The sequence below is a fragment of the Curcuma longa genome, chromosome 10, assembly GCF_044706935.1.
Source record: "Curcuma longa cultivar G26 ecotype Majalengka, Jawa Barat chromosome 10, ITB_CL_G26_1.1, whole genome shotgun sequence".
Classification (NCBI taxonomy): Eukaryota; Viridiplantae; Streptophyta; class Magnoliopsida; order Zingiberales; family Zingiberaceae; genus Curcuma; species Curcuma longa.
Window position 1 is genome coordinate 9,758,403 of NC_133870.1, and position 142,111 is coordinate 9,900,513.

A 142,111-nucleotide genomic window follows, 5' to 3' on the forward strand; every position below is an offset into this window, starting at 1 on the left:
TTCACTCTTTTGAATTCCCTCCAAAGAAATTGAAAGATTTGAACACTGGGATCACTTCCCACCTTTCTATTCATTGAGTTACTGTCTGTAGTGTTTCATTTGTAGGAAAGAAGATGTAAGTGTTTTAAGTTAATTGGTGAGGAATAGGCAAGATGAATGGATTTGAAAATCTTGCAAGCTATTATTCAACAACAAATATTGATGGAGATAAGATTTGTAGGATAAAAAATAGGTGATTAAAATAGAGGAGTTTTTGAAGTCTTGTGTGCTTACTATTGTATTTTAGGCTAAATGCAATAGTTTATGTACTTGTGGAACAACCATACAATTTATTTATGGTAATTTTTATGCAGCTACAAATATAAAAAAGGTGGTGGAAAAAATTCTGAAATGGATGTGCAGGGGATTGTTAAAAAGATCAAATAAAAAATTATTATTGCGGAGCAAATTAGGTATAGCTCCAACAGTTAATGCAATATGGAAAAAGTAGATTGAGATATGTACATGTTAAAAATTGGCATATTTTCTATAGCTACATATGTCGAATCTATCAAAGTTGCAGCAAGGAGTAAAACAACAGTGCTTAAGGTAATTAAGATGATTTAGAAGACCTAAATATTGCTAGCATATAGTTTTCCATAATTATACATGATGTACATAGCTAACCCCAAATATTTAAGACACAATTGTTGTTGGAATTCTTGATGTCTGTTCACCAATTAATACTCATCAGAGAAGAATTCATCTTGTTCGCCTAACATATAAGGTACAAGAATTACAATCAAATAGTGACCAATTTTGACATTGTCAATATATTCACATTCATTCTAAGTCCTTCATGCATTTTTTTCCCACTTGCCATTTTTTGAATGCCAGTCTCTAAAGTTTAAAGATGTTGATGGCCAAAAACTTTATGGACCATACTTGATACATGATATGTGCTAAATTCAATTAGGCTACTCTATATATACATGCAGTCTTTTTCGTTAACAATTTTATCACAGTTCGTGCAAATTAGTTTAACATAAATTTGGGTACATAAAAACCGTGTATATTATTAGATATTGCTTAAATGTTAGAAATGATAAATTCCTGTACTATCTTAGCATCCCAACTTCTACTTCATCCTTTTTGTTGGACATATCAGATGTTTCTGACCATTCTTCTTTGTATAATTAATTTCCGGAATTGGAGTGTAAAGAGAATCTTAACCTTTGGAATTTGGATATATATTTTTATATTCATGTATGTACTGGTTCCAATTTTGAGTAGAGGTTTCTCATTTTGAGGCAATTGTCTCATACTTGGATATGCAGACTGGATAATATTCTGTGGTGTGGATGAGCAGAATATTCACATATATGGCTAACCGATGGCTGAAGTAGTAGCTGTCACATCCTAATGTTTTTCCCTTTCTCCCAATGTAGGTGACGCCTCTCCAAGGAGCATTATCTAACATGACTCCTCCAGGCTCCATACCTCAAAGTTCTAGTTTTCAAGCCCCTTCCCCACATTGGATGGCATCTCAACAATCACCATATGCATCTAATATGTTGCCAAGTAAAATTACATGATACACTTGGGATTTCTGGTCAATTATTCATATAAATTTATATGTTATACTAATAAAAAAATTAACCCTCAGGTCCATTTGCAATATCTCAGATTCCAAACAACGTGGCTCCACAAATAGCCAATGCCACGTTGTCTCTGGGGTAAGTTTTCTGAAAATTGTATCTAATTCTATTTTGCTAATGGTTGCTGATTTTTGTATGTTATTTAGGAGATTAAGGTATTATTGAGATTGACATTTATGTTAATATTGAAATCACTTGTTTTGTTTTGTTATCAAGTTTCTGATAGATTAACTTTTAGCGGTCATCTGTTCTCATTCAAAGTATTTCCTAAGGCCATTCTCTTGGCTATTGAGTTTTGCTCATTGCAATTGCGCTCTATTCTAATATTTATATTGGCAAAAACACCCTTGAGGGATACTGCATAATTCCTTTTCATTTCCAACATCTCCTCAATTGTCTTCCATCCTTTTATTGAGCAAATTTGAATGTGGTTTTAAAAGAGTCAAAACCAAACTAAAATTTTCTCATTTATTGATTTTTTTTCTTTAAAAAATATTGTGACTTCATTGCCTAATTTTGTTAACTAAATCATGTTCTATAAATTATATACTAAAATAGAGATTTTCAAATGGAAAGGTGGCACCTGGAATACCCCCACACTGAAGGAGGTGTCTAATCTACTCTAATCATATTGTTTTGTGATCTTAGTGAGCAATTAAGTGCAACTTCATTAGATGATAAAATAAAAGAAAATAGATTGAGATAGTATAAGCATACTCATAGAAAACTAATGTATTCTATAATTAGAAGAGTGAATTGATTGGTGTGGAAGGCTTGAGGTGTGAGGTATGAGTGGTAGAGAAAGGAAAAAAAAAACATTCATTAATGCAATAAAAAGTAATCTAATTCATTTGAATAGTACAAATCATATAACCTGCATAGATTGCATAGAGAACATGGAATGCTAAGAGTGATGTAGTTGACCTTAAAATAGTTGGGATAATATAATATGAGAAATTCTGCTTATCTAATCTGTAAAAAGTAATCTAATTCATTTGAATAGTACAAAGCATATAGCCTGCATAGATTGCATAGAGAACATGGAATGCTAAGAGTGATGTAGTTGACCTTAAAGTAGTTGGGATAATATGATATGAGAAATTCTGCTTATCTAATCTAATTTTGTTGTTCTCCTAAATAGTAAAATCTTTAAAAAGTTAAATCTCTTTTCCAACTCCCAAGCACCCATATTTTTGCAAAGCTTTGCTCGTGGTCGAAAGTAATATTTAATGATGGATCTCACAACTGTTGTTTAGGAATCAGCTATGTCGAGCAAAAGCCTTCATATTCTCACTCTAACCGTGACACTCATCAAACTCAAATTTGCATAATTCTGAACTAAATTTCATTCCATTTCCTAAAACCAACTGGAATGAAATTCTCAAAAGTAATATTATCTTTGGTTTTTGAACCGTAACTACATATTTGGTATGGAAATTCTATGCATGAATGTGCTCGCCTCATAATCTACTTGCTCAAATATTTACTAAAGCATGTGGTCAAAGAGATCAATGTTTATTTCACGAGCCTAATAGTTTTCTCATTACGGACACTGTTTTTTCAAAAGGAAAATTTTTACATGCACTAATACCACATGATGTTTCTCGTTGCAGAAATCAACGTGTTTTATCTGGCAGTAATGGAACTACATTCGGTAGTTCAGATCAAAATCAGCCTTTCGGTTACAACCAACCAAGCACTCATAATTCCTTTGCCACTGTTGGAAGCAACCCCTTTGGATGAATATCAATTCTGTAACTATTACTTGCTATTTATTTTGGCATCTTACCCATTTGTTCCCTACTTGAGTCAGAATTTCATCGAGGACTTTCGCTTAGTGATGCAATTATGACCTGCTCAAAGGACTCCAGTCTTTTGACAACCCTGGTAAGACAAAATTCTAGCTCATTGTGTGAATAAATTCGAGAACAATGGCAATTTGTTTCTCATTTGAAGGAAGGTTTGTCAGGAAATCTTCACATCAATTCTGTCTAGTGTAAAGCACTGTTTATTATTTGAAAATGGCTATGCATGTTTAGAATATTTTTCCCCCCTTTGTTGGTCTTTATTGTCTCTCGGTCATGTGTGCCTATTTTTCACTAAATTATTTATTTCAGGCTATTTCATTGTTTGAATACCTTTTTTCCATTTGTAAGTTTTGAATCATATTGTGCCTATAAATGGCATGTAAAAGTAGAATGAACTAGATTTCTACTTTGCCACTGTATTTCAATGCTTGCCCTCTCTGTCTGCTTACCTGATAGGTTTAATTAAATTTGTCTTAATAATTGTGTAGATTTTGCTTGTAGATCCAAAATTTTGCCTTTGCAAGTTACAAGCGTTGGACGTGCAACCCGTTGCAATTTGTGCTACTCTAATATTTGTTCGCCAGTGAATGAGTAGTACAAATACAAAGGCAAAGACTTGAATTTTTATAATAACATAGAAATATTTGTTCCAGGGATATTTGAATAAAAATAGCTATTCCTAAGAATGCATAGGGTGCTCCGAATCTAATTCGAACATCCTATAATGGCGAATGTATCAATGGGTTCATCATAAGGGGTGGCAAAGCGGGTTAGTGGGTCAGAAATGGGTTGTGACTCATCGGCCAGTTGCATGCTTAACATGAACCCGATCCATTTAATGTACATGTTAAACTTTACAATCTGAACATGCCACGATTTTAAATGGGTTGACCCGAGATAACCCATTTATTTCAATGGATGATGTCGGGTTATATGACCTGCGTATGGCTTATGATCTAAATGGGTACGATTATCAACCTTGATGGCGTTTCTTTGTGATCAAAGCTTTCCACACTTATGCTCAAGTGATCTAATAAGTTATCTCCGAGACATAGTTGAGTTGGTTACGATGGGATAGATTTATTGAAGTGGATAAAAGTCGAATCTCAGCGAAGTCGAGGTAATGTCCTTTTTCATCATGGTCAATTGTAGTTTCTTGATTTATCTCTTTATAGATAATTATGAGGTTGACCGTGTAGAGTTGCGAGTGACCTAATGAGTCTATTTTGACATAAATCATATCACACTTTTAACTCATTATCAAATTTAAATGTTTGTTAAATACCAAAACACATGGTTTATAGCACAGGATACAACAACAGTTAAATGGTTGTTAAATACCAAAACACATGGTTAATTGACACAGGATTAAGCTTATTCTTGTCCATTACAAAGAAGGAACAACACTTATTCTATGATATCGATGCTATTATAAAGGGTACATAATTTTGCCTAATCAGTGCAACGTTTAGTTGTTTTTAGGATTTTAAATATGTTAATATAGTGTTACATCGTTTAGTATTTTTAGGATTTTAAATACCGTCGCTGTTAAGATATTTTTCCTGAAATCTAATAAAATGTCAAGACACTTGAGGAAAGAAGCTTCTTTGTATTCAAGTGTGCCAAACAGTGTCTTATATAAAGAAGAAGACAAAAGACTGAACTGTCTTTGTTTCAAAATGTCATATCCGAAACTATAGGATTTTTCTTATAGTTTTTGTTTTTATATTTCAAATCTAACAGGTCTTAAGCCAAACAAACAAGATCTAAAAATGGTTCACTGTTTATTCAATAGTTTGCTTAGAACTACTACAGCCATGGAGAACCATAGATTGGAGTAACTACAGACTTGACCTTGAGATACTTCTCCAAAGCATGCAGTCCACTGTCCCTCCCAAACCCACTCATCTTATATCCACCAAAAGGGCAATCGCTATCGAATGCAAAGTAGCAATTGAGCCAGATGATGCCTGCTCGAATCGATCTTGAAACCCGGTTTGCGATGTTTAAGTCCTTTGTCACGATCCCGGCCGCAAGCCCATACTTGGTACAGTTGGCTCTCTGAATTGCCTCCTCGACCGTACTAACAAAACAGATACTCAAAACAAGATGTTTATGAATCAATCATGAAGAGTTAGGGAGAAGCAGTATGAAGTACCTAAACTTCATGAGGGACATAACAGGTCCAAAGATTTCATCTTTGGCTATCAGCATATCGTCCTAGAAAAGGAAATTAAAGAAGTGATATATATTGTGTCAAAAACAAAAGAATCTGATTTGTGTTGTTTACCTTAACATCTGTGAAGATTGTAGGTTCGATGTAGTACCCTTTCTCACCACAAGGCTTTCCTCCTGTCAATAAGGTTGCTCCTTCTCTCTTTCCATGATCAATGTAGCTGAGAATTTTATCGAATTGCCTCTTGTCGACCTTGATAGAGGGAAGGCATCCATGAGCAAACATACTTGTGAAAGTAAAGTGGGAGGATGGCTACCTGAGGTCCTTGATTGACTCGGGGATCGAAAGGGTCTCCTACAACCCACTCTTTCAAACTCAATGCTATCTTTTTCACAAATTCATCATAGATGCCTTCTTGAACAAAGACACGAGATCCGGCCACACAAACTTGACCCTGTGATAACATCGATGTCAGTGGCAATAAGGACTAAAGAATCTATATATATGAACTGTGTGTGTCATCCTTGCCTGGTTGAAGAACACTGCTCGACGAGCGAGTTCGACCGCCATGTCTATATCTGCATCGTCGAAGATCAGAAGTGGCGACTTGCCGCCCAATTCTAGAGACACAGATTTCAAATTGCTTCTTGCTGCTGCTTCCATCACAACACGTCCTGTTTCTGTAGATCCAGTAAAACTCACCTGTGATCAAAGAGAACTGAATCAGTAATGCAATTTTAAACTACTTCCATCGATCAGATCAGAAGAAAAAAATATATACTTTGTCCACATCCATATGAGAAGTGATTGCAGCACCAACTGTATTGCCAAAACCAGTCACGACATTGAGAACTCCATCAGGAATGCCTGCCTGCCAGCCATATCAGAATGCAATGTCGTTAGCTTCTTGCATATCGACATTATAATTCAGATATCGAGACTGAAATCTCTGAACAGAAAACCTGTTTAGCCAAGTGAGCACAGTAGAGAGCTGTGAGTGGGGTCTGTTCGGCTGGCTTAACTATCATGGTGCAACCTGCTGCCAGGGCAGGGGCGACCTTTAAAGCAAACATGATAATCGGGTAGTTCCATGGAATTATATGGCCGACTACTCCGATGGGCTCCTTCAATGTGTATCCTTGAAGTTCTCCTGCTAACTTTAGCGTCTCGCCGTGGATCTTGTCAGCTGCGCCGGCGTAGTATCGGAACTTGCTTATAGCATCTGGAAGATCAACCAACTTGTTAAGCAGAAGAGGCTTTCCTGAATCAATGCACTCCAGCGCCGCCAGTTCTTCTGCATGTTGCTCGATCAGGTCTGCAAATTTCATCATGATCCTCCCCCTTTGCTGGTCAAAAATGAAAAAGGAAACAAGGTGGATTGGTTTTCAAATGGTTGGATGCAAGTGACGAGGGAGAGGCCACATACATAGCCCGGCAAGCGAGGCCAGTCTCCGTCGTCGAAGGCAGCTCTGGCTGCTGCAACTGCCAAGTCTACATCCTCCTTGTCGCCGGAAGCAATGCCGGCGATCACATCTCCTGTGCGAGGATCTATTGTTTCAAAAGTTTTCCCTGAAACAAAAACAAGGCAACCGTGAACCATTTCACTGTATAAAAGAACAGACACATGATTTGCTGATAAGAGATTGAGATGTCTTTCTTTTGCTAAAATTTCTTTAAATCTTTTACTGAAATAACTGGAACAAAGGAATTTCCTCAAACAGTTGCCGGCTCCATCTGCTTGCAAGTTTGCCTTGAGAGTAGAAGAAGAACAGAACAGTCTCCGAAGATGAATTCAGCATGTTTACAATCAAAACTTGGAGAAATTAACCACGGAAATCTCTGCAACAGGTTTTTGCTAGCTCACCTGAGACGGCGTCCACAAAGCTGCCATTGATAAAGAGCTTGGTGAACTTGACCTCCGGCAGCCTGAACCCGTTCTCTGCGCTGCCACTGCAGTCCTCCCTCGCCATGGCTGCTCACGTTTCTCCGACCACAAGCACAGATGATGCTCCTCGAGCTTTTGTTATATAGAGCAGAGCACAAATCTGTCTGTGTCTGCCTGGAACTTGTGGATTAAAAAAAAAAATGGTAAAAGCTGTCATTGTTTGGATTTTTCCGCCATGAACAAATAATTCTACGTATCCACAACAATCGAAGGAAGAGACGACCTTACCGACCGATTAATACAAAGAATGGATTTGATTTAATCAGATTTCAATTTTCTTTGGAAATAATTGTTGGGATTTCATTTGATTTTTGATTGCCTTCCTTTTTCCCCGTTCATTCAGAATTCTTTTCTGGAAAGTTTAGTAAAAAAATAATTGTTGGTTTAGATTTTTGTTAGGTATTAATTGTCCATAAACAAAAGATGAATAACCGCTAGACTATGGTACAGCTGTCAGCACATTTATACTTAAATATTTAAATTATCAAAAATAAATAAAAGATGGCTTCGTTTGTTAAATAATGAAGTACGTTTTTATTATATTAAAAATAAAGTTAAAATATGGCAACTTACGTTATAGATAATTATTTTTTTTATATAAAAAAATATGTTTTAATAAATATTCTATTAATTTAGTTAACGTACGTTACGTTAGGTATGATATAATGAGTTAAAATGGGAGTGGATGGAAAGTGATATTTAGAAAATGATTGTTTTGTAACGCCATGAAAGGAAATGAAATTAAACTTTAAAATTTGTGTTTAATAGGAGAGAAGAAGCGAGGAAGGAAAAGGAAAAAGGAAGGGAAGGGACAATTTACAAATTTATATATCCCATTGCCAATGCACAGGCATTGAGTAAATAAGCAGAACCTTCTATAAGGTCAGGCAAGCAGCCACCTCAGAGCATGGAAGTAAATTGAGAAGTTGTAGTTGGTCATGACAGAGGAGGATATTGTCTTGGCTTCGTCCAAGATTCGAACCTTTATCCATTTTTATAACTCTGCTTCGTCGTAACTAACTCAGCTATGTTCTGGGATTAATTTTTTTTAATTATACTTGTATTGTGGGTGGTCTACGATGAAAGAGATGACACAAAATTTACACTCACACATAGATCCATCAACCATTAATTACATCTCTAGATAAATATTCAATATAGCCCTTAATCGTCACCCTTTCCATTCAACTTGCACATCATCATCGATGATTGACTCCTCTCCTATCGACGACCACCGATGAAATTGTCCTTCTTTTTGGGCTTTGATTTCGACAACTTTATTGTTTGAATTATTAATATATTCGATTGAATTTGAGATGGGTAAAATTCAACCCAATTATTGTTTGGTTTTGATTCAATTTTCTAATTAGAAGCTAATAAATTTTATGTAGGAGCTGGAATTTCAAAATTTTGAGGTATAAATTTGAAACCTCCTAAATTTGGATACAAGCCCTAATTTTTTAAAATTAGGATTTGAATTAATTTCGTTATGAATTATTGAGTTATATATTGCCATAAACCTCTTGTAGGGCTTTATCAATTTCTTAATGAGTTTAGAGAAAAGAGTTTTTCTAGTGCCATGAATGAATCTATACAAATGGAAAGTGAAATGAGGATTGAATGGTTTATTCCAAATATTTACAGTGCGTATAAGATTTGATTAATCATACCAATAATAGTTGCATCAACAAAAAAAAAAAAAAATTGAAGTTGAAGTTAATCAAAAATTATTTTCGATTAACAATGGCACAACATAGACTAAATGGGCTAACAATATTGTTGATTGAGAAAGAAATAGTCCATTAAACATAAGTACGACTTTGCGAGTAAACTGAATGTGTTGGTTGGGTCTAGTGGTTTGAATGGGTTAGTTGAGCAAGTCATGCTAGATGGGTCAAATGTGCCAGTGTGCATGAGTGAGTCATGCGATTTTAATTGGTTGATTTCGGCATGTCATCCATTTAAGATCGATGTTTTCGATAAACAGCTTACGATTCAAATCACATGATCAAACAACTTACAATCTCAATCCAAGTGTTGACTACCTTGGACAAGAGATCGAGTTAGACAAGTTGATATGCTCAATTAGATCAATGCCCCCACTAAGTAACTCATCATACTAACTAGCTTGATCGACTTGATAGGTTTGTTCGATCAACTTAATTGCCTTATCAGACCTTCCTGTGATCGGGATGAGTCGGTTTGACTTGACCAACTCACTCAACATGATCAACTTATATATATATATATAAAAGGTAGATCTGCTACCTCAACTGCCACTAGAACCGATTTCACGGGTATGAAAGAAGATTCATTTAGGTACACAGGTGTTAGATGCATGACGAGATTGATCCTAAGTCATCACCTTTTGAAATGACCCCTAATCGCCAGCAACATCATGAGTTCACCGTCTATGCTACGCTCTGGGAGCATGATCAACTTATACTACCTGACGGATATGATCAACTCATCTTATTTGACCAACATGCCCAACCTATCTTGCTCAATCGATGTGATCAACTCATTTTATTTGATTCGATCCATCAATTCAACTTAATAGCCTAATCAAACCTCCTACTTAATACAAACATCTTATACGACCTAACTGATGTGATTAATGTTGTTTGATCAACATGACCAACCTATCTTGCTTGATTGATGTGAACAAGCTCTTAGGGTGTAGCCGAGTTAATTCTCAAATAGTAAATTTATAGTCCCCGGGGCAATGGTGCCGCGGTAGGACAGTCAGATTATCACCCAGCACCTGCGATTCGATCCCCAGCTATGGTGTATTTGCAGGAATTTTCCTCTAAATAGGGAGCGCAATCAAAGGATGCTGGGCGTCTGGCTGGCCGCTGCATGCACTTCCCGATTTACCCTGGTGACCGGTGGGAAACTTCCGTGGGACCGAACCGGTCACCCCCAAAGATAGTCAAATAGTAAATTTATAAAATCACTCTGGTGCCCGGTGGGAAAATGGGGCTAACTGAAATTTATCATTTTTTCAAATAGTAAATTTATAAAATCGTGAAGTTGATAGCCACGAAATGCCCTCCCACCTGAGGATCTGTTCGATATCTAATTTATTTATTTGTATTTCACAGTGAGATCGATGATACTGCACTGCATGGGGTGAGCGAAATCACCTATTTATCGCATTGATTGATATAATCAATTCCTCTCATTCGACCAACATGATCAACTTGTTATGCTCGATCGATGTGGTCAATTATTGAGTCAATCACTTGGCTCAATAGACCCATCTTAGCCCAACCGACTTGATTGGTGCGACCGACCTATTGATTTGCTAGGTTCAATCGACTTAATTAAGTGTATTATTCGAGAGAGTAAATAAACAATAACTATTTATTTATTATGAATTAAGAATCATAATCCTTCAGAATTTATATTGAAATGCCATCAATTAAATACACTAGTAGTATTTTATAGCACTATTTGACAAAATTGAAACTATGAGGGCTATTCAGAAAAAATTTAAACTAGAGTGGCAAAATGAATATTATCATTAAAGGGATTTAATAACTAAAGTAAATAACGCTCGTCCGCCCCTTCACTCCTCCGCTTGTGTTGCGTCTCAAATCCTCTCTCTAGATTCCTTTCCTTTCTTTTGCCTTTTTCCTTCCCCTCTCCTCCCTCTCTCGATCCTGCCCAAAACACTACCAGGTTTCGCTCTCACAGGGCCATCTTCACTGCCGTCAGAAGAGGAAGAGGAAGAGGAGGAGGAGGAGGAGGAGTTGATTTGTCCGCTGAAACGACCAGGGAGGATATATAGCCGCTTGCGCTCGACGCGTCGCAGGTAGAGCGTTTATTTATTTTAATTTTATGTTCTATGATTTGTGTTCGATTTCGTTGGGGTGTTCCGATTTCTCGTAGCAACCCATTAAACCGTGAGGTTGATGTTGGGCAGGGAACTTCGATCGATGTATTTTAGTGTTTAGGTTTTCTCGAAACCAAATAGATTTATTTGGGTTTTCCCGGAGTGGGGCTAGCCGCCCGTCTCAAAGTTTTGATCTTTCATTTATTCTTTGATTTAGATGATGAATTTGTTTTTTCTTCTACCTGGGTTTTCATGAGGCTAACGTGAAGGTTAGAAAAAAAAATCATTTACTGTACTCCGACTCATCTTCTTTTCCTAAACGCTGAAAAAGATGGTCTTTCGTGAACAAATTGTAGGAAAATACAAAATGAGAAGGAAAATATTGGAGAAGTGGTTGTGCTTGATTTTTTTTGCTTTAAGATTTAGAGTGAAGATATGTTTTTTTTTCACTCTCCATCCAATTATCTTTTTGAAAATTTAGAGTGAAAAAGAAGTAGGATTTTTGTGCTTTCTGTTCAGCTCTTTGATTGGAACATCACAATTTCTATCATCTAGGCAGCAAGGATGTCGACTCCTGCAAGGAAGAGGCTGATGAGGGACTTCAAAAGACTGCAGCAGGATCCTCCAGCTGGTATCAGCGGTGCTCCCCATGACAACAACATCATGCTTTGGAATGCTGTTATATTTGGGTATGCTTGGAAGGAACTACTTGTTACATTATTAGTTTGATGTGGTGGATTACTGATACTTTGGTACTGTCAACTGCAGCCCAGATGATACACCTTGGGATGGAGGTAACTTATAGTGAACAATGGGATCGTATTGATTTTGTATCTTGTTTTTACATTATTTAACCTTGTTTTCAAGTAAGCTGGTTAAGGACTGAAATTGTTTCATTCAAACGGAAGAATAATTTAAAGAAACAACATTTATGTCTCACGTCAAGGCATATATTGAAAAATGCCAATATTTTACTTATCGTTGATTTCTAATATTATAATCCATACTGGATTTGCATGGTAAACAAACAAGATCTATTCTTATCAAAAAAACTGTAATGTTAATGATTCTCAGGGATAAGGTCTTGATGTCAAATCTCACTTTCATTTGATTTCTTTTCCCTTGTATATTTCAAGCCTTATGCCTGAGTTGTTAAATATCTTAGTAGATGATGCCAAGGTCGAAGGTTCCAAACTCCTCACTATTCAGTATGTTGAAGATCGTGGACTGCTGCAAAGATATTGGATTTCAAGATAGCTTTACTTGAGATGCATGCGAGTGCACAAACATAGGTGCAATACCCTAATGTTTCTGAACCTGCCTGACCACTTATTAAAGATAATGGACTTTGGCATAGCTTTACCCAAGACGCACACACATTAATGTTCCAAACTTGCCTCATTGCTTTGTAGGTCAAAGATATTGGCCTTCAACATAGCTTTGCTCAAGACTCACACATGTGTGCCTGTACACACCCTAATGTTCTGAATCTGCCTCACTGCTTACAATGTTAAAGATGTTGGATTTTAAGATTGCTTTAATCAAGACACAAAAACACATAGGACACACAAACAATGATAAAATCACAACAGAATAAGCTTCCACATCAACACAACAAAATCTATGTTAAGGCCAGTCAACTTCTGCTTTAATTTCTTGAATAGTAAAACTAATATGTAGATGTAATACCAGTCTGCTGCACAGGGATGAAGAAAAATCCCGTAAGCAGCAATGGTTCTCTGATGATCTTAGTATACAGGGAAGGAACTTCCTACTTTAAAAATATGCATATTTTGTATATATGTCACAGCAAGAAGTTAAATAATGAGATTATAGTATGCCCAAACTTCAAGGCTAATGGTGTAGCTAAACCCAAATAATTGGGACAAACATGGCTTGATGATGATAATAGTAATCATATTTAGATAATTATTCATGTGTTCAATGAGGATGTTATGCACTATTTGTTACTGAATAAATTTTAAGGGTGCTATGAGAATGCTCTTATATTTATATATATATACCAGGTATCCAGATCTTACAACCCGACTAATCTTTGGGTTGACGGTTCAACCCCATATTTCGCCCACCAAATAAATCTAGGAAACACGATAGCTCTTGACATGGCACCCATGCACACTAGAAATTCGATCGCCACAAGTGCGCTTGCATGGGATTGAACCCTCGCCGCTTGGGAGAAGTGCCTAGCCGCTTGCCATCATGACACACCCTGGGGGGCTATGGGAATGCTCTTTTAGTTCCGATAATGCTTGTCTAAGATTAGAGCTGGTACCACTAGAAGGGGTATTGGTAGGTCATTTTACTTGTCACCTTTGACAGTGCAACTTAATGCACTAATGCACCACATGAATCATCTATGTTCTTATAAACCTAAGTTCCTAACAACCAACATTTTGACACATTAGAATGTACCAACAACTAAAGATTATGCATGACTCTAATATTTCAACAAACATAATTAGTTTCGTTTAGATATTTGAGCACTACCACCTATAATTAGTAATTGTCAAAATCATCTGCTATAACATTGAAATCCAATTCTGTATTCAGGTGACAGCCACAACAAATGAGTCATCACAAAGATGCTAAATAGGAAGGCAACAATATGGCATGCATTTATGTGCAATATAAATCAAAGTCACTGAACTCACGTACAAGAAGGGTTGTGTTTAATGTACTTGTCTAATATGCCACAAATAGCTCACGAATATTATTAGAACATTTGGTTTTCCACACCCACTTATACATGGCCGAGAGCGGAACCTATAACTTGCTCAACTTGAGTATGACTGTGCATGGCACGACTATGGTGCATTCAATATCACACTTAAACAGTATTTTGTTTGCTCGTAGGTTAACAGGTTTGCAAATATAGTTGGAAGCCCTTAGTCACTTGGCATAACTCACTCTTCATATTTGCTTGTCGCTATTATGCAGTATTATGGCAATAAGTCAAATCTCATAAACAAAGATGATGCAGTTGGATGCAACATCACAAAGAGTAGCTGAATAAGAATACCATTTGTGATGCAGTTGGATGCAACATCACAAAGAGTAGCCAAATAAGAATACCATTAATCATGATGACAAGATATTCTGGTGTTGCTACTTGCTACATCAACTTGCAAATAACTAACACATGTCAAAAAAAGTAAATATATGTTATTAATCAAGCATTATACAATTATATATGATCAAAGAAAAACACAAGAATTTAATAGAATGAGAACCTTGCTAAACATAGTGACAAAAAGTATTCAAGATTCTCATCAAATTTAGGGTCCATGACAAACAACTACCCTGTAGATTTATTGTAGACTAATAGTTCCCTATTGCCTACGCCAAGTTAGACATGATTAGCAAATCAACCTCGAGCTAAGTTTCCAATTGACTACCTTGAACGTCCATGTTAGACTAAACATTCTGAAGTAATAATTTCCTCCCATCTTTTCTCTCTTCGATAATTGTTGGATCCACCTTTTTTCTTCTTGCTCATGTATATATACTTAACATCAACTTTATCCACATAGAGAAATTCCCTCCTTTTCTCATTCTATATATAACAATACACATGCAAATATGTATTCCTTTTCAATTGACCATGAACCTGGATATTTAGTCAATGCTGGCTATTGTTATTGATTACCCACATTGCACAACATTGACACCAAACATTTGACCTAGTATATTACCCACAACAACCACATCAAATGTGGTGACAATTAACAACCACTAAAACCACATAATCACCATAAACATGAAATCTTGTTCTTCCCATGGTTAATATGTTAATGCTGATCCACAATGGAAGCAATCCATAACAATATTTAAAAGATCAGCAAACAAATGAGCATGGTGGCACAACCCTAATATTGTTGGGGAAAAAGGCAAATAAATGGACTTGAATATCCTATTTGGAATTTCCCATTGCTATTTTCATCCCTTGGTGGAATCATGCTCACCTAACACTTCAATTTGCATGATGTCACTTGTCCTCCATCTTTCCATGTTATTTGTCCTCGTCAAAACGACTAACATTGCTCTTGTTTGTAACCGAATCAAATCTCTCACTTCCATAGCTAGCATGTATGGCACACAAAAAACATAAGGTTCATGTCTTTTATTAACATGTGTATTGTAATTTGTCTCACCTCTAATGACATGCGCACATGCTCACACACACATATCATCTTTTTGAATTGGGATACATTAATTGTGGTGAATCAAATATATACTTTTGAGTCACTGAGTCAAGGTTAGCCGTACATCAAATAAAAAGTTCAACAATAATGGGACCAAGTGATATTCCAATTAACTCTTTGCTAAACTAGATGCTCCGCCACATAATTTTTTTTCATGGGGCCATTACAGCATTTAATTTAATGTCAAATCATAGACAATATATGAATAAATCCAAATTGAGCTCTTTAATCAATTAGTGTCTAGATGTAACATAAATAGATTCACAGGATCAGAGAATAGGATTACAGGATCATACACTTTAATTAGGATATTTAACAACTATATTTAGCATTTATAATTTATCATATGTATTAAATTTCACTTTATAGTATTTCTATGGGCATTTTAAATATTACTGTGCCAATATTATGCAGCATAAATAAAATTATTCATATATGAAAACTAAAATACAATTTTTAAAGTGCATAATAAGTGACAATTTCTATAAGATAAATGATAAGCATAAGATAGATGTTAATGATAATCATTAATAAGGGTTATTTCTGATACTTGGGATTTAAAAGGAATCATATCCAATTAAGAATTTTCTCAAATGATATAATGGGAAGAAATATTTATTATAATAAATGTCAATCTTGAAAATTTCTAATTGAATTAGATCGTAGGAACTGAGATCCCACATAGGAATGACTAGAAGGAATAAGTTTGGATCGTAGGTTTGTAAGATCTTAGTCAAATTTAGATTCTACTTGGGATGTGGATTGTTTAGGTGATTTTGGAGCTCTAGATTACAATCTGAACTGCCAAGACCAAATTACATAAATCATGATTCTCATCAAGTAAAAATCTGATATTTAAATCAGAAATAAAGTTTAGGTTACCACATGAAGCTCCACAATTGATTCAAACCTCTCCTATGTGAAGCCATTTCACTCTTCTTAATTACATATATCATATATAAACCCTATCATTACTCATGCAAATGATAAATAACAATGCGAGTTAAAACAAATAATTAATTCCTTTATTCTCAATAGTCAACTTAATAATTATCCTCAATCATAACTCAATAATTATTCAAATATGGTTTTCCAAATAATTACCTCAATTAATATCACTAAACATTACCTGACTGAAAATCTGAAAAGTTCTAGGTCCTAACATGTACTGCTGGCAGGGTCTTTGTGGTAATAATGAGGAACCTTAATTCATTTTTTTTGGTTTTTTTGTCTTTGTTTATCATGTTATCATAACATCGCCAATTTCACTTTATGCCATTTATGATTCTTTGATAACTTCTAATTTCCTGCCTCTGTAAGTTCATTAATGTATTTTCTAACGTTGAAATATCTGCTATGGTCAGGCACGTTTAAACTGACACTTCAGTTTACTGAGGATTATCCAAACAAGCCACCAACTGTACGCTTCGTCTCTAGGATGTTTCATCCCAACAGTAAGTGATGTTGCTTATTCCCATTTTCCCGAAAAGCTTCTTGGTGGCTTTTACCTGTGAAATATATTCTTCTACAACATCACACACCCCACAAAGGGCAAGACATGAATTTTTGCAGTGCAGATGTTGTTACTTCTTGTAGTATATTGCTTCCTTGATATCTGTATAGTATGGTGCAATTTAGATACTAGTACTGCATGATCTTATATTGCTTCCTTGATCTCTGTATAGGGTGGTTCCAAGCAGTGATTTTATCCTTTAAGAATATGTTGTTCCTGTTGTCCTATATTGTCTGATTGCTAAACGGACTATCAGGTCTTGACTAGTTTGTTAAGCAATAAATGTTATTAGCCTTTATGTCACATATCATCATAGTTCAGGATGCTAAATGCCACTTTGTTGTTGTAAACCTTTTAGGTGTTGATAGTTGTGAGGTTGAGTTAGTTTGCGATTAAATATACTATTTGCATATCCTATTCATGTGGGAGCATCTAAATTTAGCCTTGGCACCTAATTGATCTATACCCTTATTTTGCATGAATCTTTTCTACTATTTTAGGCCAGCTACAGGAATCTTATCTATCTATGAACTGTGTGTGAGGCAATATCACAAACAATTAATTTATCTTTTCATGCTAAAAATTTATAAGATCAAATGTAATGACATCATGTATATTTGGACGTTATCCTTCTATTGGTATTCTTTTTTTTTTACCTAAATGTTTAGCTTAAGTAAACATTTTTGTAAAGAAGTTAGGTACCTAGCCATTATCTGTTGCTATATATGGTTTATCACATTAAGACTGTCATTTGATTCCTCTTTTACCCATCTTTGTAAAATAATTGATGAGCTATTATCTCAGATGTCATAGGACATAATGTTTGATGTATGTTTGGGTTTATCATTCTATTTGTTATTCTAAAGCTTCTTAAATGATCAGTTTACGCGGATGGCAGCATATGCTTGGATATATTGCAGAACCAGTGGAGCCCAATATATGACGTAGCTGCTATTCTTACTTCCATCCAGGTATGTTAATGCCTTATTTTCGTATTTATGCCAACTTGTGTAATAATTTCTTTCTGTAGCCATTTTCACAGATAACTTGTATATTAAAAGGTGATGTGAATAAAATCTTGTTGAATCACAGAGAAGTTGTTGCCAATGCCATCTCTGCAAACTGTAGGAGGACTAATTAGACAAAAAGCTTTTGTTGGATCCTTTATATAGTTTGTCTCAACAGCACACTTATAAAGGCCATTCATGCTGAAAAAATGAATGGGATTTCTATGTGAAAAATTTGTGACCCATGATCGGGATGATCATCAGTTGTTTGACTTGATTGAACCAATGGTTAGCAAATATGATCAGTCATATAATAACTCATCAGGTGTGGTCAAGATATGTATTGGACCCAATTATGACCAGAATATCAGTCCTATTGACCTTAATATAACCAAAATAGCAATTCCTAATCTTCTGTAGAATGGTTGAGATATACCCTCATAGAACGCTAGGGAAGTTGCATGATAAGAGACTAAACCATGGTTATCATCCATTATGTAAATGATTTAGTCTAATATTTAAATTTTTTGGGTTACTTCCTGATATGAGTTAACTGTATTGAAGACCTCTTGTCTTGTTGATTTTGTGGAGCCAACTACCACCATTTTATCTCTTGTTCTGTTCAGAGTTGCCCAAGTGTCATCACCACCTCATTTATCATGATCTGTATAACATGCAAAAATGTGATGGTGCATGACTAAGCCAGTGTCTATTGAGCAGCTCAGCATGGTCAGTTCCTGGCTTGTATGATGCAATTTTGTGTAAAATTTTCCAAATTTGACCCAAACTATAGCCAATATACATATTTGCTACCCTAGTGCAATTAAATACCAAAATATCTGGCAGAAATTAAAAATATTAAAAACATCTGGTCAGTTCCATCCAGGTATGCAAATGCCATGTCAAGGGAGGTATTTGTGTCCATAACACAGAACTCTACTCTTCTATCAAATTTGGACTCAGATCCTGCCGTCTGCATGTACAAACTATGATCTTAGGCATGAAAAAGATGTTTTGACCTTCATCACTCAAAAAATGTAATCAAGTTTAGTTGCTTGAGATTGTTCATTTTTTTCAATAAAATTTTAGTTTAATGTTTTCTGATCTAACACTTTTATTTTGCCAGAGTATATTAGATGTTTCACATGTGCTGTCTATTTTAGTATTGTTGATTGTCAAAGAATGCGTTTTTGGATGAAAATTATGCTGGAGTTTTCTGGTCTAAGTCTGGTCGTGTCAGCCTTTTTAGGATGCTTTGCATTTACTCTCTAAAGTATTTTTAGTTCTTTTATCCGCTAAAATAAGAAGAATATTAAAAGCTCAATTTCTTTTGGTAATATAACCTGAATGATCATCCAAATGTCAATTACCCGCAGACATGATTTTTTTGACTTAAAGGCCTCCAGACACTAGTTACAGGAGCTGATTCTATTAAACTATAGAACATAATTGGAAAATGAATACTGGAATAACTCTAGTTTAGCAAATGCATCAGCAGTTTGCATGAGGAAATCACACCACTAACATTTTAGTGAATCCTATGTTTGAAGTTGGAATAATTCCCAAGCATACTTGGATGACTTAACATAGATCAAGATCCAGAGCTTATATAATTGATTAACCTGCTATTTCACACTTTATAATTTATATTAACCTTCACTTTGGTAGATTATTTTGTAATATAGGTCTGTTGAAGTTCTTGAATGAATACGATAACTGATTTGATGCTGCAGTCTCTGCTCTGTGATCCAAATCCCAACTCACCTGCGAATTCTGAAGCTGCGCGAATGTTCAGTGAGAACAAGCGTGAATACAACAGAAAAGTCCGCGAGATCGTCGAGCAGAGTTGGACAGCAGATTGATTCATGGTGGATTGTGCCCACCATTATCCAAAAGTTATGTTACTATGTGTGACGAATAATGCTTGTTTAACTTGGAGGCAGACAAAAATGTGTTAAATCTCATTCCCTCCCCTGGCAACTGTGAAACTCGACTTTGTTTTTGTTTTGGTTAGTGCTTGTTTGTCCTTGAAATTCACACATTTGCTATCAGTAAATCTAAAGTGGAATATTCAGTATATTGTAATGATAAAAGTAAGAGTATTGTAATCTCTGATGCTCGTTCTATTGTTATTAAACAAGGACTTCACTTGTAGTCCATGTTTTTGAAATGCTCTTAACAATGTTTAAATTCTTATCATTATTTCATTCTTTAACTACGAATATTGATATGTTATTCAAAAGAAAATAACATGACACGCATGGTATATGTATGTAAATCTTTTATTTTATTGGATGAATTAATGATATTAATAACATGAGGTCTTATTAGGCATTAGTTCGTTAGTAAATATTGCTTAACAACAATTATTTTATTCTTTTATGTAAAAGAGTATAATTTATTTCTTTATAATCCTGTAGAAAAATTAATCTCTGACCATTTTCAATGACTAGAGAATTTTAAAAATACATGGAAAAAAGAATAAATGCACCAGCCGGGAATCGAACCCGGGTCTGTACCGTGGCAGGGTACTATTCTACCACTAGACCACTGGTGCGGCGATGCTAATGGCGCAAATCATATATTTTAATTTTATTAATTTTTTTTCAAATTTAAGATGTGATTTCGATCTTAGCCCCTTTTATACTCCCCTTAAGCCATGGATCTCACTCTTTGACTATCAAACTTTTAATTCTTGCAAGTTGAGAGTTGGAGTGAAGTGAGATCAATGTAATCCTACTTGAAATTCAAGTCGTATGAGATGATGAAACTCAAGCCGTCTTTGTTTAATGTAATTGTTTCTATAGGTTTAACCACTCTACCTTCATAGTTTTTTAACACCTCTTGAATGTTGTTTGATATATTTTATGTCTTCAAATGGTCGTGAGTATGGGACATAGGTTTGAAGATTATTCATAATTGTAATAATCATAGAAGATGAAGATGCAAAAAAGCTACTTACGACAATTATTATAGAGATATGACATGTACCATCCATTTTATCACATTGAAGAAATCTAAAAGCATATTTATTTGATTGTGGAAAAGTTCAATGTCACAAAAAAAAAATCAAACATTAGATAAGTTTTAAATAGGAAATTTCTAATTAAGAAGGTGAAGTGAGTAAAGTTAGCATCAATTTTAGCGTAAAAAAAATTTCTTCAAAAAATGAAATCCATCATCTCAACTGTTTTACACGTCCCATGATCATCTATGAAGAGGGAGTACAAACCACAAATGAATCAACAATTATTATTTATTGGATGAATTAATGTTATTAATAAAATGACACGCATGGTAAACACTGTCAATTTGGTCTTATTAGGCATTAATTCGTTAGTAAATATTGCTTAACAACAATTATTTTATTCTTTTATGTAAAAGAGTGTAATTTATTTCTTTATAAACCTGTAGAAAAATTAATCTCTGACCATTTTCAATGACTGGAGAATTTTAAAATACATGGAAAAAAAATAAATGCACCAGCCGGGAATCGAACCCGGGTCTGTACCGTGGCAGGGTACTATTCTACCACTAGACCACTGGTGCGGCGATGCTAATGGTGCAAATCATATATCCTTAGACTGGACTTTTCAAATATGCAAGTTGGTTCCTCTTTCAGCTATGATGCTTTAAGCCTTTTCAATTGTATAGTTAAACCATGAAAACTGAAAGATTGCTAGCTACTGCAACAGAAACGATGAACGTCAACAAAGAATTGTTTGTTTTTGAACTGTTTCTTTCAAAAACACTCTACTGCTTCCATATTCCAATTAGACTTTGCTACTTTAAAACGCAAGTAAGGGGCAAAGAATACGAATGAGAATCACGAAAGCACATTAATGCTGAAAAAACAAAACACAAGGTAAAGGTTTTGAGAGGGAAAAAAAAGTTCTGGGAATTAGTGTTAAAGATAGGGCTTAGGGTTTACAGGGAGAGGGAGAGGCAAACATGGATAACGAAAGATCAATAACAGTATAGAAATGGCAAAAACACCAGTAAGAGCAGAAGCAGGAAGAACCGATTACCTTTTGGAAGAAAAAAAAATTTGGACCATTTCTCGATTTATGCGTGTCATCCTTGCGCAGGGGCCATGCTAATCTTCTCTGTATCGTTCCAATTTTATCGGATGTCTCCGAAGAGACAACTCTTGCTGTCGCGACCAATCTATAAGAAGGGCAAAACTAAAATAAACGAACGATATGGGACTAAAAAATGCGCATTAGACATTTTGCCCTCTTTGGATATTGAAGTAGCACCAGTTCCCAACCTCGAAACGAAACATACAAGAAGAGGCGAAAATCACAAGATTTATTCGAAAAGAAGAAGAGGACAGAGAACGAGTCGCAAGAGACGAACGAGACACCTGGAACAACAAAGGACTACTTGTTAATTTTTCTTGTCCACTTGGCAGATGACATGGCAGATGATCTGTACGAGTGGTGTATTCGAAAAACTGACACGTCATCAACTAATGGTTCTCTGATAGAGAGTTTACTCTCATACATTATTATTATTATTATTATATATTTGAGTTTCTCTATAAGCATGATTTAAATTAAACAAGCTTAAATTACTCATCTTTTATCTTTGACGTGTGTTATTCTACTATGAAAGACAAAAATTCTGCCACTGGAGTTTGTGATGAAATTTATTTTGCAGTCTAAAACATCAAATTTAAATCTATAAAGAATCACTAACACTTATCAAATAGCCACTTGTTATTAAAAAAGAAAATACACCCTAACAACTGCAATACAAGACATGCCAAACAAATGAAAATTGGAAGAAGCTTCAGAAAAAGAACTTTGTGCCACTGCAACAAGCTTTATCTTACAACGAATTCAATTAGATGAGCAAAAAAGGCTCTATTCGTAGCTACCATTTCAGAATTTAAGCATGGTATCCAACTACCATTTCAGTGCTTTATTTTCTTGGATCCTTGATTCATCAATCGTTTATGGAACCAAAATGCTGATAGTTTACAAAAGGGACAAGGCATGTATCTATTCTGTCTCATAAGTTTCTTGGCTGAAGATATCATAGCCTGTTCCCTCTGTTTGTTTTCCCAGATTTCTTGACAAATAATGCAATAAAGAATCCTTCTGTGTCCTCTTTTGGATCGGTCCTTAACAAGTGCTCAGCTGAGAATAGGAAAAAGAAAGGTTAGTATTGTGAGCATAACATAATTTGAACTAGTTTCGCAAAACTAGTAGATAAGAAACGTTGTGTGAGTACTACTCACCACCCTATGAGGCCACTCACCGCCATAAAGTTGAGACTTTGCAAAAGGGAGGACTGATTTAATCACATCTTCATTCTCTGTTTGGTAAACTGAGCATGTGCTGTACAATACTCTTTAGACTGCAGAACTGTTAAAAAAAAGTCATCTCTCAATCAACGTGAAAGAATATGGTACTGGAACAAGAAACTACCAGTGGTCACTCTTAACCAGTATAAAGATTCAGGAATGAACTACACATCAGAAATGCTGATAAGCTTACAAATCTACTTTTTTTCTTTTGAATCTACCTTTTCTTTTACTTTTTCAAATAAACGGTGTGGTAAAGTTTTTCCTCAACCTATGACCTTATATTTTAGTTAAAGGAAAGGAAGGCACACAATAAATGTGCAAATAGACACGAAATTTGTTAGGAGGAAAGTCATTTCTCACTAGTAAAGTAAAGCCAACTCTGTGTCATTGATAGTGTATGACTTGGTGCCCTCCATCATCAATCTATGAGATGATCTATCTTCGATATAAAGAACAATCCACTAAAACTCTTAGTTTTCACCTTTTGCAGCTTTCCTTGCTTGAGCAGTAGCAACTACTTAACTCCTTGATTACCATATTTCTAATGATATACAAGTCAATTAACATTGCCATAGGTGATTCTCCCTGCAAGTATGCTACGGATGTAATTCTCGATGTCATAAACAATGCACTGCCCACATTAGACTATCCTTTGTCCTCCTACAGTAATGAAATTTTAATAGAGAAACACCCAACAACAGAAGATAATGAATGATAAAGCCTCAAGGTGGAGTTTCAAGCTAAAAGAACTTTTTCAATAGTGAAATGCATGTATTGCCTTAAGGGCACATGTTTTATACATTAAACCCATAAGGAGGAGAATCATGCAAACATCATATTAATAGCTTCCACAATCAAAAGACTAAAATTTTGTTACTATTTGTTTGACTCCTAATTTATACTGAAAACAAGTTCTTCCAAGTTCGCACAGTAAGAACGACAAAACTGCAATTACTTATGACAATACCAAACGTTATTAAATAAATAAGAAACAAACTATAAGCTGTTCTGAGTTGAGATAGTAAGAACAATGAGACCTTGTGACAACATTAAACTTCATCATACATTCTATAATTTCTTGAATGATTTATGAAAATTTTCCCCTTATAGAAACAAACATGAATTTTAATAAAACAAATGCACTTAAATTCCCTGTGATGATACTGGAATCTACCTTTTTCATAGGACGGAAGAAGATGATCTAATCTTTCTGCTGAAATTCCAGATCCAGAACATGATGGACAGAATGGCATGGTCTGACAAACCATTAAAAACATAAGAGACTCCTATAAACGAAGCATTCCATTGGCACATCATTAACATAATTATTTAAACACACCAATTGGAAATTTGTAATTTGGTTCCCCAAAGAAAATAATCCTGACATATTCCAAACTGCAAATCACCTGATGTAAGTTCGCTACAACAGTTTTATGTTCAGAAAAATTACCTCTTTGAAGAGAGGATCCCTTGTGTTTTTGTCCAAAAAATCACCATGCATGACATCCACATCTTTTTATCAAGTTGAGGAAAAACTGTTAGATATCTTATGGCTTGACAATTAAAAAAAAAAAGTTGAAAAATCTGCAAAACATGAATAACGATCAAATAACTGTAAAATGTAAGAGAACTGAACCCCACTTGGGGTTTGGGAAATTGATGTCCTAGTTTATTCAGAAGATTAATAAGTGCACTTAATTTAATAAACTTATGATAGTACCATGGTAATAAAGATTGAAATGTTGACAAATTCAAGCAACTGTTACACTATCAGGTTAAATATGACCTTCAAATTTACACCATGTTTCCTACAATGGACGGAAGGGGGAAGAAAGCCAATTGAAGGAAAGCTGAGCTGGGATCCAAGACGAGTCCTAGTTTGTTCCAAGTTTATTGGGATTTATTAAAGTTGCTTACAGATACTTAAGTCCTAGTTTATTTGTTCTAAGTTTCTAGACTCACACATACGAACATTATTAACATTCAATCTATGCCATAAAGTTATGCTACACTTATAGATCCTAAAATCAACATAGAAAAACTTCACAAAGGTTATTATAGGTACATCACATGATGACAACCCTCAAAATCAGATTCAAGATTGCTAACCATGATAATTAACAGCCTTAAAAAATACTGGGAAAACGATAAAGATAGACTTGCTAATTGCAGCTTAATAGAAGAACCCACCCAATATTAGGATTAAACAACCTAGAACATCAAAAGTGCACAAAATTGAAGTAGATGAACAATCAATGTAGGCTTTCGATCGACAACGAAATCGCACATCCTGAATACTAAATAGAAACAACAAAACATTGAAAGAGAGAAAAACAAATTTCTGTGAATTAGAGTCAAAGCTAGGGCTTAGGGTTTACACATTTCGACTATGCAAGGAAAAACATTACCAATGAGCAGAAAAAAATTTGGACCATTTCTCGATTTATGCGTGTCATCCTTGCGCAGGGGCCATGCTAATCTTCTCTGTATCGTTCCAATTTTATCGGATGTCTCCGAAGAGACAACTCTTCCAACGCGACGAATCTATAAGAAGTACAATATCTATACGAACTAACGATGTGGGACTAAAAAATCTCTTTGGGTAATTGAAACCATTTCCCAGCCTCGACGAAACATGCGAGAAGAGGCGAAAATCACAAGATTTATTTGAAACGAAGAAAAGGACACGAGAACGAGTCGCAACAGACGGAGAAGACGAAGAGAGAGTTTATCTATCTTCTTGTCAAGATTACTGACTACTTGTTAATCTTCTTGTCCACTTGGCAGTGGAACTGTACAGGTGGTTGATTTACAAACTGACACGTCATCAACTAATGTCAAGTTCTCTGATAGAGAGTTAATTTTCGATAATCGAATTGTCAAGAATTTTTTGAGTATTTTCGACAGATTTGTTAAAAAGCTAAAGTGTTTTTATTTGCTTTAAAATGTTTGAGATGTTTTATAAATAATCCTAATTTTTATTTCAGAAGTTTTTGAGTTAATTTTCAAATTAATTTTGTTTCAAAGCAACTAAAGCTATGGGTTTTTTTTAAAAAAAAACTCTGCGGATTATATAGAATTTGTGTAAGAGACTTGTTGAGAAATGTCTTTGTTTCTCTTGGGAAAAATTTGAGGGTGTGAAAAAGCAACAAAAGTCCAGAAATGTTAAAATTAAAGTGATATCAAAGGAATTACAAAATTATTTTTTTCCCAAAATTTTGATATTTAAATTTTTTCCCCAAAATTTTGATATTAAAAAAAACTACTTGGTCAGAGGATTTAACAGTCATCAGGAAAACAAATTGGTACAGTAAGAGAAAGGGAGTCATATGGGATATAAAATTACCCAAAATCAGACATCTTTGTTTGTAGCATCTCCTCAGCTCTGTTACATACTCTTCCACCTCTTAGTGGAAAAATAAATCAGAAACTAAATCAAAATCAACAATGAGCTACAGCTGATGAAGATTATTTGAAATCAAATGATTTTCATATTTAGTGGATAATTCAAGAGGAATGTAAACTAGGGGAAATGGGCAAACTCAAGCAAAGAAGGCAAGCCAAGCATTAAATTCTACTTATTATCCCACTCAGATCTTTATCATTCCCATTCTCATTTCCTTCCTTCTTCCAAAAACATCAACCAGAAATACAATCTTAAATGAAAAGGAATAATCAAACAAGCAATAAACATCCAGCTAATGCATTGGAGCCAAAAATAAAATCTAGGCAGTCATTGCACAGAATAAAGTAGCCAAAATAATGATGTTCTAAGCAGTGTACATTCTAATCTATGCATTTCAAATTATAGCATGCTAAACGGATGAATCAGTTTGAAAACTTTCTGCTGGAAACTGAGATGCTTATAGACTCAAAGCAGTATGAAGATAAATATCAGTAGTGCATTTCATTGACTGAAAGCAGTATGAAGAAACATACCACTAGTTGTGCATTACATTGTACTTGGAATCGGATTTTCTCAAGGAGTTTAATACCTCATGATAAATATTTTACTAAATAAGGGCAAGAAAAGAAAAAAGAAGACACACAGCATAAGTAACATTCCTACACAATTCTGGGTCCATGTAATTCCAAGCAATACAACACAAACATGAAATGTCTAAATAAGATGTAACAAGCTACAAGGTTCAATAGCATTACAGAATCACATAAGATGAAACTGTTCCAGTTCAAGGAGTTCAATAGCAGTGGCTGAAGAACATTCAAATTTATAAGGGAGAAAACAACCTAAGAAAAGCCTCAGCCAGCCATTTAAGAATTAGAGTAGCAGTAAGAAAAGTCGATATTGTGTCACTCACCCTTGTTTCTCCTCCCTTTCTCGGTTCCATCGCTCAATCTTAGCTCTCCGTTCCTCACTTCCTTCCCTTACTGGACTCTTAGTGCGTCTTGGGCTTCCATGTCTCCGCCTACCTCCATCTTTTTCATGGCTTCCATGTCTGTCTCCACGCCTCCCACCATCATAATAATCACCACGATCACGATAATCACCACGAACACGATGGTCACCACGATCATAATCACGTGAACTCTTCTTATGATATGGGCTTGGACTATGACTACGACTTCTACTTCGCATGCCAGTTCTTCGGTACCGGCCAAATAACTTCCTCCGTAATTCCCTACCAATTTGTTTCACATGCATGAAATTGCAATATCCACCACGGTTGCAACTATTTTCTTCAAACTGCCGGCACGTGGCTTCCCTAAAATCTGTGACAGGAGAGAAATCCACAATTATAGGGCGTCCTGAGTAGAATCGTCCCTGTAAGGCACTCATAGCAGCAGCTGCTTGATCCTCTTCCCTATATTGAACATAGACATTTCCAATCATATGGTCAGCAAGGTTGTCGCATACATTAAGGCTCTCAAGCTCACCGAACTTGTTAAGCTCCTCAAAAATGTCCTCATAAAAGTCCTCAAAGTGCTCTTGGATCTTTTCAGGATCAATTGACTGCCCCTGAGCATCAACACCTGGAGTGATCATGTCAGGTCGGTGATACATATTGGAAAGCAGCAAGGTTGGGGATATAGTGGGGCGGTTGTGGAGCCGTGAGCACCTATCCCCATGCCGGCAAGCTCCAATCTTGAAGTAAAATGGGCAGTTCACCCTGTCCTTTTCTGTGCCAAAGATAGAAGCCAAGTGTTCTGCCATCAAATATAAGATCCAGAAGAGCCTCTACAACTTCCCGAATACCTGCCACAACAAGATAAAAAATCTCCCTTTTTAGCACTCCCTGAAAAAAAAAACAAAATGATTCAATAGGGTGAAACTCAAGACATAAATCAATATCCGAGAAGAAGAAATTTTCTGCAGTAATAGCATACCTTGGTTACTATCATCATCTAAAAGAACAGGAACTGATTTATATCTCTTACGGTATATATCCTAAAACTTCAAAATAGAAGGCCCTATACAGCTGAAACGGACATTTAAAAGAGTTAAAAACCCTAGCGTCAACATTTGCATTCACAAAAGTCTAAAATTTGACGAAGGCCAACTAAAAACACATGTTTTTGCGAACAACGATCTCGATCGATATCTTTCAACGGCAACAGACATCGAAAACCCTAGCCATACAAAAGCCATCAAGCATTAAACTGCAAAGACCTAAAATCCGAGAAATCCACACGCAATAAAGGATTTGAAAAAGGCGACGAACCCGAGGGAGGCAGGCGAGCGAAGCACGGCGGAAGGGGGGCGGCGGGTCTCGACGCGAGCAAGCGCAAGGGTTTCACAGCGTCGACGGTTCGAGAAGAGAGGCGATCCGTCTGCATTTGTGGTCCGCACCGCTATTTATAGTAATCATGGTTCGTCATGACCCGAACCGAGTTAGCGATGTTGGGCCATTTGTTTGGGCTCCTAACAATTGGGCTTATTGTTAATTAAACCTAATCCGCAATTTTTAGGGTACTAATGGAATCTATTTACTAACCGAGAATGTAAATTTTATTAAAGTCAATTAAACAATAAATGACAAATAATTTTTTTATTTCTCTTTAAATTTCCATTTTTTCAAAATTAAAAATAATTTACAAGAATCGACATCTATGGAGACTTTCTCAAAAATATTAAAAAGAGTATTTCATATTTCAAAAATAACTTGTGCAATTTTGACTAAAGCTGTTCTAAATAATTTTGATCAACTACTTTATATTATAAAAATTTTAATCAAAATTATTTCATTTGTGATAGTTTTAATCAAAAATTGTTCGAATTATAAAATTATAGTAATGTTAATAGCTCTAATAATATTTAATCAATTTTAATTAAATTAGACCACTTTTAATTAAATTTGAGCAATTTCAGAAAGTTTTAACATCATTAATTAGTCATTTTGAATATAGCGATTTCAGTTACAATATTTTTAAAATATGGAGGGTTTTTTTATATTTATTTTCAAAAAGGAGACCATAGTAATAAAAATAAAGGAATCTTTTTAATATTTTTTTTCCCCAAGAATCTTAATAACTCATCTGAAAATTCAAGTAAAATGGTCGAAATATAATTCTCAACCATTCAAAACTCTATTACTAATTCTGAAAATAATCGATCCCGTGAAAATTTTTCATTGACCATCAAAATAAATCCGAAAGTACATGTAACTCTGTGTCTATCAATCAACATCTTAGATTTTTCATTTCACTGGTGAAACTGTAACAATAACTGGGATTCGAACAGTTAGTGTTTAGATAAACCACTGAACACCTTGCGGCTGCACCATTGCCGGGAGGCAACTTGATTTAAGAGATTGGCTTAGGAAGATACACTGGCAGGAGATTCCAATGGCTGTACCTCCTGCTCCATTGACTTACGCTCCACCTCCTTCAGCATCTTCAACCTCTCGTTCAGTGCCTACTTGCTCCACAATTGCCTGCTTTATGTATCAGAATTGTGCGTAAATTCCTCCCCTGTCAGACCGTGTAGTTTTTCGGCAAGCAACACCCGAATAGGCATAAAGAGATTGTAAATGCCATTCAAAAGAGAGAGGAGATCATGAGAGATGCTTTGAGTTTATATTACCTTAACTTTGTTCCATCAAAGATCGAACCACTTCGATTGACATGAGCAATGGAGAATTTCCCCAACTACAAAGTTACGAGAGTTTGTAAATGAACAAGCCGCCGGCAACAACCAAATTCTTAATCCAAGCATGACAACAGGATATGCAAACAAGAAAAGAGCATCACTTACTGAGCTGATTGATGATGAAGAATTCATTTACTGTCCCGACGTAGTTCACCATTGCCTGAGGCAAATAACCCATCTCTCTAAACTTGTACAATATGTAAGCTTGAGTAGAAACAGTTAAGAGCTAGATATCTGCCCTACAGATGTTGCACCATGGTGCTTCGGTAATTTACTTCTATCTGGGACTAGAATTAAGGAAACATGCGCTAAAGAAGGCGTTGAAAATCCAAGTGCCTGCAAAAGATAACGATGCCCAAGTGGCTATTTAACCAATCGATGAGAGAATGTCAAAAGAGTTAAGTGCTCAAAACTTACTTTGTATGTAAGTGCTTGTTGCAAGGTATTTGGTAAATGTTCCTCAGCTCTGGTGTATGATAAAAGAATGTAAGAGGTTCCAGAGCAAGAATTCTTTACATGTATAACGAGTTGAGATTTGGGGGCAGTTTGTTTCATGAATCAACCGTGACACAGAAATTGTATACATTCTGTCCATTGTTCCTTATAATCCCAAAATCACCAAGTGTGTTTAGGCACCGACCGACCTTCGCGAAACTATGAAATCAATGAACAGCCATCATACATGGAAGTATAGAGCATTGCAAGGATATGATGCTTCAGAGTAATCTGAAAGGAAAATCATCTCTGATGAGAGTGTTAATATATAGCTTACTTCGCCACGGATAAGATCCGGGATCTTCAGGGTTCCTTCTTTAGGTCCATGGAAGCGGTATGTGTATGGTATACGGGTGGAAGTCGTTTGCTGTTTCCTTCATTTGTTCAAGTTCCTGCAACGATATCATTTCTAATCAGGAGAAGCTAACCTTTCAACAAATTGAGTTTGATAGAACCACATATTCTGATTTCTACCTATTTCAACAAAACCATCACAATAAAACAAGGAAATGAGAACAAATTCGCCAATATCACTCCGATATATTTATAGATGAAAAGACAGACACATATCTCCTCTAGGTATAACCAATGTCTTGGTTAGAACTTAAAAGAACTATAGAAAGATTCTAGCTAATTGCCTCGCTTAAATTACAAGAAGATAATCAACATAAGTAAAGAAAAGTCTGTCAAACACATTGTTCCGGCTGGATGTCATGGACGATCAAACCACCAGTCAAGAATATGTCACCTCAACCGTTGCCGACCTGGCCGATGAGGAAATTTGAAAGGACAAAGCTGGGCAAAAGGGATCAACGAGGCGCCGGGATTCCCCGGCAGGCCACTCCGACACTCAAGTCAGCCAAGAGAACAAGCATGGGCGGAGCTACAAGGGGGGCGCTTGGGGGCGGTCGCCCCCCCTGCCCCCCTGAAAACTTGGCCCTCATCTCCAGCCCGGGACTCTCCCTCTTCCTCGCCCTCCTTCCCTTCGTCTGTACGCTCCCCTCAATTTCTAGATCTGATCTTTGTCGACTCGTTTTCCTCTTTGAATTTCTCTATTTGTTATTGTAGATTTCAGAACTTCAATTTGAGGTAGTACATGGAAGCCTATAGGATTTTACTGATTAGAATTGCCGAAAATGGCATGATTAGCTATAACAATATTTCATCAACATTAGCTCAGTGATTCCGCTGGTATCGATTTGAAATCCGAGAGATCTCGGATTTTTCGATTCCACATAAGAAATGATGATGATGCTTGGCAATACATGTCCAGGGCGCCACCAAATCTGGAACTAATTCCCAATTGGTTAGGTATCAGATGGGGATCAAGAAATTCACCAAATTGATGACTTTCTAAAACCCATCTCTTGGTTAATTTGGCCCATTCACAATGGATCATATTGCTACTTTAACAATTTTCAAGTTTTCTAAAGATGCTTGTAATCTAATTAACTCTAGTGATTTGTGCTAAGAATCAATGTGTCTATCAAACAAGTTCTCAGATAAAATGATGATAGGTTGGTAATAGTTTGTTCTAATAAAATATCTTTTGTTTTTGCCAATAAAATTGTTATGAAAAAGGATGTACAATGCAAGCATAGGACAAACTTGTGTTGCTTTGATTGCAGTTACCAACTGTTTCCACAGAATAATTGTTTTAGATCATCTTTGTTTTTGAACTATGGTACCCCTCGGCAAAAATCCTTCACCGACCTCTTAACTTGGCCCCTCCTCAGCAAAAATCCTGGCTTCGCCCCTGAGAACAAGGATGAAGGATGAAGTGGTACGTATGCGTAGAGAATATGAGAAAGAGTCCCTTTTTTCATACCTGCGGGGGTTTATATAATAGCAAGGGGAAGCGCCATCTTCGGAGATTAACATGTGTGATGCAGTATTAAAGGCATGATTTTTTACGGTTTCCAAACATCCAATGGCTCAGCGGAATTGATTATCTTCATTCGACGGTTGTGTACACAAGCATGCGGATTATCCAGAGATCAGTTTTGGAAACACAATAATCATCCTTATCTTCTTGGCGATATTCTCGCCCTTAGCTGTCTTCTACTCAAGAGAGTTTGAGCGGCCGAGCCACTGGTGTTGCTGGCTAAGCTGAGCGTGTGGTCGAGCTAACCTATATGGTTGGCCGAACTAGCCTAAAGGTCTGGCTGAACTGGCCTAAAGGTCTGGCCGAACTGACTTGCATGTCTGTCCAAGTCGACTGACCTGTATGTGTAACCGAGCTGACTTGAATGTATGGCCGAGCTGACCTGAGAGCTGAATTGGTCGGGCTGTGAGACCGAGCCGCAGGGGTCGGAGTGTTAAGCTTGAGCTTTTTGCCTTACGGAGATAGGTAGTTGCGGTATGTGTTTGGTCAACCGACCCCTGATAAATTGCGACGTGATCAGGTGTTATGAGAGAATAGATTGACCGTGGTTAGTCAAGATGCCAGATCGGATGCCAGCTCGGGGTGACAGTTATCCCCTCCTTTTCGCCATGTCAGACCAGCAAATATTTTTCTATAGCACACATTAATTTACTTGCAGCATTTTTTTGCTACGTCAGTTGCAAGGTTTCAAAGGGTGTATGCAAGTGAACTACATTCGGATTATGACATGATGCATATGCATTGTCTGGCCCAAACATGGATACAACAATGACAAGTTGACATGCATAATGGTTACAAATAGTATCCTAATTTTCAACAGTAGCCATTGAAAAAATAAAAACAAACACTGCTTAAAAAATTTTACTTTTAAATTACAGAATTAATTCCGTTACAACTATCATCCGAACTGATAAGCTAGCTTAGTATAGATTGAGCAAACTGGAAATTCCAGCAATAGAGTCTACAAATGCATGTGTATGCTAGCATATGAGATGCGATGAAGCACTAACAATTTTCTAAAATTGTGGCATGCCATGTTATAATATAAGTTTGTGCCTACTTTTGAACTGAATTTCTGCTAAATTAAACATCATATAGCTGAGTCACTCCAGGATAAATCCAATTACTGAAACTGCCCTAAAACACCTTGCTAAAAATAATTGCCTAAACAACTGGGTTACCATTGTGTTCTAAGAATTTTTAGCACGTCGTACATTTTGTCTTTTACTTGGACAGAACTGAGAAAGGACAAAAAAAAAAACCCATTAGGTTCTCTTGTTTACATGAAAGGAGATAGAGGAAAATAATTAATCCCGTCCAATTCTTCTAAATTGGTTGAAATGGAAGGGAACAATGTCTAAACATCTAATAAACACAAATAAGTAACTAAAATTATTTCTTTATTAGTAAACAAGAAAACACAATGTTAGTTTTTCATAGTTAAAATACAGTTAATGTCCTAGATCTAGAAATTGTAGTACGCTAAACATGTTTAAAAGTTTCTATTTTAAGTTCAAATGGTTGTTGGTTCCAACTATATATAGAAGGCATTAACACATGATACCTACTAAAAGAAGGCGTCCGGGCCCAACAAAATCCACAAAGGTGAAAATTGATCATTCTGCCAGTGATGATAATACCCAAGGATTGCTTATGTCTGAAACTTATTGTCCAGAAGTCGGACTCCGACCGTAGCTTCTAACGACGCTCATAATTCTGACCTTAATATTTATGGATTACAAGGGCTGAGATTATTGACAATTATATGAAAACTGTTCTACGGGAAATGGAGGCAATTTATAAGTTCATACATGTAATTAATGTAATTAGCACCACTGTTGATTTATAAATCAGTTTATAGTTTTTTTTATATATTTCAAATAGATTCTATATTCAGGTTGTATAGTGGAGATAATACTACAAAAATATCCTCAAACAATGACATAATTAATGATTAAATTTAATCCGATCGTTATATTAGTGATCGATATAGTATTTCGGTTGCTAAATATATTGTTAAGGTCTACAAGTATGGTTGGAAGAAACGGAATATATTTTGGGAGTTATTATATTGTAAGTATTTGCTTATTTGATATAATATAGATGTGATGCATATTGTAAGTATTTACTTATTTGATATAATATAGATGTGATGCATATATCGAATTTTTTTTTGATAATATTTTAAAATTATAATGAATGTTATGGGTAAAATCGAAGACACAGTAAAATCATATGAGAAATTAAAATAATTAATTAATAGACTTAAGTTGTATCAAAATAAAATAATTGGTAAATTTTTAAAGACTTGTTATGCATGGGATAAAGAAAGTAAGCATATATTGTGCAACTAGTTGAAAGAAGTGAAATTTCCTGATGGGTATGTCTCAAATATGATTCGATGTGTAGATATAAACAAATTAAAAATGTTTGAAATGAAGAGTCATGATTGTCATGTGTGCATGCAAAAATTTATTCCAATCACATCTACTTCCTAATAATGTTTAACAAGTACTTATAGAGTTGAGTTTTTTTTTTTAATTTGACATCGAGGGTTATTAATATGATAGCGGAAATGATTTTGCTTGAAATTAAAATTCCTCTTATACTTTGTAAATTTGGGTGTATATTTCTACTTTGTTTTTATTATTTAATGGAACATATGTTAGTTCATTTACATTACAAGGCACGACTAATTGGTCTAGTGTAGTACAGATAGTTGTATCCATTTGAACGGTTTTTGAGGAGATTAAAGAATAATATTCATAACAAAGCAAGAGTTGAAGAGTCAATATGTAATGTTTATCTGGTTGAAGAAGCATCTTCTGCTCATATTATTTTGTTGAAATTTTGATGATACTCAACTGATAGACCCAGAGATGTTTTCTATTTTCAAGTTTCCTGGTAAGACTATGGGTGCACCTATTAGTAAATTGTTAAATTTAAAACAATACCATGCAACAATAACATACTCCTCAAATATGATGAGGTAAAATTCTATTTAAAGTGAGTTAACTTATAATTTGAAATATTTATCCCGTTATGTTTGCTTATCATAGAATATGTTTTAAAATTACTTTTATTAACAACTTGTACGAACAACGACTATAAATACAAAATTTTTCAATAGGTGCAAGTAAGATAGAAAAAAAAGATAAAGATGGAATTCAGGGGGCGCTTGGTATATATTCAGTAATGGTAATGGTAATGGGTTTTCATTGAGGGGTTAATGGCAATGGGAATGATTACTGGATTGATGGTGCTTGGTATAGAGACTGAAATGGGTATGATTAACATTGATGCTACTTGGTATGAATAAAAAAGTAATGGGAATCAAATTTTTTTTACAATTTTACCCTTACTAATTAAATATAAAAAAATTCACAGAATCTTCACTAATTAATTTATTATTATACTATTATAGTCGCTTAATGTTCACTGTGATATTTCTATCATGAATTTAATCGTATTAAAATAATTTTAATTAAATTTGAATAATTTTGATTAAATTAATAAAAAATCCTTTTAAATTAAACATGTTTTAAAAAAATAAAAGTCCTTTTATTATTTTTTGAAAAAAGACATTAAAAAAAGGCGTACGGTTTTAAAAAAATTAACAATAAAGTGGGTAAGGTATACTGCCGGTGCACTAACTCCCTTAAACTATTCCAACGTCCCCACTATTTCAATCCCTCTCCTCTCCTCGCCGCAGCTCGTGGCGCGCCCCCTTTTTAGCTCAACCTCTTCATCTCCTCCTCCTTTGAACTCCCCCAGCATTCCCTCCTCCGCTCTCTCTCCCCCTCTCTATCTCTATCGATCTCGATCTTGCCAGAGACGGAGAAGAGGGCGGATTTCCGCTACGATCCGATCGACAGGGGACGATCTCGTGTCGAGCGAGCTTCATGGAGCGGGACAGTTCGCGGAGGAAATGGAGGCGGACTATGTCGGCGGTGATGGCCCCGCGGCCGTCAGAGGCGGAGGACGAGGCGGCGGGATTGGCTTCCGACGGCGGCGGAGGTGAGGACGAGTACAGAGTCGAGGATGTGCACGATCGGATCGGATCGTCACGCGGAAGCCGCCTGAGGGTCCTTGCCAACGAGTTCCGCCGGGCCTCGGGTGACGAGCTCCTCTCGCGGCTCATCTTCCGCCCCGACACTTCCGCCCCCGACAAGAGGAAGGGGTGAGGAAGAAGAAAGGAAATCGCAGGAAAGAAATCGTTCGCGGCGTGGGTACCGCTGTCCACGAAAAAAAGTTGCGTCGCGCGGTGGGAATGGATGGGAATGGGTTTAGCGATAACTGGGGGAGGGGTAGGTTATGAAATTAGGGATATCAAATCCGTATTTTGATATCCATTCCTGTCTACCAGGCATTAAGAATGGGAATGAAATAGATTTCATTCCCATTCCCCTCTCCTAAACCTGCCTACCAAGCGGCTCCTCACATTTTAATTTGAAATCTATGTAAGTTAGAGATTTATCTTTTTTCCTCAAATGTGATGAGGTCAAATTTACTTTTATTAACAGCTTGTACGAACGATGATTATAAATACAAAATCCATCTATAGGTGCAAGTGAGATAGATAAAAAGATAAAGATAGAATTCACATTTTGGTTTGAAATCTATGTAAGTTAGAGATTTATCTTTTTTTCGATGTATATTATAATCAATTTATATCATAAATACTTTTTTAGGTGAAGGAGTGTAAAATTTCAAATGTGCAAAATGAAAGGATAAAGAATATTGCATCAGGACATCTCCGCAATACAAGAATCTTTTCTGGTTATTATGTGAATGATTTCAAATTTCATGTGGCACAACATGATGCACATACAATAATCTCTAATTCCGGAGTAGATTTGCTGAAGTAGACAAAAGTCAAATCTCGATGAAGCTGAGACAATGCCCTCCCTTGTCGTGACCAATTGCAGTTTCTCGATTTACCTTCTCATAGATGGTCGTGGGGTCGATCGTGTGGGGCCGCTGGGGTGCGGATTCCACCTTTTGCTGAAATGATCTCTAATTCAGGTGCTTGTGTAAAAGGATCTACTACCAATATTGATGTTGAATTTGATTACTATGGCACACTTGATGAAATCATTGAAGTTGAATATTTTGCTTTACTCATAAAAAAGTATGTGTTATTTAAATGTTCATGGTATAATTCGGCTCCAAGAACATGTATTAGAATACATGTAAATTATAATTTAGTTAAGGTTCATGCAAATAAAAGATTCATCAAGTTTGAACCCTTTATTTTTGCGGTACGAGTTGGGCAAATTTTCTATCTTGAATACCTGATGAAAAGGAGATCTAATGAATGGTTATCAGTTTGTCAAATCAAGCCTTACTCGAACATAGAAATGACAAACTCTATTACGACCCAAAATCATGATGTATTTCAGATGAGGAAGTGGAGAGTCATTTAGTTGATTCAGATATTCAATCTATATCCCAATTGCTGATAGATATAAATGTCACTTACGAGGAAATAGATGATAGAGAGATGTCCAATAATGAGGAGCTAATAGAGTCTAGCGATTAAGAATTAGAAACTGTTAATATTAATAATTCGGATTGTAATGATGATTAAATCTTAGAGTTGAAAACTGTTATTGTTATGGATATGCTTGTTTTTTACATGTTGGATTGTGTATATATTATAATGTTATTTTGCAGATATAATCATGTTAGCTAGTCCACCAATATACAGTAATCAGATTGTGTTGAGTATTGTTGGAGGTTGATATGTATTGATGTTATTAGTAATTCAAATTTATTTCTTCTTTTATAATGAAAATTGACATATTTTTTTAATGCAGTTTTATTTCTAATGGTTATAGTGTCGTTGCGTACATCTCAAAAAATTTAAAGAATGACGATGTACTTCTGGTTCTACATGGAGGTATGTAGATCACAATATGAAAGATTTTTATTATCATGAATTTTTGATAAATAATTTAAATATTATTGATATTGTCTATTATTCTTCGATATTAATATTTTTGATATTTTTATAGAAAAAATATATTTGGGAGTCAGGCATGAACAAGAATTCAAAATAATATAGAATAATTATTGTCAAAAATTGTAAAAAAAAGAAAAGGTACATCCGCTACCTCAACGACCCCCTTAGAGTCGGTCCCATAGATATGAAGGGAGGATCATTCAGGTATACAGGCGTTAGGTGGATGGCGGGGTCGACCATGCAGGTCATCACCTCTTGGGAATCGACCCCTAACCATTATGTCAGCAATACCATGTGCACACTGTCAAAAATTGTATAAAGATTTGATATACAAGTGGAGAAAAAATAGAAAAAAATCACTATATATGTCTGATGAGATTTAGAATGAATGGCAAAGCATTTGTGCTGTAGAAAAATGAGAGTGAAATTCAACGACTGCTCAAAGTAATAGAAATATTGAAATCGATGGCACGAGCACAGGATCATCAAAGCATACAGTTGGATCATGATCTATTGTAGAGTATGTAATAGATTTGGTGACTTTACCATAACGTTATTTAAAATTTTTATAATTGGTAGTAATTTATAATTTTTAAATATTTTATCTTTACAAGTAAATACTTTACATAGACCTAGTATTTATTGTGAGATATTTCACAATACCCATAAGAAAAAGGATGACACATTTGTGGATACGAGAGCAAAGGTCATAGACGTAAGAATATAAACATTACTACTATCACTTTTAAAAATGATTAGTTTTATTAATTGTTTATTATCTAATATTAATAATTTTTTTAACAGGATGATATAATCGATCGAGTTGCATAGGTGTCTCAACTTGATGTAGCAGAGGATGACTTAGTGAGGTTATCGGATGAAGATATAAATGATATATATTGTGATGTTGTTGATGGAAGTAACAAGAATGCCCACTACGACTTTGGCTTCCATGCACGACTTGCATATGATTGTGTAATGACTCTTAGGGTTAGGAGTCGATCTAGTTCTGAATTCAATAATGTGTAAGAGTTACAGTTAAAAAAATCAAGCATTGAGAGATCGGGTCATGATATTAGAGCAATTGGAGCAGTCGATAGATGATTAGGTCAGGATAGCAGTAGAGCAATCGGAGCGGTTGATGGATGCTCATGTCAGGACGATAGTCGATCGACAAATGCGAGAATTTTTTGATCGCTATTCATTAATGAGTCTTTATGTTTTTCCAACACAGCATGATTTTTATTCACAAGAGACTCAAGGTTCAAACACTCCTGATAAGTAGAAATTTTGAGATGCGTTGACCTTAACTTTGTTTTTGTATTTATCGTTCATTAAATATTAAAATTGGTTCCGTTAAATTTGATACTATATACAATTCTAATTATATTATATATTTTTTAAAAATAATATTGATAGAACTTCAACATTTGATCACATTTGATACTATATTCTAGAATTAAGATATGTATTATTTTAAAGTATGTTAAACATATAGTAGTGATTTAGTTTGTATATTTTTTGATAAATTATTTTAACTTTATATATATCTGTTTTAACATTAGTTTTATTATTTTTATATTATTCTGATTAATATATATTGGGCTTATTTGATTTAATAATTTATTGTATTCTATTTCATGCATGAAGTTATTTTATTTTTGAGGATGATTACATGTTTGTCTCAATTATTTGGATATAATTTGTATCGTAGATCTGGGGCTGCTGGGTGGTGGATTTCATCTTTTGCTGAAGCATCATAGATCTGATTTGTATCAAATTTTACATATGAATTGAATTATGGATATTATTTATATCAGAAATATTATTTGTATCGTTTGGATATTGATTGTATTCTTTGAATATTATTTGTATCGTTTGGATATTGATTGTATCATTTGGATATTATTTTATGACATGTTTTGATATGAGTTATGAATGTTGATGGTATATGATAAATTTATGGTACGGATTGTATATGATAGTTTTATGGTATAGTTTAAATATATTTTGATGTAAATAGAATATAAATTAGAAAAATAAGAATATATCGAAATTTATGAAAAATTAGCAACTAAAATTAAAATTTCTGTAGCTATTTTTTTTAAAAAAATCAAACTATAGCGATCAAATTACAAATCGATCGTTATTTTAGCAATCAATTTGTAATCGATTGCTATATCTTCTAATTTTTTGGGCGAAAAAATTATATTTACGATCGAACGTTAATTTGATCATTAATTTTAGTGATCGAATTAATATTTAATTACTAAATTAATTTATGATGAAGTTTTTTTTTTGATTTTTTAAGTTGATGTTCGGTAGCTAAATAAGTTTAGTAATTGATTAGCGATCGAAATTTCGATAGTTAAATGTGAATATTTTGTATACAAAAATAATTGAAAAATTAATTTGTAAATTAATTATTATTGTAAAAAAATTTGTAATGGAAAATATGATAATTTTATAAATCATCACAAATTGTGTCGGCACTAAATTTTTTTTAATTCTAATGTAATAATTTTGATTAAAATTGTTTGTATTAATTATTTTTTAATTAAGAATCAAATTATAAATTTTTAAAATTTATAGACTCCTTTGTAAAATGCCAATTCCAACCTACCCTCTTGATTTTTATCCTCCATCTCAATTAGTGGTCGACTCCTTTTCCTTACTAGAAACCCTAAACCTTAAATTTCATCTCTCTAGCATATGATGCTATTCGATCTCTTGTCGTTTTACTGCTGCTCAATCGTCTATTAATTGTTGTTGATCTATTATTGTCACCCGATGGCCATTAAAATAGTACTTGTCATTATCATCTAGCTCGACTCATCATTCAACAAAAAATTCATAAAATTTCACATAAATAAATTTCAAGATTACCATTATTATCATGACTTAGATCATCATCCTACCTCTTTTTTTTTTCATGAAACACACTACAAAAATTAGGAACACTTCAAAACTCATACTACCAAGAAATTCATTGAAATTTAACTGAAACTCAAACTCTCCTCTTCTTCTACTAGCCTAATTTGAGTTTATGGGGATATTAAAATGATTTATCCTATAAGATTTGTATTTGAGTTAATTAATTTATCAATGTTTTATTTTTATATCTATAATTGTTTGCAAGCTTTTGTTAAATTAAGTAAGCACCATGATCATGGTGATTAGATTAGATTAGATTATAGATTAATTAGATGAAACACTAATAAATATAGAGAATAATAATAAAATATAGATTCAAATTAAAGAACAAATTAAATGAATGTGCACCTTTTCCCACAGTGCTACAATTCAGCGAAAGCGACGCAAATGGTCGGAGAACTCACGACCACCGTCAAAATTCCACGTCCCACGTTTAACACCAAATCCCTCCCTCCCTCCCTTCAATCAATTAATTTTAATTAATTAATTAATTAATTAATTAAATCAGAACCTTGCCCCGCGTTGAATTACCCACTCACAATTATAAACCACCCCAAATGACCTAATATTCTTGTGTGGTGTAAAACAGCTAGGCCGAGCAGTAGTTCGTGATCGATCGAGCTAGTCGTCCAATCCGTCTCGATCGGTTTAGATCATGCTCGATGTGATTTGTTCGACAACGATGAATGATCATGTTGTCTCAAATTCAATCGACTCCACTCATGTAATTATAAGGACCATCACTTACTCTAATTAGATTATGTAGTGCATGTATTATAATAAAATCATACAATACACATGTCGGATTAGACCTATGAGCTCATAGGTATTTTAAATTCAAATTGACATGATTCTCAACGTGGACTAACTACATCTAAATATACCTTCTAATTTGTAATATCAACTCAAATCTAGTGCTCGATAATCGGTCAACTAATTTAACGATGGCTACATGATGATGTAGCATTGTTTGTTTATAAAACGTCTTTGTCATGAGTCATATGCAGCCGCAAATTAGACCAGAAGCTGCTAAAATGGGTCCATAACCGACCACTTAATTAAAGCAAAAGATCCTAAACAATATTGCACTGCTGCCAAAACTTTCAACTCCTGAGTTTTCAAGCCACCTGTCCGCTTCCCACGCACCGTCCATCGCTATATATGTATTTTAAGCATTTTCTCCCCACCACCCCGCGGCCCGCTCACCTCGAACGCCTCCTCCCTTTGGCTCCTTCCCTCCCTCTCCGGCCGGCGACATGGCAGCCTCCCGCCTCACGCAGCCCTCCTTCGTCCCTCCCCGCCGCGCCGCCCTTCCTCGATCGTCAGTGACTTCTGCGACGGCCGTGAAGTCGAGGAGGACGCGGCACATGGTGGGAGTTACCACGCCGCCGCCGCCGCCGAAGCACGCCGCGAAGCGGTCGGTAGGGGGGCTGCAGGCGCTGTCGGAGGCGTGGAGAGAGATCCAGGGGGAGAATGATTGGGCAGGGCTGGTGGAGCCGTTGAGCCCGCTCCTCCGCGATGAGATCGTCCGGTACGGCGAGATGGTGGCGGCGTGCTACAGGGGCTTCGACCTCGACCAGGCCTCCGCCCGCTACCTCAACTGCAAGTACGGAAAGCGGAGCCTGCTCCGCGAGGTGGGCCTGCCTGACTCCGGCTATGTCGTGACCCGCTACGTGTACGCCACCCCGGCCGCCACTGGCTGCAGCAGGTGGATCGGGTACGTGGCGGTCGCCTCGGACGAAACCGTCCGCAGGCTCGGCCGCCGCGACGTTCTCGTGTCCTTCCGTGGGACGGTTACGCAGGCGGAGTGGTTCGCTAACTTCATGAGCGCGCTGGAGCCGGCGCGGTTCGACCCGAGCGAACCCCGGGCGGAGGTGCGGGTCGAGTCGGGGTTCCTCAGCCTGTACACGTCGGACGAGTCCGGCTGCCGGTTCAGCGGAGGGAGCTGCAGGGAGCAGTTGCTGGCGGAGGTGGCGCGGCTGCTGGGGGAGTACAAGGAGGAGGAGGAGGTAAGTGTGACGGTGGCGGGGCACAGCATGGGGAGCGCCTTGGCGGTGCTGCTGGGTTACGACCTGGTGGAGCTGGGGCTGAACCGGGGCGGAGAGGTGCCGGTGACGGTCTATTCCTACGGCGGGCCGCGGGTGGGCAACGCCGGGTTCAGGCGGCGATGCGAAGAGCTGGGGCTGAAGGTGCTGCGGGTGGCCAACGTGAACGACCCGGTGACGAAGCTGCCGGGGATGTTCCTCAACGAGGCGTCCGCGCGTAGGCTGCCGTGGGGCGCCGGCGCCGGCGCGTACTACAGCCACCTCGGCGTGGAGGTGGCGCTGGATTTCTTCGACGTGAGGAATTACCCGATGTGCGTGCATGACATAGAAGCCTACTTGTCGCTTCTAAAGTGCCCTCGAGCGAAGAAGAAGAAGCAGGTCGTGAGTAATAACGACGCTGAGAATGGAGTTGTGGAGGTGTTGATGAAAATGGCGAGGAGGTTTTTGGAAGAGGGAAGGTTGGATGTGATCTTGTGGAGATGGCTGGAAGCGGCCATGCAAGTCAGTAACGTGGTGCAATCTCTACAAATATAATCAGGGATTCTTAAACCATGCGTACCTGATTCATGATATATATATATATAAACCGTAACTTCTCGATCTACCTTTCTTCTAGATGATTGTAAGACTAGATGATTATAAAATTGACCGTATAAAATTGACTGTGTGAGAAAATGACAAATTCTATCTTTTATTGAAATGATATATATATATATATATCAATGGCTAATCCTCAACGCCATTGATAGAAAGGGGGAAGGGAGGAGAATGACACAAGATTAATGTAGGAATATCAATGAGAAATTAAGAGAAAGAACATACATCACCAATGAACATCAATATGAAAAACAATCAACTAGATTTTAAAAAATAAAATATATAATTAAAAAAATCAATAACAAATAAAATTAAAATGATCTAAAAATTTAAAATATATAATTTTTAAAATTGATCTTAAATTAAAATAAATATTTTTTAAAAATTATTAAATATAAAAATAAAATTTTTTTAGGACTAATAAATTGGGGCCTTTAATGACCTGTACACGGGGCCCCATTCAATTGAAACGATCGAGGTCAAGTAAAAGGAGTTGAAAGTTTAAGTTTCTATATAAAACAAGTTATGAACTTTGTTAAGGTACTTGAGTTGATGTTACAGATGAGGGATGGCACCTAACTGAGAGTGGACGACAGAAGAAAAATAGATGATTAATCTACAACTTAATTGAAAACATGCATGGAATTTTTAATTAAGAAAATTAAACTTCATGCATGCATGTTTCCCTCTTTCTGGAGGTCTAATGATTATTTGGCATGACCTTATAATTACCTTCACTTTTCCAAGATCAATGTTTGATCGATCATATTGAATGTTTGCAAGTAGTAGCCAACAACTTCACCTCCTCACATATGGGAATGAAATGATTGATCACGTTTGCAAGAAAAACAACCTAATTTGGTGTGAAATGATCGATCACTAGCTAGAAATGATCGATCACTTAATTAGATTTAAGGAGGCATCTTGAAGTTGAAGGGCATAACATGTTAGATCGAAGTCCACTTAATTAAATGTAAATTAAGAGGCATCCTGAAATTAAGGTACTAGTGCATATATCTTAAGACCCAAAATGAAGACTTAGAGAACAAGTGACTTCTTGAAATGAGAAAAGGAAATCGAGTGAGACCTAAGATCAAGGGGTCTAATAGGTATCCTGAAATTACAAGGGCAATGACCTAAAACCTAAAATGAAATGTATACACTAGGAGGAAGCAAGTGTTAAGACCCGTGCAAGTTAGAGAGGGAGAGGGGGTGAATAGTTTATTTCTTTTCGATTGAATATGCAACAGAAACTTCAAGCAAATTCGATGACACATGCGTAATATTAAGATTTTACTAGTTCACTAGCTCCCAAGGTAGCTATTCTAAAGGTTAATCCTAGTGATATTATCATCACTAAATCTTCTCCTTTTTGATACCTTTTAGAGGTGGAAAAATCTCTTACAAGACAACATAATTATAAGAAACAAAGATACAAATATAAAAAAATGAAAAATAACTTTACAATTGAAAACTTTGCTTTGAGAGTTTTCTTATTGCTTAAAATTGCCTATGAATGGTAGAAAATACAACAACATTTTATTTCCAACCTTTTAAGAACTGGCCCTTCGATTTTTCTTGAAATCTATTTTTATAGGACTGTTATTGGGTTGATTTTCACATATCAATCAATTGATCCTACCGATTAGTCAATTGCTACCACTACAAATTTGAATATTGCTCTGACCTGTCAACTCAACGATTTCATCCCATCGACCTCAACATTGTCAACTGCCTATTACCATCAATCGACTATTGCCTAATTAGTCGAATCCTATAGTATAGTCAGAAATCTTCTGTTCACTGCTACAATACTATCAGTCGACTAATCAAACAATTAGTTGATTGACTGTAGCAAATTACTGTTGACGATTACTATTCACTATTATTGTAATAAGTGACTGACTATTCATAATCAACTGATGCACTGTTCATAATGTTGAAAACCCTCTTAAATCTCAATTTTGAAATTTAGGATCCATCAGTCGACTGATACATCCTATAAATCAACTGATACTCCTATTTTATTCTTATCAAAACTAAATTCTTGTCTTACCTAGTATTTTGTTAACTTCAACCTACTAGGACTTTCTTTGCTTGATATCTAGTTAATCTTGATCTGTCAAGACTTTTCGTTGTTTAACATCTAGTCAATCTTGATCAGTCGCAACTTAATTCACTATCAAACATCCAATCTTCCTTAACCTGTTTGGACTTCTCGTCTTATGTCTAACATTTGATCAACTATGACTTGTTAGAACTTCTCTCATTGTCAAGTGTTTAGTCTTCCATAACCCACTTGGACTTCACCTTGTTAACTCCATGTTAGACTTTTGATCATCAAGTATCTGGTCCGTCGTGATCGACTTAGACTTTCCACCGTCAAGTATCTTGTCAACTTTGACCTATTTGACATCTCACTCAATCACCTAATATATTGATCAAACATCAGACTCAAACTCGAGTCGCATTGAATTTGGTTAACTGAGCTTGGTCAACTTTGAACCGAAGTTGCACAAACAATCAAGGTCTCAAGAGGTGTCTCATATATACAACCTCACACCTAAGAACTTAAACACTAAGAAGTGTCTTGAAATGAAAAGGATATAATATGAGGTGTCCTAAAATGATAAAGGCATAAGACCTTAGATCTCACAAGAAAATTTAGATGCCAAAGGCAACCTAACATAAAAGGGTATAATAATTTGGGTCCTAGTATTAGTATTCTAAAATTAAAAAAAAAAAGTATAAGACCTCAAACTTGAGTTAAACATAAGCTTAATGAGATATTAATTATTATTTTTTGAATCAATAGGTGTCTTTTTCTTCTTATTAATAAGTGTCTTCATTTAGTTAGGCTAGGTGCTTGCATTTTTGCAATAATAATAATTTATTATTAGAGTACATGTGCATTTATTTAGTTATATCAAGTCCCTTCATTTAGTTTTTGCAAGTGCCTTCATTTAGTTGTAGTAAGTGACTTTGTTTTGTTATAGTAGGTATTTTCTTTTTAATAAAAAAAGAAGGTGATTTCATTTAGGCCGATTTAGACTATGTAGATGGTATCTTCATCATATGTAGGTGCCTTCATTTTGGCCGATTTAGACGATTAACAACATTTCTATACTTATCCTTTTGCTTGGCAATGCACTCATGAACTTGTATATGCATTTTCTTGATGTTCTTTGCTTATTCTTCAAACTATTAAAGTTTTGAGTGATAGAAAAAGAAGTCAAATCAAGAAAACTAGTTAGGTTGCAACCATACAACTCTTTAGAAGGGACTTAGCTAGAAAACTGTTAGGCTTAGGCTTGAAGACATTATATATATAGTCAAATTCAACATGACATACAAATAATCTCATTGGTGAAAATTTATACCAACCAAGCTTAATTCATAGAATTAATATTAATTTTCAATACAACTTTGAACTTTGAAAGCCTTGTTTTTGTATTGATCTCCCTTCTCCCTTCACTTTGTGAATGAAGAGAGTTTAGATTGTTGATCTTGAATGCCGGCCTCTTTTTAGTTCAAACTCTTTTTCCTTCAAAATGCTTTTTCAATCTTGAAGTTTCTTTTGTGGAAAACTTTTCCTTGTCATTTTCTAACATCTAAGCCATCACTTTCTTCTGCATATCTAGTGGTTCTCAATATTCTTTCATTTACCACTGAATCTCTTAGCACCTTAGTCGTTGTGTGCGCTTGTAGAATCAAACAATGCCGCTATTGGATGATCTTATTATCACCTTGTCCCTTAGGCATCCCTTTTCCTATAAGATGTCAAAAGTACCATCAATTTCTTTTCTTTCCTTCTTAACTATATGTTAGGCTCTAGTTTCCTATAAAATGTTAATGTAATTCGACAATAAGTTGTAGAAGTTTGCTAGGTTAATTGATTTAGCTTGAAACTCAATTTAAAATCTAGCTAGATGATCAGTTCAAGAGTGTTGAATTCAATTAAAAAAGATTACGGTTTGATTGTGCTCCATCGATTGAATTGGGTGTAATTTTGACAAGGTAATTCAATGATTCACTTTGCTCGAGGTGTATGTAGTTCAATGTGAAATAGTTGAAGATTTGATTGTTGAAGTTTTGTGCATCCCTCTATTATCCTTGGAAATTCTTATTTCTTGGCATAAAAGTGATTGCATTTACTCGAGCATGTATACAATTTAATCGATGAATCAGTTGGCTAAGGGGAACTTTAACTCATCTAAAATAAATATGGTTTGGTCTAATTGATGGAGTTAGGTTGAGGTAGGTTAGTAAAGATCAACTTGAACACCTAGCTTAGCTTAGTCATTTTGCTAAAAGGCTACTAAAAGTACTAAAAACATTGTGGAAAGTTGAAAGAAAGCCCTAAAGAAGTTTCTCAAAATTAAAGATTAAAATAGTTAAACAACCTTTAATATTCTTAGGCCACATCTCAACTCTTAGTTTGGTTCGCTTTCGGAATAGCTTTTGTGTATATTATAATTTCTCGGGCCAGGGTCACCTAGATTTTAACTTAGTCACCATGTTCAAACCACCTATTGACTAAACCTAGCTTTAGTTAATCGCGAAGAAGAGCACTTTAACATGTAAAAATAATTAATTGCACTAAATGTTCAACATTTTTAATAAAATTTATTTAGTCAAATTTATAAATTCACAAGGTTTGGGGTCAGAGTAAGTTCTTCAAGTGTGGCCGGTGGTCAAGGAAGTGGAGGGTTGATGACAAGGATAGGAATCATGCACAACATCAAGTGATATTTAATTACTATTTTATGCATAATTAAATGACAAACTGTTGGCTAATTAACTTTCTATTGCATATATATATTACTATTAACTACTATTAAGACACACACTTCATCTAGAAGGGGAATTATTGTGTACTATATAAAATAGATCAATATTAATAGGGAACTGTATATGAACTATTGGAACTACAATATACAACAATAATGGATGTGTGAATATGATGACTTTCGAAGCCTAATTATTGCGATTCTAGAATTGACAATGATCGTAGATAAAACGACATCAAGAGCGAAGGCACGCCTTAATCTTTTCTTTAGAAACTATAAAATGAGTTTTATAGTTTATAAGAAAGTTATTATGCTTATTGTACCAATTCACAAAAGTAGAATTTATAATGTGTAGATCTCAAATACCATATTTGTATTTTTGAAAAGTAGGAAATGAGTAATGGAAAATTAATTAGCTAAAGAAATTTTCATGGATAATAAAATTATTTATATTTCTTTGGTATTGTTTTGAATTAGTTTGTGATATGGAAATGTGTGGTCGGTGTGAAAGATGGGCTTGTGATTGGTGAGCCGAATTAATTGAAATTAAACGTTCAATAGATTTGGTTTCTATTACTGTCACGAAATAAGCAGATTCTGTTTCTGTTTCTGTAACGAAATCTATAGATCTGGACCACCATGACGTGGATTGGAGATAATTTTTAATAGTAAATCACAATCTTGTCAAAGCTCAAGAAAAGCAATATATGGCAAAAAAAAAAGAAGATCTCAACCACCGAGTGCTTTTGGAATGTTAACGGTTGAGCACCTCTCACCTTCTCCATATCTGTAGAAGAATTTTAACTCAAAATTAATACTAAATTAGAGGATGTCAATCTAGTCCCGATGAAGATCATCCGATGTTTAAGTCAAATGAGTAAGAAGGTATCACATAGTAGAAATGTATGAGAAAATGAGCATGATGCTACTTTTGGATCATCGTTCTTCTTTTAATTATAACTTTCACCATGTAACAATAATTTTTATATTATTAAATTCGCTGATTGTAATATTTGTTTTTACTCCTCATTACATTTCGTTTTCATTCCACAACAACCTTATGGTCTCATCTCCTGATCTCATCAACCATTGATCTTTGTCATTATGAATTGATATTATTGTGTTTAACATTTTCCTGACTATGGCTTTTGGGATATAGTAACTTCCTAGTACTATAAGACTTTAAATCCGATTCTCGAGCGCTAACTAATGTCGAAGCCTATTCCCAAATGCTCTCTGAATCCGACTTCAATTCTCGAGCACCAAATGACTCTGAACTCGATTCCCAAGTGCTCTTTCTGACTCCCACATTAAATGACTAATTTCCGAGTGCTTACTCTTACTCTAATTTCAAAGTGCTTGCCCACAAGGCTATAAGGCCCAATCTCTTTTCATACATCCCCAAATAAGCCTGCCATCCTTGACATTCTCATATTATTATGGAGTATCAAATATGAACCTTCAAAAGCTAATATGTGATTAGACATAAAAGACAACTTGATAATATCTATAATACATTTTGGTAGCATGTATATTACAAATTGATAGATATGTAATATAATATGGGAGCAACACTTATGATATAATTTAGTATTGTTGGTTTATCTAATGTGATTAGGGTTAATCGTATGTTTTTTATATTTGACAAACATTTTAAGCGTGTTGCTTGAGGAGATTAAAAACAAACTTAATTAATGGATTTAATGTTGGTGCAATTATGTTTCGCATGAGAAATTTCAATGATTAACAATTATCTAAGTTTATATTAATAAGGTGGATCTCACTTGTGTCGTAAGTGTGCAAGATAAGTGAAGTCCTCGCAGGTCGGCAATGGCGAAGCTAGTCCGGATGATTTATCCGGGCTCATCCCAAGTTGTGAGCCATCACCCGAGCTAATCTTCATTTTTTTTCTTTTCTCCCATAGTAAATCGAAATTTATGCATTTTCCATCGCCGTTGAGCCCCTGGGCTACAGCTCGGGTATGAATCAACCTCGATCCGCCCATGTAGGTCGGAGGATCGGATGCAAGGTAAGCAAAGTTTAAGAAGGTCAATGATCGAATTCTTGGCAAGAAGAAATCTGTGTAGGTCGGAAGATCAGATGCAAGATAAGGGAAGTCCAAGAAGATCGAGAATCGAATTCTTGACAAGAAGAAGTTCATGCAGATCGGAAGATCGGATGCAAGACAAGGAAAGTCCAAGAAGATTGAGGATCAGATTCTTGGCAAAAGATGATAACTCGAGTAGATCATGAGATCGGATGTAAGGATAGATGAAAACCTGAAGATGAAGACGCTACAGGCACAAAGTATAGGAAATTAGAGGTTCATATGACATGAGATAATTGAGAAACGAGGATAGAGAAGCTTAAACTTGAAGAGAAGCTTAGGTTTGAGGGTTTATGAATAAAAATCCTATTTTAGGGTTCATCAATCAATTGGTATGATACAACAATCGATTGGTGAGCCAAAACCTTAAATCCTAAGCCCAAATTTTGGGTTTTACAACACCTATCGATTGACACAATCGATAGGGTTAAATCCAGAATTCAAGGTTTACATGATTGTTGTATCAATCAATTGGTAAGTATTGTCAATCGATTGATAAGCAATTCCGAGCAAGCAGATAGTGCTCGAATTGATTAATCTACCTGACTGAGAGTTGTCAATTGATTGGACCAATCGATTGACAGAGATTCCCGAGTAAACAGAGGTTTGCCAAATCAATTGGTAGACCTTGACCGAATATTGATTGCACTAATAATCTTCCTCTCCAACGAACTCTCCTTTCACTTGACATCTTGCTCTACCATCAAATATTAAAACACAACTCGAACCAACTCGAGTTTGATCAACCTTAACGAGAGGTTGATTGCACCAACAAATCTCACATTGAGAGTTTCATGGTAACGCGATTGGTTTATATTGAATTACAACTATAGATGTTATGAATATGTGAGATGATCTCTCCCGTGCGCGCCTACAAATCCAAGACTTGGATTACACTAAACTCAATTAACTCATGTACGAGCGTGACTTCTGCGCTCGCTTGCAAATCCAAGAATGTCAGTTAACTTAATAAGCGTGAGACGAATGTCAAACCAATAGACAAGAAATTACCCAAGTAACCCAACTAATTTTGCTACTCGGATCATTTCTCTACAAATGCTTTCATACATGCCTTTATTATGTATCAAACATATTAATGGTCAACCTGTAATGACCCAACCATTAATAGCCAAACACATTAATGACAGATCATTGACATTTTCACCATCTATTGACATTTTAAGCTAGCTCGAAGAGATGAATAATGATCAAGTAATGACCATTAATTGACAGAATTAATGGTTGTCAAAATTTCATGCCTATAAAAGGAAGCTCCTTCCTTGAAATGATAAATCCTAGTTAGCCTCATTGACTATCTTTAGGGGTGATCGGCCCGGTTTCACGAAAGTTTCCCGATAGTAGAGAAGGGAATCGAATTCAATTCCTATCGTCCATAAGCAAGTCTTCCCCACTGTTTCTCTGTCCTTTTTTCGCTTTTCCAGTAATAACATTTAGGTATTGTTCAATTCATCACGAACAACCAATGTTTACTTGCTATCGTAGTTGAGCTCTTATATTCTAGAAAAACATATGTCCATTTGAGCCTTTAATTGCATTGCCAAAGAAGGGATGAATTTGTTCTAAGGAAATTGGGTTAAATACAGACCTAACCTAAGAAGTGCTCAATAGAGCTCTAGTTGTGCTTCCCAACCACTTGACTTGGCCTCTTGAGTCACTCAACTACTCAACCTCCCTGCTTGACAACCCTACACTAACCATCTCTAAATACCAAGCATAGTTCTTGCATAGTTCGGCAGTAGTTTTGCAACCCTAAACATTATCATTAAGCAACACAACCTAATCTACATACTATATACGCCATGTTTTAAACACTTCAGTAAAAGATGGAATCCGCCATCCCAGCAACTCCATATAGTCATCTCCACGATCATCTGTGAGGAGGTAAATCGAAAAGCTACAATTAGCCACGACGGAGAAAGACATTGCCTTGACTTTATTAATATTAAGCTTGAACAACACATCACACATAACCTAAAGTCCAAACTACTCTTACTCAAACAAGAGTTTGAAGTTGTGCTTTGTTAAACATGCTAGCGAAGACACTAATTAAATTGCATCCTTCAATTCTAGTGAACTCGATTAGTTTCATCATCATCTCTATCCCTTGAATAGAGATATCTTGAACTGCTGATAGAAACCACATATATAATAGAGTCACTAAACAAAACAAGGCGATGGCCAAGGCATCTGATTCTGCCTAAATAGACAAAGGATCGCAGACGACACAAGCCAAGAGGAGCATCGCAGAGCAAGTGACATCCTCTTCCTCACTGAAACTGCTCCTCTTGAACTTGCAAACCTTGTGCAGCCTCATCACCTCCTGCTTCTGCTCCTTCCCCTGCTTTCTCACCTTGGATTCCTCCACCTTCGACACCATTTCTGACTCCCTCAGTGATTAAACTGAGTATGGAAAAGCAAAGCTATATAGTTGGGTCTTGGAGAGGGAAGGGAGGAAGGGTGTCTTATAGAGGAGGGCAAGCTGCCATTATCAGGAATTGGGGTACATCATTATATTTCTTCCAATATTTCTCAGTGGCACCAATTCAGATAAATAGGATCGCCATTGATGAGGAACTGATACTGTTTATCCACCAAAGCAAACAAAAGGGCAACGCGAGAGCACATGATTGCCATGTTATGCAGCTGACAGAGGAACAAGGTATCATGGGCCTCCTGTGACCTACGTGAAGAACAAATGAAAAGGTGCAAGTTTTTCAGAAAGGATGGTTGTGTGCTACATACTGTGTCTGGCTACTTGTGGCACTTTAAATTATTTTTTTGAGAAAGAAACAGAAATGCTTTCAGTTCATGCAGACTCCTCGAGGACTACTTTTCATGTGCAATTGCCATACTCGTTAATTACCTTTTTTCCATGTTCTTTAACTATTGCGTTTGTTGTTGGTCTTTGGATATCATTTTTAGTTGTTTGTTAACCGTCGTCGATCATGAAAATCCATGTGGAAAGTTGGCAACCACCTTTCATGTGAACCAAACTTTATTTTTCTGCAAAAAAAAAAAGAGGTGGGATCCATCATCCTAGCAACTACACACAGTCGGCTCATGACCATATGTGAAGAGGTAAATCAAGAAACTGCAGTTAGTCACGATGGAGGAAGATATCAAATTTTAATTTCTATAGAAAGTTGGCAACCATCTTTCATGTAAACCAAACTCTAGCCACATCTTGAGATGGATCTCAAATTTAATTTCTACACTAATTGCCAACAATCTTTTTTGTTTGTTTGTTTAAGCTAACAATCAACACTTAATGCACTAATAATCCAATTTTCAAAATAAAGGAAAATACTTTCCAAAATTCACTTCAAAGTTTAAGTTTACAAATATCACATTTTAAAATTTAAAATGAGATTTTGGCTATAGATTTTCATAAGCAAATATTATTTAAATGAGATTTGTTCTAATCATGATAGTTATGAGTAGATTATATATTTAGAAGAGATATATCTAATATTAAAATTTTCTAATGATAGAATATATTATTTATTATCTATTTTTTATATATAAAAGAAAATTAATTACATAATAATAATGGAATCTCTCAAAGAGGAAGCCAAAGTAAGGTGAAGGTTGAGGCTACAAAGTTACATATATACATACATGAAAAAAGATCTATAATTTCTTGTTTCCCGATCGATTCAATTTGCATAATTGTTCGACCATCAATTTCTAATAACTATCGCAACATCGTATAGTTTTTGAGCATGTCTCCGCTATAAAATTTAGATACATAGATTCTATAAATACTTGATACATTCATTTAGTACATGTCAAGCAACTTAACCATCAAAGCAAAGCTCCATTATGAGCTTAATAGAAACTTCCATAGATAGAGTCATTTTCTATAAAATAGTCCATATTTTTCATGATTTCTTATTAACTATAAATTTTCATGGTGCCGATATATTTAGTATTAAATTAATTTGATGAATTACTATTATTTAGTATTAATTTTAATTTCATATTATATTAAGAGAAATGATACTGTATATCAAGATGAAAATGTAGCATGATACACTACACTACACGGATGTGGGATCCAGACCTATAGTATATCATGCTACGCTTTTATACTACGTTTTCATGTACTGTATCGTTTCTCTTATATTAATTAATTTTTCATGGATTTGAATGCTTGTCTTATTTTATCATTCCTTTTTAATCATGCACAAGCCTAAAATATAAAGTAGAGATCCCTGAGCCCTAATTCGAAAATTCGACCGTTGCCATCGCCATTTGTCTCTTGCCTTCACCGTAGACGAACAGAATGCCTTCCGCTGAAAGCAAGAGCCCCAAGGCGGCGGCGCCGACGAACCGCAGCATGATCCTGAGCCCCGGTTTCCGCTCCGCCGCCGCCATGGCCGGGTGGGACGAGGAAGCCCTCCTCTTCGCCACCCTCGTCGTGGAGGACACGCCCGTGCGAGAGTCCCGACAGCACAAGCACAAGAAGCGCCTCAAGAGCCCCGCATCCACCACCTCCTCCACCAGGTTCTTTACAATAATCCTTGCTTTCCTTTTCTCAAATTCGTCCGATTTCTTAATCCTCTTTGCGATTTGCAGAAAGAGGAGGGCGCGGAGGCAATCTGGGGTTCCGATTCCGCCTGTGGTACTTTGCCTCGACGACGAAGAAGACGGAGGTGAATATAAGAAGATCGATAAGGAGGCCGAGAAGGCCGTGGTGGGCACGGCGAAGGAGGGCGAAAAAGAAGGGGCTTTGCCGGAGGAGCCGAACAAGGTCCTTCCCTGCATGGATCGATTGAGGGACGAGCTCTCCTGCGCTGTGAGTAGATGCTTCTCGTCCTAGGCTTCGGTCGTCTCCATGATCACTATTCTTTTTCTTGTGCTCATCAAGAGGGCGATTTGATGCAGATCTGCTTGGAGATTTGCTTCGAGCCGAGCACTACTCCTTGCGGACACAGGTAGATGAAAAACCAAAACCGGGCATCGTTTTCACTCGACATTTATTTTTTTTTTCAATTTTCTTTGATCGTCTAAAGGAGACTAGTAAAAGGATGATCACTTTTGAATGAGATTCTTTTCAGGAATAAATTGGATAGATCTGCTACTTCCCTGCAGCTGCTTAGAAAAACCAAGTAACCATTGATAAACAAGATTGAGATTTGTGGGAAGATGAGAAGATGCATCTAAATTTCCCTTGACAAGATTTCTTTTCAATTTCCATCCATTATGGTTTTACAAGTTCTGAAGAGAAATTGATTAAGCTTTTTAATGTTGTTATCAAATTTGATTAGATGACAACATACATTAGGAAAGCTCTCGACTATTCATTCATGATCATGCAAGATAAGACTGTTGGAGTGACTCTAGTGATCAAATTTTATTATTGAAGGATTGATAACTCCAAGCACTACAATTACACTTACACACTTTAACTTAGAAGTTCTACTCACACAACTTATTATTGTCTCCTTTGCATTTCTATGATCTCTTCTTGGTTATAGAAGATAATGGTAACTAAATATCAACGTACAACATTCTAGATAATTCTTTATAGTCATATATTTTGATAGATATGTTCAAGACAAATTTTAGTCCATATAATGCCTTCTTCAACTACAAACAGTCTAGGTGGTTATTGTCTTCAAACACTAGTGGTTGCTTTAGGTATATGTCTTGTTCAATTTCTCTATGTAAGAATGTATTCTTAATGTTCATTTGCCACTACTTCCATGACTTCCTTGCTGTTAGAGCTGTAATACGATATGTTGGATATTGGAAGTAGAAAGTTGGATTTTCTACCACTCCAAACAACTCCAATTACACTTTCACACTACAATTTAGTAGTTCTACTTACATTCCTCTTATGTTCTCTTGACTTTCTTCAATTTCTTGATGGTTACACAAATGGCATTGCTCTCTTCTATTTGTAGGAGATAATGGTTGTTAAATATCTTCATCCTAGTCAATTCTAGACAATTCCTCCTACTCACATACTTAGATATTTTCATCTACTTTATGTTTTTTTTTTGTCTTTCCAAATAGTTTTAGGTAGATTATTCCATGATGCTTTAGATTGTTCATAATTATTAGAAAATTCTAGCAAGCTCTAGAAAACTCTAGGCGTTTTCCTGATACAAAAATGGTTTTAAAATCTGAGAACTTGATGAAATAAAAGTGTCAAGTGAGCTCAATAAATCAGAATAGAAACAGAAAATCAACAGAGAATAATTAGATAAATGAATGGCAGACAGGGGACTCTGAATTTGTGCTCTTGAATTTGATACCTGATCTCGATGTCATTCACAGCTTCTGCATCAGATGCTTGAAGTGTGCTGCCACAAAATGTGGAAAGAAATGCCCCAAATGCAGACAACTGATAAGGTAAACAGTCGCTAGAGGTCGCTCCTTAGATTTCAACATAATTCATGTGGATTTTACATTTTGCCTGAAAGAAAGTTGCATAAATTCTTGACCGAGTTTGCTGAACTGCTGCAGCAACGGAAGAGCTTGCACCATAAACACGGTGCTTTGGAACACCATCCAGCTTCTATTCCCTGAGGAAGTGGATGCAAGGAAGAGCAACGTTACTGCAAGTGAAACCCGGAGCAGAAGTATGCAACAGGACATTCAACATACTGCAAACACAAGTATCAACAGCAGAGGAAGTAGTACCAGAAGCAGCAACATCAGAAGTGGTGCAAGAGAAGCTTCCCAAGTGACAGAGAGTAGGAGCTCCAGAGCAAGAGTCGGCCCGAGCCAGTCGGAGGATGCGGCCATGGCGCTCAGGTTGCAAAGAGAAGAGTTTATGGTGGCATTTCAAGGCAACACCCAAGGGCTGCGACGACAAGCACTTTATTCTGCTCATGCCAATCTCAGGTCCATGGTGACCAGGGGTTTCTATACTCGCACAAGGAGGGAGTGACGCGACATGAGTCTCTGATTCTGATTATTTGTGTCACATTGATCAAAGCCATAATAGCGTCTCAATGGTGTGTTATGACAAAAACCATTGAGACAACAAATGTTGTTTAACTAATACCTCTGTGTGTCATTGCTTCTGACTTGACTGCATGCTTGTTGCCAAATTCGATTGGTACTTTGATTTATGGAGTGAATTTCATTGCTCTCGTGCCCAAGTGTTCTTGTGGTTCATTGCCGTGTTACCTTCGCTCTGCGATGCAGGGACATCATGGAGACAACTGCATAATAAACTTCAGCAACAAGATAGGCTCCCATTACCATCACATCATTATAAGAAACATTCACAATTCAGTCGACTGAGAGTTGTCTAGTATGTCAATATATACACATAAGCTGGCATGAACATGAAAAGCTAGGAATTTATCTTAACACTAATTTTAAGTTTGAAATGTCACCCAAAAAAAGGGGAAAAATCACACATCAATGTCTGAAATGACCTTTTAGTAGCAATTTAAATAATTTTCAGATATGTACAAATCGATGTTATTCCCCTATACGTTTTTCAACTCAGGTTTCTCTTGAGTCAATAAGGAGGAAGTCACATTCTCTTCCAGTGTGGTTGGGTCGTCTTCATTCTTCACGGGGTAGAATACATAGTGCTGCAAAATGAAGAGAACATCAAAGAGTACAACTTCCTGCAAAATTAAACCAGAGAAAAAGAATTAGGAAATATGCGCCGAAAATAAACTTGTGATGTTTTACAATTTCAATGCAATATACTTCGTAATTTTTGACAGATGCAAACGGATTTCTGTCTATGTAAAACAAGCAAAATTTTTCTCCATTTCCTGGTTTAACTTGTCAAACCAACCAGTCTTCAGATTTTGAAACCACTGATTACAGTAGTCGCATAGCCCCTTGAAAAACCTCAGGCAAATCTTGTTTAAATTGATAAAAGCATGGACTACAAAGACAATGGTAAAGGAACACAATGCCTTCAAGCATCAAGAAACTCAAGGCACTTACGTACCACAGAAAGGATAGTCTTGCCAATGTTACCATAGAAGTTAACTAGTGTATCTGCAGAAAAAATGTACATATCAGGAAAATATTGAAACCAGTATATAGATCCAACCATAAGAAACACCTTTTACTCACTTTGATCTATGGATTGGATACCCATCTGAGCAAAGTTCAACAAACCCCCAACTAAATCAAGCAGGATATTGCCAATACTCCAACCAACAGTGCTCTTGCGTTGGAAGTTCATAAATGCCTAACAATTAGGTTAGCAGTGTTAAATAGTGAGATGGGGGGAAAAAACAAGTGTCAGGAAGTCCATCAATCCAAAGTTGTCAAAGATTAGGGTAGCAAGTGAAAGGATAAAAGGAAAAAAAAGGAAAAAGGACAAGCTTTGCTATAGAAAATGACGTGTTAAATATTCTAAGTGATGTTGCCATGTTCAAGAAATTGTAACTATTTACTTTACATGACCTCAATGTCTTCCACTATCTTTTCTTTTACTTCACTTAACTAGGATTGTTTAGTTTAAGAGGGTACATTTCATGAAGTTAATTTGTATGTATGCTGATCTACAAGAAGTATCCATTTGCATGTTGTATGTCTTCTTGGGTATCTACTTTACTAAGACCACCTTTAGTTTAACAGTTTTGAGGTACTACATCATAAGCACATGGAGGGTTTCATTCATCTAGCTTCTTGAATATAATCTATAAAATCGTGATAAGGGTGGATACAAACAGACCTTCAACAGACTACCTAGGGTCTGACCTGACCCCAAAAAATTGGATTTTTGAACCAAAGGTTCTTGAAGAGGAAGGAGAAGAGGTGACAGCCAATGCCCAACAACATCCAAAGCCAGTGTATCCACTAGAATAGCAATTATACCTAGTCATCGACGCACAACCCCAAGAACAGATCAAGTCACCAAGATTCTGTACCTTATTGGGAGGGGGAAGGTCATTCCCAGACTGAAAGCATGACAAGACTAATAAAAAGCATCAGGTTATATAAGCTCAAGTGTAATCCCAAGAGATGGTAAAATTGCAAAGCTCATAAATACAATCATTCTTACTGCTGTCTTTAACATGGGCATCTGAGAAAGACATAATCTGAACCATTTCTAGCACCCCTAACCTTCTTACAGTTACTTAAAATCAATCTACTAACCAATTCTCCTTAAAAGTGCAAAATAGCGGACTGAAACCAAAACAGTAATCTTGGCACTTCAATCATCCACGGAGATCTCGGTTGATAACTTATCTACTTATATAAAAATTGAAGGATAGAATGGCAAGACACTAGCAACTCTTGAAAGATCCATTATGAAAGATTCACATGTATGTGCTTAACCACATGCCAAGGGAAATTTTACTCGAGATGATTCATTGTCATGGCTTGCATTAGATCCAACCACATCCATAAAAAAATAATTCACCTAGAAGAACTTCACTTCTGGACTTAACCTCTCCCGGAACTTCATCACCTGTTATGAAAACAATACAAGGAATGTTGTTCAAATTCCAAGCATCGTGTGACAAATTGGAGGTTCAACTTTTACGTTATTGCCCATTTGCAAGCCAATGGACAAGCAAAAGTTAGCGATTGCAACATCATGGATGGACCTAAGAAAAAGGTGGAGGGAGTACAAGAGCAAGTAGGTAGATTACGTCCATGCATCATATTGGCATATCACACATACCACTAAGGATGATCTACTAAACTTCTTTATGCCAACAAGGGAGTTTGCAATTCATAGCTTAAAGGTGAAGGTGTATTCTGAAGCCTGAATGAAGGCCTATACAAGAACCTCAACTTGATTAGTGATGCTGAAGGTTGAATTTAGAACAACTAGATCGATTGATCAGCTCAGATAATACAAGCTAAATGTGTACCCACACACCAATGAATTCTAAAGGATATTACTCCCTTTTGGCTTCAGGCTGTTGGTGTCTGATTATCTAAATTTTCTTTCATTTAGACAGAGGTCTTCTTATGCTAAATGTAATGACATATGTGAACTGACTGAATCTTAAGAGCAAAGATAGCATGTGTACCTGTGGGATATACTTGATTGCCGTCATGAAAACTTGTATTGCGCTGAATTAGACCATAAAGAAAAGAATTAGAATCAGATAATAACTACAACAAAAATGTGAAAGGAAAAAAAGAATTTTGCAAATGTTGGATTTAACTTATTTCTGGATTGTCCCATTTTTGGCATACCAGGAAGAGTAGATGTATCTTACATGGTTTGATTATCTAATATCTACTTTTTCATAAGAGAACAAAGTATTACTTGAATACAGAGATAAGCCAGAGCCAAGAATGTTTTGGCCAGGCTAAGATCACGCAAACCAGAGCAGAAAGCCAGACAAATACAGTAATCCCAATGCAAGCCTTCGAGACCTTCTGATTTCCACGCTGTGTAGATTAGAAATAAAAAAGAAGGGTAAATAGCCACTTACATCATACTCAAAGGACATGTATAATGGCATGTATTGTTCAGACTCAAAGGACATGTTTTCATCCAAGAAAGGATTACTTACATCATAAATCAACACTTGGAACAACGTGAAAAGTGTGAGTGCCACAGCATGTATCGAAAAAGCCACATCATTTGCAGCTACAGGAATCATCTGAAATCCATGCGAATGAGTATGAAAACATCACAAATAAAAAAAATTGATTTCAAAATCAGCAAAACTCATCAAACAACAATCCAGCTATATTTCCAGATCCAACAGCAAAAGAGCTGAATGATTTAATGAGATTATGGAAAGTTTTGACAAATTACCGTCATTTTAGATCAATATCAAGCTTATTCTTCATAAGATATCATCACAGATGTAGTCTTATTTTACAATAAAAAATAACTTTTTCTTTTGTAATTTCAAACATCCAACTTATACAACACAACCTTCCTTTCAGTAACTTCTGCAGTGTGCATGGAACAATTTATTGAGAAATCAAAAATCTTTAGACATTTTGTTTCAAATTTACAACAATCAAGATTCCATTTTTTTCTTTTGCCTTTTTGGCTAAATGCTATTATAAAATAAAAATATATATATGTTTAGTAGTAAGTCTCTGTCTCTATTTTTTTATATTGTCGAACTCAAATCTAATAATATCATTTTAGATATTATAATAGTTGAAATTATGTTTACCTAAAACTAATTTAGAATTAATTAAGAACTAGGAATCTGAAAATGATTTAGAATCTGAAATGTTACTTAAGACATTAATTATATTTAAAACTAAAGTTGCATAGTCTACATACAAATTTAATTTTGCTCATTTGAAAAATATTGTTGATCTAAATTCGATTAAAAATTGTTTTCTCAAATTAATTCGCAACTATATATTTAAGATTCCTTTTTAGAAAATCTACTGATTGTAAAATTTAAATTTTCAAATATTATTCATAAATTTATTTTTTAAAAAAAATAAATAATGGCTCTAGTTTCAAAAATAAAAATTAATTAAAACTTCTAATGCAAATGAATTTTTAAAATTTATTTAAATTTGACCACACGAAATATTGGTATTCTGAATTCATTTTAGTAAATTTTATAAATTCATTTTATTATATATTGACAAAAAATTATAGTTTTGTCTAATCATGATGTGAAATTTATAATTTATAGGAAATAAAAAAAATCTCCAATGTTGAGTTAAACTTATATGCCATTGAAGGTGTAGTACTCATTTCTTTAATCACACCTAAAATGTGACATTACGCCTTCGACGAAGCATGAGTGAAGACTTAGCAATGATCCAGGGCAAGGTATGAATTTAACTTGTCACCCCCAACCCACACAAGCAAGGTGGGTTACAAGGTAAAATTTTTCTTTGTCATAAGCCCCGCTTCTTGAGTGAGGCTAGCTCAAGGCTGAGCAACGTAATCTATATTAATTATGACAAATAACTTATAAAATATACATAGTTTATATCAAATTCCAGGTATTGCAATCTAAGAAATCAGGGCAGGGAAGGGAATCAAAACCTTGCCCAATGCCTACCATGCTTGCAGGTTATGATTTCATATCTCATCCCTTTGCCATATCAGATAAGGACTAAGGTGACCCTAATTAGGGCAGGTTGATGTGAGTGTTCATTGCATGTCAAATTGTTATCCATATGTGATCACCTAAATCTTCCAACATGGACATGAGTTTTAAAAAGTCACTACCTAGGTTGTTTATGCTTCTACATATGCTTATACAATGAGAGGCACATCACATCCTCTTACGGATACCAATCCAAACTTACTAAAGTCCATGTCAAATTAAATTCAATATTGATTAGATCAAAGCAATTTTGTGAAATAGAAAACAAGAAGCAATAGGACTGGCAACAGAACAGGTAATTTCAGATAACCATGACTATCTGGCCCCTTTAATCGGGTTCAAGTACACATTAAATAGAAATATGATGAGATTGGGTAAAATGGCAGATACCTGTCATAGGTATGGATTACATACTTGAATACAGCTACTGGATATAGATATATACTACATATTTGCAAAATTTCCCATCTATGTTTAACTACAATTTGATGGATGCTATGATTTTATTGAGCATATCATTATTAAAGCTTGATTTGCATACTTTTAGACAAGTTCTATTCGTGAAAGATTGAATTAGTTAATTTTAGAGGTTTGATTTGTCATTATTTTCAATACTGATGGTGTCAAGCTATGCTAACTAGGTCAGTTTCGCTGAATCTCCACAGATAGTGATGGAATGAGCATGGATAGAATAGTTAGAACTCATCACGGGTGTAGGATAGGTATGGTTTGGATGTACCAAGCAAGCATGGATATGGGTAGAAAAAATTCATGGGAAAAAATAAAAAAGGTGTCCCAAATTTTGCAAAACATCAAAATGGTGCCTCTTTTCCCAAAAAAAAAAAAAAATCAAATGGGCATCCCTCCCATGATTTTATCCCAAAAATACCCTTCATCCAGCGCTATTTTAGAAGCTACCGGATAACTGTTACAAAGTGTTTAGAATGAGTTTAGGATTTATGATTTACAACATGTAAAAGTTACTCAGTAGTTGCTACAACGCGTAGAAGCTACTCAGTAGCTGCTACAACATATTTAAAGTGAGTTTAGGATTTAAAATTTAAGATTTACACTATGTAGAAGCTACCAAGTACCTGCTACAACGTGTAAAAGTTACTCAATAGTTGCTACAACGTATTTAGTTGAGTTTAGGGTTTAGAGTTATAGTAGCTACATATAATTTCTAAAATTATTTTAAAGTGATTTTGATAAAGTTTAAATAATTTTGACCAAATTAGGAAATAGTATTTTGATACAATAGTATTCAAAGATCCTAAACTCTAAACTCACATTAAACACATTGTAGCAACTATTGAGTTATTTCTATACATTATAGCAGCTACTCGATAGCTTCTACATGGTGTAAACCCTAAATCTTAAACTTATTTTAAACACGTTGTAGCAACTACTGAATAGCTTCTACACGTTGTAGCAACTACCGAGTAGCTTCTACACGTTGTAAATCATAAATCCTAGTTTCACTTTAAACACTTAGACCTACTAGGTAGCTTCTACACGTTGTAGCAGCTATCCGATAGCTTCTACAACAACATTAAATCCAAAAGTATTTTTGAAATAAAATCATGAGAAGGACACCCATTTGACTTTTTTAGAAAAAAGGACGCTCATATGATGTTTCTCTTAATTTGGGGCACCCTTTTGATTTTTGGATTCCACACCCGTTCAGAAGAAAGTTAAAACATTTGATTATCTCAATAGATTTTTTTCATTATGGGACCTAGGATGATTGCTATCATGAATTATTATATGCTATGTGTTTTATATTATAAAAAAAATAGATTATCACAGAAAGTATTTATAGGAAATAGTCAAATAGTAGATTAATTATGATAGCTAATGCAATTATTAAGTGATAGAGGTCTCTTCAGAAAGTCAAGGGGGCAAGAAATGGAAATTGCTTCGGTTTTAACAAAGACAAGGAAGCGCAATATGATCTAGTACTCAATTATCGTCAATCAATTCGTCGACGAACGAAGCAACAAAACATTTAGGAATAAACGCCTTTCCGAAAGAACATCATAATAGATTCATCCAACCAAAACCAACGACACGGAATTATTCTTTTCCCCTTTTCTCCTAAAATATAAATACCAACCTCGTCGGAACCGTACGTCTCATGATACTGCCTCTGAACCGCAGGACTGAAGAACAACGCCGCGTTGTAAATAAGGTACGACGAGTGCTTCGTTACGTTGAGAACCAGGAAATCGAAGTTCAACCCTACCACGCTAAAATCAACAACAAATCAGCTCAATACCACACAAAAAAAAACCCCCGACTACCACCATCAGATCCCATCAAAATCAACCTTCCAAGAAACAAAAACTCAAGATTGAAGTAAAAAAAAAAAAAAAAAACTAACAAAGGAAAAAATCCAGACCTCTTCCTCCTGAAATTGAGAATGACCTGGGGGTAGAAGCTGATGGACCAAGCGAAGAAGGCGATCCATCCGAAGATCTGGTAAGTGATGTCCAAGTAGATCGAATTCCAAGACGCCATGTCCCCCTTTCCTTGATCGACCTGATGGGAAGACACGGAACTACAAAGCGAGGATATTTATAGGGCCTTCGTTTGATGATCGGAATACCGTAAATGCCCTCCAGGGTCAACTGCAGCCGTTCTCTCTGTGCTCGCTGCATTGATCCGGTTCGCGGGTGTACGTGATAAAATCGCAAAAGGTAATGGGTATTTTGGGCAGTTCACGCTTTCATGCACCCGCCCTTCTGCACTGAGCGTAAGAATCTGGCTGGAATACCGGGCAAATTCACTAAATCTTAGCCGGTCATCCATCACTGGATAGTAAAATTAGAAAAATTGTTGGACATTTTCGAAAAAATACACAGAAGCAAACATGAACCTGGAGAAGTACTTCCCACTCCATCTCTTCAAAATAATTGATAGTCCGCAGAAGATCGAGCATACAGATTTTAAGTTAATAAACCAATTCTAGATCAACTTTATCCACGCCACTATTAAATTAATTCTAAGAATCCTCATGTGCTTCTCCGGAGAGATCTCATCCATCGGAGACGACTTAATTATACCGGGCAAATTCACTAAATCTTAGAACTAATCTCATCCGTTTGATTGCATCCATCACTTCTCGAATCCAATCCCCAAAAAATTATTTTGCAAAAAATCCGCAGAAGGAGGATCAACACACGAGAATCCTATGTTTATAATGGAACGACTTCAACACGTCCCGCATTGATACATGATGTGCTTCTCCATTATAGACTTGCACTTCTTGCAAACTGAAGACTCTCCATTAATGGAGCTCTCTGAGAAAGGCGTTACGACGGAATAATCACAGGGTTCTGTGGCCGAAGTACCAAGGGATTGCAGGAGGGCACCCAAGAATCCCAACCTCCTAATCTTCTGGCCCCATGCATGGAGGTTTGACAGAGACTCCAACACTTGATTCCCCCAAAGCTTAAGAACTTCACCTGATGCCCCTTCGCCGACCAGTAGCCAGCCGGAGCTTCGTGCGTCGGAGCTCAACAAGGAGTCTATCTCTTGCGTGATGGAGTCAGATTCACCCGAGTACCCAAGTCTCTGCCTCGAACTTCGCATGCTCTGCAAGCGCAGCCAGAAGATCCTGATATTTACGTGCGACAGGTACCTGCTCAGTTGGTCCTCCATGACTCTTGTCAGCGTGCTTGAGGTTTGCTCGTGCATGTTGCTTCCCACGTAGATCAGCTCTACTGGGACTCCAGCTTCCCTGATGCCTTTCATCTTTTGGCTCAACTCTCGAACCCATCCTAAATCATTAGTTCCGTAGAGGCAAATGATTCTCCTCTCTTCCATCTGAAAACAGTCGCCGATCATCAGAGGACGTTGATTGCAATATAGCATATTGTAAATGCAGTAACGTACCCAATAGGAGAAAAGAGGATCTATGTTGCCTAGTAGAAGTTCCGTAGTCCATCTTTGTTCTTCCCAGAGCTCCCTTTCTTTTGAAGTTGTGAATGGGTAAGCTTTTGAGCCCCAAATTGCGAACATATCGAATGCATCTAGGGAGGATACGTTTCCGCCATGATCCAAGGCCACCATCATGGAGTCTCCTTGGAAGTGCCATACTTCTTTTATGAATTTCATGACTGATGAGCTCAAGTTTGAAGGTTCTGTTATGGAGTACCATGGTAGTATGTCGACTATTTGGTCGTACACTCTTCTTTCAACTTCTGTAGAAAACATTGCTGGAATCCAAACAATCTCAAATTCTTCTTCTGGCCTATTATGAATCTTTTTCTCTGATTGTTGTACGACGAGAAGAAGCTTTTCCGGGAATATGTGCAAGCTTGAGATGAAGAGCATCACAACTTTGTTACTTAAGACATTAACACCAACCTGCATAATCACCCAAAAGTGCATTTAGCTTCGAACTCGTAATTCTGATTGAAATCGACTAACCTTCTCCTGTGAGCAAGAATCCCTGAGGGGAAAGTCATCCTTTTGAGCAAACAATGTGTATAGAACATCCTGGTTGCTGTCATGAACTCCAGCAAACAAATTCAGGAGTCTCAAATGCACTTTCTTCTCTTTGAAATGAAATAAATGATGACAACATTAATGGTCAGAAGATTAGCATAATGGTGTAGTGCTCATTTGATCAATTCAAATCTAGTTCATCTAAGTTTAATGTAATGACTTGTTACCTATCTGTTGGCTGAAGGCATCAAAGTTGTTTCTTAAAACCTCATATATGTAGCTGATCTTTTTAGCTAAACTCCAGAGTTCCCATACTTCAGGTGTGACCTTGGCCTGCAAGTTCGATTCGAAGCATAAGCATGCATCATATCACAAGTTGACACAAAATGAAAGGTAAAAACAATGCCAAATGATCGAGTTTAGGAGAAGAGCATGCACTTGCTGGAACCCCAAAGCTATTGTGCTAGTAATCTGTGAAGCACACTCTACTGAACTTCGGATCACCCAGTAGGAAGCTATATGGACTTGATTCTTCATCATTGCCAACGCTTCATAATCTTGGCTTACATAGTTCGTCGGCAGTATTTCGAACTCCATCACACATTTCGCCACGCTGACCATTTTCTCAAGAAGATATCGCAAAGCCTTTAGGCGATAGTTCAACATGGTGGTTGCTTTCAGACTGTTCCTTAGACCCTTCATGGCTGCGAGCGATAAGGCAAGAGGATTGGTGAGGCAGAAGCGTGCGATGAGACAGTAATTGCCATAGCTCGATGCCAATGCTGCAAGAACGATAGTAAGCTTTGTGCTCCATCGATGTCTCTCCAACGACTCCAGAAGAACACATGTAGTCGCTTTCGGTGGACGATCTGTAGAAATATGCTGGAGCATCTGCCAATGCCACAAATTAGAGAGAGAGAGAGAGAGAGAGCCTCTGAAATGCATTCGATGGGATTGTGTATGGTTTACCTCACATGACATATGATGTACTGTAATTCCTAGCTCTTTCACAGCGTCGACGATCTTCACATCCTCCTCGCTTCTGCAGTCCTCTAACAGCTTTCTGGATTTTGGTTCTTGTAGCAGAAATGATTCGGAAAATATTTGTGAGTTTTTGATCGATGAGCATCAAGTTCATGTTTGGTTTTAAGAACAAATGAAAAACTCGAGCAGAAAAAGAAGATGACCACTACTTAGTACGCTTGACATTGCGAGGTTGAGAAATATTCTCTCAGTTAGATCGAGCAATGAGGCAGAATCAACTTGGTGTTCTTCCGGAGCATGCGTCTGCAGAATCTTCTTCACCAAGATGTCTTCGTACTCAGGCAGGATGCATTCTGAACCACCTTGCGACTGCATTTTTTTTCTTTCTTTCTCGGTTTCTCCGTTTCTTTGTCGCATTAATAAGCTCGTGATCCTCGACGTCGTATTATACGCTGCTCTTTGGAATGGAACATGATTGTTCTTGAAATCTTGCTTTAGGAAACAGTTAACTTTACACCTAGCATCATCGACTGCTAGCGTCCATTTCACTCTGTTGATCAAGAACAAAGTTAGATGTTTAGAAAGTCGCGAAATGAGATCTACGGAAAGTAGTTCAGCTTGTGGCCTTTCAGAGCAACTCGCCTGACAAAAGCCTGCCATCATTGAGATTTACACAGTGGCTTCTTGACCACTTTGAAAGCACAAAACTTTATTGCCTTCAAAATCCTCCTCTTTAACTACCTGGAATATTTGCTTTACCCCTAGACAAGGTAGCATAGCTTCCATGTGTGATCCTGAAGTAAAGTTCTAAAGACAATTCTTGGAGTTGAACTACTGGAATATTTCTGACTGGTATTGTACTGATTTGATCTGTGGCCTAGGATGATCAATTAATGGAATTGAGTTGTCGACTAAAAATAAGTACTAGAACAAAGGAGAAAGAAAAAGAGAAAGGATGGTTGCAAGCTTGATGCAAAAGATTCACAGAGATCAAAACACAAATGAGGTCCAAGCAAAGCATTTATTGGCCACATCATAGTATCTGAATTTGTAACAGCATAGGAGATCAGACAGAAATCTTTATTTCCAACTTGACTGAAAAATGACACACTACAGTTAAGCTGATTTTGTGTAGTATCTGATGCCGATAGCGAAACCCAAGATAAGAAGAGGAACTAAAACTTGGAGGATCTTGACAAAAGACTCAGATGTCTTGCCCGGGTTATAGTTTGGCTGTTTTGTAGGAGTGTGGACTACTTTCTTTGGGATTGTAGCAGCATCAATCTCCCCGACATAATATTCATCCATCATTGCCCTCGCAGAGGTGCTATGACCAACATCTTCAAAATCATGAGTTGCATCTTTCCCTGACCATAAATAGGATATCTCATCAGTAAACAATTCAAGTTGTATGGTATTGTGAATCATCCAAGGTAGATATACCGGTGGATAAGAGCAAAACCTCGTCTCCTCCAGGGTGTTCTTTTAAGAATTTGGTAACATCATAAACCTGGAAAACAAATGCATTAAGGGGTGAAAAAACCAATACTATAAGCAAATGTTGGAATATGATATTCCATCAAGAAGGCAAGAACTGACCACAATAGCAGTAAAACTAGTTAAATACTTATGCAGAAACTGCCAAGAGCAAAGTTGATAAATACTAGAAGCAAATGACACTATTGTTTGTAAACTATATAATATTTTCCTTTACTCACCGTACATGAAAATCATCAACCAAAGATTATTGTTTGTAGAAGATACAACAAACTCTCTAGACAAAAAATCCCTCATCTTAGTTTTCGCTAATTCTTCCACCTTATCACTCATCTAACATGACCTCCGCCAAGTAACTACCATAACAACCTCCTAGGAGACTATAAATCGTCATACTCCCCTATTTTCACCACCACCCTCAACAAGTAGGCCCAATCAAAATTAGTTCATTTATCTTACTTTTTTTTTTGGTTTGTGTCTCACTTAATCTCTAATTTAGTTTTGATATAAGTGGAATGAGTTTCTTTATGCAATTACTAACATTCTTAACATGATCAGATTTATTACCTACGAGTGAAAACTGAAGCAGTTAGATAGTTCACGTTACTAGACCACTTTTTATTAAAGAGATTGTCAACAATCAAAAGTCAAAGTATTCCCTCATAGAAAGATAAATTTTAATACAATCTGGTCCATGACTAGTGTGTATACTTGTGTACATAATATGGTACATCACAAACCTTTAGCTGAAGAATTTATAAATGTTTATCCAATGAAAGTATGATAATTAAAACAGCAGTTGTTAGAAATTGGGTGACCACGTATAGAAAGTTTAGGCAATTAGAAAATTGTCAAATTTATAGATTAACATCCCACTCAAAATCTAGTATGACAGTCTGAACATAATTAACAGCTTATCCAAATGTAAGTTGTCATGAAAGAACTAAATTTATGTTTTTATGGGCTAACAACAACTTAAACTAGCTAGTGAACTCTAGCATCAAAACCAAGTCCTATGCAGCAAGATACAATTAATGAGTTTTGTGAAATATTATGAATCTATGATAGCATATATAAACATAAAAAATCAAGGGAGAAAAGTTACTGATAACCAAAACAAAGGTATAAAGGATGATTTTCCAAATAATAACACAATAAGCAAAAAAATATAATCAACAGGCATTTTGAATGTGACAAATATATTTTGATAATTAGAAGTTTTGAATTGATTAGAGTAGAAGGTATAAATTTGAAAAGGATAGAGGGAGACTGAAAAAACCTTTAGCTGAAATGATAAAGCAATGTTTAATTGATTTAAATATTATTAGTGGCATGTCCTTGCATCTAATTGGAAAGATAAAATCCATGTAACTAAACCTGATATAGTGTGTGGAAACACAGCTTGTTGCTGCTGATGACAATAGTAGACATTTTAAACCACAAAAAAGCGGGTTATTATGCCTAATATCCTTGATATTGTGTAAGAGGTGCATCCAAGTTGAATTAGTTTTTTTACAAAGATAGCATAAATGTGAAAATTTTCTAACCAAATTCAAATTCAAATGAGCTTCTATTGAAATGACACCTTATTAGGAAACTTTAATTTCTGAGTTTTCAACATTTTAATAAATGTTTGCCAACATGCAATATTTATATTTCTTTTATCATCTTCTATATTCCAAATATCAATTTCTTAATTGGCATGAGCCAACAATTCAAGAAGAAAAGATCATGATCAAATTACTTGAATGACCTCAAGTGTTGCTTGGGTGTGATTATTATTAAGAATGTCTCTTAAGAATCACAAGGAAGGATCTTATTTCATCAAACTTAACAAATTAAACTGATATAAAAGGTCATCACAGTTTACCGTAACAAAAGAAATGGAAAAGACTTTTCTTTCCCAATTCTTTATGGTAGAAAAAAAAACTAAACTGTATTTGGTCTAGATTATGATCACCAATAAATAATAAAATGAGAGAAATAAGTTAAGATGGTATGGACATCTTTATTAGGTAATGTAATAAAAAAAAATGAAAGAGACAGAACCTTGACAAAATGAAAAAGAATAAACTAACAAGAGGAAACATCTCCAGTTTAGAAACATGGCAACATTCAATCAAGCTAACAAGGAAATAAAAACTTCAGAAGTTTCACATAATGCATAATCTTTTAGATGGAAGAACTTTATGCTTCTTGCCAGTTAGCTCTCCAAGTCTCTCCCCCTTCTTTAAATATCTCCTAAATTACTCTTCAATTACCCCCAACCATTTTTTTGTTCACTTTCTACTTATTATACCTCGAACTTGAATCAATTGAATTTATCTAATTATCAGTCTTCATAGTTTATTTTAAAGTAAACTCACACATCTATGATCTATCTTAGGAATACGTAGGCAATAGTCTAGACTAAAACCAACATTTTTTCCTGCCATATCATCTTACATAGCTATCTACTCTGCTGTGCACCATTCACACGATCTAAATTCTCCAAAGAAGCATGTGTATATTAATCTATAGCCTAAAAGACAATGAAAGTGCTACGCTTGCACATCTCGTAGATTTTGTAGGAAAAGTTCATCCACTGACAAAATCCAAAGAGTCGGCATAACAAATGGTTCTTTTTGAATAAAAAAAATAGAAGATCCCCTGAAAACAGAAAGACGACTAGATTGATCAACGGAATCCGGCAAGACAAAACGAGCACAGACCTTGCCGCAGATGACGAGCCAACAGTCCTTGGAGGAGTTGTGCGTGGAGACCTCGGCTAGGGTGTAGACCTTCGCGTCGCCGGCCATCTCCTCCTACCGCTCTCGTTCTCTCCCAACCTCGCCGAGAAAATTGGAATCGACAGACCGACGGAAGGGCAAACGGGACGAGGAAGAGCGTCGTGAAGAGTCGCCGCCTGAGTGTAACCAATTTATAGAGAAATTAAAAATTCAAATTGGAAATAAATCAACACCAGTGTATTTTTCTTCCTAAAAATAAAAATAAAAAATTTAAATTGCTTTTATTTTCGTCCCATTAAAAAATCTATAAAAAAAAGCATATCGTAAATAATTTTCCTTTATTTACTTGAAACCGGCATTGTTATGGAACATGTTTCTTTGATAAATTTAAGCATTATTCCGAATGACAAAAATATTAATTTCAAAAAAAAAAATATTTAGAATATTTTAAGTAATTAGAAAAATAGGAAAGCAATTAGTTATACAAATCTCAAAATGAGAAGATAAATTTAAAAGTTTGTGATATTTTATTAATTAATATAAATAGCCGAGAGACTAAATATTAGAGAAATAAATGTGTAATATTATAAAAGTGGCTTATGTAGCAGAAAGGCTAAATTAACATTAATGTGTGTGTGTGTATAATCTAAATTAATAGCATTTATGGAAGATTTTCAACTTTTTTTTATGTTCCTTTTTTTTTTTTTTACTTCCCTCATTTCAATTTCTTTCAAAAAAGAAAATTAATATATGTTCACGAGAAAATTAACAATAATTAAAGAGATACTAAAAATATTTTTGAAAAAGTTGACCCAAAAATATTGTTTTTAAAAAATATCAGATTGGTAGGCTAAAAGTTCATTTCATTTAATTGATTTTTTATTCCTTCTTTTTTTTGTCACTTATGACCAACAATCATCTTCCTTGTAAAATCTAATTTTTAAATAATCAACTTGTGCATTTAAAAAAAAAGAAAATATCATTAAAACAGTGCCTCCGTCTTAAAAAAATAAAAGAATACTTTAGATAGAAAATTATAAATAAAATATTTTTTAATATATTTTTTTAAATGAAATGTTCTTGAGAATTGAAAAGAACGACTTTACTTCCATTATCAATTTAATATGATTTGGCGTGATTTTACACCCTAACACTTTATGTAAACTTTATATAAATAATCTCACAATATGCATCATGGATTTCTCATTCAATATTGATAGAAGAAAAGGAAAAACTTCAACTCTAAATATTATCTTTGTGTCTAAATAACTTTAAGAGAAGAAAATGCCTTTCTTTTATAACTTTAAGTATTATCAGGGGTTGACCCTGTTACAAACCCAATTATTACAAACCCAAATTGTTGCAAAAGACCAAATTGTTATCTAACAAAACTAAGACCTAATTCAGTCAGGATCTTTTGCCTGAATCAAGAGATAATAGAAATATAATAAGGCATATATGTACATTGGCTATCTAACAAAATTAAGACCTAACTGTTATTGTGTAGTTATTATGGTTATGGAGACCTAGTAATTTCAGCAAAGCATTGGATCACCCAACAGAACTCATCTTTGACATGTTTATTGAAGCACATAGAAGATAAAAAGTGTGGCAGATAACTGGATAGAATAATGCAAGTACAAAATCATATTCGTCCATGAGGTTCATGTAATAATGGGGAAAAGAACTAGAATAAAAAAAAAATCATTGATAAAGAAGTTATATGACTAGTCATCAGAAGATTATATGAGAAGTGATTACTAATTCTACTACTGTTGCTATCAAGATGCAATTGAACCATATTATATATAATAAGTCATCAATCCAATTATTTCAGATGAGCTAGATGGAATTTCTTCCTTCCCTGCCTGTAAATGTAAAGGTTTATGAAACTCTCAAGTACTTTGGGTGCAGGCAAATCTCTATACAAGTACTGTTCAGAATAAGATCTACTAGCTACCAATGCCCACCAATACTCTATTCTCAGTGAATGATGTTTATCATCATGAATAGACTGATAACCTCACCCTTTTATCATGAAAGTATTGGCAATTTCTGATGGATCAGTAAGTGCACAATATGACAAATATCAAGTGGATAAACTTCCATTTGCAAATATGACAATTAGGAAAATTGTAAGTACTGTTATGGATACACTTCCTATACTACCAAAGGACAAACTTTCTCAGTAGGTAGCAAAAAAGAGAAGTTCAAGAAAATTTGAAGTAATCTCCTGAGTCATAGATTCCCTATGAGAAACTAAACAAGAATTAACTGTCAGTCAGCAAGTAATATAGCAAAAAGCGATTAAAACTCCCGAGTCATAGGTTCCCTATGAAAAACTAATCAAGAATAAACTGTCAGCCAGCAAGTAAATTCTGTCCCCTAGGCAAACATCAACTAGAATAAATTTGAAAACTAAATCAGCCAGGCATTGCACAGTAATACTTATACAATCTAAGCACAAGTAAAATTAAATTGCAATATAAGTTTATTGAGAGAGCCACTTGAATACAGAGACAGATCAATGCAGTTAAAAATAAGACTTGCAAACGAAACAGAAAGAGCAGAATCTCAGGCAATGCATAGTCAAGGTTTTCTTGGATGGCAACCTAAACTTGTATTTGATCTAAATTTTGCAAGAGTTACTATGTAAAAAGTAACAATCCATGGACAGCTCCTGCAACCAAAAGAAAACCAAATAATTCTTACATTCATAATTTACTCAATAATTGACTGGATGACGCCGGCACCGACGGTCTTTCCACCCTCCCTGATAGCGAACCGCATGCCCTGTTCACATGCCACCGGCACGATGAGTTCAACCTCCATCTTGACACGGTCTCCGGGCATCACCATCTTTGCTTCCTCATCCTTGTCGTTCTTAATGGTTGTGACCTTGCCTGTGACGTCGGTGGTCCTCATGTAGAACTGCGGTCTGTACCCTGAAAAGAAGGGCGAGTGCCTCCCACCCTCTTCTTTCTTGAGGATGTAGACAATGGCGGAAAATTTAGTGTGGGGAGTGATCGTGCCAGGCTTGGCGAGCACCATTCCTCGCTGGATGTCTGCCTTCTGGATACCACGGAGAAGTAACCCGACATTGTCTCCAGCCATCGCATCGTCAAGAGTCTTTTGGAACATCTCGACGCCTGTAACCGTGGTGGTCCGCGTCTCACGAAGGCCAACAATCTCGACAGTGTCGCCAACCTTTACCGTGCCACGCTCAATTCGGCCAGTGGCGACAGTCCCGCGGCCAGTAATGGAGAATACATCTTCTATGGCGAGGAGGAACGGGAGGTCGGTCTGTCGCTGCGGAATGGGGATGTAGCTGTCCACAGCGTCCATGAGTTCAAAGATCTTGTCGACCCAGTTGTTCTCGCCGCGCTTGATATTGGGGTTGGCCATGAGGGCCTCGAGAGCAAGGAGGGCGGAGCCGGAGATGATGGGAATGTCATCGCCCGGGAACTCATAGGAGGAAAGGAGCTCGCGTACCTCGAGCTCCACGAGCTGGAGCAGCTCCTCGTCATCCACCTGATCCTGCTTGTTGAGGAAGACCACCATGTTGGGCACGCCGACCTGCTTAGCCAAGAGGATGTGCTCCTTGGTCTGGGGCATGGGGCCATCAGCGCCGGAAACGACAAGGATGGCACCGTCCATCTGCGCCGCGCCGGTGATCATGTTCTTGACGTAATCAGCGTGGCCAGGGCAGTCGACGTGGGCGTAGTGGCGGGAGTCGGTCTCATACTCCACGGTGGCGGTGTTAATTGTAATACCGCGGGCGCGCTCCTCGGGGGCGGCGTCGATCTCGTCGTACTTCTTGGGGGCGGATCCTCCGACGGCGGCGAGGGCCATCGTGAGGGCGGCGGTGAGGGTGGTCTTGCCGTGGTCGACGTGCCCGATAGTACCGATGTTGACATGAGGCTTGGTGCGCTCATACTTACCGCGAGCGGCACGGACTACGAGGCGGCCGGCACGGCGGCGGAGGCCGAGGCGCGAGTCAGCGGCGCAGCTGAGGCTGGAGGCGGAGAAGGAAGAAGAAGAGGCGAAGAATCTGGCGAGCGATGGGGAGATGCAGGGGGATCTGGGCTTGGGGTAGTAAGAGGAAGAAGAGGAGGAGGAGGAGGAGGAGGTGGTGGTGGTGGTGGTGGTGGGCAGCAGAGCCTTGTGGGCGCCAACAATGGCGGAGATGGAAGCCATGGTGGAAGATGGAAGCCGAAGGTTTGGCGACGAGATCGCGACTTGTAACGGGTAACCGACACGTAACGTCAGTGTTACAGGAGGGAATTTGAATGGTGGTGGGACTTGGGGGAAAATTGAAGCCAAAAGAAGGATGTTATGGTCGCGAGGAATGGACTGAGTGAGAGACTTAAGATTCAACGTTCCATTGGACCCGACTCTCATGTCGGTCCTTAGCCACCGACTCAATGCCCGAGGTAGCCCTCGATTCGTGACCCCCAAGTCGCAAGTCCCTTTCATTATCGAACTCGGCTAGACTCTGGAGTGCAGATCCATCACCTCTCAAGTATCTGAATCCTAGTCCCGAGCCGAACCCCTAACTGCATCCTCTTGCAGACTGACTCCTCCTACAAACTCAAGGCATCTTAGTCAGCTCGGTTGCATCGCCCTTATTTAGACTCGACTAGGGCTCAAATCAAATAACCTTGACTTTCGATGTCTTGCTTCATTACTCTTCCCATCATTTCCTCTGATAGCACCATATCCCCTAATCATGGTCCCCGTTCTGACATCCACGTGTAAAATGATACTTCAATCGTATGTCAACGATGGGACTGTCGTTCTGATCATTCCATTCCTTCTGACAAGATCATTATCAATGATGAGACGCCTTCCTTAATTAAGATGTGACATGACACCCGTTTCATACATATAAGGTTCATCCTTCTCTTAAGATGGGACATAACACCCATTTCACAAGGAGGTACACACATAGATACACTAAACCCCTTCTTCCTTTGCTCTCCGAGTTCTTCTACTTTTCTACTTCTTCATACTTAAATATCGAAATGGTCGTGCAAGGACACCCCTTACCTCCTTCTCACGGTTGTTATTTTCGCAAGAGTAGCTAGCTTCGTGACCTCCCTTCCTTCAACCTGATCTGTCCCAGCAACGTGTCTTGAAACTGATCTCAATATGAACAAAGAAAATCGTGGCCAATTCATCGTCCTCAGAAACAATTATTCCAAGTACCGATCACAAATTTTATCCTCCAATAAAGTAGATTTTTGCATTATAATTGTATCGATCAAACTTCTTGCGAGTTTATGACTGTGACAATTACTGATGACAAACAAATCTTTGAAAAAGTAATCTAAATTGTTGCCGATTCAATCTTTGACAACACAATCGATCTTCAATGATGCCTGCCTTCCTCGGTGAGCTTCTCACCTTCTGCAAGCCATGGCGACTGGAATTGGTGGGTCTGAAAAGGCACCATCCACAATGCGATCAAACACCCATTTGTTAGCGGCCTGTAGTGATATCCATCCCAACATATCCTCTTCGAAGGATCCTCGCATGTGTCTGAGATGATAACCTTGGTGTCGTTGACTGTCATCGTAGCTCCGCAACTGTACCGAGCATCGAAATTGTACTTCCCTCCGTGCCCGCAGCAAGCCACAAAAGGTTGTTCAAACCCTGCAATTCATTGCATTCAACACAGACATTTACAAGCCCACACTAGTCATGTAATTCGGGAATTGGCCAGGCAACTCACCGAGCTTTTCCGCTTGGCTTATGAGCGAATACTTGACGGTGTAGACGTCGACATAGGTGAACACAGCACAAGGAAATGTCTTTCTGAGTTGCACTACAGTTTCCTTAAGCTCGGCATTGAATAGTTGAGCCACTTCATTGAATGGAGCTCCACAACCAATTGGGTCTACGTCGGGTTCGTATCGAGCTAGAACATAAGGCAGGCAGCCAACTGGTCCTGTATTATGGATCCAAAAGTATCTCCCACCCAGTTCATAAACTCTCTGCACCAGCTCAATTCCAAGGTATCATCAGTATCCAGAGTCGACACTATGAAGTATGCAGTTCTAAAGTTATTCTTTCCTCGTACCTTGATAGCATCAGTAAATTTGTCCAGGATAACAGGGATGGTTCCTTTAACTTGCTCAGTCGTCATGTTGCTGACATAGCCGGAAGTGAGGTCATTTTGGCCAATGTCGAACGTATACAAAGCCTCAGCGAAGAATTCTTCTGGAGGTAACAAATCTTTGTAGATGGCTCCTTCACAAAACAAATTAAGCTAAAATTACCCAGAAGTTCTAAAACAAGGTTCAGGTTCAGCATAAATTTTGTGTTCGAGTTCTTCGATAAAAAAAAGCATACAGACATCTAGTACTTGCCTTTAGAGTAAGCTATTTGGGATCTAGTTTTGAACTGTCAAACTGGCGGGACTGCACATCCAAAGAGAAGGGGCTGTAGCCAGTTTGGAAGAAAGTCGTGTTCTGTCTTAGGATCGTCGATCCCGCTGTGGCAAAATTGGCACCGCGGTAGAAATTTGTCCCCATCGAATCAAGATATGCACCAATAAAAGGAAGCCCAAGTTCCTGAGCTGAAAATTCAAATATGAATTATCGAATCAAGATATGCACTTATAAACTGTGTTCCCACAGTATCGTAACACTTCCAATTTTCTAAGGCACTGTGTTATTCAAACAAGATAAAGACACATGCTACACTCCTACATGTATAACACAATACTTGAGGAGATGACGATATAATTTAAAAAGATAATCATATCAGTTCAGATGGTTTGCCTGATGGAGACAAAGGAATTTCATGTCTTATCGACTTTCTTTCACATCCACCTATTTGATGTATTCCTTCCAATCTTTCTCAGTCATTACTTCTTGTTTAAGGCAACAGGATACATTCTGATAGCCTAAGATGATAGAGCAAAAAGACATACATAAAGCATGGACTAGGGACAAAGTGGAATCAAAGACATCCATAAAGCATGAGAGTTGAATCAATGGATTAAGTTGAGCAATCCTTGCACGATAAAGTATTGCTCCATGGGGCCAAACTCTGTCAGTGTGCAAAACAATTCACATGATGCCAACAAATTCAGCATTTGGTATGCAAAAGAAGGCCAATAATTGAACTCCAAGGACAAACCACTACCCACATTTCTTTTGAATCACATGCCCTCTTAACCACCATACCGAACAATATAATGAGATCTATCTAATCCTCCAATTTCGTCGTCAGTTGACTTTAGACAGACTAATTTTCCCTATGGACAATATCTTCAAAATGGTCGTTTTCCTTCCCTAAATCTCCGCCATTAACACAGTAGCCAGCCAAAGACTCCATTGAAAAACGTGTTAAACTAACCAATAGCACAGTAAGATAAAGAAAGACAGTAATTCTAGCAGACGAGGAAGTAGGATTTTTGGATCATGGTAGCCCTAATAAAAGCTTACCACTTACCATGCTGTGGGAGCAGACAACATGATGTACGAGCTTACTTAGTCAATACGCTCTCTCTTAGGGTTTTGGAACTAGGGTTACGCAACCAAATCGTTAAGGGAGCAGGGAAGATCCGGATTGTGGTAGACAGGCACATGCGGTAAATGCTATGCTCACCGATGAAGTCGATGACAAGGCGGCCGTCGCAGTATCTCCCAGCTGGAGCGCCGAAGAAGGTCTCCCCGTTGGGCGCGGAGACGGTGGAGAAGGCAGCCGACATGCCGCCGGTGTCGGAGTTGGAGTCGCCGAAGTTGAAGATGGCCGGGAATGAGCAGGGCAAGGAGGAGGAGTAGGAGGCGGCGGAGATGGAGGATAGTGAGAGTGAGGTGAGGGCGAGAAGTAACGGAAGAAGGGAGGGAGCAGCCATGGAGATCGGAGAATGGAGCAAAATTAAAAATAATTTAAGAATCAACATGTACTGGAGACTTTCTCAAAAATATTAAAAGAGTATTTCATATTTCAAAAATAACTTGTGCAATTTTGACTAAAGCTGTCCGAAATAATTTTGATCAACTACTTTATATTATAAAAATTTTAATCACAATTATTTCATTTGTGATAGTTTTAATCAAAAATTGTTCGAATTATAAAATTATAGTAATGTTTATAGCTCTAATAATATTTAATCAATTTTAATTAAATTAGACCACTTTTAATTAAATTTGAGCAATTTGAGATAGTTTTAACATCATTAATTAGTCGTTTTGAATGTACTAAAGCGATTTCAGTTACAATATTTTTAAAATATGGAGGGTTTTTTTTATATTTATTTTCAAAAAGGAGACCATAGTAATGAAAATAAAGAAATCTTTTAATATATTTTTTTCCCAAGAATCTTAATAACTCATCTGAAAATTCAAGTAAAATGGTCAAAATATAATTCTCAACCATTCAAACTTCTATTACTAATTTAATTATATATATATAATATAAGTATCCAATTCGTAAGATTCCACTAATTCTGAAAATGATTGACCCCACAAAAATTTTTTATTGATCATCAAAATAAATTTGAAAGTACATATAACTCTGTATCTACCAATTAATATCTTAGAATTTTCATCTTACCGGAGAAATAATATCATATAGTGTAACAATAACTAAGATTCAAACCGTGAATGTTTAGATAAATCACTGAACACCTTGCTGTTGCATCATTGTCTAGAGGCAACTTGAATTAAGAGATTGGCTTAGGAAGATACACTGGTAGGAGATTCCAATGACTGCACTTCCTACTCCATTGAGTCACGCTCCACCTCCTTCAGCATCTTCAACCTCTCTTCAGTAAAAGGTAGAATCCGCCACCCCAACGACCTCGCACGATCGATCTCACGATCATCTGTCATCTTCAACCTCTCGTTCAGTGCCTGCTTGCTCCACAATTGCCTGCTTTATGTATCAGAATCGCGCTTCCTCCCCTGTCAGATCGTGTAGTTTTCCGGCAAGCAACACCCGAATAGGCATAAAGAGATTGTAAATGCCATTCAAAAGAGAGAGGAGATCATGAGAGATGCTTTGAGTTTATATTACCTTAACTTTGTTCCATCAAAGATCGAACCACTTCGATTGACATGAGCAATGGAGACTTTCCCCAACTACAAAGTTACCAGAGTTTGTAAATGAACAAGCCGCCGGCAACAACCGAATTCTTAATCCAAGCATGACAACAGGATATGCAAACAAGAAAAGAGCATCACTTACTGAGCTGATTGATGATGAAGAATTCATTTACTGTCCCGACGTAGTTCACCATTGCCTGAGGCAAATAACCCATCTCTCTAAACTGTACAATATGTAAGCTTGAGTTGGAACAGTTAAGAGCTAGATATCTGCCCTACAGATGTTGCACCATGGTGCTTCGGTAATTTACTTCTATCTGGGACTAGAATTAAGGAAACATGCGCTAAAGAAGGCGTTGAAAATCCAAGTGCCTGCAAAAGATAACGATGCCCAAGTGACTATTTAACCAATCGATGAGAGAATGTCAAAAGAGTTAAGTGCTCAAAACTTACTTTGTATGTAAGTGCTTGTTGCAAGGTATTTGGTAAATGTTCCTCAGCTCTGGTGTATGATAAAAGAATGTAAGAGGTTCCAGAGGAAGAATTCTTTACATGTATAACGAGTTGAGATTTGGGGGAAGTTTGTTTCATGAATCAACCATGACACAGAAATTGTATACATGCTGTCCATTGTTCCTTATAATCCCAAAATCACCAAGTGTGTTTAGGCACCGACTGACCTTCACAAAACTATGAAATCAATTAACAGCCATCATACATGGAAGTATAGAACATTGCAAGGATATGATGCTTCAGAGTAATCTGAAAAGAAAATCATCTCTTATGAGAGTGTTAATATATAGCTTACTTCCCCATGGATAAGATCCGGGATGTTCAGGGTTCCTTCTTTAGGTACACGGAAGCGGTATGTGTATCGTATACGGGTGGAAGTTGCAATCTTTTTTGCTATTTCCTTCATTTGTTCAAGTTCCTGCAACGATATCATTTCTAATCAGGAGAAGCTAACCTTTCGACAAATTGAGTTTGATAGAACCACATATTCTGATTTCTACCTCTAGCTAGTATTTCAGCAAAACCATCACAATGAAACAAGGAAGTGAGAACAAATTTGCCAATATAGCTCCAATATATTTATAGATGAAAAGACAGACACATAGCTCCTCTAGGTATAACCAATGTCTTGGTTAGAAATTAAAAGAACTGCAGAAAGATTCTAGTTAATTGCCTTGCTTAAATTACAAGAAGAAAATCAACATAAGTAAAGGAAAGTCTGTCAAACACATTAATTTACTTGCAGCATTTTTTTGGTACGCGAGTTGCAAGGTTTCAAAGAGTGTATGCAAGTGAACTACATTCGGATTATGACATGATGCATGTGCATTGTCTGGCCCAAACATGGATACAACAATGACAACTTGACATGCATAATGGTTACAAATAGTATCCTAATTTTCAACAGTAGCCATTGAAAAAATAAAAACAAACAGTGCTTAAAAAAAATTTACTTTTAAATTACAGAATTTAATTCCGTTACAACTATCATACGAACTGATAAGCTAGCTTAGTATAGATTGAGCAAACTGGAAATTCAGGCAATAGAGTCTACAAATGCATGTGTATGCTAGCATATGAGATGCGATGAAGCACGTCTGTTTATGCGGATGCAATAACAATTTTCTAATATTGTGGCATGCCATGTTGCAATATAAGTTTGTACCTACTTTTGAACTGAATTTCTGCTAAATTAAACATCATATAGCTGAGTCACTCCAGGATAAATCCAACTACTGAAACTGAAAGGAGACTGGGTTCCCATTGAGTTATAAGAATTTTAGCACGTTGTACATTTTGTCTTTTACTTGGACAGAACTGAGAAAGGAAAAAAAAAAACCATTAGGTTCTCTTGTTTACATGAAAGGAGATAGAGGAGGAAAATAATTAATCCCGTCCAATTCTTCTAAATTGGTTGAAATGGAGGGGAACAATGTCTAAACATCTAATAAACACAAATAAGTAACTAAAATTATTTCTTTATTAGTAAACAAGAAAACACAATGTTAGTTTTTCATAGTTAAAATACAGTTAATGTCCTAGATCTAGAAATTGTAGTAGACTAAACATGTTTAAAAGTTTCTATTTTAAGGTCAAATGGTTGTTGGTTCCAACTATATATTGGTTGGAACTAATCTTTTTATAGAAGGCATTAACACATGATACCTACTAAAAGAAGGTGTCCGGGCCCAACAGAATCCACAAAGGTGAAAATTGATGATTCTGCCAGTGATGATAATACCCAAGGATTGCTGATGTCTGAAACTTATTGTCCAGAAGTCGGACTCCGACCGTAGCTTCTAACAACGCTCATAATTCTGACCTTAATATTTATGGATTAGCTGAGATTATTAACAATTATCTGAAAACTGTAGATAAATCATAATGGTTTACATCACATCTGGCCTAAGAATTGCTATGGCCCAATGTCATAATGCTACCAAAAGAATATGCACCCAAATCTCCGACCCATGAAAGCATCCAAGTGCCACTTGCAAGTTGTAATTATGTGGAATCTCTATCAAATCAATCAGAACACAGCAATGTGGTATCCCGACATTTTGACCATATCCAAAGTAGCAGTTTTATTCAAAACCACTACACCATGCAAATCGCATTAAGGTAGGAATAATATTACATAAAATAATTTCCTAGAGTCCGGAAAGTACAATAATGATGTGATATCCCAATGTTCTTATATCATCCCTATACATGATAGTATTTTTTTTCCACGTCTTTTATTAGATCATTCTTATATCATATCATTCATATATATATATATATATATATAACCAAGGTTTAAATTTTTTAGCTATGCCGAAGTTTTAATTTATGACCAGAATGATATGGTTTCAGTATCATATCGTGTCGTGCCAATACAGTTTCGATACATTTAAAATATAAAATATATTAATTAAAAATATTTTTATTAATATTTTATAGGTATAGATGCTTATTATTGAGTTATATTTGAAATATTGAATGTTGAGTTTAAGTTTTGATAATATCTCATGAAATATTTAAGGCTTATTGAGTAAAAATCAATTTAGGTTAACCGAACTCCACCAACTAAATATGGCATGATCAAATAGGTTTAAACTAGATTTAATTTAGATTTGTTTTGGTCAGTTTAAAATTAAATCAATTTTATATTTTATAAAATTAGAAATTATATTATATATATATATTTATCTTTCTCAATAATCTGTTTCCTACCTCTTTAAAAGTTTTTTTTGTCTATGTTTATCTTGTGCACGAATAAAGAAGGAAAAAAGATAATCATTTTAATTATTTTTTCCCTTTATTTAGCTTGTGAAGAAATAAGGAGAGAAAAAAATTAACCATCCTTAAGAGATATTTTTTTCTCTTTGTTTACCTTTTTGTATGTGATGAAGGGGGAAAAAAACTAATGAATGCAAGAGTAAAAAAGTTAATAAGGAAAAAAAATTAAGAAGAAGGAAAAATTAATAGGAGAAAGGAATTACCCATTAAAAATAAACAATTTAACCTAAAATTTAAAAATAAACAAAACTTTTTTAAAAGATTAAAAAGATCGTGTTGTTGCCACAAGGAGGTTGCTGCATGATTGTGGTAACCTCTACAACCCAGCGAAGGTCACCGCAAGGTTGCAGCAACTCGTGGCGGCCTCTTCACTGCGAGGCCGCTATGAGTCGTGGTGGCCTCATAGGATTGATACCGATGTCGGTCAGTAGGCGGAATAGTAAATTTTGTCCGTGTCGACTAGCACGGCACAAAATTTAATTCCTTGTATATAACATAACGAAACAAATGAAAAAATAGAAAAACAAAATGAACAAAACATGGCTAATTCAAGTTGTTTCACATGATATTCAATAAATAAATTCTGTTGACTTGTAAAGTAGAGGAGCAAATAGTCTGTCTAGCTTCAATTTACAAATGTATGAGGTAAAAGAAATGCAATATTTGTCAAATCAATGAAAGTTTTATTTAAAAGATATTATCCACTAGCAGTTTATTTGTATATATTGTCTGATAAAGTGTAGTTATTTTACCTCTGAAAGAAACAAAGTCATTAAAGCATTCGGTTAACCTCATAGATATGCAAATATTAAAGCAATCAATACCGGGTGAAGAAATAAAGTTCCATTTATGACCATTTGGTAAGTACCTTGTCAGAACAAAAACACCTATAAACAGTGCTAGAGTCCAATAACTTCTCAGCATATTCTTTGTACATGGAATTACATTCTGATTGTCAATAAGGGCCTATTCTCCACCCACACCAAGCCATGCAAGATTACAAAATGTTAAGAGCATCTAAAGAATGTAAGGAAAAGATTTACAGGTATGCAGCATCTCACACAATGGCAAGGAGATTAAGGTCTCAAAGGTGACAATAAGTTGAAGTTTCCATTAAATCTTTTGTTTAGTGTTGTTTGCTGTACAGAACCATCTTTTAATTGGAAAAGATTTAATAAATTTATATGAAATCAACTGAAAAAAAAAAACTTCAAGAGGATCTATGTAGATATCAACATAAGCAAGATAACCGTGAGTGCTTGTATGTGAGTGCACACCACACACTTGAAAGAAGGAAAGTAGAAAAGCGGGATCACTACAATTATAAGTGAAACCTATGAATCTGAGGATCTAACATATGCAGTACTTTGGAAGTGTAGATCGAACGGAAATATTTTGTGGCAAATATTGGTGCATTTGGTATTTAAAGAATAATGGGTTGCCTCAAAAATGGATAGCAAAGTCTATTGGATTGTCAAATAAAGGGAAAAAAAAACTGTGACATATGGACATAAGACAGATTGGTGACATGTTTTGCACTCCATTAACTGGACTAGTTTCTTTTGTTTTTTTTTTTTTTTTTGATCTTGCTATGATCAATTAACAAAAGGAAAAAAAGGTGAAATAAGGGAAAATAATGAACAAAAAGTCACTTCAATCAATGAAAGGGTCCAAAAATATGAGCTTGCTCACCTTCATCCCAATCAAGGACAGGCCAAGATAAAACATTCAACATCGCTTCTTCTGACTTCCTGGTAGATCTTTCTAAGTCAGTATCCTCAACTCGCAGAACAAATTTCCGTCCTCGAGACCTATAAGGGATTTGATCAAGCAATGTTGAAAGGAACAAAAATAAGCTAAAACAAAACATTTGAAAAATCAACAAAGTATCGCTACAATAAAAGAAAAACATTTGGCATTGCACTGTAATAAAAGTGGACCTCGTACTGTAGTCATACAAAAACTCAATAATGGCGCAACATATGCATCGATTTCACTACATAAAATTATATCTAACTTCTTTCTGATGCCTTCTTAGTCTTAGATTTGTTACATTAGCTCTTGAACAGCCACCACCGAACTTGAATGGTTCAACAGATCTCCAGAAGCTGATGGTCAAAAGCACAGTGCAGTAGCTTTGCCACAAGTCTACTAAAACTTTAATCTTTGAAGTGATAATGTAACTTGCACTTACAATTACAACCAAAGAAAAAAAATAAAGTTCCCAAATTTTCATATCGTAGTAAGGGAATGAAGCATCCAAACCCTAAATTCTTATTCTTTACGAAAGTTTATATAATCAATTCAACCATTTTCTATCTTTTGAGAATTTCAATGACTAATATAAACACTGTAAATGCATTATAAAACATACGGCTGACCCAAAAAAAAACCTAATTGGCGAGAACAACAAGGACATGGAGAACAAGGGAACGTACCTGGCAAACAAGTAGTAAAAGAGCGCCGCCCTTGCTCCTCCGACGTGCACCTCTCCTCCAGAGGGGGGCGGTAACGGCGGAAGCAGAGACGGAGAGATTCCTCAGCCGTATTGAAAGGCTGAGGATGAATGAAGGACGGAGCTCGCCATTTCCCTAGATTGCTGTCGCCGATCCTTCATGAATCGCCGTCGTGCGGCTGCGCCGGAGGTCGCTCTCCGTTCGGGTTCTTCTCGTTCATCTACAGGTCGTAGCCAGGTCCCACGGAATCTATGGATTGAGAACGGACGGTCGAGATTAATTACTATTTTTTCAAAAGAAAAAATGTTTTGGGTGTAGCAATTGTTGTTATATTTTTCTTAAAAGGTATAAATGATTTTTCTTTTTTAATACAAATTTAAATATAAAGGTGGCAATTGTTTTTAAATATTTTTATATTTTTTAAATGCTCTTTTGACCGTAACATAAAAAAAAGAGGCGCCTTTTGTGCCCATTTTAAAAATAAATTATTTAATATAAATTCGTAACTACTGAAGCTTGGAGTTTGCGTTTGTTCTGGGCGACGAGGCATCAGTCACGTGCCTTTTAATTTCTTCATCGATAATTCCAACTTTTTTTAACGTTTCTTACTTTTTATATTTGATTTACCCGAGTCACGCGTACCCACAAGCGCACCGCCTCCCCTTTTATTTATATTTCTCGGAAATTTAAACGCAAGTATTAAATGATCCTAATTTCAAGCTGATTTTTCATAACGCGGTCAATTTTTTATTCGCTGCATGTTTTTCAAACTGAGATTTTTCTGATGGACAATTTTTTTTTTTTGGCAAAAGTTAAAAGAATTTTTTTTTTCAAAATCATCGAAGAAGAAGAAGGGTCTCAGTTTAATTTTTTTATTAAAAAATATCTCATGTCATATTTCAATCTTATTATCTCTTATTGAAGTTTTAAATTGATCATATATCTTATAGTAATTATAATTTCATAGATACATTATGTGAATTTAATTTTATTTACTTATCATTTATATTATAGTAGCTATGAAATCATAATTGATACAATTATTATAGCAGTTATGATTTTATAATTGTTACAATATGATTTTAACTTTTCACCTAACATTCATATTATAACAACTATAAAATTATAATTACTACAATAGCAATTACGATTTCGTAGTTGCTTTAACGCATCTAACCGATTATGAATTTAAATGGAAGATAATAGTACTAAATAGTACTCAAGAGCAGTTTAGTAATTATACACAGTTGAATAATGAGATGAGACGTTCTTTTAATAAAAAAATTTAAAATGAGATGTCAAAAATAAAATTTTCTTGATTTTCCCTTTCAATTTGTTGATCCTTCACTATCAATCCATCAATATTCGAATGAATAACAATTAAAGCATAAAGAGAATAATAAAAAATTATTATTTTTTGCACCTCTAACTCTTTAGTTTTCACTTACATGTGTTTGCTATTATTCTTTGTTATCAGCTCGAATGCTTGCGATAATTAGAACATCATAAATTTATCATCTCGTCAACTCTAATTGTCACATCATGTCGATTGAGATCAAATAATGGGTCGACTCTTGAGGACTATAGATAAATTACCACATATAGATTGGATAAAAGTTTAGTCATCTTTAGTCAAGCACTTACTTTCCGAATTGGTAATTAATCGAGTCAACAAGTATTCGGATCGCCTCAATACCCTACAAATTATGAATTATCTATTGTCACCTGTCTATGTTCTCAAAATATATCTCTACCACCCTTCCACTTGTCCATCCATCCGACCAAGTTTCTCTCCTTCGGGCTCAATTCAAATCCGATCACAATTATGTAATCCCATCCTTGGGTATGAGGACCTAACGTGGAGTCCTGTGTTGGGTTGGATCAATGTGACCAAGCTTCTTACCTTGGGGCTCAATTCAAATTCGATCATAATTATGTAATCCCATCCTTGGGTATGAGGATCTAATGTGATTGTATTCAAATACGGAGTTAAGGGGAGATGATAGCGATGATCATCATCTAATTTTTAAATATAAGAGATGTATAAATATAAAAATGAGAGACGAATAAGGAGTTAATGACCCAATGTAATTATTATGCGACAATTAACAAACCCTAATTGATACTTTTAAAAAGTCTAAAATTTCGCGAGCACAATTAAGGGAGGAGGAAGACGACAAAACAAGAAAAAAAATATTATTATATATATATATTTAACAAAATATATTTTAAATTATTCACTTACTTTTTACGTCAGCATTAAGATTTTAGAAAAAACTAATTAATTACCGGACCCATTTATTAAATTAAACAAATTTAGCATCTGAGCAGCGGAAACATTTATTTCGGAACTTGCACCCGTCGTACTCCTCGGCATCCTCGAGATTCGCGCTCACGAATCTCAACGCAAAAGTCCGTTGAAGCCAAAGTAATCATGGGCGTGTTAGGGCCCACACTCGGTCATTGAATACTAATTATGGCCTGTTTATTCAACTTGGCGTTTAAGAAATTAAGTTTTATTTTTTTCTTTAAAATGCTTTTTTTTTCTGGAGCAGGAGTATTTATCCATCCAACAAAAATTAAATATAAAAATAAACAAATAAAATCAATATTCATTTTTCTCTACTTTCTATTTTCCACTAAAAGGGCGGTTTCAAAATTAAAAGAGAGAAAAAACTTACTTTTTGAAAATTATTAAAAAAGTAATTTTTGAGAATGGAGTAGGAGAAATATTAGGGCAGGATTTTGCCCTCTTTTAGTTGCCTCATCTGGTCTGATGTGAGTAGTTGTCTCGGAGAGGATTTGGAGCGCGTCCACGAATTAGGTTTTTCTATTTACTTCTGTTTATTTCCTTTTTTTTTTTCCTTCGCGGAGCAGTAGTTTTTTCGTCGCACTTTCGCTAATTTTCCGTATTTCTCGGCATTTCCCCCTCAAAATTCATAAAGTTCTGGTTTTTAGGGGAAAACTCCGTGAAAAAATGGAACTTTGGTGATTAATTTGTTTTTCTTTTGTGTGGTTGAGGAATTTCTGCGGTTTAGACATACTTGAGGTTTGTTTTTCTTTTTCTTTTCTTTTCTTTTTCTTTTTCTTACTGTTTCTCGCATCAGGTCTGAGCGGATAGAATTATTTTAACTTTGTTGGTCTTTGCACTTTATTTTGCACTGTTTCTTGTGGCTTGATCTTCCGGTTGCTACTACTTACGCCGCTTTTATGGTTCTTGTATGTTACTGATGTGAAGATTGGACTTCGGTGCTTAGGGTTTTTGAGGGTACTTGAGTTAGTACTTGCATCTGTGACTTTGAGCTGGCCCGAGTAGTTTCTTGTGGTAAAAATTCAAACTTTCGACTGATCTCTCTCCTTGGTTGCTGGATGTTATTTCAGTAGTGAACTTTTTGGAGCATGTGGAAACGTCTTAAAAATTAGATCTTTGGCTACGCGCACGAGTCTGGGGCGTGTTCTCACTCGGTTCTGTACTTCCTCAGGAGTCTTTGGTTAGTAGGATTTTGGTTTGACCTTCTAATATTGTTCGAGCTTCGTCATCTTTCCCATGGAAGTGAGATCAGAGCCAGGAATTATGCCGTTCAATTCCAGTGTACAGAAAAGCCCGGTGCAAACCCAATCGCCGATGCAGAGTATGCGATTGGTTTATTCGCCGGATGGCACGGCGTTGTACAAGCCAATTACTACTACCGCCAACACCTCGCCTACTGCGCCTGCACCTGTTCCTACTCCTGCTCCAGCTCCTGCACCTGCTTCTGTTCCTGCTGCTTCCACTTACCAAGGCGGAGGCGGGGGGAGCAGTGGGAGTCTTGATGTTCCCTATTCAGGGTTGCCATCACAAGGCTTGAATATCAACACTGGGGAGCCGCTGAAGCGGAAACGAGGGCGACCGAGAAAGTACGCACCTGATGGCACCATGGCTCTTGCTTTAACTCCTTCACCCACTGGAGCAACAGTGAAGCGCCGACCTTACAACTCTAAAAAGAAGCAGCAGTTGGCCGCTCTAGGTAACCCCCGTTGTATATTTATATTTCATATCTTCTATCCATAGATCTGATTAATGTTTGATCCACTAGGATTCCAATGATGCACCATAGGAACTGATTTGAGTAGTAATTCTAATGCTGCATTTGCTTCATAAAAAAAATATTTTTCTAATGTGAAATATAATCTCAAATTGGAAGGAAAATTATATAAAAATGTGTTCGCCAATTGCCATCACCCTTTTGATTTTTCTAAAATATAAAATACTATATATATATATATATATATATATATATATATATATATATAATATTCACAATGGCTGATGCATTTCTATCCAAAAAAAAAGAGGAAAAACTATTGGTTTGTATGTTAATTGCTCCTATATTTTTTGAAAATTTATCCCAAGCATGTTTTCACAATATTCAATCTGGGTGTTTATATAGATTGAAATAGCCAAATAGGAGGGGAAGCAGGAAAGTAATGAAATTTCCAATTTCTCTTTACTTGGAAAGAAGAGGAGAGGAGGAAGGTACTTTTTTTTTTTCTTTCTCCATTTTATTTCACACAAATCAGACGAAAATGGAGGTAAAGGAAGTTTGAGTCTCTAACAAATACAGCACAAGTAGCATTAATCTCTTCTTTCCAGTTCCGTCCAAGTAAACAGGATGGGTCAAAGTGAGTGGAAGGAAGATAATTATTTTTTCCTCACTACTTTCTTTTTCTCCTACTTCCTCTTTAAGGAAGCACAATATATACAGTAATTTGGAAAATAAAAGGTATTCCAGAGCAGCACAAAACCTTGATATTGGAGTACTTGTTGGATACCTAACTGATTGCAGAATATTTTCTAAATATGGTTGGAATGAAGTGATCTCCTGCAAATGAGTAAACAATGCTGATTGAATTTGGTGATGTCTCAAGTTTCTGGTGGATCTGACGGTCTTATTGTCATACATCTTAATGTAATTAGTCGCATATTTATTTTTAAATGTTTGCTTTGATGATATAATGCAGTAGTTGCTTACAAAATCTAATACATTGTAGTAGTATGCAATTTAAGTGAGATTGTGCATCAGCTATAGAAGTTTTATCATCGCCGAATGTTTTGTTGTTTTAACTAACTAACATTTTAACTGCAACATGCTGAGTGTTGTTCTTAGTAAAACTTCAATTTAGTTAGTTTTATTGAAATTTTTTTTTCTTTGTATCGTATGAACATTAAAATGGATTCACCTTAAAATCTTGAAAGGTTTTAATTTTTATTTGCTAAATAAGTATTTTTGGTTAAGATCTTTTCAATATTTCGGCATATAATTTTTTTTTGTAAATTAAAATAACATAGGGAATTTTATTTCACTTGCAGGATCAGCTGGCATTGGATTTACACCTCATGTTATTACTGTGAAGGCAGGAGAGGTATCTCAATTACATAATTTCCAGGATGAGTAATTTCTTCCAATATTTGTATTGTTTGTTGCCTGTCTGTTATTTTGTCGAATTTGGTCTTCAGTGTGTCCGTCTATGATAACTCGCTTCTGAACGCCACTTGTTTAAATGTCTTTTTTGTTTGCATGCAACATACATAACAATAATCGCTAGCTACGCCTCTAGTTCAGTTCCTTGTTTATCTCAACAGTCGATGCTAAGAGATGAATTTAACTGCAAAACTGCTATTAGTTAACAGGTCTATCTGCTTGTCTCCAACTGGGAACTTCTATGGTCCAATGTTTAGATGTCTTTTTTGTTTGCATGCAACATAGCTAGCTACGCCTCTAGTTCAGTTTCGTGTTTATCTCAACAGTCGATGCTAATTGATGAATTTAACTGCAAAACTGCTATTAGTTAACAGGTCTATCTGCTTGTCTCCCACTGGGAACTTCTATGGTCCAATGTTTAACCTATTGGTGAAACTAGAATTTGTCTTCAACTCTAAAGATGGTCTATTATTTCTTTTTAACTTCTTCTGTTTCCCATTAGAATAGTGGATGAGCTTATTCCATGAAGACTTTAATAGCACATTGAGTATCCATATGAATGTGGCATGTCCAAAATATCTTTGACTATATTTTGTGTGCTTCAGAGATATGCATGTTTTTTGATGCCATACAATGTTTTGCTGCTATGTATTCTTAATTGTTATCAAGAATGCAGACAAGTTATGTTTAGGATTTAATATGGTTCCTAATTATTTTATAGTTTAAGCATGACTTTTTTAATTTGCAATGTTGATTAGTATCAATTAATGCAAAATATGATACTGTTTTTGTTTCTTCTAATTGGCCATCAAAGTTTTAGTAGACAAGTATCCTTGCAACTTGTTTTTGAATTTGTAGCTGTCAAAGTATCAATTAAAATTGGCTAATGTTTTTGAAAAGAAGGGCAGCCTTGCTGTAATGGTAAAGTTGTTGTTGCGTGACCGTGGTCACGGGTTCGAGTCGCAAAAACGGCCTCTTGCAATACAGGGTAAGGTTGTGTACAATAGACTCTTCCTGAGATCCCTACATTGGTGGGAGCTTTGTGCACCGGACTATCTTTTTTTTAGAGGTGGCAAATGCAATTGTGCCTGTCTTTTTGCTTTTGGCCCAATTTAATACAAAATTGGTTGTGCTAAGCTGCTGCTCCTTCGCTCTCAAAGAGGCTTGACATGACCCGATATCAAGTTGAGTTGGCACAGATAGACGTGGGTAAGCTTGGGTAGCGAGCTCAACTTGGTCTGGATTCAAAATGGGTTGGGCACTGATCTCGGTTGAGTCAGGGTTTTTTCTCATGTGCTGAGCATTGCCCAACATTAGGCTTAGTACACTTTTTCACTTCAAATTCCCAAAATTGTCCCTCTTTTTTATATCAGTATTTTACTCTTTGATAAATCAATTTATAAAATTCAAAAATTTTAAAAATATATGAAAACACTAAACATTCTTTATCAATACCTCTCTCCCAAATTCTTTTGAAGTATATTATTCTTGTCTCTCATAACTTGTATCTCAATCCCACAATATCATTACTTCTCATTCTCTAATCTTTTTAACTTTTGTATTTTACATTTCTAATTTTACTCCTGAATTTCTCATATCTTCCTCATTCTTTCATATTTCACTAGTCAACAGGACTATTCGACAGGAGTCTTGGGGTTGAGTCAACGTCATCAATGTGGACACAAGTATATCACGTATGATGTGAGGACGACAAAGGATCATGGTGAATGGAATCTTGGTTAAGGTTGCTTTGAAGTCTTTGGCTTCACCATCACATCGTGATAATTTTCAACCCATGTCTTAGGTTTAATACCAAAGTTGTCAATCAGGGACATGTTCTATTTTTACATATTTTGGATGTACAAATGATATACTATCTGGCTATCCAAGTAGTGGATCTGTGGGGGCAGTATATCTCTTTGATCATGTTCCAAAGTTTGGGGACATATTTTTCAACTGGTTGTTAGGCTTAATATGTCCAAGCCTTTAACTAGTTGTCTAAAACTCCGAAATCCCCACCAGTCTTTCACTATGGGTGTGACAACATATTCCATAGAAAATGGAGTTACACTAGCAACATATTTTCTACACTTGTTCAAGCATGTGGATCGAGCCATCATTCTTGATCTACATATGTATATTTGTATCTATACTAATACACACACACACACACATATTGTTGCCTTTTATTTTAATTCTTTTATTAACCAGGCAAGCCTGAACTGGGCCGAGCATGGTTCAACTTGGCCAGGCTTGTACACGTGCTAAGCCAAGCAAGGATTGAGCCGTCTCGAGTACAACCATTGACACCTCTAATGAAGAGTTTCCTTTACACTTAATACTGCCATAGTTCAATACTCCATTTATGAAAGTTGCTCATGTGTGATTTCTGTTGATTTAATGGATCTGTTATATAGAACAATTTGTGTCTGATTTGTTGATATAGACTATCCTGCTAATTGAGGTTTAGTTTGTATCGCTATAGATATATTTTAACAAGATATTTCTCTAGGCATTGGTCTGCTAACAATATGATATTTGCTTTCAGGATGTCTCGTCAAAAATAATGTCTTTTTCTCAGCATGGTCCTCGTGCTGTTTGCATTCTTTCAGCAAATGGTGCAATCTCTAATGTAACATTACGTCAAGCAGCAACTTCAGGTGGAACTGTAACTTATGAGGTTGGTGATTCAACTGTCAGATGACAGTTTTTTTCGTATTGTTTTACTGTTTTTTCACATTTTCTTCTTGATTTGATAGTATTAAGCATGAACACTGTTCTGGTCATCCTGGCAATTGACTTTTCTGCTGTTTTTAATAATTGCTTCTATGCATGAATAAACTAATCCTTCATAAAGATGAGACTTTTGATGTGTCTTTTGTCCCTTTGGAAGTGAAAGTGAAAATTGTTTTCAACCATCCCCATTCTTCATCCTCCATAGTATATCTTCCAAATCATCAATAAAAATAACATAAATTCTCTTATGTTTACTCTCGAGTCATATACGGCTTAATGTACTTTTCTATAATAGTCACACGAGTATATTTGAGTATCCATAGTAGTTTATGCTTAGTAGGACCATGCTATTATCTTTGAAAAGTGGAGATTTTGTCCTCAGTCTGATGTTTTTAACATAGGTTTTTCTTTACACTTGTTATTGCTCTCTAATATTTTTTTACTTCTATATCTTCCATGCAGGGGCGATTTGAGATATTGTCACTGTCAGGCTCATTTCTGCTTACAGAGAACGGAGGCCAACGAAGTCGTACAGGTGGATTGAGTGTTTCGCTTTCTGGTCCTGATGGCCGTGTGTTGGGTGGTGGAGTGGCTGGAATGTTGACTGCAGCTTCTCCAGTTCAGGTCATCTACATTCTGTCATTTGGTCATTTGCTAGACTAGTATCATGTCAAGCAAGTCTTTGTGTTCTGAGAATCTGGTTTAACACAAATCTCGTAGTTATCGAAGCCGATTTATAGCCAAATGCAGGTAGTTCCCTGAGACAAATAACCCAAAACTTTTGTGTGCTCCTAAATTCTCTTCATTGACAGCTTCTCTAGGATCAAAACTCCAATGTTCTCCTAAAGCTTGTTTGATTAACCTACTGGATTAGAAACCTTGCACCAGTTTGTGAACTTTAACCTGCTGAAGTCTGGATGATGACAATCTCCAGCAATCTTTCGTTGTTTACTGTCACCAGACAATATGGTTGATGCCGTAAGAGATGGATGTTTTCATCCTTATGAAGCTCTCTTATGGCGGTAACTTTCTTGAGGGCGCAGTCTGACTGTTGTACAAGCTAATGCTAACTGTTGACCAGACAATTAACGAGTCCTCTGTCACCTGTGCTCGTCCAGTCTGAGTGTCCGAAAAAAGAAAAAGTATCGTCTCCGTAATTGTGTTCTTTCAACCTTCAAGTAATGTGCCTTTAACATATCAAAATTCAGAGATTTCACATGTCCCGGTTTCTTGTTGGGTATTTATCTAGGCTCGGATAGGTTTATTTATTGTAAATTGAACTTCTTCTTGTTCAATAAGTCACTGAATTTCACTACATTGTTTTCAATAATTTTTTCATTTTCTGAACGTTTAAATAAATATTTCTAATTCCATGTTTATTCGACAAAAGGAGGGGAAAATAAAGGAAAATTCAGACATTTTTTCCCTCAAGGCTTCTTCAAAGCTATGTTTGTCTACATGAATCTTATTCTTTCATTCTTTGAGCTCTATACCTAATAATATCACTCATAATGGTCATAACGAAAACCGAAAAATTTAAACTTGCGACTCTAAATGTTGATGTTTCTCTGCAGGTTGTCGTAGGGAGCTTCATTGCCGACGGGAAGAAACAGCAGAAGCAGAGTACACCCCTTGGAGAACCAATGTCTGCGCCGGAAAAACTTGCACCGATAGGGGGCCTGATGGCTCACAGCCCACCTTCGCGCGGCACCTTGAGTGAATCTTCAGGTGGACCTGGGAGCCCACTCAATCACAGTCCTGCGACATGCAACAATGGCAACCAACAGGGATTGCCTAGTATCCCATGGAAATGAGCTGCTGATCCTTCTTTAGCCCTAGATTTTAGTGATTGCCGAAACAAATTACTGCTGTTGTTCCATCTTGTTGTTGTGTTAGTAGATCCTAGTTGTTTGTTTTTGTTGGTAAACTATTAGAGATTCAGTTGTAGCCTGTTAGATTTCATTAGGTCATGTTTCGTTACTAATCGCGCCGTCTGTTTGTTCTACTAATGCCCGGATAAGTGACTGAACTTCTGTATAAATGTTATCGGTATCGCATATGTATTGATGCTTGACACAATCTAGTTGTGTGTTTTGTTGGTTTAGTCTTCAGTGAGATTTCTAGCTGAACTTCTTTTGTATCACACTTGCACCTCAAATGAACAGGGAGCAAATTAGATCAGCAAATCATTCAGCAATGTTTGGATGAAAAAACTCAGATATAAGATAAAAATATTGATCCCTCAAAACTGTCTCCAATTCATCGCAATTGCAGATGATTTATATAAAGAATGTTCAAGAGCTCACCATGTTGTCAGTTGGGAAAAGATCCTTGAGAGGTACCAAGTAAGCGTTCTTGATGCTATCGTCGAGGTTGGGTTTTTTCATGGAGTTATCAGCACAGCTGATGACAGAAGTAATGCGGCGGCCGCCGCCGCCGCCGTTGTTGTCGTTATCGTCGATTTCGTCGCCACCGTATTGGCTGATAGTGATTCTCGTAATGTGATCGAGTGTGCCGTCGCGGAACACGAGGATGCCTTCGTCCTCCATTTCGCAGTCCTTCATTGGGCGGTAGCATTTCCCGAACACGCGGTCCAGCCTTCTCGACAGCGACATCGTCCTGGAACGCTTGACCAGTTAAAGATTGAGAAAGATGAGTTCTTGTGCAACTCGATCAAAATCATGGATTTGGCTTATTTCATTGAAAAAAAGTTGTAATTTTGCTGGCAGAGGAATCGGGATCGATCTTCGTCTGTGGTCCTCACCTGACATGGAAGAGATTGGGGACGCGGGCGGGGCCGAGGTAGAATTCGAGGGCCAAAAAGAAGGCCTTGTAGGTCATCAGGTGGAGGCCATCGATCCGGGGGTAGGGCAATCGCGGCCGAGGCGGAGCCCCTGAGGCGCGCCGCCTCCTCTTCCCCCCTCCGCCGCCGCGCACCGCCGCCTCCGACAGCGACGCGTACTCCTGCCAGACGACGGCGGCGGCTGACTGCTGTTGCTGTCCTTCCGGCAGCAGCGGCGGCGGGGCGAGGGGGAGGGCGACGAAGCCGAAGGCGGCCATGAGCGGCTCCAATTCGTTGTGGGTCATGATGGGGCGGAACGTGCGGGTGTGCCACAGCGCCAGCTTCTTCGCGACCGTCTCCTCTAACTTCACCGGTTTAGACGCCATGGCCGTCGCCGCCTCCTCTTCCTCAGCCTGTTCCACGGCACAAGAAACCCTCGATTCTTCGGCAATCCGCGTTCCTGCTTCCGGAAGAACGCGAGGTTTTGCGAGGGAGGGAGGGAGAGGAGAAGAGAAAGGGTTTCTATTTAAGAAGGCAACGTAAGAAGACGACACAATTTCATTTTACCCCCGTACAGTTTACAAAATAAAAATCTCTTGACCTTAATGCCCTTCATAGTTTAGTGACAATTTTTATTTAATAAATAATTGGAACGAAAAATTGAATACAAATTAAGTTAAAAGAAAAACCAAAGATCTAAAAATGAGAATATTATTTAACCATTCAAGTTTAAACAACTAGATTAATTAGACCAATTAGATATTATTAAAGTTTATATAATAAGGGTAAAGGTAATAACTTGTATCGTGCAGGGATTAAAATGCAAAAGTTTATAATATTTTTATCAGCCATGTAATGGATAACAAGATGAGTGCGTATATTTGTCCAGATGTCTTATCCTAAGTGGTAAGTAACATATATTTGTCTAGATGTCTTATCTAAGTATGAAGATATATATTATTTGAGGTTTTAGGTTTGAATCCTCTTAGTAACATATAGTTGTTGACTGAGATACTGTTTGGGTCGTTTTGGCGGTGAGGCGGACTTATCCTAAGTGGTAAGTATGGAGTGGTAATGAAGACATGTATTACTTGAGGTTCTCGAAGTGACTTATCCCAAGTGGTAAGGATGGAGACATGTATTACTTGAGGTTCTCAAAATGACTTATCCCAAGTGGTAAGCATGGAGATATGTATTGCCTGAGGTTCCAGGTTTGAGTCTGTTGACTGGGATGCTGTTTCGACACTAGGTTATTATTAATATAGTGGTATCGTGCCTCCAAAAAATCTCTTTTTGTGATGAGGCTGGTTACTATAAAAAATTTATCCAATATAATTTTTTAGTCGAAGTGACTTATCCCAAGAGGTAAGCATGGAGACATGTATTACGGTTCGAGTCTTCTTATCAACATAATGATACCATACCTTCAAAAAATCAAAGTTTACCCAATACAATTTTCATGAGACCACTGGAATGACGAATTCCACCTTTTTGCAAGATTTCTAAGAAAAATAGAATAATAACCTTTTTAACCCCCCGTTCTAACTAACCATGATATTAGTCATCCGAGCGAGACCGTTCTAACTAACCATGATATTAGTCATCCGAGCGAGACCTTGTGAGTTATAGCCTTACCCAACTGGTGTCATTTTGGGAAATGTGGAGAGAAATATGTCACAACTAAGTTTCGAGCAAAGCACGAAAGGAAATCTTGATTTGATGTTCAGCCTGCTGTTTTGACTAAAGATTCTTATCAACATAATGGTACCGTACTTTTAAAAAATCCCTTAGGGGATTTTCTAATATGGAACCGTCTAATATAGAACCGTTTCGACAGTGGGATCGCCGATCACTATAAAAAATTTATCCAATATAATTTTCGACGAAGCCGAGCAATCGACTGTGGGACGGATCACTATAAAAAATTTACCCAATATAATTTTTTAATTTACCTCCTCACAGATAGTCGTGGGACCATTGAAATAACGAATTCCACCTTTTACAGAAAAAAAAAAGAAGTTGATCAATTGATTTCATGGATTTCTAAGAAAAATGGAATAATATCCTATTGCAATTCCAAATCTTTGCTAAAGAACCATCGCAATACTTCTCGTCAGCATTTAGCAATGGAAACCGATACGATACCAAAACAATATCGTTCCAATTTGTTATTACCAATAATCTCCACAAGAACAAGATCCATCCTTGAAGCGATGAAACCGAACGGGGTCCCTGATTATAATGGTCATGCTCTCTGACTTAGCAACTAGCTTTGCGAAGCCATGGCAGTCACCACAAATCCTCAAGTTCTTCATTATCCTGATCGGCTTGGCTCCTGTGGAGTTCATCACTCCGAACGCAATCGCTAGCTTCTCGCTGTGATACCGAAGTGATTCTTCCTTCTGCTCTTCTCCTACATCATGCAACACAAAATCTGTGTCAGGAATGTATCCCATTGCAGTTATTCTCGTCAGCAGTTTGCTTAGCTCCTTCTTGATGCCGTCGGCTTGCGGGTGCGACATGTCTCCTGCAACGAAGACATGGATTTGCTTGCCGAGTTCGAGCCAACTGCGACCTGGTTCTTTCGTCACTCGACGGTCTCTCATGGACCTCCGCACCCGTTCTGCTTCAGTCCATTGGTGAGAATCTGCATAGATGTTCGACAGAAGTATGTGTGCCCCTTCATCCTCGGGTTCCAATCTTAAGACCTGCTTAGCTGCATATTCTGCTAAATTTGCATCCTTGTGCACTCTGCAAGCTCCAAGAAGTGTCCTCCAGATGACGATATCGGGTTCGAAACTCATGTCGGCGATGAACTTCATCGCATCCTCCAGCTTCCCAGCTCTTCCAAGTAGATCGACCATGCAACCGTAATGCTCGCTCCCTGGCTCTATGCCCAAAAGCTGCCTCATTGAGCTGAAATAGTGCCAGCCATCTTCCAGAAGACCAGCATGGCTGCAGGCGAAGAGAACACCAAGAAGGGTGATGTGGTTGGGTTTAGGGCCCAACACCTTCATTGACTCGAAAAGCTTCAAGGCATCAGTGCTTCTTCCGTTCTGTGCCAAGCCTGAGATCATGGTGCTCCATGAGATCACATCCCTTTCCGGCATTCGGTCGAACAACACATCTGCTTCCTCGAGATCCCCACACTTGCAGTACATATCTAGTAGCGCGTTGTTAAGAATCAAATCAGGGTTGTACTTGAGCACATGGACGTGGAGTTGCCTCCCCATCTCGAGCAGAACCATCCCTGTGCAAGCTCTCAAAGCACTGGTTAACGTGCTTTGGTTGGCAAAGAACCCGGCTTTCTTCATCTGGGTGAAGAGGATGATGGCCATATATCCATCTCCACCCTGCGCGAAGCCCCCGATGACGGAATTCCAAACCACCAAATCGCGAGTCGCCATCTCGTTAAAAATCCGGTATCCGTAGTCCATGTCCAAGAATTTTGAGCAGACGTCGATCAGCGAGCTTCTCACGAAGACGTCCGACTCCAAACCATGCTTCACTATACAGCCATGCATCGACCGGAGAGATGCCGAAGTCGGACAAGCTCTGAGAACCGATGAGAATGTGTACATATTAGGCGCGATTCCTTCTCTTTGCATCGATACCAGAAGCCTCAGAGCTTCTTCATCCTGCTCGAGGTTAGTCAGCGCCGAGATCATAGTAGTCCAAGACACCACATTTCTAACAGGCATCGCGTCGAACACCTTCCGCGCCTCGTCCACGAGGCCGAACCGGACGTACATGCCCATCAGAGAGTTGGAGAGGAACAGCTCCGGAGCGCGTCCGCCAGAGGAGAGATGGCGATGCAAGAGCCGGCCTTGCTCGACGGCGCCGTGCCGGACGCAGAGTTTGATGAGGTTGGAGTAGGAGATGGAGTCGGCGACAAGGCCGAGGACGTCGAGCGAGACCACGGCGGCGATGGCCTCGGAGAAGGCGCCGTGCCGGCATAATCCGGCGAAGGTTTGGAGCAAGGGGTGGGGAGAGGGCGGGCTCGAGTGCGGAACCGCGAGGTAGCGAGCTCGAGGCACGCACTTGGCGAAGGCTCTCATGCGACTGTGACCAAGGCGGGAGGATAACCAACAGGCCGGAGGTGTCCCTTATAATTGATGGGCCTTTAAATGGGCCTGTAAACTATAGGCCCAAGTTTGCCTAGGTTAAATGATGCCCTCTATAAATAGCTATGATCCTGACCTTTTCTAGCCAAGCCTTCAGTTCTTCCTCCTGGTCCGCTATGGCGCCGTTCTTGGCTTCTTCCTCTTTTGGCTTTTTTGTTTTCCGTCGCAACGATCTCTTTAATTGACGGTGGTCGAAGCGGCTGCGTCGCCGATGCGTTTCTGTCGTCGGTTCCTCCGTCGACGACCGGGTCCTGCAATCGCCAGAGGTAATCTCACGGATCGCATGGCCGAGCGAGTGATAGAACTTCTTTGATCGATAATCGTAGTTTGATTATTGAAGCTGGTTGCAGCGGCGACGTCGCCGATCCGCTTCTGTCGTCGGTTCCTCCGCCGACGATCGAGTCCTGCAATCAGCCAAAGGTAATCTCACGGATCGCATGACCGAGCGGGTGATAGCACTTCTTCGATCTCGCTCTTGTAGCTGATCCGATAATTATAATTTCTGTCTCTATTCGATCTGGTTTCTCTTTCCTCTTTCTTTGTTTCCTTTCGTTCATCGAACATTTTGTTCTGGGTGGATCTGAAGTTTTAGATTGGCAAATGTCGATTATTTTTTTGGTTGAGCGTTTCCGTGCATTAGTCAGGTAACAGCCGGAGAAATCCATTGGCTGGTACAGTTACGTGCTCGGGAAATCGACGGCGCTCTTCGTTACACGCCTAGTTTTGAACTTGATGGCCTTGCGTGTTCCATTGGGGCTCTAAATCGATCGTATTTTATTTACCTTTTTGATTTTAGACCTTTGCGAAAAAAATGTTTTTTTCTAAACGAGGTAACAGTATGAAATATATTTTCGTCGGATTTTTGTTGGAATTTATTGATCTTGTTGCGCAACTGTAACTGGATTTTGAAAAGACAAAAATCTTGTGTATCATTTCAAACCAAATGGAGTTTTAAATTCTTTATTTTTCTAAACCGAATGATGTTGATGTTATTTAAATTATTAAAATAATTTTTATATTTAATATCGAGGTAAATTTAATTTTGAGTGAGAAGAGGGAGATGGAAGTTGTATACATTTAAAATTAAAGAAATAATGAAATCGAAGCTACTATTGACGGGAGAGATATAATGATCATTTTCAAAATATGATTTGTGATTTGAGAAATAATTTTTCTTATTTATATGTGCTCGTTGATAAATCTTCGAATATATATGGGTTAAAATGGGCATTTGAAGATTGTATTTAATTATATTTTCGTAATGTAATTTATAACACAAGATATTTGGAATTTTAAATCAAAAGTATTTAATTAAAAATATAATATGTTTTGATAATTTCTTTGAAAAATTATAAGTCTATTTGAATAAAATTTAGTTATGTAATAGTTATATTTTGATAATAAAAAAATATATATAGGGCATCTCTATTGGTGAAAACTATAAAAGAGTTCAACTCATTTATCCATTATCAAAAAATCTCCTAACAATTACATCAAATGCATAAATTATAATAATATATAAAGATAAACATCTATATAAAATTTTTCAACTATTATCTCTTGTATAAAAAGTCATCTAGTATCATTTCACTAGTATCATTGTTATTTTTTTCAATTGAAATTCTTTAATGTTTTGTCAATCTCTGTGGTTGATTTGTTCCATTTTATCACTTTTTCTAAATTTGGATTTGTCCTTTTTGGCTGTCTTTTTCCTATCGTATGAATGTGGATTTCATAGTGATCTACATCGATACTCGCATATGAATTTAATGTGGAAGTGTGTCCCTGATTCATCTCATTAGTATAATTGTTATTTTTTGCTATCGAAATTCTTGAATATTTTGTCAATCTTCGTAAGGGTTGATTTGTTCCATTTTTGTCACTTTCTCTAAATTTGGATTTGCCTTTCTTCGTTGTTTTTTTCCCTATTGGATGAATGCAGATTTCATAGTGATTCACATTGATACTCATATATGAATTTGATGTGAAGTGTGCCCTTGATTTAGATGTCTTTGCCTTTTTACTAAAGTGATTACTAACTAGTTATGGAACATATTTTTCATACTCTTTGAAAATTCTCTAAGCATGCATATATTTGAGGTCCTTGAATAGTTGTTGAGTTTGTATATGTTCAGTTCATTGTCTAACACATTCTTATCACTTCAAATGCTTTGACGATGAGTATAAAAATTATTGTAGTTTGTAGAAAATTTATTTACTATCAACACGAACTTATAGTAATGTGATTTTAACCGCTTTCAAATTCTCAATGCAGTTTCAATAGGCCAATGCTTATTTTAATAATCAGTGATACATCTTAAAAAAGTTTGATCTTTTTTGTTATTACAAATGATAGTAATTTATGATTTCTCAAAGATCATGTCTTATTCATTTCAAATTATTTATCATTTCTGGTTCATTTCAACATTAGCCTTTCTTGATTAATTTGAAGAAATGACTGATGATTGAGTAAAAAAAAATACATAGAGATGATATTCCAAATTAACTGATTATTCTTGGCGTGGATATATACCAAATGGTGGAGCTGGGGTGGCAATATTCAGATTCATGGAAAAATTCTGAAACTTTAATCATTTAATTTGGGAAATTTGGAGGGTATCGAATATATGAATGAGTATTTTTGAAAGATGTGTTTTCAAAAGATTAGTAAAAGAAGCATTGAAATTTCATCCATCTCGATGAAAGGAAAAAAAAAAGAGTAGAGAGAGATGGAGGAATGAAAATGGAGATATGAAGATGCATGTATTTATAGGCGTTTTTTTTTAAAAAATAATTAATCGTAGAACAACGGTTACTTTTTCAAAATTTATCATTCAATTTCTGGTATAAATTGAATTTTTATTGGGAATGGTATAAATCTAATTTTTATTAGTGTTTTAAAAATGGATCTGTCATTTCAATGACTGTTTAGAGTGGATCCCATAGATACGGAAAAAAAGTAAATTCAAATACATAAATAAAACGTCCATGGTGAGATGAATGACACATTGTGATTGTGAGTTCAAAATAAAAAAATTAAGATATTAGTATTTCCACTTGATGGGGCCAATATTAAAGATAAGTAGATAAGCATATGAAAAAAAAATGATAATCCCAGTAGCCACATCTCTAGGGGTGGTCTCTAGGGGTGGTCGGTCCGGTCCCACGGAAGTTTCCCACCGACCACCAGGGTAAATCGGGAAGCACATACGGCGGTCAATCCAGATGCCCAACATCCTTTGATTGCGTTCCCCATTTGGAGGAAAATTCCTGCAAATACGCCGTAGCTAGGGATCGAACCATGAGTCCCTGAGTTACAACCCGGATGTCCTACCGTTGCACCATTGCCCCGGGGACAGATAAACATATGAAAGAATGGTGCAAAGAAGTTCCATGATCTTGTTTAATAATTTTAATATCCAACGAGAGTTATTTGTAGAGCTGTCAAACGGACAAACCCATGGCGGGGCGGGCTAACCCATGACGAGCCCATCATATGGCGGGGCGGGGCGGGCTAACCCACCAATTTGGCGGGTTAGGAAATCTCCAACCCAACCCAACTCAAGGCGGGCCGCGGGTTAGGCGGGCCAACCCGCGGGCCTATTAAAAAATAAAAAAATATTAAAAATATTAAAAATTTTAAGTTTGAAGTATAATTTAATTGATTAAGTTGAAAGTTTTAAGTTTGAATTATAATTTTTAAGCTTAAATTGTATTTTAAATAGATGAAACCCACTAATTCATTAAGTTTTATACTTTAATTTTAAAATTTAAAATAAATAAATAAACTTTCTCAACCCGCGGGCCAACCCAAGCCCGCCGCGGGCCAACCCACGCGGGTCGTGGGCCTAGGCGGGCCAACCCACTTCAACCCATCTTAAAATGGGTTGATAAAATTTCAACCCAACCCGCCTAAATTTCTTGGCGGGGCGGGCCAACCCGGCGGGCCTAACCCAACTTGACGGCTATAGTTATTTGTTAGGGAAATGTTCATTTTTCTCTCTAAAGTTTACCTCATTTCTCAAAATGTCACCTGTTACTCGGAGTTATTGGGGATTGTAAGCTTTAAAGTGGATCAAATATGATTTGTTTGTGCAATGTAATTATTTGGATAAACTTGAAAAATGAATTATTAAATAAATATCGATGTCACGTTCTGGGAGGTCGTCCGAAAAATTTCGACAGCATCTCCCCTATAACAATGACCTTCCCTAAATACATACAAAGATACACAGTCACATGCAGCTAGAATAAGGATTACACGTCCAATGAACATCACAGATACACATATAAATGCAAGATAAGGTCTACACGGCCACAGTTACTAACTAATGCATGAAATGTCAAATCTGCAACAACATATAGAAAAGTCCATGTAGCGAAAACATCGTAAATCTGAATCAACATTCGACAAAACGAATAACCACAAAATACAAATCCAACACAACTACAGTCCATGTCCACACTACAAGTCCACAATGGAATACTACTATAACCATACCAACAAATGACAAACTGCTTATGTGAGATAGAACCAGCCGACTGAATCTTCAAGCTCCAAATAACCTATCTACTACCTAGGGAGAAAACAAAGTAACCCAGGATCTAGGTAGTGAGCATTAGATACTCAGCGAGTATATGAAGTAGTGCATGTAAAGATAATCAGAAGATATAACAATGATATACAAGCCAAAATAACCATGTATAGAAGAATAAAATAGCATATACATGGTAGCAGGTATCAACAGAGTATCATGTATCAAGGTAACCGAACATGGTATATCAACTGATACAATAAAAGAAGAACATATTGTACAATAGGTATAGAATCATAGCATGTAATCATGTATGAAATGTCACGCAGTGCAACAATCATAGCAACCAAGTGCAACAGTCACAACCATATGAATAAAATAAATTATGTAATAATCCTACCAACAAATGCATGTAATATGCATCAACCATCGCAATCAAATGCAAGTCACTGTCTGCACTCTACACTCCCCAGTCACTCCTCTGCAGTGAACTGAGGGGTCAGACAGGACATACTGCATGTCACTCCAACAACTGACCACTAACAATAAGTGGGGAGTGACAGTGTAGCAGGAGGGCAATATAGTCAGTCCTGGTCGCACCCAACTATAGTGCAACCTCTTACCCATGTGTCACCACAATACGGTGTCAGGTAAGAGCCAACAACAACAACACCTACAACTATTTATGGATGTATGATGATCATCCCAACATGTAATAATTAAAGTTAATTAGCATGTTCAACAGGAGTCAACATGAGTCAACAGGAATCGACATAGGTCAATAATACAACAGTTAATCCATCAGAGATCATATAGACATGTATCAGACAACGAATCATACAGGTATCAACAAGATAGATGATATAGTTAACAAGAGTATCAACATGGTATCAACAGATCATCATAGGGTCAAATAGCAAGTATCAAGCAATGACCATCAAAGTATCAACTAGGCAACTATCTCAAGCAGCATGAGTGGCAACAGGATGAATAAAATAACAACAAGACATGCATGGAAAAATGAACTTGTATTGACCAAGTACAGGGTACCCACCTGATTTCGACGATCGTCGATAACTAGAACCCCTCAGAAAAATATACTCTAAGTGTAATAGGACCAGTCAAATCAAGGTCCTGCAATAAACAACAACACCACACTTACTACAATGATACTGTATCAAATTACAGTATTAAATTCTATAATTTAATCCCACTCAATCCAATTAAACCAACCTAGGGTTTGATTAATCTAACCAACCTAACAATAGCTAGTTAACAAGTCAACATTCCATTGACCAACCTCAACCAACCTAATCCGATACTCAAACAACCGGATTCCCTTATCTTCCAACCTCCACACTTAGGTTAACAGATCCATTCCAGTAACCAAAATCAACATTAATAATCCAAATGAGTTCTCTAATAACAACAACACTTACACAATCCTAACAACTTCTCCCTAACTCCACAAACTCCCTCAACAAATCTCCTCATGAAACCAAACACCTCAAATCCAATCAAACAGTATCATGCCCAGCTTCACACGAACAGTACACTTGCATCAACCAACAACATCATCCACAAATTCATTGCTCATTCCTAATAATCAATTAGAATCAACAAGATTCTTACCTCAGATTGGATTAAATCCCTAATGGATTCTTCTTCTTCCTTGCAACCAAAAACCCAAAGACAACTCCGATCAACTCACATCAACACGCTGTGGGGAAGAAATCGATCCAAAATCAACCACCAAATCCATTGTTCAACAAAGCCAATCAGATTAGAACCAAGAAGAAACTTACCTTAATCAACCGTGCCCTAGATCCCCGGTCTCTTTCCCCTCTTCTTCTTCTTGCTTGAGACCGAAACCCAAAGGCAACCCCCAATTCAAGATCCAACTCTGTAAATCCAGAAAACCATGGATCTAAACTCTAAAACAATGCACAACCTGAAATCCAAACCAAAATCCCTTACCGATCTTCTTTTCCTCCGGTTCACCGCCGTCGCTAGAGCTGCCTCAACATCCCGATTCAAGCCCCCTTCCGGCGAGAAACGATCTCCACGGCTAAATCTTTGGATAGCTGGCGTTCCTCCTTCGTTTTGGCACCGACGGTGGAGAATCGCAATTGTGCTTGCGTTGGAGACGAAGGAGCCGCAGCTAAGGATGCGCGCGCTCGGGATGAGCAGAAGAAGGCAGCTCGTGATTGGGAATCAACAGTACCTCTTATAATCAGCGTTAACGGGTCAAGTTTGAAAATCCAATAACCCATTAGCCCAATAACCCCTTTAACCCTTTATCAACCTTAATTAACTTATAAAATAGGTTAGGGTTTAATTAAACTCATTCACCTTTTAAATTTAGACTAATTAAATCCCTCATTAGTCTCCTTTAAACTCACTATTAAGTTTAATTATATTTTATAATTAAACCTTAATTTTTGATATTTTACAATCGAAGTTCTCGACATTGGCATCCACTTTCCCTTGCTACTTTCCTTGTAGCTAGGAACACCGTCAATGTAAGTGGCACTGCTTAAGTCAAGTCGTTTGCAATGGTGGTCTTGCATGATGTCGTAAAAGGTGCCAAAGCCTTCTTCTTTCATCTTCCACATCAATTTGCTACTTTTCTTTAAACCTATCAAATGGATCAATCTACGATAGGATGATCAATCCGTCATAAATTTAACATATAGTAGAATAGGCCAGGAGTAGGCTGGCTCATCAATTTTACAGGTTGAAAATTTTCTAACACAATTCAAGGAGATTGCGGATTAGACGGGTCAATCTATAAGTCTATCAAAAAATAAAAAATTTTAAAAATTTTAAATTTGCATTATAGTTTAAATGGATGAAATTAAATTTTTAATTTTAAATTCAATTTAAACAGGCCAAGCCTATTAGTTCATTAAATTTTACTTTAATTGTATATTTTAAAATAAATAAATAAATTTTCTCAATCTGCGAATCAACTCAAATCCATCGTGGAATAATCCACACATATCGCGAGCCTAAAAAAGTTAATCCATTTGAATCATTTTAAAATTAATTAATAAAATTTTAATACAATTTACTTAAATTATTTGACGGCATGCTAATCTGATGGATCAACTTAAATTGAGGGTTCTACTTTTCTCCCTGAATAGTGTACACTAATTGACATTAAAAAAAAGGACTTTTATAAAGTTAAAGCAGCAATTTAAAGCAATGACAAGATTTAATTATTGATACAAAAGGCACAGAGACGTCTGAGACCCAGTTAATCCTACAACTTACACAATATGCGAACAGATAGTTGCTTTGGTTCATCGATCACCATGACTTCTACCTTCTCCTTCCTCGTGCTGGGAATTGCGTGCATCACCAACACAGTTCATGGCGAACCTTTTACTGATGGTAAGCAGAGGTTGCTGCAACAATCCAAGGCCGTTTGTTTGTTTGTTTTTCTGTTTAGTGTTTCTGTCTACGTTTGCAGGGTTCATGAGCATCGACTGTGGCATCAGCAGCGACGCCGCTTACAATGACTCAATTACAAACATTCCTTACGTATCCGATGACCAGTTCATTGTTCCAGTTGAGAAGAGCGTCTGAACAAGTTATCGAATCTTCGTCGGAGCGGACGTGAAACAGGAAGAGGGGTCTGGCGCGCTGCTAGCTTCTGGACTTGGGAACACAACAAACACGAGTAGGAAGGCCAGAGGAGTGTCTCGGTGCGACCACTCCGATGCTCAAGTTAAGAACAGCGGGAGAAGGAAGAATATGAACAGTAAAAAACTTGAGCGTGGAAAAGAGTAGAAGAAGAGGAAAAACCTTCTTCTGCTGCCGAAGAGGGAGTGGTCGTTTTAAGGAGAGATGAGCGTGTACACCTGTCACGTCATCATTTAAGGAATATCTTATCAAGATTAATGAAGTGTCAGGAACAATCGAGTTCCCTGTCCCATCGTCGGTAAGTAGCCATCTTGTCATAGCCCACGAGGATGTCAAAGGGATGGCGGTAATAAATGGGGGTATGGACTTATCAGAAGTCATGATGGGATATGCCGAGGCACTGTAGGGCGCTTTATCGATTGGGCTTGGTAAGAGGTCTGCACGGCGAGGGCAGTGGTCGCCTGGCGATTCGGGCACTGAATGCCTCCATTCAGCGCTACAGCCGAATGAGAGCGTAACCGAATGGAAGTGTGGATGAATGGACGATTCAGCTACTGAGCGGACCGAGTGGGTGATTCGGCCACTGCGCGGACCGAGTGGGTGATTCGGCCACTGCGCGGATCGAATGGGTGAGTGATTCGGTTCCATGCGATTCGGCAACTTATTCGCTCCGAGCCGCATGGGTATCAGTCGATGGCTTTTTTAAGCGAGCAGAGAGAGAAGGGACTTGGTCAATCAAGTCTGTGGTGTGGTTGACTGGGCCTTTGGGCGAGACCAAGATCAGACTCGAGTCAAACTAGGGGATCTCTTGGATTATCCCCGTAACATTCATAAACACAGTGGTGAAAGCCAACATCTCCGCGAGCTTCTTCTCCTCCTCCCTCGCGAGGCAGTTGTCTACTCTTCGGAGCTTTCCTGGCGGCTCTCGCAGTTGCTATTTGCTGAACGTGACGCAGCTGGGTCAGAAATATCTGGTGAGGGCGATCTTCATGTACGGGAACTACGACGGCCGGAACCGAGCTAGCGTCGGGAACCGTTGCGGTTTGATATCTACTTGGATTACAACCTTTGGAAGACCGTGAAGCTCACCGGTGCAGCTGAGGTTCACCGGCCGGAGGCCATTTTTGTGGCTTCAGCTCCAACACAGGGATGAATGGGATCCCTCGAGGTGTTGTGAGTATCACCAACCAATATTACATGTTTTCATGTTTAGCTAAAGAAGAAACTGACAGTCAAACTTCGGTGTCGATCTTTAGAAATTTGACAGGCAACGACCTTAATGGATCATGAGTTCCTGATTCTCTGCTTCAAAAGTCACAAAATGGATCCCTGATACTGATGTATGTATTCCCTAACGTTCTTTTGATGTGATCATTCTCAATATCCAATTATATGAATTTCTCTTTGTTAGTCTCGAAGGCAATCCAAATCTAGTTTGCACCAAGGGAACTTCATGCGATCCGACAACCGACATTAGAAAGGCAAAGAAGATTCCAACTCTCACCATTGTGACAGTAGTTTGTGTTCTTCTTCCGGTCGTGCTACTACTCGTGGCCTTATACATCCGACTAAGAATCAAAGCAAAGGGTAAAACTATGCTTCTTTGGAGTTACTGACGTTTAATTGTCTGCTACATTTCAGCCTATGTAACTGAAATGTTTTGATTGTGATGTTTAAATGGAAAAGGGTTGGCAAATAATCATCAAAGTCAGCTTTTGCAACTTGAGAATCGAACATTCACATCCCAGGAATTGATCACAATAACCAATAACTTTCAAAGAGTTATCGGCAAGGGTGGATCCGGCCGGAGTTGTATATCACGGTTTAACAGAGCCGGCTTTAGGCTTAGGCCATTAAGGCCTATGCCTAGGGTCCCAATTTTATTGGGACCTAATTTTTAATATATTAATTATTATATATATATATATATATATATAGTTTGAGAGAATAAAAAATTATTAAAATATTTTTATTGGATTTTGTAAAGATTTGACATGGTCATTGGATTTTATAGAGATTTGGCATGGTCATTGAATTTCGTAAATATTTTGACATGATTCCAATATATTTAATATTTCTCAATTCTCAAAATTTTAATTTATTAGTTTCTTTATATTCTTCTTCTTCCTTCCTTATTAACCTAATAACATATTTGTCCAACTTCAAACAGTTTACTCATTTGATAGCTTAATTAGCAGAAAGAATTTTTTCAAAATTAAAATTAATAAAGTCTTATTTACGTTAAACTATATCTCAAGTTAGCAATGTCATCAATTGAAAAAAAATTATTATTAAATTTGAATATAAAAATTTAATTAATGATTTTGCATCTCAAAAAATTAAAAAATTTAATTTTATATAAAAAATTTATTTTTAAAATTAATATTTTAATTTATTTTAAAAAAAATTAGACCTATCATTGTCGATCTCAAGTCCGAATAAAAAACAGATGAGAATTTTTTTTTTTAAATAATAACAATCATTAAAAAAAAATCGCCTAGGACCTCTAGGAGGTTTGAGCCGCGCCTGCACGGTTACATGGAGGACGGTACTCAAGTTGCAGTCAAGAAACTTTCCCAGAAATCATCACAGGGAACTAACGAGTTTATAGCCGAGGTACCTAATCCAATCGTACGTCTTCAGCATAAAACCATCACAAGAATCTGGTTTCTATGGTTGGCTACTGCATGGAAGGGGATTATCAGACACTTATCTATAAGTACATTGTTAGATCCAATGGAATCCATATATATCTCTATAACGGTACGATATTATCCACTTGAGCCCACGCCCTCATGGTTTTATTTTTGGACTTTACCTAAAAGATCTCGTACCAATGAGATATTTTCCATCTTATAACTCCAGAATCTTTTCCATATATTTCCAACGTGGGACTTTGATTGTTATCCCAACAATCTATCTCTCAAACAAAGGACCATTGGGAGCCCCTCTTTAACGGTCTCAATATATCTCTTATTGGTACAGATCCTAATGGACCCGCTCCCAACGGACCCCTTAATAGGAGCTCCCACCACATGAACCCGCTCTGATACCACTGTTAGATCCAGATGGAATTCATATATATCTCCACAACAGTACGATATTGTCCACTTTGGACCTGCCCCCTTAACGGTCCCAACGAACCCCTTATTAGTACGGATCTCAACGGATCCGCTCCCTTAACGGTCCCAACGGACCCCTTATTGGTACGGATCCCAACGGATCCGCCCCCTTAACGGTTCCAATGGGCCCCTTAATAGGAGCTCCCACCACATGAACCCACTCTGATACCACTGTTAGATCCCGATGGAATCTATATATATCTCAACAACGGTACAATATTGTCCACTCTGGACCCACGTCCTCATGGTTTTATTTTTAGATATTACCCAAAAGGCCTCGTACCAATGAGATATTTTCCATCTTATAACCTCAATATCTTTTCCATATATTTTCAATATGGGACTTTGATTGTTATCCCAATATACATGGCCCAAGGAACCCTACAAAAAAAATGATAATCCCAGTAGCCACATCTCTGGGGGTGGTCGGCCCGGTCCCACGGAAGTTTCCCACCGACCACCAGGGTAAATCGGGAAGCGCATACGGCGGCCAATCCAGATGCCCAGCATCCTTTGATTGCGTTCCCCATTTGGAGGAAAATTCCTACAAATACGCCGTAGCTGGGGATCGAACTGCAGGTCCCTGAGTTACAACCCGGATGTCCTACCGTTGCACCATTGCTCCGGGGACCCCAAGGAACCCTACAAGATCACATTAGAGGTTGCAATGACTTGGTAATCTTAGTGCATGGCCCAAGCAAAGCTTACCATTGTTGTAACTATTTTCTATAGGTAAAATTCACAGTGCTATTGCTTTCGACTGGGGGAAACGCCTCCAGATTGCAATTGAAGCTGCGCAAGGTTTGGCAGATTCGACACAACACTCATTTGTCATCTTGCAAAATCTTTCTTCGACCTGTTTCTTTTTCTTGGTTAAAAATGCAGGAAAGCTGTCGATTTAGCGTTTAGATGCACTAGTCGTATTCTACAGGAGAGGCCAAGCATGGGCAATGTCATAACTGATCTGAGGGAGAGCTTGCAGTTGCAGAGCATCAGTTTCAGGGGCAATGAGAATCTCCAGATGGGTAGTAGTGATGAAGTGAGCCAAATTAAAATAGTGCACAGGAGATAGAGCAATTGGCATCTTCCTGCCCATCAGCAAGATGAGGCTTGTCGATCGATATCATCGTCTTTGATTGTCATAATGAAGTTAATTTGCTGGGTGTTTTCAGTTTGTAATTGTTCAACTTTGATCGTGAACGAGTAGTGTTTGAAGGTAGAGATGATATTTATTGCTCATTGCGAAATCATCCCTCCCTAGGCAATTGAATCATTTGTCAAATAATTCATCTTATTTGGGAGAGTACACTAATAAATGAAGCCAATATAGGTAAATTAAATTGACTTTTGGAGAGGAAAATACCACAAACAATTTACTAGTTCATTTACTATTTAATAATTAGCTTTAGACCAAGAGTTGTTAGTATTAAATTTTCTTTCTGAATATTATAATACATAGAAATTATTAAATATTGCACATTTCACCTTAGCGGGGATAGCTCAGTTGGGAGAGCGTCAGACTGAAGATTTGAAGGTCGCGTGTTCGATCCACGCTCACCGCATAATTATTTTTTAAAGTTTGGACTTTAGCACGCATCATAAAGATGTGTTAATTATTTCAAAAATGATAAAACCTTGAAGTTCCATGCAAAAAAGTTCCATGATCTTTGCCGAAATACTTCAGTGTTTGGTTCCATACAAAGTCGGTCCTTGTTGTACAAGGGCTCTGGGTGAAATTATAATTTTTAAGCCTGACACAGTAGCATATTTAATTTTTAGAGTTTGATAAATTATGATTTTCAATCAATAAGAGTTCCAAGATAAAAAATTTTTATACGAAATAATACTCTCCAAGCAACTAAAGTTCTAAGATAAAAAAAAAGAATAATTTCTCCTATTTAAAACGATAACGATACTCTAAATAATATTTAGAACATAATAAAAAAAAGAATAAAAAAATTCCCTTATTATATAGCTAAAAATGAACAAATGACTTGCTATTGCATTAGAGCTCAACAGCAAGATAAAAACCATGTAGTCATATGGTTATAACATTTTGACTAGTCATTTTGCAACAATATCAATCAACAAAGAATCAAAGCATCTCTGATTTAATGAAACTAACTAAATAAGGAGTGATCAAATCATGAGCTTCTTAGAATTATCCAAAGTTTCTATTGAAATCATTTTTAGGAAATTGTTAAGCACATGGATATACACAAATGAATACTAGAAAAAGAAGCATCAAAACAATGTTGTGAAAGCAACAGACATCCTGTTTATCATAATATCCTAATGAAATAAATTTGTAGTACCTGTCAAAACATAATTCAATCCCTCTGGTGTAGATGTATCTGCAACTTCAACGATGTTATCAAGATCCCTCTGAAATGATCGTGTCATGCCTAATAGGCCAACCTACAATTAAAGTTCAAAATAATGTCTTGCAGTGTGAGTGTTTGTACGAATTAAAAACACATTCTTCATCAATAAAATGCCTAGGTAAAATCCTTATTCCGGATTATTTTTTCAAGCAACTTGTTGAGACACTCAGACACAACAATGGTTATCTGCTAACGCTTACAAGAAAACATGAAATTTTCTTGTCAAACAACAGATAAGCGAGTGATATCTGATCTGCTACAACGGTATTTTGGACGACTTCATTTCACAAATTAAACACCATGACCAATCTTGTCACTGCCAAGGTACGAGAGGTTTGAGAGATTTTGATGAAATTTAACCCTACCAATTTATAGGCCCTAGGCAGTCGCCCTGATTGCCTTGGCCCAAGGCTAACCTTGGTTTCATAGTTATTGATTCTAATTGTTTGCGATTATCTTCTTCAATCTACAGTCTTACAATCAGATCTTCAAGTCTCATCTCCTTTTGCTTGTGTTTTAAATAATTTTTGAATTCCCTCCACGAAGGTAGGAGTTTCTCAATTATCGTGGCAACTTGAAAGGACTTATTCATTATCATTCCCTCGATATGTAGATTATATAAGATCAACTGCAACTCTTGGACTTGAATCATCATGGTTTTGGAATCAACATCTTCAAATCTAATAATTTACCGACGATAAATTTCTTCAACCTGACATCTTCTGTTTTATACTTCCTTTTAAGAGATTCTCATAATTCCTTTGCAATTGTCAGTGGACTATAGACGTTGTATAACGTGTTGTCCAAGCCATTGAGGATATAGTTTCAACATAAAAAGTCATTATGTCCCTAAGTATCATATGTAACCTCTTCTCTTTATTAGTCTCTCCTTGAGATATCAACGTAGGAACCTCGTAAAGTTCAATGTGGTTAGATAAAACATCTTTTGTCGTCATCTCTGGAAATCAGTACTTGTAAACTTCTTTGATTTCTCACCATGTGCTGATGGAATAGGAACCGTCGATGATAAATCCATCAAGATTGTATGAAAAATTCTTCTTAAAATTATTGGATCTGATAGTGGTGGTGCAATCTGAACTCGGATAGAATAACGATATAATACAACTTAGCCGAAGTCGAGATTAGAGTTGGACTCTGTCTTTTTATGACAAATTTGCTCCAGACATGGTGCTCACAGGATACAACAATCATCTCCAAGATACAACGACTTTATCTTCTCCAAGATACAATGACTTTATCTTGCGATAGCAGCACTACAAATTATAAAACCTCTAAACTGAAGAAGCTTCTTGAACTCTTTAGAATATAAGTATGAAATGCAATACTTGCTTTGAATTGAATGGATGAAACAACAAAATGGGGAGCTTATTTATACTTTATGGGTAAAATGAACCTCTTGGTTCAATTAGATCTCATTCGTCCAATTTCTGTTGGAGATTTAGATCGCATCCCTTCCCAAGGAACACAATATCCCTTCAATTGGGTTTATCTGATTCATCCATTTTAAAACTAACAACTTAGATAAGTCTCAATTGAAAGAGTATTTTATCTCTTCATTTAGAAGCATCTGAGTCTTTCATTTTGTATTCAATAACTAAGATTGAGCTATGAAGAGGCACTTATGTCCTCTCATTTAAATGAATCTGATTTATCTATCTTAATCCAACGATCCAGATTAAATCATGTCACCAATTCATATCAAATAATTTCTCATTCACACACTAATTGGTTGAAAATTAATTCTCCAACATAAATGAATGGATAATTTAGAGGTGAATTTAATTTCTTATCTAAGCTTATAATTATATATTCTAATTAATTCAGACCATTAAGATTATATCTAAGCTATTTTTATGACTAAGAATGATAAGAGTACAGTGATACAAAGCGGTTGCTGAATTATTTTTTTATTATCAATTATTGTGACTATTATTATATATATCCTAATTACAGGTAATGTCTCAATTAATTTCTATCCCTCAACTAAATAATCACATAAAATTATTTTAATATCAAATATATATATATATATATATCATTATATAAAAATATAGAGTATTAATAACGAAAATTTATGATAAATTTTTTTCGCCACAAATTTATGATAAAATTTACGACGAAATGTATTTTTCGTCGCTAATTTACAACGAAAGCATATTTTCGTTGTCACAATTGGCGATGAACTTTCCTTTCGTCATCAATTTTGACGACGAAAAATTTTTTCGTCGACAAATTGATGATTTTCTTGTAACCTCTCTATTGCCACGAAATCAGTTTTCATCATAACATTGGCGACGAAAATAAATATTCGTCACAAAAATAGCGACGAAACAAAATTTTGGTTGTAAACTACAAATAGTGAATTTTGCGATGAAAATATTTTCGTCGTAAAATTGTGACGAATTTGGCAATGAAAAATTTATTCGTCACAAAAGTGGCAATGAATCAGTTATTTTTCATTACAGAATTTTGCAACGAGTTATTATAAATGAAAAAATTTTCATCGTAAAATTCGTCGCTAAATTTTTTTTATGACGAAAATATTTTTTATTTTCATCGTAAAATTCATCACAAGCTGTCCTTATTTTTATAGTACTGTTATATCTAACAATCATTTTTAAAAAAAACTCATATTAAATTCCTAGAATTAATCGAAATATGTCAAGCAACCAATGCAGTTTAATTAACAATAAAATACTATAATTAATCGCAACGATTATGCACTGCCGCAGCTGCAGCAGCCCACGCCAAACGCCCCGCCCCGCCGCGGCACCGCGCGCCCGGGGCCCCACCGCTCCCTGCCAAAATACAACTCACACAATGTTTTTTTTTTTTTTTTAAAAAATTAATTAATTAATTTCCTAGCTCTGACATTTGGAAGGCAAAGGCATTAATGCAAACCTCATTCAATGGGGTTTCAAACGATTCATTTAATTTCTCCTTTTTTATTTTTTTTTCTTTTCAAAATTTTCAGTCAGCCAATCGGTTTGCTTCCCATGATGGTAGACAATTAGTAACTCACCACATTAATGGTACGTCATTCATTATATTCCTGCTCGGAATGTATATATTATATTATATATTTATATAAATATATATATTTATATTTATATTTATATTTATATTTTTATATATATATACGGCCTCGGGTTGTGGGTGTGATCGGCGCCGCCATATGGACGGGGGAAGAGAGCGCGGTGCGCCGGTGGGCGACCAGGCGGCGCTGCGGCCCCACGTGTGCTCCTTCTGCAGCAGGGGGTTCCCGAGCCTGCAGTCCCTGGGCGGCCACATGACCACCCACCGCCGCGAGCTGGTGGAGCTCCGCCGCCAGCACGAGGCTTTCGTGGCCGACCAGCGCCGCGCCAAGCTGCAGCTGCAGGGCCAGTCGCCGGACGGCGGAGAGTGCGATGACCGACGCCGTCGGGGGATCACGATGGTGCCGCTCACGCCGAACTACGCGTTCTGGGAGGACTACCGTAACGGTAGCCGCCGGTCGCCGCCGGTCATCGACTTCATGGGCTTGGAGCATCAGCGGGTGCAAGCTTCCCGAGAGGTTCATTGCGACGACGAGTCTGAGAATGCCCTAGATGATCGACAAGTGTCACAACTATAACTCAAACATATATGTGCATGAAAGCATATAATACTACTTTTGTAATTTAATTAGCGCAATATTGGATAATTTTATATATTGTGTGTTTTGTCATTCAATTTGAATTTTAAATAAATTGAATCGTAGAAGTGGAAAGAATGCCCTACTTAGAACCCTTAAACCCTAACTTATTTTCAATGGAGTCCTTGTGGTACTTTCTCACCTTAAGGGTGAAGCCACCTTGTAAGCTACTCGGGCTATAACTCGGAGGTCCAACAATATCGGAGAAGAAACAAAGCTTGGATTTACATATAAAAGAAAGAAAAAATTGAAGGAACGAAGAAGATAGCTCAGGGTATTACGTTGGTGTAGCCCACAGTTTGGAATCAACTCGGGATAAACATCTCAGTTAGATTAGATGATATGAGATCATGATAAAATATTGGTTCTCTTACATTTGATAGAATTTATATTTATTTTTGGCAACAAAATGTTGGCTAGCTCAAATTAGATTAATATATTAATATATTTTTTCGAGTTTATCGCAATCATTTATCGCAACCTTATAAAAATATAGTATATATTAATAGAACTAAATGTTTGACTATGAAGCAAAGTAAAAGATAAGAATTATAAAGATAAATATTAAAGAAAAAAATTAAAATTTTATGTATTGAAGAAAATTTTTGAAAGATATATATTTAAGATGTATAAATACACACTTAAACGTTTAATAAATATCTCAGTTAGATTAGATGATATGAGATCATGATAAATATTGGTTCTCTTACATTTGATAGAATTTATATTTATTTTTGGCAACAAAATGTTGGCTAGCTCAAATTAGATTAATATATTAATATATTATTTTTCGAGTTTATCGCAAGCGTTTATCGCAACCTTATAAAAATATAGTATATATTAATAGAACTAAATGTTTGACTATGAAGCAAAGTAAAATATAAGAATTATAAAGATAAATATTAAAGAAAAAGTTACAATTTTATAATTTTGAAAGATATATATTTAAGATGAATAAATACACACTTAAACGTTCAATAAACATCCTAGTTAGATTAGATGATATGAGATAATAATAAATATTGGTTCTTACATTTGATAGAATTTATAATTATTTTTGGCAACAAAATGTTGGCTAGCTTAAATTAGATTAATATATTAATATATTTTTTGAGTTTATCGCAATCATTTATCGCAACCTTATAAAAATATAATATATTAATAGAACTAAATATTTGACTACCAAGCGAAGTAAAAGATAAGAATTATAAAGATAAATATTAAAGAAAAAAATTAAAATTTTATCTATTGAAAAAAAAATTTGAAAGATATATATTTAAGAAGTATAAATATACACTTAAACATTCAATAAATATCCTAGTTAGATTAGATGATATAAGATCATGATAAATATTTATATTAATAGAGGAAGAAAGTGATAAGAAAAAGGCATGATTAACTATGGTAAAATAAAATAAAACTTATTTATAATGTCTCCAATTAGAATAAAGATTTTGATTGTTATTGTGTATTAACTTTTTTAAAATGGAAATCAATATATAAAAGTAAAAAACAATCTTTTTTTTTTTCATGTCCATAGTTGTTAGAAAGAGTAATTAGAAAATAAATTAAAATTAATTTGTATATAAAATCTATTAATTTTAAAATTGTATTTTTAAAAGAAAATGTTGAAGCCTAATATTTTTGTTTTCAATTTACGCAATTCAATAATCATAGTCCATTACTTTTCCATCTAATTTAAGATTTGACTCTTTGGTCGTTGACTTTTGGTTGACTAGAGATCTATATTGTAACATTGAAGAAAACAGTTAAAAGTTTGAGGGGAAATTTAAAAAAACCCCTATCTTTCGTAGGCTTGATTAGTTAACGCATTTATTGAACGTTAACAATTAATTAATCAGGTATAGTTTGGGCCACTTAAACATAATTAAGACAAATGGAACATGCAAATGTGAGATTTACGGTTGCAGTAAAAGATAAAATTTACCACCCTAACGGCTCTACACGCAGGGCTGGAGCCACGAGGGGGGTAGGTAGGGGCCACCGCCCCCCCCCCCCCCCCCCCCCAGTTTTTTGATTTTCATTAAGTTTGTCCTCCCGCTAATATTTTATTGTTAAATATTTAAAATGTGACCTCCCCTCTCGTGGAAACCTGCCTCCGCCCCTGTCTACACGATCGATTCTACAATCATCTATGAAGAGTTAAATCATTTAAAGATGCATGCAGTTGGGCATTATGAGGGAGGACATTGTTTCGGCTTAATCAAAATTCGATCTTTGTCCGTTGTAGTAAGTCTGTCCCGTAGTAATCAATTCAACTATACTTCGGAGGTAAATGTGAGATTTATGATGAAATATATGTTTGGAAATCAATTCGATTCCATTTGATAATACACACAAAAAAAAAAGTAAGGATCAAGTTAATCTCTTTGACTTGCTATCAAGGCTATAGCAATGGTTATAAGTGAGACGAATTTTTTAGACAATAAAGATTCAAATTTCATCCAGAATATATTACACTTAAAAAGTTTAAAAAATTTATGAAGTTGGTCGACTATTTGTTAAAATTTATCTATACTTTTTAATTTTTCTTAGTGGTCGATAAAAATTTTTCATAAAATCGAACTGATCATCTTAGCGATTAATCAGAAGAATTTGATAATTAAATTATTTAAAGATAATAATCTTTTTAACTTAATTAATCTATGGATAAATTCAGTGACGATCCTTTGATAAATTCGAAACATATTTTCTATATATTTAGAGGATGATTTTTAAAATATTTATTTTTATTAGAATTTAAAACTCTTGTTGTTTTATAATATATATATATATATATATATATATATATATATATATATATATATATATATATATATATATATGATAAATCCCAGTATATATATTCCTGGGGGTATCCAGCAGAAATTTCCCACCAACCACCAAGATAAATCGTATAATATATATATATATATATATATATATATAATAATAATAATAATAATAATAATAATAAGAGGTCGTTCATGATTTTATTATTGTTAAAAAGTATGGTCAAATTTCAGAATAATATTAAGAGAATATTTTATCTATTATAATGTGATTATAACGTGTAAATTACTTTAATAATTTTAGTTAAAATTATTATAATAAATTTAGTATCATAATAAAATAATTTTAATTATATCAGAGCATTTTATATTAAATTAAAATAATTTCAACCCAATTTAAAAGGAATATTTTGTTATAGACGTATAGATTTTGATTAAGTGGGATTAATTTTATAATAATTTGATTAAAATTAATAAAATAAGGATGTATTTAAATGAAAAATAGGCTGAGATATTATTTTTGATGTAGGTTAATTTTTTTAATGATTTAGGTGTTTAAATTCTATCTCATTAATTTTGAAAGTAAATAATCTTCTCCTATTGGATCAATTTAAGATCATAATTAGATAAAAATTAAAAAGATATCCATCATTTATTATATTTTAAATAAATATAATTTAATTATGATGGGGCGCATAAAAAAATTTATGTAGCTTTTGCGTGTGTCGACACAGGAATGGAACACGGTAACGCCCGATTCTATTGGCAGTTATATGCGGACCCACGAATATACTTTCTCAAGTGCGGCCTCACCAAGGGTAGCGAATGAGATACGCCGCCGAGGACGACGACGGAGGGAGGGGGCGAGTGCTCGTGCCGTCGCAGCCAGCGACTTCCCGTTGTCCGTGACCCCTCTCTTCCTCGCCCGTGGAGACGACTTTGAGAACAATAAACAATTTCGCTATCAAGGAAATCAAGATGAAGATCGGGGATTTGTTACAACAATTACGAACGTACATAGCTACTATAATGCATACTTAACCTATTCAAAAATATTCACATTGTAGCAGTTACGACTTCGTAACTACTACAACGTGAATTCAACGACTCTATTCATCTATCATTCACGTTGTGGCAATTACTATTTCATAGCTGTTACAATGTGAATTCGACCTACTCATCTAACATTTACGTTATAGCAGCTACAATACAATATATATAATAACTACAATTTAGTAATTACTATTATACTTTCTCGATTTAGAATTTAAATGGGAGATATATACGTGAGATAATAATAAGAATAATACATTAGAGGACAATTGAATAATTTTACATGAGTTGCTGTGGAGTGAAGAATCATTTTGATAAGAAATTAAAGCGGAGCGTCCCTTAAATGATTTGAAAAAAAATGAGACGTGTTATAGTTGCTACAATACGAATTCAACCTACTTACCTAATATTTACGTTGTAGCAACTATAAACTATAACTGCTATAACATATATAGTAACTATGATTTCGTAACTACTATAACACTCTCCCAATTTAAAATTTAGATGGAAGATATATATGTGAGAATAATATATTGGAGGACAGTTGGATAATTATACATGAGTTATTGGTTGGGGTAAGGAGTCCTTTTGATAAGAAATGAAAGTGGAGTCCTTTTGATAAGAAATGAAAGTGGGAGCCCTTCGATGATTTGGGAAAAATGACACATTATAGCTGTTATAATGTGGATTCGACCTACTTCCCTAACATTCATATTGTAGCAGCCACAACTTGTAACTGCTACAATATATATAATAATTACGATTTCATAATTACTACAATACTCCTCCAATTTAGAATTTAGACAGGAGATATATATGTGAGATAATAATGAGAACAGTAAATTGGAGGACTATTGGATAATTATACATGAGTTGGTGGGCGCGAGAAATCCTTTAATAAGAAATTAAAGTGGAACCCTTCGATGATTTGAAAAAAAAAATGAGACACATCATAGTTGCTACAATACGGGTTTGACATACTTACCTAACATATACGTTGTAGCAGCTACAACTTATAGCTGCTACAATATATATAATAATTTAAGATTTCGTAGCTACTACAATACTCATCCAATTTATAATTTAGATGGGAGATATATATGTGAGATAATAATGAGAATAATATACTGAAAGACAGTTGGATAATTATATATGAGTTGCTGGTGGGCGAGGAATACTTTTATAAGAAATTAAAGTGGAGCATCCCTTTGATAATTTGAAAGAAAAGTAACTATGATTTTGTAGTTATTACAATACTCTCCCTATTTAGAATTTAGATAAGAGATATATATATGTGAAATAATAATAAGAATAATGTATTAAAGGAGCTTTTTTGATAAGAAATTAAAATGGAACGCCCTCCATTGATTGGAAAAAATTAAAATGAAATGTCCCTTGATTTTTTTTTTTCATTTCCATTCTATCATTATCATTTTTAATCTATAAAGAGAATTTGTAAATCATCCTACAAACTCAAAATTCTAAAATTATATAAAATTAAAATACGAGGAATTCCTTAAATATCATGTTAGATTAACATCAACGAAAATCTATATGTTTTTTTACTAAAACATATCACAAGATGGCTTGTAAATTATATTGATTATTTGTTAAAGAATTAAAAAAAAAGAATAATTGAGAAAAAAATTATGGCTGGAGCATGAGCAAGCCAAAATTACCAGTGTGATATGATAAAATTGCCTATATTTGGCAACCATAGAATGCGCACGTTATTTTTGCAAAGGAATATATATATATATATATATATATATAATATATATATATATATATAGGCAACGTTATATTTCCCAAACACATAACCAGTGCCACTTGGACGTATCCAGACCGTTCAATTTCATGCGAAGGTTCAGATCAACTTTCCGCGGAGGCTTGGAGGATCGGGCGGTGGTGATGCCACAGATTTTCATCAAGAGGCCACGGATCGCCGTCCACGCGTCCACTGGGAAAGCCGCTTATTAAACACCGACGCCTCTCGTCATCGGGAACGAATACAAAAAGCGACGCCTTCGCCGGCCTCACTTGTTCCGTTACGGATCGCGTCGCGTAGGTACGCTGCTCTCGGCTTCTCCGTCCATTCTGGATGCGATCGGAGCACGGAAGAGGGATCTGCCTCCCCTTCCAGGAATCCTGGATCCTGCTCTTGATTTGGTCGCTCTCCTTCCTGTGATTTCGGTGTTGATGGCGATCCTTGATGTCTGTTTCACAGTTTTCATGCATTTCTATTTGTCGGTTTTTAATTCGTCAATGACGATTGTTCTCAGCTAGATTGGATCATTCGCTAACTGCTCCCTTTTGGTAGTATTGAAATCTCGGTTTTTTCTTTGTGGTTTCGATGGAAATTAGGTATTGAGGTTTCGTTGCAGCATTTCCTATTTGTTTTGATTTGTGTTCTTATAAAGCATCGACTTGATTTGGATCTTACAGCTACGGAAACTGGAATAGCTTGCTTTGAGGGTAGAGGATCTTATTTCATTGCACTCATGTGGATGTTTAAACAATTTGGGAGCAAAGAGCCCGTTGGTCTTGAAGGACGAACGATGGATGTTGGTAATGTGAAGATCTATGTTCGAAATGCCATAGCAGAAGGAGGGTTTTCATGTGTGTATATCGCGCAAGATGCTATGCAGTCATCGAAGGAGTACGCCTTGAAGCATATGATTTGCAATGACAGCGAGTCTCTGGATCTTGTGATGAAGGAGATCTCTGTGATGAAGGTTCTGAAAGGACACCCGAACGTTGTGACTCTGGTGGCGCACACCATATTGGACATGGGTCGGAGGAAGGAGGCATTGCTTGTCATGGAATTATGTGCGAAGTCGCTGGTAACTGTGTTGGAGAACAGAGGAGCTGCATACTTCGAGGAGAAACAAATCCTCTTAATCTTTAGAGATGTTTGCAATGCAGTGCATGCCATGCATTCTCAGTCGCCACCCATCGCCCACAGGTACGCAACTAGATAACTACTACAGTTTGCCCCCTCCATTTTCTCTCACAGGTATATTGGTTTATCCATCTTCTATTTGCGTTATTTTTCCTACCGGCCAAAGGTATGGATTATCTGGTGATTACTGGACAAGGCTTTAAGATTTCAAATGAAGATGTTTTTCTCTTTCAAAATTTGAAATGTACAACGGCCATACATCAATTTCTCTCCCTTCTTCCAATTAGCTCGGATAGCTGCCCGTTTATCTTTTAGTCAATCAGCTTCTCAGAATTTTCTTATTGAACACTGCAGGGATTTGAAAGCTGAAAATGTGTTGTTGGGAGCTGATGGAGCTTGGAAGATATGTGATTTTGGCAGCACTTCAACTAATCATAAGTGCTTTGACAAACCAGAGGAGATGGGAATTGAAGAAGACAATATCAGGAAACACACAACCCCAGCATACAGAGCCCCTGAGGTTTTGTTGAAGAGTTGCCTTAGTTCTAAATGCATCAGAAGAATGATTTTACAAATTGTTAAAGAAAATGTTAGTTTGACTCTCTCTCTTACCTGATGCAGATGTGGGATCTTTTTAGAAGGGAGGTTATAAGTGAGAAAGTTGACATATGGGTTAGTAATCTGAACCGAAATCTCAGGTCTTCATGAATCAGAGCTTCCTCATTTTTCAGTTTTTATGATTTTATCCTTTGCCCAACATAAAGTTCCATGTATCTTGTTAGCTGGATCACTATTATTTTTTTATGTGTTTGATATGTAATTCTCTATGTGGTAGGTTACTTTCTTTTAACTTTGTGACTAACAATATTCAACACCACAAGATGACATCACATAACAGCAACTTGCGGTGGAGAATTGACAAGACATGATCCATTTATCAAAAGAAACTTCTGATCAAATTTGACATTTTTTTTACATCAACTAAATTAATTTTAGAAAGTTTAACTAATTTTACTTCATATATAATTTTTTAAAATATTAACTGGTTTTATACTACTACATGACTTTATATCAGAACAAATTACACAATGCAATTACATGAATCGCCAGATGAATCTAACTTGCAGATATTAAACTATTTCTACAAGCTTAATCATTGAAAAATCCAAGTAGTGCTTGAATATAATTTAGTTCTCATATTTAATTAAATAAATAGAGGATCAGATTTATCTCTTGTCCACTAACAGTTGATATGTTGAATTATTTGATTTATTCCATTAAGCCTATGTACAATATCCTGTTTTATAATAATACTTAATTACATATAAGATTTATTAGAAAATGTTGTTTTACAGTAAATTAGTTTAGTTACTTGAAGATCTCACCAGTCACAACGCATAGAATATCAGTTTGATAGTCCTGAGTCTAGGTTAATTCTTGATATATTTTTTTAGAAGGTTGAAACAAACAAAATATCTCAAAAGTTTAAGAAATAATGCTCTTTGGCATACAAACACCGCCAATATTTCATGCATTAGAAGGAAATTAATGAAGCTGTCAAATAATTCTATGCCATTTCCTGATGTTGTAAAAAGAAAGAAAAGACTGGAACTGAGTGGTTATTATTATTGCTTCTATTTGAGAGGAAATTTCTGTGGATTCAGTTACTTCTGTTGATAAAACTATGACCAAGATAATGCTTACTTCTTTCAGGCTCTTGGATGCCTTTTATACCGAATTTGCTACCTTAAATCTGCATTTGATGGTGAATCGAAGCTTCAAGTTCTGAATGGAAACTATCGCATGCCTGAAATGCCACAGTACAGCCCTTCTTTAATCTGTCTGATAAAGGAAATGCTTGAAGATTCTCCAAACACCAGACCAGATATCATGCAGGCAAGGGCTTTGCTTGATTGGTCATTCATCTCCATCAATCTAGGTTAGTTATAGATTGCTGCATATGCAGTAACCTTAGAGCTGTAATGTCTTAAATTTCCTTGTTATTGATCATCCATTTTCTCAGCAGGTGTGGCTTCATGTTAATGAACTTCTCCCAGTGGAATTGCGGAAGCATTTACCTGATGGCTATTCTGGAGCTTTACCCATGCACCATTCTGTTTCAAATTCACAAAAACAAGGTGAGAAGTTACTTCAAACTTCTTAACTACATGTTCATTTTAAGAAAGAACTATTTCCTTCAACTGTGGAACAGGTACACCCAACATTCCATGCTTTGTTGTTTGTGAATGACAAGTGAATCATATGAACTCAGTAGGTATATAATATCTCTGTTGTTCTTTACCAAATACGTAATAACTACCAAGAAACCTAACCCATTAATTTTGTTGGCCCAACTACTAGCCAAATTGGTTAGATTTAAAATTTGTTTGAACATCTAAGCTTATAATTACCTTAGCCCCAGTTCTCTAAATTTAGCTTATGCCAATTAAGGCTTGACATTCTTGTTGAGGCTGAAAGTCCAATTGCTAGCTCAACATCATCATTGAACATCAACATATGAGGTTCAACAATTGCTTGGCATCAGGCTCACAATCCTTTCCAAATGACTCATTGTGTTTAAACTTATGTCCCGTGTTAGAAAACGTCGTTGACAAAATTGGTGGATAGTGAGCCCAAGTTGGATCAACATCAACAATTGTCAATCTGATTTTCTGTGAGAAGTCGGTATCTCAAAATGACCAAGAAGTTTAGAAAAAAGGAAAAACTAGAGATTCAAAGAAATTACTTAGAAGTTAGATTACTTTATAAAATTGATAGAAAACATAAAATTTTGTCAAATTGAGAGTAGAAATGGATGAAACCAAGATAATATGTGGTCCAATTGAGATGACTTTGAAAATTTTCACTGATTTAGCCTTTCCTTTTATCCCAACTTGATGCTTAGATGACTTTCATTGAAGGAGATCAAGAATTACTGGCTCAAGATTGACCACAATATCACAAATTACTAACTCAAGATTTGTCACAAGATCAGGAGTTGCTAACCCGAGATTCATCACAAGATCAAAAATCACTCTTTCAATCTTTCTTTCACTTCTTATACTTGATATCTCACTCATCTCGCTCACTCTTGATCGAGTAAGGTTATTGCAGATCCAGAGAAGCTATTATGGATCAAGATAGATGTGGATCGAGAAAACAAATAATTTGTCTCGAGCAACAACAAATTCCTAAACTTCCTAAACTGCTCTTTGTTCAAGTAAAAACCTAGTTGGGACTGACTAAACCTTTTTATTTTAAAAATATTAATAATATGATGTGATTCAATTATTTATACTAAAAGTATGATCTTATCATCTGTTGTAATCCTTTATTATTCATTAATCTTAAGTTAGTAAATATAATGGTATTTGTATATGACATTATTCACACTTGTAGAACCGGAGAGGCTATTATGGATCAAGAGATATTAATGTGGATTAATAGAACAAATAATTTCTCTCGATCAACAACAAATTCCTAAACTGCTCTTTGTTCAACTAAAAACCTAATTGGGTACCCGACTAAACCTTTTTATTTTAAAAATATTAATAATCTAATGTGATCGAATTATTTGTATTAAAAGTATGATCTTATTATTGTTTGTTATCTATCTTTTGTTATTCATTAATCTTAAATTAGTAAATAGATATTACTTGTATATGACATCATAAAGAATTGGATATGTAGTGACATATAATAGAAATTCTTTTTAAGATTTTAGAACATCTCATGTAATTTCATATATGATATGATTTTATTATATCTTTCTCATTTTTTTCCCCATTTTCACAGATTCTACCGACCCAATGCAATCAATACTTAGGTCCTTTTGACTAATTTATCTTGATCCCAATATTGATTTTGATAACCCAACATTGATTTTGATAATTATGTTGCAAAAATACCACAACCTACCAAATGAAACATTGACCAATAGCTTGTTAGGTCCAACCACTAGCTTAATATGTTCATCATCTATGCCTATATACCTTTTTCATTGGTCGTCATCTTTTTGCGGGAAACTAAATTTGGGAGTCAAAGATCGTTTGTTCCTCAGAACCTCCATTATCCCTTACAAATGCATCTTGGAGAGAAAAAAGGCTCTAGCAACTAGTATCATCTTTCTGTATAATTCTAGGGAAAATGATAATCTAAGGGATTCTCTCTAGTTAAAACTAACATTTGATTTCTTGAGGACTTCAAGGACAAGTTTACCCAACCCTGTTTTTTTTTTTTCTTTCAGTGAGTGCAATATAAAATGTTCTTGTGTGCAAAATATTTTTCCTCCATCCCAAATAAAACGTTGAAGCATTCTTAGGCAGTGTTTGCATTGTCTGAAACACTCTTATCCATTGAATATGATATTACACTTGTAATGATGTATTTCCAAATAGACACTAGTTATATTTGAATTTTGTAGATTTTACTTACATTTTGCATTACTTTTAAATTGTGTAATATGTTTTTACCTACAGGAGTTCCAAAAAAACATTCAATTCCCAAAAGGAACCCTCCAAATCCACCATCATCACAAGAATCTGAGATCCATCATTTCAAGTCTGCCCAACAAGATTTAAAGAAAGAAGGAGCGATTGGTTCATTTTGGACTACTGAACATGCAAAGTGTGCAGCGGGTTCAAATCAAAACGTCCCTTCATCTGATCAACCAACAAAACAAGTAGTACCAAAGCATAATCAAAATAACGTTGCAAGCAAAGGTAGCCCTCCTACAGAAAGACATGTCCATCTGCATCAGTCCTGCACAAGTGAGCAAGGTGAGGTGGCAATCTTTTTTGAACGAAAAGCATAGTTCTCAGACAAAGGTTGCCACCTTTTGAGAACAATAAATTCAATCCTTTTGTGGCTGATTTTGATACTAACTTGCACTCTATGAATATAGGTAACCATGAGAAATCAATGAAAAGAGATCTAGAAGCAGAAGTTGATCGCCTAAAAGCACAGCTGAAGCAAGCCAACTTGGAGAAAGCAGAAATCACCTCCAAGTATGAAAAGCTATCAGCGATCTGCCGCTCTCAGCAACAAGATATAGAGAAACTGAAGCATGCTCCTGCAGCAGTAGACTCATCGCCACCAAGTAAAGATATCCACAGATGTGCAGCTGTGGTAAGAATTGGTTTCCTTAGAAGTACTCTCATTTCAAATGGAAGTTCTCCAAACGATTTCATTAACCTTCAACGCTTCTTTTGATTCATCTGCCTATCAGACAAGTGAGAAGATTGAAGGAACTGTCTGGGAACTCCAGGAAGGTATGATGACTAACCCATGCCCATTGAACAAGTCAGAGTCTAAGCCATGGAACGCTTTTGAAGAAGAACCTAAAGTTCAGACGGCGCCCAGACCTGTTTTATCTTCTGGGTCAACTAATGGCAATCAAAATGTTGCTGGACACTCCAGAGATTTGCTGAGCTTCAATTTGGAAAGTCTTGTTCAATCTGGTTCACAAGTGTCTCGGACTTCTGGCCAAGGCAACTCTTCCCAGAGGTTTAACACTAGGACAACCAAGAAAACAGGTTTTGACCAGCCTGCAGGATGGGCTGGCTTTTGAAACACTTTCTAAAATAATGGTGGTACACTGCATTTTTTTTTTCAGACGGCATTTGGCATGGTTGGCACTACAAGGAGCTATCGATTCCCAGTATGATATTTAGTGTTCCCCTTTCCAGTTACATAACTGTCTGATTTGTATGCCTTTGACTATCGGATGGATTTAATAGTTTGATTCTCTATATTATCAATAGTACATCATAGTTGTTTTGGTGGAGCAACCTATCATCAATACTGCCTGTTAAATTTCTAGACTGTGATTCAACTAAATTCTTTCAAACTGTAATCTGTTCCAAATGGTCATAGTTGTTTATGCAAGTGCACAATTTTACACTTGTCAAATATGTTTATATAGTCTCAGAATTCAACATACAATTTGTTTTATATAATTTTACTTGTAGAATTAAGTGCATACCTGCAGTCATTTTATTTGGTAGCTTTAAGTCTTAGGTTGCAAGTCATTTTATTTGGATTTTGTGAAAAGAACTATAGAGGAATTTTTATGTGCACAACTATCACTTGCATATGAAATTGTCATCTATGTTGGGGTTGGATTTAATGTGGATAGGAACTTGTTGTTTGAGTCTAGTTTTCAAGCTCTTAGACATAGCTGAGTTGGTTACGATGGAGCAGAGTTGCAGAAATGGACAAGAGTTCAAATCTCGACGAAGTCGAGACAATGTCCTCTTCCGTCGTAGTCAACTACAGTTTCTCGATTTACCTCCTCACAGATGATCGTGAGGTCGATCGTGTGAGACCGCTGGGTGGTGAATTTCATCTTTTGCATAAATTGAGTTTAGCTTTCAAATTATCCATGATTGTAAATAATTGTGTGCCTACCCTAACAAACACTCAACAACTCCACTCAAAATGGCCTTAAGAATTTAATGAAAAATGTCTGAAGAAGTTTATTCATTAAGGCCTTATCAGAGAGCTTTTAAGTATATTTTTTTTATTATCTCTTTAAATGAACTATGAATATTTTAAATAAATTTAATAGGAATTTTCAATTTTACTGAATTGCACTTCCAATTTTAAAATAAATCTAATATACTGTTTTTGAACACATTACTTAACAATGTTAGAACACTTTCAAGTGATTTTAGATAATAAAATATTTCAAAAACTAATCTGCTAATTTATTAAAAAATTATCACAATGTGTTAATTTGTCCATACAAATATATTGGAAACATTTTTTATAGATTAAATTTTAGGTTATTTTTATTTTTATTTTATCATCAAATTCCAATTAGGGTAGTTCAACGTGGACCTTGCAAGAGCGAGCGGTCAAAATTTGCCTTCCTTAGCAAAAACTTAAAGAGGCCGTGTTGACTCTGCTGGAGTCAACGCAGGTACCTAGTCCCCTTTCCCTCCAAGTAAACTGTAAACCCTCTCAAGTGGCGGCGCTTTGACAACAGCGAGGCCCTTTCAAAGCACCTGCCAGTCTCGACGTTTCCTTTCCCTTCGGATCCAATTCCGGATCTCAACCAAGCTATTTAAGCGCCGCGAGGGGGCTTCGCTTTCGGGTCCGCCTTCTCCTCCTCCTCCTCCGACCTTTCCGCCCTTGCCTCCTGCCACCGCCGCTCTCGCTCCCGGCCTCCATCGACTCCAGGATCCTCCCGGCATTCTCGCCCCCCTCTCCGATCGGCGCCGGAGGTCGCTTCGATTCCCCTCTCGAGCTCGGAGTTGGCGGATTGGGGTTTCTACCTCTCTGCTGTTCTTGGCAGCTGCTTCCGTGGTTTGGGAGGTCCGTCAATTCGGATCTACCTCGGCGTGCGAGTCTGGCGATGGATTACGGCCCGACGGATAGCAGCGGTGAGTCGCATTTGCGCATTTCGTGTCGGGATTGGATTGGTCGGTTGTTTAGGTTTTGGTGCGTGGATTCTCGTAAAGAAGATCATTAAGTGGTAGGCTTGCAGTAGAATGTGGACTCCGGTCTAAGGCTTTCGGTTTCATCAATTTTTCGATAAAATTTTCTCCTGTGGCGCTCTAGCTGCTGGAAAAGGAGCTTATGTGCTTTGACACATCGACATACCTCCGGACCTTTGCAGTCATCATAATCATCATCATCATTATCACGTCAAGTTGTGTTTGTCCTAAGTTTTTAGGATCAGCTACGGATCTTTATCATTTTACTGAAGTCTATCCATTATAAGTAGTATTCACATCAATTAAACTTTTACTACATGAACAAAGTTTCTTTTCTCTCTCTCCCTCATTACCTAGTTACTTCTTCCATTCTAATTGATTCAACAATTCTAAATATAGAATCTACTGTGCACCTTTAAATATGCCCACACCATCTCAACTTATTGTTTTTATTATCTATTTGAGTTAACTGAATTGCTCCTTGATAGTAGTTTTTTTTTTTTTTCTTTTTTGACATTCTATTACATAACTATTTTCCCCATAGTGGCTTAATCATTCTCATGATTTCTTTTACATTAAACTTGATTCGGATTCTTTGGCTGTTAAGAGCTTCATGTATGTATAATTGTTTGTTCCAATCCTTACATGTATAGCATGGTGAACTTAAACCCTTTGGAAATCAAGTTAAGTTGTATAAACCATTTGGAACTTAGACCCACTTTCCCTATGGAAATCAAGTTAAGTTGCATAAACCCTTTGGAACTTAAACCCACTTACATGTTCTCATCTAATGCAAGATACTTGTCCTTGCATTGATAGAAATTGTTACTAATAAGACATTAATAGAAATATTGTTACTAGCAAAATGGATTAGGAGTCCAGTGTTATACTTTGTTGAGTTATTTTTATACATTCCGAGTTAATTTTTAATCCAACATGAATGCCAGCATTTTAATCCTCTCCTATTTTTTTTTTCTTTATTATCCCGCCTTCAAGGCAGCCGACCCCACTTAGTGGGATAAGGCTTGGTTGTTGTTTTGTTGTTGTTGTTGTATCCCGCCTTCAAGGCTTACTATGTTAGCTAAGATTGCATGTAACCTACTTCCATGTGTAGATGCAATCATTTTTAAAATTCCCTTTCGATATTTGAGCATCATGTTAAATACTTTCTAAGAATGGTAGTTTGTCAGAATGTATAGCTCCTGCCAACCATTTCTCTTGAGTCATCATTTGCAGGCTTCTATTGTAATTTGATTATTTCATACACGCTGCAGGAACTGATGATGACCTTCCACCATATTTTCAAAATCGCGGTGCAGCTGCACGGCCTGTGGCTGCTGGTGGAAAATCTAACGTTGGTGCCCTTCCACCCTCTAGGGTACAGAATGATATGGAGAGCCTAATACATCAACTTGAGCAGGAAGCATACTGTTCTGTTCTTCGGGCATTTAAGGCCCAATCAGATGCTATTACTTGGGTATTCATCAAGATGCATATAATTAGTTTTTCTTATTTAACATTTGATTCTTAAGGTTGATTTAAACAAATATATTTTTGTAGGAGAAGGAAGGTCTGATTACTGAATTGAGGAAAGAGCTGAGATTAACTAATGAGGAACACAGAGAACTATTACACAGAGTTAATGTTGATGATAATATTAGGCGTATAAGGTCTGTCTTCAAAAGAAAATGTCACAATGATTTTCTTAAACCTTTGTGGAGGAATATTAACTAATTAGCTTGGCACAATTTTAGGTTTGATTTTCATTTCCCCAAATTAGCTGCACACACACACACACACACGTGTGTGTGTTCAACAAGTATGCTTATAATTTTTATGCCAACTATGCATTTTGCCTTCATTAAAAATAGTCAAGAAACTCAACAATGGTGAACTTTCATATGCGTTCAAAGTCATGTGCACTTGATAGTTCCTATGATATTAGTGTCCTTAATCTTTTACATTAAGCTTGGCCACTGAACACATCAATTAGAAGAGAAAAGTCAACAGTTGGTGATGCAATTGACAAATATAAATTATTTTCTATCATTTAAATTATAAATTGATCGTCCTATCTTATTTCTCCTTGGATTTTTTTCCCTCAGTATGGTGAAGCCATCTATCATCTCAGTGTTGACAATGTCACATACTATGCCATTTGTCTCATTTTTATACATTCAATTATATAACTATTATTGTCATACATCTATTATGATTCATCTTTCATTTACCTTCAATGTTTTTTATCTTACTTTTTAAAAAATAAATTATTATTGAGAAAATCATGTTATTTTATATTTTTGGAATTTGTATCTATCTATCTATCTATCTCTATATATATTCACCAAACTGTTTCTCTTTAGTTCTAAGGTGGTAGTGGAAGAATTCAATGGTGTAGAACTAAAAGAAGTAATTCATGGATGTTTTGTTAACTAATCAATTCCTAATTTATTTTAACAATGAAAATTTATGAACATATTATTTTTACCTTTTATGGTATTTGTATATTTATGGTCCTATCGTTATGACATGCATATTTAAATATACATAAGACTAAATGGTTTTAAGAGATCTTACTTGCACGCTCAAACTTTGTCAATTTCAAATATTCTTATAGATATAATTACTTTTCTTTTTTATTTATAAAGTCTTGAATATTTGATAGTATATATTAAATATAATTGAACTTTTATTTTTTTGTTCAACTAAATATGTTTTCATTTGTGTTGGTGTATTAATCACATAAGAAAATATGTCCTAGGTTATGCAAGTATGAATAAATGTTTCTTTAAGTTCAAACATTGTAGTGTCATTTTCACTAACTTCTAGAATGATCTTTATCATTTTATGTATGTATTAATTAAATTTGCAGTACAAAAGACCTGCTGTACCATGTTCAAAGAAATAGTACAATGATATCAAAGTATGTTTGTGCAATGCATGGATTATTGACTTGTTGACTAAAAGTCTGATGCCTTGTTAGGGAGTGGAGACAGGCTGGTGGAGTGCAAACTAGTTTAGTGAACAATGCTCAAACTGCGCTTGATGTGATTCCCAGCCCCACTGTTTCAGCTTCTCAGAAAAGGCGCAAGACATCAAACTCAGCAGCTGCTTTATCTATGGGAGGATCTCTGCCTGTGCCGCACTCACAACCAGGTGCTGTTTCACTACATCCATCAGCATCAACTGCAAAACAAGGAAATATAGCAGGGGCCAGAGGCAAGAAGACTAAACCAGTGAGTTAATAGTTCGTGGATTTATGATGGTGGAGATAGTTTTCTTGGTTGTTATTTGCTTTCTATTGCATTGATTTCCTGCAGAATCCTCCTGGTTCAATTGGAAGGGATCAAGTTAAAAACATAGCAGCAGAATCTGCTGATGTTGCAGCAAATGCTTCATTGGTGGGACAGAAAGTAATGACAAGATGGCCTGATGATAATAACTTCTATGAAGCTGTTATAACTGACTACAAACCTCATGAGGTTGATTCACTTATTATGCATCTGCTATTTCACTTCAGGGTAGCTACTAACCAATGTGCCAATGTCATAATATTTTCAGGGTTTACATGCTCTTGTATATGATATGGACACAGAAGATGAGACATGGGAATGGGTCAATCTCAATGAGGTAATGTTTGGTAATGACTAGCTTTGTAGTTCTGCCTTTTGCTTCTTGGAGTTTTGTGCCATTCAGTTACTATGTTGGGTTTCCTGGTCTGTACCCTTGGCTTGTTGTCATTTATCCAAGTAAATGGTCTCTTGACTTTTGATTAAAGGCCACCTTTCTCCTTTGCCTTTGTTATGTACAAAACCAGTATTTTCAGAGCAATGGAATGCTGATAGCATAGTAAAATTTTGACCCTTGTTTTCATTATTTTCAAATCTTTCAATTTCTTGAATTTTACTATTTGTGAAAATGTTGTCGATCAATATTTTTTAAGAAAATTGGTGCAGTGCACATAAAACATGTGGTGACAAACATGTTTTTTCCCCACTTTTCTTTTTCTTTTTCAAATTATCTCCTTTTCCCATCTTTTTTCACAAAGCAAATACAACCCAAATCTCTAGAGCTATATTTAGCCATCTCTGAGGTTCAGGTATCGGTCTGTATGGTACCATGTCTATATTGCTACATGAAATACCAGTGTATACAAGTTAAGACCATCCAGATGTTCATTCAACTCTTCAATTTCGTCCCCTCCCATGTGACCTATTTATTTGCAAAATTTACAAATCTATTAATTTATAGATAACACAACAGATTAAACACATGCTAATTTTTATTACACCTTAGTTAGGAACCTCTGTATTAGTATCCATCAATATGAACTCCTAAGGTTTAAAACAGTTCAGATGCTTGCTATCAATGGCTCGTTGGAGATGCAGAGTTTTGGTGCTAATGCTTGTATGTACAGGTTGGAGTTGGCTGGCATAAATAGAGAAGAACAAGAGCTATTATTTCTATCTCATTAACAGGATCTTCCAAGGTTTAAACTACCATTCTAGCGCCTGGCATCTGTGGTTTGAGAAGTATTGCTCCTGACTCATTAATGGGAGCTCCCAAGGTGTAAAATACTGTTTTAATGCTGGATAACAGTAGTTGATGTGCTGTTCGGCACCAATCAGGAAGAAGAAGATGGTTCTAACTAGCTAGTATTATAGAAGAGTTCGGTGAGTTAAACACACCAGAATGCATGTCAAATTATGAAGAACCCATAATCTAGGAGTATAAAGAAGGAAAGAAATTAATATGGATTGTGGTAGTGGTTTACTTGACTTTTGGTATATTTTGGTATTTGTGTATGTATGATTTTCTTTGTATAGTATTTAATAGTTAGTAAATGGTTTATTTAATATACTGGCCTATTTGGTACTTTTATGATTGTTAATTTTTCACTTGGTTCTGTTCCTTCTCTCCCTCTCTTTTCCCTCCTTTCCTCTTCCTCTCATCCTGTTCTTTAATTAAATGGCACCAAAGCTCCTATTCCTCCTCGCCTTTATTCTTTTCTCATGTTTCCCATCCAAGATTCCTTTTTATTCTACCAACAAAGTAATCTAAGTTCCACCACATGTGCCAAATCCTCAACCACCATCTACATCGCTCCCTTCTCTTCTAATGTGACACCATACTGGATCTTACAAGGATACAATACTTTGGGATTCTCATATTTGTAATGAACCATAACTCAATGTAGTGCCACTATTGCACTTAGGAAATCATGGAGGTAAACACCATTTACTAATAGAAGGAAAAACTCATGCTATGCTGTTAAGCCCTTGTTTTGGTCCAGTGTTGTCTTCCCCTCCATTTGTAACAGTTGCTCACCTACATTATATGACACAGAACTAGCAGTCTGCAGCTCCCATTCACCCGATTAAGTGATAGCGGGTCTTTGTCCTCTGCAACCTTTAATAGCTGCACAAAGCTCATGGCTTTTGTGTCTTGCATTACCTCATCTTTCTCTTACTCATCCTATCCCATTGCTGCAAATTCTCATGCACAGAATCACTTACGCCAGTACCATTTTCATCGTCAATGCTTTTGTGTTGTGTACTAAATTTGCATCCCTACTACTCGAACTTTCGGGAACTTGTCGAAGCCTAGTATATCTCTGATAACAGTTTGTTAAGGATCTAACCTGATAACTCTCTTTGCTCAGTAGACAATGCAATCATGTTCACTTGTAGGAACATTGAACAGTGGTTAGTTGCTTTTTAATGGTGAATTTTTCCTTTATCTAGTGGGTTCGGCAATGCCTTTTGTCTAAATGGCTATATGAAGACATATTGTATATTTACCATAGTAACACCAATGAGTATTTGTAAGAGGTTAAGGATTTGCTTCCCATGGCCCTACTTTGACATCCAAATCAAGGGCGTATCAAGATTTGATGGTAGGATGGCTACAGCTAAGGTTCTTCATTACCTATTCCAGGATTAGGATATTTCTTATCTTATATAGACTTTAGAGTTTGCCTTTGCTGCCGCCAGGTGTTAGATGCAACCGTCTGTGTTCTAGTAAGTAAGAGTTTCCACTTTAGGAATTGCCCCTTGTATGTTTATAGCAGACAAGGAAATCTTGTTGGGTAAGGATCTGAACTGCTGTTGAGGAATTATTGATTATTATCTTGGTGGAGATATCAGCTTAAATGGAATTTTTCCATCATTTAAAATCTTCTAAGTCTAGCACCCACAAGCTAAGCCTAAACTGACCAAGTTTATGCCCCATCATATTGATCAAATTGTTGACACTACAAGTTTTTGAAGAATAGTTACTCTTTCTATTTGCAGTGATTAGTAACATCAATTTAATTTCAATTTTCTGTTGAAGAATATTATGAATTGATTAACTTTCTATAGATGCTCGATAGAGAATTCACGTACATAAATTCATGTATAGAGAGAAAAAGAAATCTTTCCTGTACCATTGATGGACCAGGGCTGCAGAATGAGCAGAACAGGAAAAATGTGATAAAATCTTGAAACATCTTAAATTCATATCCAGGTTAACTTAAAAATAACAACTTAAATTATGTTATCTTTTGGATTAATATGTGATAATTTAATAACTAGGCTCTGTAGGTCAGTAAACATAATTGTTTGAGCCCTTGTCAAGGCACTACAAAGTTAGCAAATACCTTTGTTTATCCAAGCTTTAAATTTATGTTCAACCTCATTTATTTTATATATTTTACATTGAAGAAACATAAATAAGCTTTTGGCGAGATGGGTATTTAGCTCGCATGAACATTTTATTCATTTCTGAGTTAATGATAGCGCTGATTACTGAAACAAAAATTCTTCTGCCTTATCATTTTATCTTTCTTGGGTGGCCACCTAATAACTTGTCGATTGATTTACATTTGTTAACAGCCACCACTAAGAACTAGCATGCCTTGCAGCTTGTACATAGTTTGTCATCTTTTTGAATTTGAGGCTAAATTCACTTTGAAACTTATAAGTTGATGAAATGATCAGTTAGTTCATGCCTCTCGCCCCAATTTTTGTTTTTTAGACAACTTCCTGCAATATTGTAATAAAGGTTGCAACTCAAATAAAAAGGAATTGCAAAATATCTAATATCCATTTCAAAAACAAAACACAAAGTTATCTTTCATTAATTTGGCAGATCGACTGAGATTTCTGCAGTCTTAAATCTTAGTTTAAATTTTCTTTCATGGCAGATTGCTCCTGAGGATATACGATGGGCAGATAATGAACCTGGTAAGTCAAAACCTGGCGATCACCATCGACCTGGTCTAGGTAGCAAGAAGTCACGCCTCAATGGCATCAGTCCAGGTTTCGGCAGGGGAAGAGGGCCAAAGAACCAGTTCAGCAAAAATTACATGTCATCGCAAAATTGGTCTGGGAAAAAGGGTTTTCAAAACATAACAATACTTGATACAAAAGTTATTGTTAGGGATGTAGGTGAACAGATTGTTACATTTGTTGAACTGCAAAAGGTGTTGGTGTCTAATGCATTGTTCCACTGTTCTCTTTAACTTGCAGGTGGAGAGAATTCTCGACATTAGTCCTCCAGATCATCAAGAGATTGAGAAGGCAA

The 142,111-nt window shown here is 36.3% G+C and overlaps 15 protein-coding genes, 1 long non-coding RNA gene, 5 other non-coding genes and 2 pseudogenes across 30 annotated transcripts in view; 8 read left to right on the top strand and 15 right to left on the bottom strand.

Moving 5' to 3' along the window:
- Positions 1-3,622, top strand: part of LOC141836380 (uncharacterized) — a 9,989-nt gene extending 6,367 nt beyond the window's left edge. For all 3 annotated transcript variants that reach the window (XM_074723853.1, XM_074723852.1, XM_074723855.1), the window contains 3 exons: positions 1,428-1,560; positions 1,646-1,715; positions 3,251-3,622. In XM_074723853.1, the coding sequence (XP_074579954.1) occupies positions 1,428-1,560; positions 1,646-1,715; positions 3,251-3,380 (333 nt within the window). In that variant the 3' untranslated portion in view covers positions 3,381-3,622. The remainder of the gene's footprint in view (positions 1-1,427; positions 1,561-1,645; positions 1,716-3,250) is intronic.
- A 1,632-nt stretch (positions 3,623-5,254) lies between these two features.
- LOC141835943 (aldehyde dehydrogenase family 2 member C4-like) lies at positions 5,255-7,591 on the bottom strand. Its single transcript, XM_074723349.1, has 9 exons — positions 7,486-7,591; positions 7,048-7,190; positions 6,584-6,967; positions 6,403-6,492; positions 6,150-6,323; positions 5,938-6,075; positions 5,736-5,873; positions 5,604-5,665; positions 5,255-5,528 (listed from the first exon to the last, which is right to left on the bottom strand). The coding sequence occupies exons 1-9, from the start codon at positions 7,589-7,591 to the stop codon at positions 5,255-5,257; spliced, it is 1,509 nt and encodes a 502-aa protein (XP_074579450.1).
- A 3,573-nt stretch (positions 7,592-11,164) lies between these two features.
- LOC141836174 (ubiquitin-conjugating enzyme E2 2) lies at positions 11,165-20,224 on the top strand. 2 transcript variants are annotated; one of them, XM_074723598.1, is made up of 6 exons: positions 11,165-11,383; positions 11,964-12,093; positions 12,173-12,198; positions 16,992-17,081; positions 18,023-18,111; positions 19,881-20,224. In XM_074723598.1, exons 2-6 carry the CDS (start codon positions 11,969-11,971, stop codon positions 20,007-20,009), a joined length of 459 nt encoding a protein of 152 aa, XP_074579699.1. In that variant the 5' UTR covers positions 11,165-11,383; positions 11,964-11,968; the 3' UTR covers positions 20,010-20,224. The 2 variants fall into 2 exon arrangements, with proteins under 2 accessions (XP_074579699.1, XP_074579697.1); XM_074723596.1 differs by having other exon boundaries at positions 11,231-11,383; positions 11,960-12,093.
- Positions 20,225-20,633: 409 nt separating this feature from the next.
- On the bottom strand, positions 20,634-20,704 carry TRNAG-GCC (transfer RNA glycine (anticodon GCC)). Its single transcript has one exon. It is a non-coding gene; the product is annotated as a tRNA-Gly (tRNA).
- Positions 20,705-21,625: 921 nt separating this feature from the next.
- TRNAG-GCC (transfer RNA glycine (anticodon GCC)) lies at positions 21,626-21,696 on the bottom strand. Its single transcript has one exon. It is a non-coding gene; the product is annotated as a tRNA-Gly (tRNA).
- Positions 21,697-22,189: 493 nt separating this feature from the next.
- Positions 22,190-22,292, bottom strand: LOC141836772 (U6 spliceosomal RNA). Its single transcript, XR_012602489.1, has one exon. It is a non-coding gene; the product is annotated as a U6 spliceosomal RNA (small nuclear RNA).
- A 3,589-nt stretch (positions 22,293-25,881) lies between these two features.
- LOC141836773 (U6 spliceosomal RNA) lies at positions 25,882-25,984 on the bottom strand. The gene has a single exon (XR_012602490.1). It is a non-coding gene; the product is annotated as a U6 spliceosomal RNA (small nuclear RNA).
- Positions 25,985-27,560: 1,576 nt separating this feature from the next.
- LOC141836676 (splicing factor U2af small subunit A) lies at positions 27,561-29,237 on the bottom strand. 4 transcript variants are annotated; one of them, XM_074724187.1, is made up of 3 exons: positions 29,143-29,237; positions 28,808-28,899; positions 27,561-28,676 (listed from the first exon to the last, which is right to left on the bottom strand). In XM_074724187.1, exon 3 carries the CDS (start codon positions 28,632-28,634, stop codon positions 27,777-27,779), a length of 858 nt encoding a protein of 285 aa, XP_074580288.1. In that variant the 5' UTR covers positions 28,635-28,676; positions 28,808-28,899; positions 29,143-29,237; the 3' UTR covers positions 27,561-27,776. The 4 variants fall into 4 exon arrangements, with proteins under 4 accessions (XP_074580288.1, XP_074580284.1, XP_074580287.1 ...); XM_074724183.1 differs by having other exon boundaries at positions 27,561-28,716; XM_074724186.1 differs by lacking the exon at positions 28,808-28,899.
- Positions 29,238-43,104: 13,867 nt separating this feature from the next.
- LOC141835618 (phospholipase A1 EG1, chloroplastic/mitochondrial-like) lies at positions 43,105-44,427 on the top strand. Its single transcript, XM_074723000.1, has one exon. It carries the CDS (start codon positions 43,105-43,107, stop codon positions 44,425-44,427), a length of 1,323 nt encoding a protein of 440 aa, XP_074579101.1.
- Positions 44,428-55,693: 11,266 nt separating this feature from the next.
- LOC141836584 (uncharacterized) lies at positions 55,694-58,309 on the top strand. The gene is made up of 5 exons (XM_074724088.1): positions 55,694-55,914; positions 55,987-56,206; positions 56,296-56,345; positions 57,694-57,768; positions 57,883-58,309. Exons 1-5 carry the CDS (start codon positions 55,694-55,696, stop codon positions 58,307-58,309), a joined length of 993 nt encoding a protein of 330 aa, XP_074580189.1.
- A 283-nt stretch (positions 58,310-58,592) lies between these two features.
- LOC141836585 (cystinosin homolog) lies at positions 58,593-65,952 on the bottom strand. Its single transcript, XM_074724089.1, has 8 exons — positions 65,803-65,952; positions 65,518-65,650; positions 61,878-61,967; positions 61,628-61,752; positions 61,386-61,428; positions 59,467-59,584; positions 59,339-59,388; positions 58,593-59,003 (listed from the first exon to the last, which is right to left on the bottom strand). Exons 1-8 carry the CDS (start codon positions 65,919-65,921, stop codon positions 58,860-58,862), a joined length of 822 nt encoding a protein of 273 aa, XP_074580190.1. The 5' UTR covers positions 65,922-65,952; the 3' UTR covers positions 58,593-58,859.
- A 662-nt stretch (positions 65,953-66,614) lies between these two features.
- LOC141835696 (protein SIEVE ELEMENT OCCLUSION C-like) lies at positions 66,615-69,212 on the bottom strand. Its single transcript, XM_074723068.1, has 7 exons — positions 69,019-69,212; positions 68,823-68,916; positions 68,292-68,744; positions 68,081-68,186; positions 67,836-67,963; positions 67,299-67,772; positions 66,615-67,229 (listed from the first exon to the last, which is right to left on the bottom strand). Exons 1-7 carry the CDS (start codon positions 69,210-69,212, stop codon positions 66,615-66,617), a joined length of 2,064 nt encoding a protein of 687 aa, XP_074579169.1.
- Positions 69,213-69,953: 741 nt separating this feature from the next.
- LOC141836459 (cytochrome b5-like) lies at positions 69,954-73,186 on the bottom strand. The gene is made up of 3 exons (XM_074723953.1): positions 73,046-73,186; positions 70,281-70,347; positions 69,954-70,204 (listed from the first exon to the last, which is right to left on the bottom strand). Exons 1-3 carry the CDS (start codon positions 73,130-73,132, stop codon positions 69,954-69,956), a joined length of 405 nt encoding a protein of 134 aa, XP_074580054.1. The 5' UTR covers positions 73,133-73,186.
- A 2,355-nt stretch (positions 73,187-75,541) lies between these two features.
- On the bottom strand, positions 75,542-77,260 carry LOC141836672 (elongation factor Tu, chloroplastic-like). Its single transcript, XM_074724180.1, has one exon. The coding sequence runs from the start codon at positions 77,258-77,260 to the stop codon at positions 75,785-75,787; it is 1,476 nt and encodes a 491-aa protein (XP_074580281.1). The 3' UTR covers positions 75,542-75,784.
- A 1,182-nt stretch (positions 77,261-78,442) lies between these two features.
- On the bottom strand, positions 78,443-80,937 carry LOC141836345 (GDSL esterase/lipase ACHE-like; annotated as a pseudogene).
- Positions 80,938-81,795: 858 nt separating this feature from the next.
- On the bottom strand, positions 81,796-89,473 carry LOC141835619 (glutamate--tRNA ligase, chloroplastic/mitochondrial-like; annotated as a pseudogene).
- A 1,118-nt stretch (positions 89,474-90,591) lies between these two features.
- On the top strand, positions 90,592-98,174 carry LOC141835900 (AT-hook motif nuclear-localized protein 10-like). 4 transcript variants are annotated; one of them, XM_074723299.1, is made up of 7 exons: positions 90,592-90,696; positions 91,254-91,363; positions 91,464-91,879; positions 93,223-93,275; positions 95,883-96,014; positions 96,533-96,694; positions 97,645-98,174. In XM_074723299.1, exons 3-7 carry the CDS (start codon positions 91,498-91,500, stop codon positions 97,882-97,884), a joined length of 969 nt encoding a protein of 322 aa, XP_074579400.1. In that variant the 5' UTR covers positions 90,592-90,696; positions 91,254-91,363; positions 91,464-91,497; the 3' UTR covers positions 97,885-98,174. The 4 variants fall into 4 exon arrangements, with proteins under 4 accessions (XP_074579400.1, XP_074579397.1, XP_074579399.1 ...); XM_074723296.1 differs by having other exon boundaries at positions 91,254-91,879; XM_074723298.1 differs by having other exon boundaries at positions 90,600-90,696; positions 91,355-91,879.
- A 102-nt stretch (positions 98,175-98,276) lies between these two features.
- Positions 98,277-99,329, bottom strand: LOC141835901 (uncharacterized). The gene is made up of 2 exons (XM_074723300.1): positions 98,835-99,329; positions 98,277-98,689 (listed from the first exon to the last, which is right to left on the bottom strand). Exons 1-2 carry the CDS (start codon positions 99,236-99,238, stop codon positions 98,365-98,367), a joined length of 729 nt encoding a protein of 242 aa, XP_074579401.1. The 5' UTR covers positions 99,239-99,329; the 3' UTR covers positions 98,277-98,364.
- A 1,694-nt stretch (positions 99,330-101,023) lies between these two features.
- On the bottom strand, positions 101,024-102,910 carry LOC141836649 (pentatricopeptide repeat-containing protein At2g03880, mitochondrial-like). The gene has a single exon (XM_074724157.1). It carries the CDS (start codon positions 102,908-102,910, stop codon positions 101,024-101,026), a length of 1,887 nt encoding a protein of 628 aa, XP_074580258.1.
- A 4,441-nt stretch (positions 102,911-107,351) lies between these two features.
- On the bottom strand, positions 107,352-109,687 carry LOC141835675 (uncharacterized). The gene is made up of 3 exons (XR_012602406.1): positions 109,489-109,687; positions 109,317-109,414; positions 107,352-107,553 (listed from the first exon to the last, which is right to left on the bottom strand). It is a non-coding gene; the product is annotated as an uncharacterized LOC141835675 (long non-coding RNA).
- A 6,083-nt stretch (positions 109,688-115,770) lies between these two features.
- Positions 115,771-115,843, top strand: TRNAF-GAA (transfer RNA phenylalanine (anticodon GAA)). Its single transcript has one exon. It is a non-coding gene; the product is annotated as a tRNA-Phe (tRNA).
- A 10,512-nt stretch (positions 115,844-126,355) lies between these two features.
- Positions 126,356-132,909, top strand: LOC141836422 (uncharacterized). The gene is made up of 9 exons (XM_074723910.1): positions 126,356-126,373; positions 126,650-127,169; positions 127,461-127,626; positions 127,728-127,778; positions 128,820-129,002; positions 129,133-129,244; positions 131,585-131,884; positions 132,010-132,233; positions 132,334-132,909. Exons 2-9 carry the CDS (start codon positions 126,706-126,708, stop codon positions 132,673-132,675), a joined length of 1,842 nt encoding a protein of 613 aa, XP_074580011.1. The 5' UTR covers positions 126,356-126,373; positions 126,650-126,705; the 3' UTR covers positions 132,676-132,909.
- A 1,248-nt stretch (positions 132,910-134,157) lies between these two features.
- LOC141836037 (protein EMSY-LIKE 3-like) overlaps positions 134,158-142,111 on the top strand; it is an 8,949-nt gene continuing 995 nt past the window's right edge. The window contains exons 1-8 of the mRNA XM_074723445.1: positions 134,158-134,491; positions 135,820-136,022; positions 136,106-136,215; positions 137,529-137,781; positions 137,866-138,027; positions 138,107-138,175; positions 141,732-141,971; positions 142,057-142,111. The exon at positions 142,057-142,111 is cut by the window's right edge and continues 14 nt beyond it. Coding sequence (XP_074579546.1) covers positions 134,464-134,491; positions 135,820-136,022; positions 136,106-136,215; positions 137,529-137,781; positions 137,866-138,027; positions 138,107-138,175; positions 141,732-141,971; positions 142,057-142,111 — 1,120 coding nt within the window. The 5' untranslated portion in view covers positions 134,158-134,463. The remainder of the gene's footprint in view (positions 134,492-135,819; positions 136,023-136,105; positions 136,216-137,528; positions 137,782-137,865; positions 138,028-138,106; positions 138,176-141,731; positions 141,972-142,056) is intronic.

Coding starts and splice junctions, on each gene's coding strand:
- LOC141836676 (XM_074724186.1), bottom strand. CDS start 28,634: ATGGCAGAACACTTGGCTTCTATCTTTGGCACAGAAAAGGACAGGGTG.
- LOC141836174 (XM_074723598.1), top strand. CDS start 11,969: ATGTCGACTCCTGCAAGGAAGAGGCTGATGAGGGACTTCAAAAGACTG. Junction 12,094..12,172: donor TGGAATGCTGTTATATTTGG/GTATGCTTGGAA, acceptor TGTCAACTGCAG/CCCAGATGATACACCTTGGG. Junction 12,199..16,991: donor TGATACACCTTGGGATGGAG/GTAACTTATAGT, acceptor TGCTATGGTCAG/GCACGTTTAAACTGACACTT.
- LOC141836422 (XM_074723910.1), top strand. CDS start 126,706: ATGTGGATGTTTAAACAATTTGGGAGCAAAGAGCCCGTTGGTCTTGAA. Junction 127,170..127,460: donor TCGCCACCCATCGCCCACAG/GTACGCAACTAG, acceptor TGAACACTGCAG/GGATTTGAAAGCTGAAAATG. Junction 132,234..132,333: donor TCCACAGATGTGCAGCTGTG/GTAAGAATTGGT, acceptor TCTGCCTATCAG/ACAAGTGAGAAGATTGAAGG.
- LOC141835618 (XM_074723000.1), top strand. CDS start 43,105: ATGGCAGCCTCCCGCCTCACGCAGCCCTCCTTCGTCCCTCCCCGCCGC.
- LOC141836649 (XM_074724157.1), bottom strand. CDS start 102,910: ATGAGAGCCTTCGCCAAGTGCGTGCCTCGAGCTCGCTACCTCGCGGTT.
- LOC141835900 (XM_074723296.1), top strand. CDS start 91,420: ATGGAAGTGAGATCAGAGCCAGGAATTATGCCGTTCAATTCCAGTGTA. Junction 91,880..93,222: donor GCAGCAGTTGGCCGCTCTAG/GTAACCCCCGTT, acceptor TTTCACTTGCAG/GATCAGCTGGCATTGGATTT. Junction 93,276..95,882: donor TTACTGTGAAGGCAGGAGAG/GTATCTCAATTA, acceptor ATTTGCTTTCAG/GATGTCTCGTCAAAAATAAT.
- LOC141835901 (XM_074723300.1), bottom strand. CDS start 99,238: ATGGCGTCTAAACCGGTGAAGTTAGAGGAGACGGTCGCGAAGAAGCTG. Junction 98,690..98,834: donor CCCAATCTCTTCCATGTCAG/GTGAGGACCACA, acceptor CAAGCGTTCCAG/GACGATGTCGCTGTCGAGAA.
- LOC141835943 (XM_074723349.1), bottom strand. CDS start 7,591: ATGGCGAGGGAGGACTGCAGTGGCAGCGCAGAGAACGGGTTCAGGCTG. Junction 6,493..6,583: donor GTGCTCACTTGGCTAAACAG/GTTTTCTGTTCA, acceptor TATGGCTGGCAG/GCAGGCATTCCTGATGGAGT. Junction 6,076..6,149: donor GAGCAGTGTTCTTCAACCAG/GCAAGGATGACA, acceptor ATGTTATCACAG/GGTCAAGTTTGTGTGGCCGG.
- LOC141836672 (XM_074724180.1), bottom strand. CDS start 77,260: ATGGCTTCCATCTCCGCCATTGTTGGCGCCCACAAGGCTCTGCTGCCC.
- LOC141836585 (XM_074724089.1), bottom strand. CDS start 65,921: ATGGCGTCTTGGAATTCGATCTACTTGGACATCACTTACCAGATCTTC. Junction 61,429..61,627: donor TGGCTTATCTCTGTATTCAA/GTAATACTTTGT, acceptor GGTCTAATTCAG/CGCAATACAAGTTTTCATGA. Junction 59,585..61,385: donor CAATCAAGTATATCCCACAG/GTACACATGCTA, acceptor CCTAATTGTTAG/GCATTTATGAACTTCCAACG.
- LOC141835696 (XM_074723068.1), bottom strand. CDS start 69,212: ATGCAGTCGCAAGGTGGTTCAGAATGCATCCTGCCTGAGTACGAAGAC. Junction 68,745..68,822: donor TACATCATATGTCATGTGAG/GTAAACCATACA, acceptor TGGCATTGGCAG/ATGCTCCAGCATATTTCTAC. Junction 68,187..68,291: donor TAGCTTTGGGGTTCCAGCAA/GTGCATGCTCTT, acceptor TCGAACTTGCAG/GCCAAGGTCACACCTGAAGT.
- LOC141836459 (XM_074723953.1), bottom strand. CDS start 73,132: ATGGCCGGCGACGCGAAGGTCTACACCCTAGCCGAGGTCTCCACGCAC. Junction 70,348..73,045: donor GGCTCGTCATCTGCGGCAAG/GTCTGTGCTCGT, acceptor TTTGTTTTCCAG/GTTTATGATGTTACCAAATT. Junction 70,205..70,280: donor GGTTTTGCTCTTATCCACCG/GTATATCTACCT, acceptor ATTTATGGTCAG/GGAAAGATGCAACTCATGAT.
- LOC141836584 (XM_074724088.1), top strand. CDS start 55,694: ATGCCTTCCGCTGAAAGCAAGAGCCCCAAGGCGGCGGCGCCGACGAAC. Junction 55,915..55,986: donor TCCACCACCTCCTCCACCAG/GTTCTTTACAAT, acceptor TGCGATTTGCAG/AAAGAGGAGGGCGCGGAGGC. Junction 56,346..57,693: donor ACTACTCCTTGCGGACACAG/GTAGATGAAAAA, acceptor TGTCATTCACAG/CTTCTGCATCAGATGCTTGA.